General features: G+C 43.5%; 1 protein-coding gene across 2 annotated transcripts; it reads left to right on the top strand.

Annotated features, from left to right (window-relative positions):
• The first annotated feature begins 26417 nt into the window (after window positions 1-26417).
• On the top strand, window positions 26418-126495 carry PCDH10 (protocadherin 10). 2 transcript variants are annotated; one of them, XM_075348609.1, is made up of 5 exons: window positions 26418-29231; window positions 31412-31470; window positions 38907-39013; window positions 51012-51356; window positions 124336-126495. In XM_075348609.1, the coding sequence occupies exons 1-5, from the start codon at window positions 26733-26735 to the stop codon at window positions 124353-124355; spliced, it is 3030 nt and encodes a 1009-aa protein (XP_075204724.1). In that variant the 5' UTR covers window positions 26418-26732; the 3' UTR covers window positions 124356-126495. The 2 variants fall into 2 exon arrangements, with proteins under 2 accessions (XP_075204724.1, XP_075204733.1); XM_075348618.1 differs by lacking the exon at window positions 51012-51356.
• The last annotated feature ends 17684 nt before the right edge of the window (window positions 126496-144179 follow it).

The following is a 144179-nucleotide window of genomic DNA, read 5'->3' as shown; positions in this document are numbered from 1 at the left end:
TAGGTTGCGTGCCCACGATCAGGGTTCACAGCATTTTAGACACAATGCTGCACAATGCCCATTGTACTTGTTTTTCCCGCAGAGTAAACTGACATGCAGTGTGGCTCTCTGAGCCACAAAATATCAATTTATTGCAATGAGGGGCTGCTGATAAGTCTTTGGCTTTACCCAGAAAGAAACGAGATAAGATGACGAAACTTTACATTTATTCCACATACTCTCCACTAATGTCAACACACTTCTTACATTGGTATTTCAAGTTCTGTAAGCCTAGCAAGAAGAAAGATTTCGGTTGTGCCTCAAACCAGGCATCCGTAGCAGCCATGGCATCAGAAATTTAGAAGAAAAATCCAGCGCTGGGTATAAATTTAAAAGTCCATCTTTTTATTTAGAATTAATTAAAATCCAGCAGAACATGATTAAGACCTGAGCGTCGAAACGCGTTGTTCTGCTCCTGTATGATTCCTTGTGATGGCACTTCACCTGCTGGATTTTAATGAATTCTAAATAAAAAGATGGACTTTTAAATTTATACCCAGCTCTGGATTTTTCTTCTAAATATACCATTGGTGGCCACACCACTCCAAGCGCAGGATGAATCAATGCTGTAGCAGGTCTGATCGGTGAGCTGGATTTTTCCTTTCTATGGCATCAGAAATGGTGTGACATTTGGTACCCTTGAGGTGTTTCTTCAAGTTTGGAAACCGGTTTGGAAACATTGTGAGCAAAGACATTGTCTTGCAGGAACAAGATTCCTTTGGACAGCTTTTTGTGTTTTTTGGCTTTCAAAGCTGCCTTCAATTGGACCAAAAGTTCAATGCAATATCTTGCATTGATGGTGGAACCCATTTGTAGGTAGTCCACTAGCAGCACGCCCTCCTTATCCCAGAACACAGACACCATCACCTTAGCGGCTGATTTTTGCACCCTGAACTTTTTTGGACAAGGTGAACCACTGTGTCTCCATTCTTTTGACTGATCCTTGTTTTTAGGGTCATACAAATAAATCCAGGTCTCATCCATAGTGACCAGTCGATCCAGGAAGTTATCAGTCCAAAAATCCTGACAAATGGAAGGGGTTGTTTTCACTCACATGTTTCTCTGATTTGTTGTCAAACATTTGGGGACCCACTTTGCAGATAGCTTCCTCATATCCAAATGTTCATGGATAATGACTAGTGATGAGCGAGTACTAAAAAGCTCGGGTGCTCGAAGCTCGGGCCGAGCCTCCCAAAATACTCGTGTACTCGGCCCGAGCAATGAGCCCAATGTTATCCTATGGGAGACCCGAGTATTTTTGTGAAATGACCCCCCGGCAGCATGGAGAAACCCTAAAAATGTCACAAAAGTCTCAGAAGAGTGCTCAAATGACATGGCAACAGCATGGGGAAGACCCCTTGAAGCATTTATCACTGAAAAGTCACAGCTGTGAACAATTTTGTCCGCGTTTTACGCCATTTTTACGGACTCACCAGAAAACCTTCCAAAATGACCCCAAAATGATTTTTCATGGCGGAAATGTTAAGGGCACATACCCAATAGTGAGATAGAGCTGGTGTATGTTACTTTTTGAGATTAATACATGAAAGATTTTACGTGAAAACATTGTGTGGCACTCCGATGTCCCTGAGAAGAGACGTACATGAAGGCCTCTTGAGTCTAATGTGCCCATTTTGAGGAAGTGAGTCTTTGTAGTATTTTCCTTTGCCAGGGCAGTCCAAAATTGTGAGGTTCACCAATGCCCCTGCATACAGACGTGCATGAGGGCCTGTAAACCTGAAGTGCCCATTGTAAGGAAGTGGGTCTATTGTAGTATAGCCCTTAGGCAGGGCAGCCAAAAATTGGGAGGCTCCACATTGTCCCTGGATAGAGACGTGCATGATGGCCTGTAAACCTGAAGTGCCCATTGTCAGGAAGTGGGTGTATTATAGTATAGCCCTTAGGCAGGGCAGCCAAAAATTGGGAGGCTCCCCATTGTCCCTGGATAGAGACGTGCATGATGGCCTGTAAACCTTAAGTGCCCATTGTAAGGAAGTGGGTCTATTGTAGTATAGCCCTTAGGCAGGGCAGCCAAAAATTGGGAGGCTCCACGTTGTCCCTGGATAGAGACGTGCATGAGGGCCTGTAAACCTGAAGTGCCCATTGGAAGGAAGTGGGTGTATTATAGTATAGCCCTTTGGCAGGGCAGCCAAAAATTGGGAGGCTCCATGTTGTCTCTGGATAGAGACGTGCATGAGGGCCTGTAAACCTGAAGTGCCCATTGGAAGGAAGTGGGTGTATTATAGTATAGCCCTTAGGCAGGGCAGCCAAAAATTGGGAGGCTCCACGTTGTCCCTGGGTAGAGACGTGCATGAGGGCCTCAAAACATTAAGTGTCCATTGTCAGGAAGTGGGTGTATTATAGTATAGCCCTTAGGCAGGGCAGCCAAAAATTGGGAGGCTCCACATTGTCCCTGGATAGAGACGTGCATGATGGCCTGTAAACCTGAAGTGCCCATTGTAAGGAAGTGGGTCTATTGTAGTATAGCCCTTAGGCAGGGCAGCCAAAAATTGGGAGGCTCCACGTTGTCCCTGGATAGAGACGTGCATGATGGCCTGTAAACCTGAAGTGCCCATTGTAAGGAAGTGGGTCTATTGTAGTATAGCCCTTAGGCAGGGCAGCCAAAAATTGGGAGGCTCCACGTTGTCCCTGGATAGAGACGTGCATGAGGGCCTGTAAACCTGAAGTGCCCATTGTAAGGAAGTGGGTCTATTGTAGTATAGCCCTTAGGCAGGGCAGCCAAAAATTGGGAGGCTCCACGTTGTCCCTGGATAGAAACGTGCATGAGGGCCTGTAAACCTGAAGTGCCCATTGTAAGGAAGTGGGTCTATTGTAGTATAGCCCTTAGGCAGGGCAGCCAAAAATTGGGAGGCTCCACGTTGTCCCTGGATAGAGACGTGCATGAGGGCCTGTAAACCTGAAGTGCCCATTGGAAGGAAGTGGGTCTATTGTAGTATAGCCCTTAGGCAGGGCAGCCAAAAATTGGCAGGCTCCACGTTGTCCCTGGATAGAGACGTGCATGAGGGCCTGTAAACCTGAAGTGCCCATTGGAAGGAAGTGGGTCTATTGTAGTATAGCCCTTAGGCAGGGCAGCCAAAAATTGGGAGGCTCCATGTTGTCCCTGGATAGAGACCTGTTAGGTTCTTAGTGCCTCCGTGCTTGCATTTAAAAACCGCACGTGTGTGCCTGTTGGTGGCAGCTTTCCGCTGCATTTGTGTGAGTTTTGCAAAAACTTGGATATAACGCACAAGTCTAGTGAATACACATCAGCACAGCATTGCAAAATGCGCAAGGGCGTTGTCAACGAACAAGGAAGTGGACGTGATGGTGGTGCAGGCAGAGACCGAGGTTGTGTGCAAGCTCTAATTTCGCCACAACAAAGGGCCACATCTAGTCGCTCGCACGTCCTGTCCCAAATTCTTGGGGACCGCTGCAGTACACCGCTCTTGAACCAAGACCAGTGTCAACAGGTTGTTAGTTGGATAGCGGATAATGCTTCCAGTCAGATTGGCACCACCACAAACACTCTGTCTTCCACACGGTCAAGTGTCAGTAGCCGTGATACTGCACCGTACATTTCAGAACCTGATCCTCTTTCCTACCACCAGGCCGAGTACACGTCCACGGACATTACTGATCCCACACTTGGACACTCGGAAGAGCTGTTCGTTCACGTTTCCATTCACAAATTCTGGCCTCTCGCCAGCTCCTGTTGAAGTGGGCCATGACGAGATTGTATGTACAGATGCCCAAATATTTGAGCAGCCACGTTCTCACGAAGTTGGCAACGTGTCTCAACAAGGGGTGGACGATGATGAGAAACAATTGTCAGGAAGTCAGGAGGAGGAGCAGGGTGCGGAAGAGGAAGACGACGTGGTGGATGATCCAGTAACTGACCCAACCTGGCAGGAGGATATGCAGAGCGAGGACAGCAGTGCACAGGGGGAGGGAGGCGTAGCATCCCAACAGGCAGTAAGAAGCAGAGTGGTGGGCCCAGGCAGACGTCAGGCAACTGTTCCCCGGAACAACACGACACAAGGTGCCTGTACAAATGTTAGGTCTTCCCGAGTCTGGCTGTAATACTATTGTATGTATTGAGGATTTCGATTGCGTTAGGGCAATGACAACCAGAGACGAGTTCTTGGTGCAATACGTTTATAATATGCAACCAGCAAATATGTACATAAACGGAACAAAAACACAGTAGAACATAAATACAGGAAATACCTTCCAGGGACGGAGCGAAAGGGAATTCCCGGGACCGCGCACCGGACTCCCCCAGGGAGACCACCAAGAGCGAACCCCTATACAGGGACTGTCTGGCAATCACCCCAGAAGCCCTAAATGCGCAGCAGCCGGGACACAAAAGGGCAATAGGTAAGTCCAAAAATGTCCGTACGTGATGTGAGTCCAGAGTGGTATTAAACGGAAGGAACCGGGCAGAAGTGCCGACCAAAGACGGCAAACGGAGTCCGGGCACAGCTAGATGATACCAGATGAAGTCCAGAGTCGGTGTCGGTTGTTTTCCAAGAGGATCCGAATAACAATCAGGAACCAAAAGCTGCAGGGCAGGAGCACACAGGAAGCAGTATACTCAGGCACTGGACTAAGCTTTAGGGGCGGCTTTTAAACAGATGGACAGGAAGTAGGGCAACAGAACAGAAAACTCCATGTTAACAAAGGGCAAGCTCTTTCAAAAGAAAACTGGAAAACCCGGAACTCTGACACTGGCAGTTTTTTAAGTTGGCTCCAGATGATTCTAAAAAGGCCATTTGCAACACCTGCCATGCCAGCATCAGCAGGGGTACCAAAACTAGCAGCCTGACCACCACCAGCATGATCAGGCACATGTCAGCCAAGCACCCGACTTTGTGGGAAGTACAACAGAGTCCAGGAGCAGTGCTTGCTGATGTCACTGCTACGTCTTTGCTGGTTGTGCATGCGAGCCAATCCCCTGTCCATGCTGCCTGCGAACAAGCCTCCTCCACTCCTGCACCTGCAGTTGCCTACGCAGAAAGAACACCATCATCAAGCGCGTCCTTGTCCCAGCGCAGCGTTCAGTTATCCATTCAGCAAACCTTTGAACGCAGGCGCAAATACACTGCCAACACCCCACATGCCACAGTTCTAAATGCTAACATTTCGCGACTGCTTGCGCTGGAAATGTTGCCTTTTAGGCTGGTTGAGACAGAAGCATTCCGCGACCTGATGGTGGCAGCTGTCCCACGTTACTCGGTCCACAGCCGCCACTATTTCTCCCGGTGTGCCGTCCCCGCATTGCATAACCACGTGTCACAAAACATCACACGTGCCCTGAACAACGCTGTTTCAGCCAAAGTCCACCTAACCACAGACATGTGGACAAGTGCATGTGGGCAAGGCCCCTACATCTCATTGACGTCACACTGGGTTAATATTGTGCAAGCTGGGACCCAGTCTGAGCGAGGGACGGAACACGTCCTTCACACACCAAGTTTTGCAGGCCCTACCTCAGTCAGGGTTTCACACACACTCTACAGCTCCGGAATGTCATGCTCCTCAGCCTCCTCCTCCTCCTGCGCATCCTGATCCACTTTACCCTCCACACCAGTCCCAAGCTGGAAGTGTCGCGGGCAGAGGAGGGGACGGTGCGCTCTCCCACTGCTCGGGTCCGGCTGACGCTGCTCTACGGCTGCTGCTGCTGCTCGTTGGCTCGAGCGATGGCCGGATCCCGGGGACTCGAGCGGCGCTACTCGCCCGTGAGTGAAAAGGGGTGGTTTGGGTTTTGGGGATATTGTCCGTGACGCCACCCACGGTTGTGGTGATTGTGTGGACACCACCGCTGCTCTGGATGGGGATCCCGGGAGCCTGTGACAGGGAGCAGCTTTGTTGTTATTTCTCCCCTCCGTGGGTAGGGGGGTTGGTTGTCCCGGGGCCTGGTGATGGGGTAGAGATGGATGACAGGCGGGTTGCGGGGCCTGATGAGGTGCAGGGTCGCAGGGGCAGCGCTGTGCCGCACGGCACGGAGGTACTCACTCAGCCCAATGATGATGACACAGTTCACGGTAAAACAAGTGGCTGGATGGACGGGTCACTCGGACGGCTGCGGTTGTTCCTCCCTGCAGGTTAGTGATGACTGTCTCTCCCTGCACCTAAGTTAAGTGTTGGTAGTGATGGTTTCCCAACGGTAACCCGCTCCCCGACCTGGATATGGGCCGGAGGAGCCCCTTTTGCCCACAGGCGCTGGCCCTGGGAGACGGTTGCCCTTGGCGGTGGCGGTGTCTCCCCTTCACGGTTGGACGGTTGCCTTCTATCTGGACTTGGCTGTTTGGAAACCCTGAGGTCCCCTTCACTAACGGATTTGGCAAATTCACGGCGACACCAAGCCTTGCCGGGATCCGAAAGTCCTCTGCCAATGGTGCTGGCTTCTCTTTGTATACCGGTCCGGTACGGCCGGGTCACCACCCGTCCACGGTCCTTACGGCAGACTCCAATCGGCCTCCACTGCAGACGGTCACCACATCCTGCCAACCTTGCTGTCCTGTCCGGGCCACACACCCGGACCAACTTCAGGCTCTTTGCTGTCACTTTTCTCCTCTCTACTACTTTCCTCCTTCCACTTCCTTAGCTTAACTCTCACTGCCTGTGTTTTCCCTCCTCCTCGGTGGGTGGAGACCAACCGCCTGGCTCCACACCCTGGTGTGGACAACAGCCCCTGGGGAAGGCAACAAGGATTTTGTGTTTTGACTATGATATGCCTGCAGGGAGTGTGGGGTGTTTAAGTGTTGTGCTCTGTGGCCCCTGGCTTGTCCAGGGCGACACAGAAGCACTGCAGCACTGCCTCGGCGAAGCGGCAACAGGCAGTGCTGAAGCTAATCTGCATAGGTGACAACAAACCCCACAATGCAGAAGAGGTGTGGACAGCTCTGAAACAGAAGGCAGATCACTGGCTCACAACTCTGAACCTAAAGCCAGGAAAGGTCGTGTGTGACAATGGCCGGAACCTGGTGGCGGCTTTGAGGCGAGGCCAGCTGACACATGTTCCATGCGTGGCCCATGTGCTCAACCTCGTGGTTCAGCGGTTTCTAAAGTCATACTCAGAGCTGTCTGATCTGCTGGTAAAAGTTCGCCGCCTGTCTGCACATTTTCGAAAGTCACCTACTGCTTCAGCCGGCCTTGCCGGCTTAAGACGCCGTTTGCATCTTCCGGCACACAGACTGGTGTGTGATGTCCCCACGCGTTGGAATTCAACTCTGCACAAGTTGGTCAGGATATGTGAGCAGAAGAGGGCAGTTGTTGAGTACCTGCATCACCTAAGCCGTCGGGAAATGGGTCAAACTCCACACATAACACCTGAGGAGTGGAGATGGATGTCCGACCTATGAACCATCCGCCAAAACTTTGAGGACTCCACCAAGATGGTGAGCGGCGATGACGACATTATTAGCGTCACCATACCGCTTCTCTGCCTTCTAAAATGGTCTCTGCTCAAAAAACAACCATGATGCATTGCAGGCGGAGCGCGATGAGTTTGAGCAAGAAACAGTAGTGGGTGTGGGTGATAACACACAGCCCAGCCTCGTCTCATCACAACGTGCAGTGGAGGACTATGACGAGGAGGAGGATGAAGACATGGAGCAACTCTCTGGCCAAATTGAGGATATGACATGCAGTCATATCCTCGGTTCAGCGTGGCTGGCCAGAGGACAGGGTAGATGATGATGAGGAGGAGGAGGAGGACAGCATGTTCAGTCATCGTGTTGGTCAGGATACTGAAGTGATGGCTGTTAAGAGTCTGGCACACATGGCTGACTTTATGGTAAGCTGCCTGTCTCGTGACCCTCGCGTTAAGAACATCTTGGCCGACAATCATTACTGGTTGGTAACACTGTTAGACCCACGCTAAAAGGAGAACTTTATGTCTCTTATTCCCGAGGCGGAGAGGTCAGGCAAAATGCAGCAGTTCCAGAAGGCCATAGTCACGGAAGTAGGCAAAGCATTCCCCTCACAAAACGCTAGCGGCATAGGTCAGCAATCAGTGGACAACCAAGGCGTACAGCCGAGAGGGGCACAAGTCCAATCCGCCAGAGGTAGGGGAACAGTCTTTAAGATGTGGGACAGTTTTCTCAGCCCCTCACATACCACAGCCCCTGAGGTGAGGGGTAGTGCCACAAGAAATCCTAAGTTTGGCCAGATGCTCAAGGAGTACCTTGCAGATCAAACAACTGTACTCCGACATTCCTCTGTGCCTTACAATTAATGTGTATCCAAGCTGGACACGTGGCATGAATTGGCTCTTAGTCTCTACGCCTTGGAAGTCCTGGCCTGCCCTGCCGCTAGCGTTTTGTCAGAGCGTGTTTTTAGTGCCGCAGGTGGAATCATTACAGATAAACGCACCCGCCTGTCAACTGTAAATGCTGACAGGCTGACTCTGATCAAGATGAACAAGGGTTGGATTTGGCCAGACTTCACCACACACCAACAGCAAATGACAGCGGAATTTAAAGTTTGTAACGGGAATTTGCCATGTACCTCCACTCACCCATGGTAACACACTTCTGGACTTTGGCTAATCGCTGGACTGCTCCTCCTTCTCCTCATGCGCCATCATGGTGACCGTTACAATAGTTAAGCCGTTGTTTCAGGTATACCCCCAGTGGTAAATTTTTTCGCCCATTCTTTCTGAATGGGCATTACAACGACAGGAGACCCGCTCCTTTGCAATGGGAACAATGTTTTGAGGCCCTCATGCACATCTCTATCCAGGGACAATGTGGAGCCTCCAAATTTTTGGCTGCCCTGCCTAAGGGCTATACTACAATAGACCCACTTCCTTACAATGGGCACTTCATGTTTACAGGCCATCATGCACGTCTCTATCCAGGGACAATATGGAGCCTGACGCTGCCACCGATAGACACACACGTGCTGTTTTTAAATGCAAGCACGGACGCAATAAGAACCTAACTGGTTTTTAGGAGCGACAATTACTGAGAAGTCTGACACTATCAGACACTGCTGACTGACGTGTATTATACACTAGACTTGTGCGTTATATAATAGTTTGTGCAAAACGCGCACCTGTACGCTGCCACCGACAGACACACACGTGCTGTTTTTAAATGCAAGCACGGACGCAATAAGAACCTAACTGGTTTTTAGGAGCGACAATTACTGAGAAGTCTGACACTATCTGGACTGTTTTTGACTGTGTACACCAGCCCCAGATATGATGAAGGCTGGTATACGGTCACCACTAGGAATGGCTATATACCCTGCCTGCCTGCCTGCCTGTATACTGCTACAATAGTCCTGACAAGGACTCTTCTGGTCACTAGCCTGTATTCCGACCTGGCTATACCCTGCCTGTATATAGCAACAATAGTCCTAAGAAGGACTCTGCTACTGTACTCCGACCTGGCTATACCCTGCCTGCCTGTATACAACTAGAATAGTCCTGAGAAGGACTTCTGGTCACACTGTTTGCAGCCCTGCTCCGGAACTAACTATAAAGGGCCGCAAAGCTTTCCCTGAATCAGCGACACTCTCCCTGCACTGACTGTCTGGATAGTTGTGAGCAGAGCACAGCGCGCCGGCCGGTATAAAGGCTCGGTCACGCTGTGCAGGCCGGCCAATCACTGCAATTCCACAACTAACAGGGCTGTGGCATTGGAGTGGTCTGCCAGCCAATCCCTGCATGAGGGCTGGCTCTCAAAAGAGCGCCAACATGCAGAAATGAAGACCACGAGTACAGCACGAGTATCGCGAGATTACTCGGTCCCCGCCGAGCAGCCCGAGTACAGCGATACTCGTGCGAGTACCGAGTAGTTACAAGCATGCTCGCTCATCACTAATAATGACACAAACACGTTCACAGGAAATCCCCATGATGTCTGCTATTGGTTTAGCTGAAATTCGTCAGTTCTCCAGTATAAAGTTGTGCACAACATCAAAGATCTTCGGAACAACAACCACAATCGGTCGTCCAGGACGTTCCTCATCATTGGTGCTGAGGTGGCCCGTTTTAAATTTGACAACCCAGTTCCTAACTGGGAAATATGAAGGGCATTGATCCCCAAATGTCTGCGACATAACACCATGAATATCCTATGTGGACTTTCCTTGCAGAAACAGGAATTTTATCACACCTCTGCTCTCAGTTGCTGTGAGTATCACATTAGACTCCACCATTGTGTTTTCCCACGTGCGTAGAACTTTGTTGCCATAAGCAACAAACACATTTTGAAAACATATATTAGACACATAAGGCTGTAAAGTGATGTAACATTTGTTACCATAGAAACAAAAAAAAGATCACAAAGCCAAAGATTTATCAGCAGCCCCTTGTACAGAGCCAAGAGTGTTCTCCGTAGGGAGAATGGAGAGAAAGACCACAGCAGCCCGAACTCTAATCGTGGATATAAGCTGCTGTGGTCTCCTGCGAGAAAACATGCTGAGTCAAGGATGAAAATAATGTTTGGAGTTTTTTTCCCTAATATACAAAGGAAATATGTCATCTTTAACTTTATGCCTTTCACAAATCATTTTATTTTCTACTTCCCTAACCGTTCACAATAACAGTAATTTTGACCAGGGGTGCCCAAATTTTTGCATGCCATTGCAGATAAATATAGATAGATAGATAGATAGATAGATAGATAGATAGATAGATAGATAGATAGATAGATAGATGGTGGAGATCGCCGCCCAATATGTCTCCACTTGTCATAAGATGAGGGGTACTAAAGACCTCTAAATGGACCATCATTCCCTAAATTGTGGCCCCAACACCCCATCCCCACAGCCCTAACCCACTCCCCTGTCACACTTCTTTTTTGCTTTGGCAATGCTAATACTTTTTTGGTCCTGCCAATAAAGCCTATTTGATTTGATTTGATTTGATAGATAGATATAGATAGATAGATAATGGATAGATAGATAATAGATAGATAGATATAGATGGATGGATAGATATATAATAGATAGATAGATATTGATGGATGAATAGATAGATAATAGATAGATAGATAGATAGATAAATAGATAGATATAGATGGATGGATGGATAGATATGGATGGATAGATAGATAATATATAGATAGATAGATAGATAAATAGATAGATGGATAGATAAATAGATGGATAGATAAATAGATAGAAGGATAGTGTCACGCTCCCGGTGTCCCAGCACCACTCCTTACCCACTGATCCGGTCGCACCATCCCGCCACCGCTCCTTAACCGCTGATCCAGTCCACGTGTTCACCAGTCATGGCTGCCGCTCCCGCTCGTGCTCTCCTGTGTCCTGCTCCTGGTCTTATGAGTCTGACTCTGAGTCTTAGCCACCTGTTTCTGTATAGGACTGGGCCGCGCCGACTCTCCTGGTCTTATAGGCTAAGCACACCTGCAGCAGGAAATGACATGAGGCTGTGCTGGGTATATAAGACTGGCCTTTCCATATGGGCGGGGCCTGATCAACATGTCTTGTAGCATAGTCTTAAGAGCTAGGTGCTCAGGCCCCCTGGTGCTGTGTCCTGTAGACTTCTTGTCTTTGCACCCTGATACCTGTGCCTATTTCCTTTACTGTCCTTTACCTGTCCCTGCCACGCCAGTGCTCCAGCTGCTGTGTACCCTGCCCTCCGGTGGGGTGCATGGTCCAGTGAATCCACCTCCTGGGCCTACCAGTCCTCCCGGCCCTGACAGTTTGATCAGGCCATGGATCCCGCTGGAGCGCAAACATCAGAGCTGGCTGAACTTCGCCAGGAGCTGGCGCAACAGCGCGAAACCCTGAACCGGATGCTGAAGTTCCTGACATCCGTGGACCACCGGTTGTACATATGGCAGACCGCCGCCTCGTCTCAGTCCACGCAGCAACCAGTCTCAAGGTCCGAACCAGTTTCCTCCACGGCCTCGCAACTTCGCCTCGCTGCTCCGCCTCGCTATGCAGGGGACCCCAAGACCTGCCGAGGCTTCCTGAACCAGTGCTCCCTGCACTTCCGGTTACTCCCATATTTGTTCGTCTCAGGCCAGGCTAAAGTGGTGTTCCTGATATCACACTTGGAAGGCGAAGCTCTAGCCTGGATTAACCCCCTGTGGGAGAATGAGGATCCGATGACCACCGACATCCGGGAATTCCTGCAAGCTTTCCGAAGTACCTTCGATGAACCCGGACGTACTACCGCAGTGACCTCTTCGCTCCTCCGGCTACGCCAAGGGACCCTGACCGTCGGCCAATACGCCATCCAGTTCCGCACGCTCGCCTCTGAGCTGGGCTGGAACAATGAGGCCTTGACGGCGGCCTTTTGGGAAGGTCTCTCTGGCCGCGTCAAAGACGAACTAGCCGGCCGTGACGTTCCACGAACTTTGGACGCTTTGATATCCTTAGCCACCCGGATTGACCTCCGTTTCTAGGAGCGAACCAAAGAGGTATTCCGGGAGAAGTGACCACCCCGTCACGACTTGTCCCCGCAGAGGCCTACCGCTCCCTCGCCCCTGCCTTCCTGTGATGTGTTTCCAGAACCCATGCAAGTTGACCAACTGAACCAAGCCAAACAACGCCGTGCAGAACGGCTTGCCCGGGGCCTGTGTTTCTATTGCGGAGACGGTTCACATATGCTCCGTTCTTGCCCGGAGAAACCAGGTAGACCCCAGGTCCAAGGGATGGTGGGAACCACCACCCTTGGCACCGGAATCCCCTCCGTTCCAGTTATGCAGACTGTCCAGGTGATGACGGAGAAGACCAGGTTCACAGCAGAGGCCCACATCGATTCTGGGGCAGCGGGTAATTTCATACACCAGTCTGCAGTGAACCGATACCAGGTACCTGTGATCCCGCTTGCCAAGCCCCTCTGGTTCGCCTCCGTGGACGGTAAACCGCTATACGAACCTGTCCGGTATACCACTGAGCCCGTGAGACTCCACTTTGGAACTTTGCATACTGAGACCATTGCCTTCTTTGTCATCCCAGGAATGGCTCCTCAGCTCCTGCTGGGTCTGCCCTGGCTTCAACTCCATGACCCTGCCATTAGTTGGCGCTCTGGCGCTATTACTCGCTGGGGGCCCTTGTGTCATGACCACTGACTACAGCCCGTTCCTCGGCCCCTGTCACCTGAACCTGTTATGCCGCAGGAAGAAGAAGAGGCGACGACGCAGTCCAGCGCCGTACCACAACTCCTGTCACTTGTGCCTGTGATTCTACCGGAACTAGAAGAAGAGACGACGCAGTCCAGCGTCGTTCCACCGTCCCTAGCAATTGAGACTTTGATACCACCGACTTCTGATGATGACACAATGTCCTGTGCCCGGTCCGAGACACCCGAGCCGGTCGTTCTCGATACCCTCTCTTCTACCACCTGTACGCTCGATCCGGTCGTCCACGATTCCCGTCCTGCCTCTGCCCGTACGCCTCCTCTTTCTGTTGCTACTGCTAAGGGTTCTTCAGCTAAGCGTGGTGCGGTCAAGAAGGGGGCACGGGGTCAGCAGTCCTTCCGTTCCTTTGCGCTGGGTTATGGTCCGGAGACTCGGCCCGGGGTGCCCCAGGGGTACTTTGCACGGAGGGGGGGGCATAAAGGGGGGGTACTGTCATGCTCTCGGTGGCCCAGCACCACTCCTTACCCACTGATCCGGTCGCACCATCCCGGCACCGCTCCTTAACTACTGATCCAGTCCACGTGTTCACTGGTCATGGCTGCCGCTCCCGCTCGTGCTCTCCTGTGTCCTGCTCCTGGTCTTATGAGTCTGACTCTGAGTCTTAGCCACATGTTTCTGTATAGGACCGGGCCGCGCCGACTCTCCTGGTCTTATAGGCCCAGCAAACCTGCAGCAGGAAATTACATGAGGCTGTGCTGGGTATATAAGGCTGGCCTTTCCATATGGGCGGGGCCTGATCAACGTGCCTTGTAGCATAGTCTTATGAGCTAGGTGCTCAGGCCCCCTGGTGCTTTGTCCTGTAGACTTCTTGTCTTTGCTCCCTGGTACCTGTGCCTGTTTCCTTTACTGTCCTAAAGAACTCCGTGACCCTGGTGACCTGGTTATACCTGTCCCTGCCACGCCAGTGCTCCGGCTGCCGTGTAGCCTGCCCTCCGGTGGGGTGCATGGTCTAGTGGATCCACCTCCTGGGCCTACCAGTCCTCCCGGCCCTGACAGATAGAGAGATAGATAGATAGATAGATAGATAGATAGATAGATAGATAGATAGATAGATAGATAGATAGATAGATAGATGGATGGATAGATAATAGATGGATGGATGGATAGATAGATATAGATACATGGATGGATGGATAGATAGATAGATAGATAGATAGATAGATAGATAGATAGATAGATAGATAGATAGATAGATAGATAGATAGATAGAGATACATAGATGGATGGATGGATGGATGGATGGATGGATGGATAGAATAATAGATGGATGATAGATACATAGATGGATGGATGGATGGATGGATAGATATGGATGGATGGATGGATGGATGGATGGATGGAAAGATAGATTCTGTAACTAGATAATTGATATATTACTAGATGAAGAAAGCATAATTAACATGTCATAAGTCAGCTCTTGAAAAGCAGAGGGCTGAGGAAGAATTCCATTTTTTTACATTAACACCTATCATATCATAGATTAATTTTGCAATAGCTGCACGCTTAAAACTTTAACCGCTGAAGGTTCCTGCTGAGATGATAGTTTCTAAAGGATTAAAGTGTGTAGGTATGGCCCCTGAAGGTGGCTTCTAATTGAAATCTCTTTGTTTGTTGTCGCTGCCCCCTGCTTGCCTGATATGTGAACACAGCATGGCTGCTACACTTCACATCAAGATCCTCAGAATGGCTGAACATTTGTAGAAGGGAAAAAACTGTGGCAAGCTTCAAACCTCTCCTCCACTGCCTACAACCTGCAAACACAGAAACCCCCGTCTATTTCCCAGCTCTGTGCACACAGTGTAATAATAAGAGGATTTAGACTTAGATTGCTTTCAAGTCATTTTAAACCACTGCAAGCAGTCAGTTACCCATGCGTAGATAGGTTAACAAACCGTTCTCTTATCACAGGGCATAAAGAACAGCAATTGCATTATCTTATTTGTGGTAATGAATTCACAGAACATTTGCCAGCCTTTGTAATTTCAAGAAAAAATGATAATGGCATATAAAGCAGCATGGGTGGGTCAATTTCGGCTAACTCTTCTTAAACACAGAAAACAGCGAATTTGAAACAGGCGAGCCCAGAACTGTATCCTGAAATTCCCTGTAACATTGTACAGAACATATCAATGTGACAGATTATACAAGTGTGGACTGATCCTTCAGGAACGTGAGTCTGTGGGTACCAGGGCCAAGAAGGTTGGGGTAGGTTTACACCAGTCATGGGACCAAAAAAAGCCAAAACACTGGACACAGATTGTCACTGTCACTGAACGTGAAGGTTTCACAGGGAAAACAGCAGTTTTAGGCACGCTGCGGATTTACCGTGGATTTTGCCGCGGATTTGCTGTAGAAAATGTGTCTAACATTGCTGCAGTCATTCCCCAGCAAATCCTATGAGTTTTAAAAAATGCTGTGCACACTCTGCGATTTTTTATACCCGTGGATTTTCCGCTGTGGAATTAATGAGCATGTCACTTCTTTTCCGCAAGTACCTGCGGTTTTGGCCATAGATAATGGTAAAAATCCGCGGGGACCAACCTACGGTAAATCCATGGTAAATTTGCGGCAAACCGCGGTAAAACCACATGTGGATTTCGTTGCAGTTTTGGTGCAGTTTTTTCTTTAAGATTCTTTAATAGTGTCTGGTTTATTCTTAAGAAAAAGGCACTTTCTAATGTGCATAGCCCAAATGTCTTTTATCTGTAGAAAAGACAAAATGCCACTTGGTTTTCGAACATACAACATACCAGAAGCTTATATAAAGTACACCTCACACAGCTGAAAAACAGACATGTATAAGATAAATGATCCTCAAAGTGACTCAGATTGTAACTATGGCAGTAAGCAGCCCATGAGCAATTACTGTCTGGGTGCCCCGATCACTCTCAGCCGGTCCCTGACCACGTCACCATGTCTTATAATAGCTTTTCCTATTTGTAAACCTTCCCATGTGCACATAATGTATATATAGGTAAATAGATAGATAGACGGATAGATAGATAGATGGATAGATAGATAGAGGGATAGATAGATAGATAAAGGGATAGATAGATAGATAGATAGATAGATAGATAGATAGATAGATAGATAGATAGATAGATAGATAGATAGAGGGATAGATAGATAGATAGATAGATAGATAGATAGATAGATAGATAGATAGATAGATAGATAGATAGATAGATAGATAGATGGATAGAGGGATAGAGGGATAGATAGATAGATAGATAGATAGATAGATAGATAGATAGATAGATAGATAGATAGATAGATAGATAGATAGAGGGATAGATAGATAGATAGATAGATAGATAGATAGATAGATAGATAGATAGATGGATAGATGGATAGATGGATAGATGGATAGATGGATAGATGGATAGATAGATAGATAGATAGATAGATAGATAGATAGATAGATAGATAGATATTTACAAATATATGTAATCATGTCCATAAAGCACTGTGGAATTCATGGTGCTATGTAAGTTTCCTCCCACACTCCAAAGACATACTAACAGGGACTGTAGACTGTGAACCCCAATGGGAACAGTGATGATGATGTGTGTTAAGCGCTTCGGAATTAATGGACTAAAATAAATATGAAAATAAATATATACAATGCTTTACAGACATGACCATACATGTTTGTAAATATCTACCTATCTGTCTATATATATATATATAGTGCTTTGATGTATATATGCACATAACTATATACAAACTCAATGGTTCTTCTCTTATTTTTCAGTTGTGCTGCTCCCAATACTCCATTTCCACCCCAAAGCCAGTGATGATACCAGCTTCCACCCCCTTCCCTGGTGTTGGAGACCATATAAATACAGCAGTGCCCTCAGCAGCTCTCCCTACTATTTCTACCCAACACCTGATGCCAGATCTGTGTTCCTGCAAGTGCCAGACTCACGTATTATACAGTATCACAGTATAATCTGATGCTGTGATATTTGTGCAGTTCTGAGTAGCAGATTCTGAACCTACCCTGCAGACACAGTGAGATGGGCCAGGTATTTGGAGGGTGACAGCTGGTGGAGATACCCCGTTAGGCGGCACTGTGCCCTCCCTCAGCACAGTGATGGAGCCTCCTCACTCGCAGTGTTTCAGATGGGCCAGGTATTTGGAGGGTGACAGCTGGTGGAGATACCCCGTTAGGCGGCACTGTGCCCTCCCTCAGCACAGTGATGGAGCCTCCTCACTCGCAGTGTTTCAGATGGGCCAGGTATTTGGAGGGTGACTGGCACAGTGGAGACTGGTGGAGATACCCAGCTCATCGGTACCACCCCGTTAGGCAGCACTGTGCCCTCCTCACTGCCAGGGTTTGTGTATCTGCCTTCAGTAATACAATGTATCAAGCAGCGATCGATCGTCCAGTTAATTACAGACAGAACAATAATCAGCAGCACTACAGGGGGGCAGGTCTGATTTCAGAGGCTGCTGTATATGGTGAGAAGCACAAGTGCTAACACTACATCAGAGAATATACACTGCGATCAGAAATAATACATTGCAGTGACAGCTTGATTGAATCGCTGAATGTCACAGCCAGCCCATACATTTTACAGAAGCGAGGAAGGGTGGATTTATAGCTGATAAAGCTCACCTGAACCGATTAATGCATTTACATAAGCCCTGGAGGAAAGGCTTCAAGAGAAGCAGAAGAAAAAAAAAGAAGCGATCTCTGGAATAAAAATGAATATAAAAGGCCTGCAGTGCGCCCGTCTGGCCGCTAGAGGGAGCCTTGAATCCACGATTGCAGCAGCTGTAGAATGTCGGCTCCTTCCCGGCTACGGTGGCGACAATGCTAATCTCCAATCAATGGGCGGCATTGTGTGAGCCAATATGGAGTCACTGGAGGGAGACGCTCCACACGGGCACTGCACGGCATATTGCGCTCATAAAGCTGCGCGTTTAATATCTGGACATTGATTTTATCGTCCTTACTTAAATGTCGCCCTGTCTGCAGATTGTTATCCCTAGGAGCGCACGACAGCGGGCGGCTGCTGATGAAACTTCCCTCTGGCGGTGCCTGTGCCCTGCTCATCAGCCAATGTCGGCGGGAAGCTGCTGGCGCTTGTAGTTCTCCACTGGAAAGTCTCTTCTCTGCGCCCAGCTCGGTTACCTGGAGGTGTGATCTGCTCACAGCTGTAGAAATAGCAGAGCGGTGCTTACAGCGCTGACAGGACTTGTTATGTAGCAAAGGGTCTGCTGTGAACTGTAGTTCCTTCTGTATAACTGCGCCGGCAGCTCCTGTACCCACTGCTGTTCTCCCAGCTGCAGTGTCCGTGTGCCTTCATGTACAGCGTGCAGGGTGATGTCCTGCCTGCTCGAGCACACTAGAGTGTGGGTACGTAGTGTGCCAGGAGGTAGAGCCGCTGATGGTCGGGTGGTAGAGCAAGTGATGGTCGGGTGGTAGAGCTGCTGATGGTCGGGTGGTAGAGCAAGTGATGGTCGGGTGGTAGAGCTGCTGATGGTCGGGTGGTAGAGCTGCTGATGGTCGGGTGGTAGAGACAGTGATGGTCGGGTGGTAGAGCTGCTGATGGTCGGGTGGTAGAGCTGCTGATGGTCGGGTGGTAGAGACAGTGATGGTCGGGTGGTAGAGCTGCTGATGGTCGGGTGGTAGAGCTGCTGATGGTCGGGTGGTAGAGCTGCTGATGGTCGGGTGGGAGAGCCGCTGATGGTCGGGTGGTAGAGGCGCTGATGGTCGGGTGGTAGATCTGGTGATGGTCGGATGGTAGAGCCGCTGGTGGTCGGGTGGTAGAGCTGCTGATTGTCAGGTGGTAGAGCCGATGATGGTCGGGTGGTAGAGCTGCTGATGGGCGGGTGGTAGAGCAAGTGATGGTCGGGTGGTAGAGCTGCTGATGGTCGGGTGGTAGAGCTGCTGATGGTCGGGTGGTAGAGACAGTGATGGTCGGGTGGTAGAGCTGCTGATGGTCGGGTGGTAGAGCTGCTGATGGTCGGGTGGTAGAGACAGTGATGGTCGGGTGGTAGAGCTGCTGATGGTCGGGTGGTAGAGACAGTGATGGTCGGGTGGTAGAGCTGCTGATGGTCGGGTGGTAGAGCTGCTGATGGTCGGGTGGTAGAGACAGTGATGGTCGGGTGGTAGAGCTGCTGATGGTCGGGTGGTAGAGCTGCTGATGGTCGGGTGGTAGAGCTGCTGATGGTCGGGTGGTAGAGCTGCTGATGGTCGGGTGGTAGAGCCGCTGATGGTCGGGTGGGAGAGCCGCTGATGGTCGGGTGGGAGAGCCGCTGATGGTCGGGTGGTAGAGGCGCTGATGGTCGGGTGGTAGATCTGGTGATGGTCGGATGGTAGAGCCGCTGGTGGTCGGGTGGTAGAGCTGCTGATTGTCAGGTGGTAGAGCCGATGATGGTCGGGTGGTAGAGCTGCTGATGGGCGGGTGGTAGAGCCGCTGATGGTCGGGTGGTAGAGCTGCTGATGGTTGGGTGGTAGAGGCGATGATGGTCGGGTGGTAGAGCCGGTGATGGTCGAGTGGTAGAGCCGGTGATGGTAGGGTGGTAGAGCCGCTGATGGTCGGGTGGTAGAGCCGCTGATGGTCGGGTGGTAGAGGCGATGATGGTCGGGTGGTAGAGCCGCTGATGTTTGGGTGGAAGGAGCGATGATGGTGGGGTGGTAGAGCTGGTGATGGTGGGGTGGTAGAGCCGGTGATGGTCGGGTGGTAGAGCCGCTGATGGTTGGGCACTGTACTGTGCCCCTCTGTGGACTGACTGATCCCTTGCAGAGGCGCTTTGTCGGGAAATGTGGCTGTAGCAAGATAGCCAACAAGTCTCCCTGGGGCACAGCCAGCTGACCCTGCAGAGGACCAGGAGCTTATGTGCTGTCTGCCCTCTGACATTGTGAACGTATGGGGGGCATGGGGTGCTATGAATGCCAGGACAGCAACATGGAACTGCTGGGAATACAAGTATTTACACCCGATCAGATACTGACAATTACCGCACTGGAGAATGCGCTTTGTAACCTGCGATTTTAAACAATTCATAACTTATCTTTCATTTAAAAAGAAATAAAACATTTTTCAAAATACAAGGGATGGATATTGATGAATGGACGGATGGTCAGATGAAAGGATGGATGGATAGATGGATGACTGATGTATGGACGGATGGTCAAATGGATGGATGGATGACTGATGGATGGATGGACGTATGGTCAGATGAAAGGATGGATGGGTAGATGGATGAATGATGGATGGACGGATGGTCAGATGGATGGATGCTTGATGGACGATTGATGGACGGATGGTCTGACAGACGAATGATTGATGGACAGATGGTCAGACGAATGGCTGGATGGACAGATGGTCAGATGGATGATTGATGGATGGACGGATGGTTCGACGGACTGATGATTGATGGACAGATGGTCAGACAAACGGATGGATGGACGGATGATTGATGGACAGACAGATGGTCAGACGAACGGATGGACGGATGTTTGATGGATGGACGGATGGTCAGACGAATGGATGGTCAGACGATTGATGGATGGATGGTCAGACGGATAGATGGATGGACGGATGATTAATGGATGGACGGATGGATGAACGGATGATGGATGGACAGATGGATAGACAGATGATGGATGGATGGTAAATGGATGAAAGATGGACAGATAGGCAGATGAATGCATGGATGGATGAACAAACATGATGGATGGATACACAGATGGATGATGGATGGATGAAGATGGACGTAAGATGGATGGATGATGATAGATGAATGGAAGGACGGACAATGGATGGATGGTATATGGATAATGATACTTGCCTGAAGGGACAGATAGATGATGGATGAATGGTAGATGGATGAATGATGAAAGATGGATGACAGATGAATGGAAAGAGATGAATGGATGATAGATGGATGGTTGGATAGATGATGATAGATGAATGGAAGGACGGACAATGGATGGATGGTAGCTGCATAATGATACATGGCTGAAGGGACAGATAGATGATGGATGAATGGTAGATGGATGAATGATGAAAGATGGATGACAGATGAATGGAAAGAGATGAATGGATGATGGATGGTTGGATGGATGATGATAGATGGATGGACAAAGATAGACAGTCGAAAAGCAAAGGCAGCATCATTACAGTGTAGGATGCAATCCCAGGATATTCGACCATATCCGTCTCAATATTGAGTTATAAATGGCCGCCCTCCAGTATTCTAGTACTAAAGGTGCCACTGGTTTCTTCTCCCATATCAGCATTCATACATGCTGAAACATAGCATGTATCCTGATATGTGGGAATATTCCAGCTGCACCTTGTACTGGAATAATGGCGTGCTGCAGATGGCAGATGGATGAATGGTACAGTGGAGACCACCATTTTTTTTGTTGATTAGCTGAGGACACCTCTTCATTGCTGCAAGGAGACTACGTCCGCTTGCCTGGCACTAGAGGGATTCCTCTACTCCATTACAAAGCACTTTCATGTCACTGCCTTCCCTCCGGTGTAAGTTACCTGGCACCAGCTGATCTTGGCAGCTTTCCTCGGTGATATACCTTCCCAGTGGTAATAATCGGGGTTTCCCTCTTGTTTTTCTACGTGTGAGCTCCAGCCCCATGAGATCATCATCGCTATTTGTGTTACACCCTGTAGACTGCTGGCATCAACAAGTGCCAGTGTTGCACCTTTTAATGCCCTTTGTGTAATATCACCATGGTGTCTGGGTCGCTAGGAACATCCTACAGCCTTGTCATCAATGGCTGCAGCAGCCTGGAGTGTACACTTGACACTGTGTTATATACAGGTTAGCCTTCCACTCCACCACCAGCTTTCTGTACTGTGGGTGAATGTATCAGAGCTGCTGTTCTGGTGTCCCACACTCCTATGTGACAAGTAGGGGTTTATCTTCAGAACTGAACTGTGCAGGGCATAGGCTTTTGGGGTCTTGTAAGTCATTGGATGCTGAACATTGAGCACGAGCCGCGTTCATACAATGCACTTGTGATTGTTTCCACGTGTTCTTCCACACATCGGATGTGTACTGAGGCTGCCTGCTATTTTCATACACTAGTCTGGTCATAGTAATTTTCATACGTCCATGGAACGAGTACTATGTCTGCATAGCAGTAACTGGACAGATTGCTGACCCTGTATAACTATGAGGCAGTGAACTTCGGTCAGGAGACATGACGGTTGGGTCAGATATTGCAAGCCGAGCATGATTTGTGATTCAGACATTTCAGTTCAGCCTAGGTAGAAGACAGTAATGATGAGTGAGCACTACCATGCTTGGGTGCACAGTACTCGTAATGGGTAGTGATGAGCGAGCACTACCATGCTCAACTCGTAATGAGTATAAACGAGCACTACCATGCTTGGCTGCTCTGTACTCGTAATGAGTAGTGATGAGTGAGCACTACCATGCTAAGTACTCCTAATGAGTAGTGATGAGTGAGCACTACCATGCTCGGCTGCTCTGTAATCATAATGAGTAGTGATGAGAGAGCACTACCATGCTCAGTACTCCTAATGAGTAGTGATGAGTGAGCACTACCATGCTCGGGGGCTCCGTACTCGTAATGAGTAGGGATACGTGACCATAACTATACTTGGCTGCTCTGTACTCCTAAGGCGTAGTTATGAGCTAGCACTACCATGCTCGGGTGCTTAGTACTTGTAATGAGAAATGATGAGTGACCACTATAATGCTTGGGTGCTCAGTACTCACAATGAGTAGTGATGAGTGTGCAATACTATGCTTCGGTGCTCAGTACTTGTAATGAGTAGTGTTGAGTCAGCACTAGCATGCTCAGCACTCCTAATGACTAGTGATGAGTAAGTACTACCATGCTCAGGTGCTCATACTCGCAATGAGTAGTGATGAGGGAGCAGTAAAATGCTCGGGTGCTCAGTACTCGTAACGGGCAGCTGGATGCTCGGATAGGTGCTACTCAAGTACCAAGTATAATGGAAGTCAAAACTCAAGCATTTTTCCTGAATATTTCCCAGACTAATCAAGTTTACCATCGATTTCCATTATAGTCACTTACTTGAGTGGCACCCATGTGAATGCTTGTTATAAGTACAGAGCATGGTAGTGCTCACTCACCACTGGTATTCAGTGATTCTTTCCACCTGAAATCCATGTGTATAGTCGTACATGAGCACTAGCACACAAGCTAACCATAAGGGTGCTTTACACGCTGCGATATCGCTAACGATTTATGGTCGAGGTCACAGTGTTTGTGACGCACATCTGGCATCGTTAGCGACATTGCAGCGTGTGACGCGTACGAGCGACCTGCAACGATCGCAAAAGTGGTAAAAATCGTTGGTGTTGGAGAGGTCGTCCAAACACCAAATATCGTTGTCTGGTGAGTAGCGATGTTGTTTGTCGTTCCTGCAGCACCACACATCGCTGTGCGTGACACCGCAGGAACGACGAACATCTCCTTACCTGCGTCCACCGGCAATGAGGAAGGAAGGAGGTGGGCGGAATGTTACGTCCCGCTCATCTCCGCCCCTCCGCTTCTTTTGGACGGCCGCTTAGTGACGCCGCAGTGACGTCGCGGTGATGCCGAACGCACCTCCCCCTTGAAGGAGGAATTGTTCGGCACCCACAGCAACGTCGCTGACAAGGTATGTGCGTGTGACGCTGCCGTAGCGATAATGTTGGCTACGGCAGCGATCACCAAATGTCGCACGAACGAAGGGGGGCGGGTGTTATCGCGATCAACATCGCTAGCAATCGCTAGCGATGTCGCAGCGTGTAAAGCACCCTTTACATCAGACCTAGTACCATGCGTAGAGCACACCGACCCAGAATACATCTATGTGAACATAACTCTACCAACGTTTTGGCTAGTGTAAGACAAGAGCTTGTGTCTGTTTACACCGGACCATAGTCTTAGCGATGCCAGGATGCTGTCCCTTTTATAGGTCTGTACACATTGTGCTGCCATGTCTATACTGTCTTGTGATGATGGGGTATTGGTAACTAAGCAGTCATCCCTTATGGGAATTCCACAAGTGACAGACGAGGAGAGGGAAGTGTTAGGCCTAGATGTCATTCATACACTGATGGATCCTGAGCTCTTGCATTGGGCTTCCCCGAAAGAAACGGATTCAGATAGAAAGCAACAGAGATCAGTATACTGGATAGATGGAGCCTCTATTCTGCAAGTGTCCGTCATTTTTAGGGGGACACCCAGGATGTCCACCTGCAGAAGAGGCCACTGTAGCGCACTCTATAGGAATCTGCCCTTGAGCCCTGTTCACATTATATTTCTGCAGTGTTTCCAGGGATTCTAAACCACCGAACCAGACCGCAATGCCATGAACGTTACTCCACCAGTGTCCTTTCTGTGTGTCCTTTTTATTCTGCTAAGGGTATGGGGTGGTCTGAACAGATGGACATGTTCAGAGAAAAAAAACAAAGTTCATCGGCACTCCACCATCGTCATTGCAGTGTATGGCTGGCATTAGGATTCAGGCGCATCACAGAGTGCTATGCAGACAGTGCGCTATGCAGACAGTGTGCTATGCAGACAGTGCGCTATGCAGACAGTGCGCTATGCAGACAGCGTGAATAGGTCCTCACTGAGTGCTATGCAGACAGTGTGCTATGCAGAGAGCTATGCAGACAGTGCGCTATGCAGACAGAGAGCTATGCAGACAGTGTGCTTTGCAGATAGTGTGTTATGCAGACAGTGCGCTATGCAGACAGAGAGCTATGCAGACAGTGTGCTATGCAGACAGTGCGCTATGCAGACAGAGAGCTATGCAGAGAGCTATGCAGACAGTGTGCTATGCAGACAGTGCGCTATGCAGACAGTGTGATATGCAGACAGTGCGCTATGCAGACAGTGTGCTATGCAGACAGTGCACTATGCAGACATTGCGCTATGCAGACAGTGTGATATGCAGACAGACCGCTATGCAGACAGTGCGCTATGCAGTGTGCTATGCAGATAGTGCGCTATGCAGACAGTGCGCTATGCAGTGTGCTATGCAGACAGAGTGCTATGCAGACAGTGCGCTATGCAGACAGAGCGCTATGAAGACAGTGAACTATGCAAACAGCGCTATGCAGACAGTGCGCTATGCAGACAGTGCGCTATGCAGACAGTGCGCTATGCAGACTGCGCTATGCAGAGCGCTATGCAGACAGTGCGCTATGCAGACAGAGCGCTATGCAGACAGTGCGCTATGCAGACAGTGCGATATGCAGACAGTGTGCTATGCAGACAGAGCGCTATGCAGACAGTGCGCTATGCAGAAAGTGCGATATGCAGACAGTGCGCTATGCAGACAGTGCGCTATGCAGACAGAGCGCTATGCAGACAGAGCGCTATGCAGACAGTGTGATATGCAGACAGTGCGCTATGCAGACAGAGCGCTATGCAGACAGAGCGCTATGCAGACAGTGCGCTATGCAGAAAGTGCGATATGCAGACAGTGCGCTATGCAGACAGTGCGCTATGCAGACAGAGCGCTATGCAGACAGAGCGCTATGCAGACAGTGTGATATGCAGACAGTGCGCTATGCAGACAGAGCGCTATGCAGACAGAGCGCTATGCAGACAGTGCGCTATGCAGACAGAGCGCTATGCAGACAGTGCGCTATGCAGACAGTGCGCTATGTAGACAGTTTGCTATGCAGAGAGAGCTATGCAGTGTTCTATGCAGTGTGAACATGGCCTTAGTTGTGACCGTTGTATGTTGTCTGTTGTGTCACATTCCTACAAGTAAGACTATACCTGCCCCACAGTAATGTGAAGTATGTCTGTGCCCAGTGTGCCCATCTCCTCACAGCAGCCAGGCAGGGGAAGGAGCTGCTCCAGCCCCATTACTGAGCTGCTACCCGGTCTCCTCATGTTATACAGCCCTGAGGTCACAGCTATCGCCTTACAAGCCTTCCTGCCGTCTTCCAAGCCTCCTCCTTGTCACCTTGGTGGCCCCACGTCACAGAGAGCTGCAAAGCTCCATAACACAGAGTAAAAGCCTATATTAGTGTGTGTACATTGATATACACACATATACACAGCAGCCCTGGAGGAGGCACAGCCGAGTACGCGCTGAGGAGACGCCGGAGCTCCGCTCACCCTCATCTCCTCACACTCTCCCGCCTTCACGTGACGCCTCTGTGCTAATAGACTGACGTCCCTGCCGGACCACGCCCCCCGGCATTTCCGGGACTCCTATTGGTTGGCAGAAGGAGGGCGCTGCGCAAAAACAGCTAAGCTGTGAGCCGGGAGCTCAGTCACTGGCAGCGGAGATCCCGGCAGCTGGAGCAGCTCAGTTACAGCACCGAGGACAGCGCTATGGGATGTGTGCAATGTGGGGACTGCAGGCAATAAAGTGCCAGCCTGCGCTGCCCTGAGCTCGCCATGTGCACTGGATGTGGCAGCCTGTGTCCCCTGGAAAGGACTGTCTGCCCATACTGAGCTGGGACTGCTTCCCTGGATCTATGGAATAGCCGGGCTGGTGTAGTGCGGAGCGGGTGCGGAGCCGGCACTTTTCTGCCTTTTCTCCTGTTTTGTCCGGTCCGCCTCGTTCTTTCCTGGAGATGATTGTTTTACTCCTCCTGCTGTGCCTAGTGGATGGAGTGCTTTCCCAGCTAGCCTACAAGGTGCAGGAGGAGAGGGACCATGGCACTTTCGTGGGGAATATCGCTGAGGATTTGGGCTTGGACATTACAAAACTCTCCAGCCGCAGGTTTCAGACTGCGCCCAACTCCCGGAGCCCGTACCTGGAGCTGAACCTGGAGACCGGGGTGCTGTACGTGAAGGAGAAGATCGACCGGGAGCTGGTGTGTAAGCAGAGCCCGTCCTGCCTGCTGCACCTGGAGGTGTTCCTGGAGAACCCCCTGGAGTTCTTCCGCGTGGAGGTGGAGGTGCTGGACATCAATGACAACCCCCCCATCTTCCCCGAGGCCGACCTGCAGGTGGAGATCTCGGAGAGCGCCACCCTGGGCACCCGCTTCCCGCTGGAGAGCGCCTACGACCCGGACGTGGGCAACAACTCCCTGCGCACCTACGAGATGACCACCAACAGCTTCTTCGCCCTGGACGTGCAGACTCAGGGCGACGGCAACAAGTTCGCCGAGCTGGTGCTGAAGAAGCCGCTGGACCGGGAGCAGCAGGCGCTGCACAAGTACGTGCTGACGGCCATGGACGGCGGCATCCCCCAGAGGACGGGCACTGCCCTGCTCACCATCAAGGTGCTGGACTCCAACGACAACGTGCCCGTGTTCGAGCAGCCCGTGTACTCCGTGTCCATGCCCGAGAACTCGCCCCCGGGCACCCTGGTCATACAGCTCAATGCCACCGACCAGGATGAAGGTCAGAACGGGGAGGTGGTGTACTCCTTCAGCAGCCACAACTCCCCCCGGGTGCGGGAGGTGTTCAGCATAGACCCCCGCAGCGGCCGCATGGAGGTGGCGGGGGAGCTGGACTACGAGGAGAACAACATGTACCAGGTGTACGTGCAAGCCAAGGACCTGGGGCCGAACGCCGTGCCCGCGCACTGCAAGGTGCTGCTCAAGGTGCTGGACCTGAACGACAACGCGCCGGAGATCAGCTTCAGCACCGTGAAGGAGGCGGTGAGCGAGGGCGCGCCCCCGGGCACGGTGGTGGCACTGTTCAGCGTGACGGACAAGGACTCGGAGGAGAACGGGCAGATCCACTGCGAGCTCCTGGGAGAGGTGCCCTTCAGGCTCAAGCTGTCCTACAAGAACTACTACACCATCGTGACGGACGGCGTGCTGGACCGGGAGCTGGTGCCGTCCTACACCGTGACGGTGCTGGCCCGGGACCGCGGCAGCCCCCCGCTCAGCACCACCAAGTCCATCCAGGTGCAGGTGTCGGACGTGAACGATAACGCCCCGCGCTTCTCCCAGGCGGTGTACAACGTGTATGTGACCGAGAACAACGTGCCCGGGGCGTACATCTCCGCCGTCAGCGCCGCCGACCGGGACGACGAGGAGAACGCCCGCCTGTCCTACCACATCCTGGAGTGCGACATCCAGGGCATGTCCGTCTTCACCTACGTGTCCATCAACTCGGAGAACGGCTACCTGTACGCGCTGCGCACCTTCGACTACGAGCAGCTGAAGGAGTTCAGCTTCATGGTGGAGGCCCGGGACGGGGGCAGCCCCCCCCTGGCCAGCAACGCCACGGTCAACATCGTCATCGTGGACCAGAACGACAATGCCCCGTCCATCATCTCCCCCCACGGCCGCAACGGCACGGCCAAGGAGCTGCTGCCCCGCACCGCCGAGCCCGGCTACCTGTTCACCCGCGTGGTGGCCGTGGACCTGGACGAGGGCGAGAACGCGCGGCTGACATACAGCATCCTGCGGGGCAATGACATGAGCCTGTTCCGTATGGACTGGAGGACCGGGGAGCTGCGCACGGCCAGGAAGATCACCAGCAAGAGGGACCCGCACAGACCCTTCGAGCTGGTGGTGGAGGTCCGCGACCACGGGCAGCCCCCGCTCTCCTCCACTGCCCTCATCCAGGTGGAGATCGTGGACAGCACGGTGGAGAAGCTGAACGAGAACCACCGCTCCAGCAGGTCCAATGACACTGCCTTAGACCTCACCCTCATCCTCATCATCGCCCTGGGCTCGGTGTCCTTCATCTTCCTGCTGGCTATGATCGTGCTGGCCATCAGGTGCCAGAAGGAGAAGAAGCTGAACATCTACAGCTGCCTGGCCAGTGACTGCTGCGTGTGCTGCTGCTCCTGCTGTAGCCGCCAAGCCAGGGCTCGCAAGAAGAAGCTCAGCAAGTCCGACATCATGCTGGTGCAGAGCTCCAACGTGCCCACTGCCACCCAGGTACCTGTGGAGGAATCCGGCAGCTTCGGCTCCCACCACCACAACCAGAATTACTGCTACCAGGTCTGCCTGACCCCAGAATCTGCCAAAACTGACCTGATGTTCCTCAAGCCTTGCAGCCCCTCCAGGAGCACAGACACAGAGCACAACCCTTGTGGGGCCATAGTGACCGGCTACGCTGACCAGCAGCCCGATATCATCTCCAATGGCAGCATCCTGTCCAGCGAGGTAAGCAGCCACTTGTGTATTGGGGTCACGTCCTCCTCCCTTTCCAGATAAATAGGTTACCTTCTCCACAACTTTTCCCTTGTAACCAGATGTTACTGATCCCCTGTTATCTGCAAATCCCCTCCACAATCTCATCTATCTCCATGTCCCACTACATCATCTGCTTTCTGTCTCTGGACCCAGTTGTTCCATCCCTCGCCTGTCATGTACTTTCCTCTATTGATCAATGGTAGAATTCCCGCAGTGCCGATCCATAGTAATAGATTTTCATTTTCAATAATGTCATCCTCATATTTAGAATGCACTGGCTAAGGATAGGCGGGAGGCTGGTGAAGGCTGGTGGAGGCTGGAGGAGGCTTGTTTTTTCCATGAATGTAAGCCTTGGCATTAGAATTCCCCTAGAAAACTGTTGCAGCCTGAAGTCCACACTGCCTGAATGTGAATGAGGCCAGAGCTGGAGAAATAGGGGGAGACGTCCCTGCATAGAGCACTGTGTGCCAGATAAGATGCCAGTATGATCTGCACCACCGAGGGTTAATCCAAGCCTCTGCTCCACTGTGGGGCTCTGAGATGGCAGCAGTGGGTTTATTTTTAATAGATCAGATACATAACAATGCATGTGCCCAATTAGGGGCCACCTAAATAAGCCCAGTCAGTGCCTGTGTCTGTGCTAAATGGAGGCTGCCTGGGTACAATGGGCAGATAACACCTCCATCCTGCATTTGGCAAGTGTGCATGCACAGCCGTCACTCACAGTGGTGTAAGGAGGCTTATGTCCTGTAGACCCAGCCCATGCTAATAAGTGCACACGTCCATCATGGCTGGGTGACACGCTATCATTTCTGCTGCACTTTTATGTCTGCGTATGTTCTCTAGCTGCACCACGCTCAGTGGATCTCTATCTGCACCACACTCAATGGATCTCTAGCTGCACCACACTCAGGGGATCTCTAGCTGCACCACACTCAGTGGATCTCTATCTGCACCACACTCAATGGATCTCTAGCTGCACCACACTCAGGGGATCTCTAGCTGCACCACACTCAGGGGATCTCTAGCTGCACCACGCTCAGTGGATCTCTATCTGCACCACACTCAATGGATCTCTAGCTGCACCACACTCAGGGGATCTCTAGCTGCACCACACTCAGGGGATCTCTAGCTACGCCACACTCAGGGGATCTCTAGCTGCACCACACTCAGGGGATCTCTATCTGCACCACACTCAGGGGATCTCTAGCTGCGCCACACTCAGGGGATCTCTATCTGCGCCACACTCAGGGGATCTCTAGCTGCACCACACTCAGGGGATCTCTATCTGCACCACACTCAGGGGATCTCTAGCTGCGCCACACTCAGGGGATCTCTAGCTGCGCCACACTCAGGGGATCTCTAGCTGCACCACACTCAGGGGATCTCTATCTGCACCATACTCAGGATCTTGACCTGCATCAATTTTAGTGGATCTCTAGCTGCTCCACACTCAGTTGATCTCTAACTGCATTACGCTCAGTGGATCTCTAGCTGCACCACACTTAATGGATCTCTAGCTGCACTGCGCTCAGTGGATCTCTAGCTGCTCCATGCTCAGTGGATCTAGCTGCACTGTGTTCATTGGATCTCTAGCTGCACTGCGCTCAGTGGATCTAGCTGCACTGCGCTCAGTGGATCTCTAGCTGCACTGCGCTCAGTGGATTTCTAGCTTCACCATGCTTAGTGGATCACTAGTTGCTCCACACTGAGTGGATCTCTAGTTGCACTGCACTCAGTGGATCTAGCTACATTGTGCTCAGTGGATCTCTAGATGCCCCATGCTCAGTGGATTTCTAGCTGCACCACGCTCAGTGGATTTCTAGCTGCACCACGCTCAGTGGATTTCTAGCTGCACCACGCTCAGTGTATCTCTAGTTGCACCACATTCAGTGTATCTCTAGCGGCACCATGCTCAGTTCATCTCTGGCTGCACTGCACTCAGTGAATCTCTAGCTGTACCCCGCTCAGTTGATGACATGCACTCTCAGTATTTGATGTGTTCCCCCTACCGGGGGCCGAGCTCTGCACACACTTGTCATCAATCAGCCCTGTAGCTCGGAGCTCTTTCATGTTTCTTGGAGTGACATTTAGAGTCCAATTGTGTTTCATTCATTTATTTATTTGTTTTTTTGTTTATTTTTTTTTAGAATAAACACCAACGCACTGAACTCAGTTATCTAGTTGACAGACCTCGACGGGTAAACAGGTAGGAATCACATTTGGGCTTCTTTATTTCTTCACTCTTTTACGCAATAAGGATTATTTGGATTAACAGTTTAGTAATTGAACAATGCCCATCCCACTGTATAAAGGAAAGTGCGATTGTAGGAGGGCGAGTGGTAGCAATATCATGTTATACCTTCTCTAAAGTACATACTGCGTATAACAGCGAGGATGCTCTGTGTAATGTGTGATACTGCCAGCACTGTCCCCTCACCTGCCTCTGTGTAATATGTGATACTGCCAGCACTGTCCCCTCACCTGCCTCTGTGTAATGTGTGATACTGCCAGCACTGTCCCCTCACCTGCCTCTGTGTAATGTGTGATACTGCCAGCACTGTCCCCTCACCTGCCTCTGTGTAATGTGTGATACTGCCAGCACTGTCCCCTCACCTGCCTCTGTGTAATGTGTGAGTCTGCCAGCACTCTCCCCTCACCTGCCTCTCTGTGTAATGTGTGATTCTGCCAGCACTGTCCCCTCACCTGCCTCTGTGTAATGTGTGATACTGCCAGCACTGTCCCCTCACCTGCCTCTCTGTGTAATGTGTGATACTGCCAGCACTGTCCCCTCACCTGCCTCTGTGTAATGTGTGATTCTGCTAGCACTGTCCCCTCACCTGCCTCTCTGTGTAATGTGTGATACTGCCAGCACTGTCCCCTCACCTGCCTCTGTGTAATGTGTGAGTCTGCCAGCACTGTCCCCTCACCTGCCTCTGTGTAATGTGTGAGTCTGCCAGCACTGTCCCCTCACCTGCCTCTGTGTAATGTGTGATTCTGCCAGCACTGTCCCCTCACCTGCCTCTGTGTAATGTGTGAGTCTGCCAGCACTGTCCCCTCACCTGCCTCTGTGTAATGTGTGAGTCTGCCAGCACTGTCCCCTCACCTGCCTCTGTGTAATGTGTGATACTGCCAGCACTGTCCCCTCACCTGCCTCTGTGTAATGTGTGATTCTGCCAGCACTGTCCCCTCACCTGCCTCTGTGTAATGTGTGATTCTGCCAGCACTGTCCCCTCACCTGCCTCTCTGTGTAATGTGTGATTCTGCCAGCACTGTCCCCTCACCTGCCTCTGTGTAATGTGTGATACTGCCAGCACTGTCCCCTCACCTGCCTCTGTGTAATGTGTGATTCTGCCAGCACTGTCCCCTCACCTGCCTCTCTGTGTAATGTGTGATACTGCCAGCACTGTCCCCTCACCTGCCTCTGTGTAATGTGTGATACTGCCAGCACTGTCCCCTCACCTGCCTCTCTGTGTAATGTGTGATTCTGCCAGCACTGTCCCCTCACCTGCCTCTCTGTGTAATGTGTGATTCTGCCAGCACTGTCCCCTCACCTGCCTCTGTGTAATGTGTGATACTGCCAGCACTGTCCCCTCACCTGCCTCTGTGTAATGTGTGATACTGCCAGCACTGTCCCCTCACCTGCCTCTCTGTGTAATGTGTGATACTGCCAGCACTGTCCCCTCACCTGCCTCTGTGTAATGTGTGATTCTGCCAGCACTGTCCCCTCACCTGCCTCTGTGTAATGTGTGATTCTGCCAGCACTGTCCCCTCACCTGCCTCTGTGTAATGTGTGATACTGCCAGCACTGTCCCCTCACCTGCCTCTGTGTAATGTGTGATTCTGCCAGCACTGTCCCCTCACCTGCCTCTCTGTGTAATGTGTGATTCTGCCAGCACTGTCCCCTCACCTGCCTCTGTGTAATGTGTGATTCTGCCAGCACTGTCCCCTCACCTGCCTCTGTGTAATGTGTGATTCTGCCAGCACTGTCCCCTCACCTGCCTCTGTGTAATGTGTGATTCTGCCAGCACTGTCCCCTCACCTGCCTCTGTGTAATGTGTGATTCTGCCAGCCCTGTCCCCTCACCTGCCTCTGTGTAATGTGTGATTCTGCCAGCACTGTCCCCTCACCTGCCTCTCTGTGTAATGTGTGATTCTGCCAGCACTGTCCCCTCACCTGCCTCTGTAATGTGTGATTCTGCCAGCACTGTCCCCTCACCTGCCTCTCTGTGTAATGTGTGATACTGCCAGCACTGTCCCCTCACCTGCCTCTGTGTAATGTGTGATTCTACCAGCACTGTCCCCTCACCTGCCTCTGTGTAATGTGTGATTCTGCCAGCACTGTCCCCTCACCTGCCTCTCTGTGTAATGTGTGATTCTGCCAGCCCTGTCCCCTCACCTGCCTCTGTGTAATGTGTGATTCTGCCAGCACTGTCCCCTCACCTGCCTCTGTAATGTGTGATTCTGCCAGCACTGTTTCCTCACCTGCCTCTGTGTAATGTGTGATTCTGCCAGCACTGTCCCCTCACCTGCCTCTGTGTAATGTATGATTCTGCCAGCACTGTCCCCTCACCTGGCTCTCTGTGTAATGTGTGATTCTGCTAGCACTGTCCCCTCACCTGCCTCTGTAATGTGTGATTCTGCCAGCACTGTCCCCTCACCTGCCTCTCTGTGTAATGTGTGATACTGCCAGCACTGTCCCCTCACCTGCCTCTGTGTAATGTGTGATACTGCCAGCACTGTCCCCTCACCTGCCTCTGTGTAATGTGTGATTCTACCAGCACTGTCCCCTCACCTGCCTCTGTGTAATGTGTGATTCTGCCAGCACTGTCCCCTCACCTGCCTCTCTGTGTAATGTGTGATTCTGCCAGCCCTGTCCCCTCACCTGCCTCTGTGTAATGTGTGATTCTGCCAGCACTGTCCCCTCACCTGCCTCTGTAATGTGTGATTCTGCCAGCACTGTCCCCTCACCTGCCTCTGTGTAATGTGTGATTCTGCCAGCACTGTCCCCTCACCTGCCTCTGTAATGTGTGATTCTGCCAGCACTGTCCCCTCACCTGCCTCTCTGTGTAATGTGTGATTCTGCCAGCACTGTCCCCTCACCTGCCTCTGTGTAATGTGTGATTCTGCCAGCACTGTCCCCTCACCTGCCTCTGTGTAATGTGTGATTCTGCCAGCACTGTCCCCTCACCTGCCTCTGTGTAATGTGTGATTCTGCCAGCACTGTCCCCTCACCTGCCTCTGTGTAATGTGTGATTCTGCCAGCACTGTCCCCTCACCTGCCTCTGTGTAATGTGTGATTCTGCCAGCCCTGTCCCCTCACCTGCCTCTGTGTAATGTGTGATTCTGCCAGCACTGTCCCCTCACCTGCCTCTCTGTGTAATGTGTGATTCTGCCAGCACTGTCCCCTCACCTGCCTCTGTAATGTGTGATTCTGCCAGCACTGTCCCCTCACCTGCCTCTCTGTGTAATGTGTGATACTGCCAGCACTGTCCCCTCACCTGCCTCTGTGTAATGTGTGATACTGCCAGCACTGTCCCCTCACCTGCCTCTGTGTAATGTGTGATTCTACCAGCACTGTCCCCTCACCTGCCTCTGTGTAATGTGTGATTCTGCCAGCACTGTCCCCTCACCTGCCTCTCTGTGTAATGTGTGATTCTGCCAGCCCTGTCCCCTCACCTGCCTCTGTGTAATGTGTGATTCTGCCAGCACTGTCCCCTCACCTGCCTCTGTAATGTGTGATTCTGCCAGCACTGTTTCCTCACCTGCCTCTGTGTAATGTGTGATTCTGCCAGCACTGTCCCCTCACCTGCCTCTGTGTAATGTATGATTCTGCCAGCACTGTCCCCTCACCTGGCTCTCTGTGTAATGTGTGATTCTGCTAGCACTGTCCCCTCACCTGCCTCTGTAATGTGTGATTCTGCCAGCACTGTCCCCTCACCTGCCTCTCTGTGTAATGTGTGATACTGCCAGCACTGTCCCCTCACCTGCCTCTGTGTAATGTGTGATACTGCCAGCACTGTCCCCTCACCTGCCTCTGTGTAATGTGTGATTCTACCAGCACTGTCCCCTCACCTGCCTCTGTGTAATGTGTGATTCTGCCAGCACTGTCCCCTCACCTGCCTCTCTGTGTAATGTGTGATTCTGCCAGCCCTGTCCCCTCACCTGCCTCTGTGTAATGTGTGATTCTGCCAGCACTGTCCCCTCACCTGCCTCTGTAATGTGTGATTCTGCCAGCACTGTCCCCTCACCTGCCTCTGTGTAATGTGTGATTCTGCCAGCACTGTCCCCTCACCTGCCTCTGTAATGTGTGATTCTGCCAGCACTGTCCCCTCACCTGCCTCTGTGTAATGTGTGATTCTGCCAGCACTGTCCCCTCACCTGCCTCTGTGTAATGTGTGATTCTGCCAGCACTGTCCCCTCACCTGCCTCTCTGTGTAATGTGTGATACTGCCAGCACTGTCCCCTCACCTGCCTCTGTGTAATGTCTGATACTGCCAGCACTGTCCCCTCACCTGCCTCTGTGTAATGTGTGATTCTGCCAGCACTGTCCCCTCACCTGCCTCTGTAATGTGTGATTCTGCCAGCACTGTCCCCTCACCTGCCTCTGTAATGTGTGATACTGCCAGCACTGTCCCCTCACCTGCCTCTGTGTAATGTGTGATTCTGCCAGCACTGTCCCCTCACCTGCCTCTGTGTAATGTGTGATTCTGCCAGCACTGTCCCCTCACCTGCCTCTGTAATGTGTGATTCTGCCAGCACTGTCCCCTCACCTGCCTATCTGTGTAATGTGTGATTTTGCCAGCACTGTCCCCTCACCTGCCTCTGTGTAATGTGTGATACTGCCAGCACTGTCCCCTCACCTGCCTCTGTAATGTGTGATACTGCCAGCACTGTCCCCTCACCTGCCTCTCTGTGTAATGTGTGATACTGCCAGCACTGTCCCCTCACCTGCCTCTGTGTAATGTGTGATTCTGCCAGCACTGTCCCCTCACCTGCCTATCTGTGTAATGTGTGATACTGCCAGCACTGTCCCCTCACCTGCCTCTGTGTAATGTCTGATACTGCCAGCACTGTCCCCTCACCTGCCTCTCTGTGTAATGTGTGATTCTGCCAGCACTGTCCCCTCACCTGCCTCTGTGTAATGTGTGATTCTGCCAGCACTGTCCCCTCACCTGCCTCTCTGTGTAATGTGTGATTCTGCCAGCACTGTCCCCTCACCTGCCTCTCTGTGTAATGTCTGATTCTACCAGCACTGCCCCTCACCTGCCTCTCTGTGTAATGTGTGATTCTGCCAGCACTGTCCCCTCACCTGCCTCTGTGTAATGTGTGATTCTGCCAGCACTGTCCCCTCACCTGGCTCTGTGTAATGTGTGATTCTGCCAGCACTGTCCCCTCACCTGCCTCTGTGTAATGTGTGATTCTGCCAGCACTGTCCCCTCACCTGCCTCTGTGTAATGTGTGATTCTGCCAGCACTGTCCCCTCACCTGGCTCTGTGTAATGTGTGATTCTGCCAGCACTGTCCCCTCACCTGCCTCTGTGTAATGTGTGATTCTGCCAGCACTGTCCCCTCACCTGCCTCTGTGTAATGTGTGATTCTGCCAGCACTGTCCCCTCACCTGCCTCTGTGTAATGTGTGATACTGCCAGCACTGTCCCCTCACCTGGCTCTGTGTAATGTGTGATTCTGCCAGCACTGTCCCCTCACCTGGCTCTGTGTAATGTGTGATTCTGCCAGCACTGTCCCCTCACCTGCCTCTCTGTGTAATGTGTGATTCTGCCAGCCCTGTCCCCTCACCTGCCTCTGTGTAATGTGTGATTCTGCCAGCACTGTCCCCTCACCTGGCTCTGTGTGTAATGTGTGATACTGCCAGCACTGTCCCCTCACCTGGCTCTGTGTAATGTGTGATTCTGCCAGCACTGTCCCCTCACCTGGCTCTGTGTAATGTGTGATTCTGCCAGCACTGTCCCCTCACCTGCCTCTCTGTGTAATGTGTGATTCTGCCAGCCCTGTCCCCTCACCTGCCTCTGTGTAATGTGTGATTCTGCCAGCACTGTCCCCTCACCTGCCTCTCTGTGTAATGTGTGATACTGCCAGCACTGTCCCCTCACCTGCCTCTGTGTAATGTGTGATTCTGCCAGCACTGTCCCCTCACCTGCCTCTGTGTAATGTGTGATTCTGCCAGCACTGTCCCCTCACCTGCCTCTCTGTGTAATGTGTGATTCTGCCAGCACTGTCCCCTCACCTGGCTCTGTGTAATGTGTGATTCTGCCAGCACTGTCCCCTCACCTGCCTCTGTGTAATGTGTGATACTGCCAGCACTGTCCCCTCACCTGGCTCTGTGTAATGTGTGATTCTGCCAGCACTGTCCCCTCACCTGCCTCTGTGTAATATCTGATTCTGCCAGCACTGTCCCCTCACCTGCCTCTCTGTGTAATGTGTGATTCTGCCAGCACTGTCCCCTCACCTGCCTCTGTGTAATGTGTGATACTGCCAGCACTGTCCCCTCACCTGGCTCTGTGTAATGTGTGATTCTGCCAGCACTGTCCCCTCACCTGCCTCTCTGTGTAATGTGTGATTCTGCCAGCCCTGTCCCCTCACCTGCCTCTGTGTAATGTGTGATTCTGCCAGCACTGTCCCCTCACCTGCCTCTCTGTGTAATGTGTGATTCTGCCAGCACTGTCCCCTCACCTGGCTCTGTGTAATGTGTGATACTGCCAGCACTGTCCCCTCACCTGCCTCTGTGTAATGTGTGATTCTGCCAGCACTGTCCCCTCACCTGCCTCTGTGTAATGTGTGATTCTGCCAGCACTGTCCCCTCACCTGCCTCTGTGTAATGTGTGATTCTGCCAGCACTGTCCCCTCACCTGCCTCTCTGTGTAATGTGTGATTCTGCCAGCACTGTCCCCTCACCTGCCTCTCTGTGTAATGTGTGATTCTGCCAGCACTGTCCCCTCACCTGGCTCTGTGTAATGTGTGATTCTGCCAGCACTGTCCCCTCACCTGGCTCTGTGTAATGTGTGATTCTGCCAGCACTGTCCCCTCACCTGCCTCTGTGTAATATCTGATTCTGCCAGCACTGTCCCCTCACCTGCCTCTCTGTGTAATGTGTGATTCTGCCAGCACTGTCCCCTCACCTGCCTCTGTGTAATGTGTGATACTGCCAGCACTGTCCCCTCACCTGGCTCTGTGTAATGTGTGATTCTGCCAGCACTGTCCCCTCACCTGCCTCTGTGTAATGTGTGATTCTGCCAGCACTGTCCCCTCACCTGCCTCTCTGTATAATGTGTGATTCTGCCAGCACTGTCCCCTCACCTGCCTCTGTGTAATGTGTGAGTCTGCCAGCACTGTCCCCTCACCTGCCTCTGTGTAATGTGTGATACTGCCAGCACTGTCCCCTCACCTGCCTCTGTGTAATGTGTGATACTGCCAGCACTGTCCCCTCACCTGCCTCTGTGTAATGTGTGATACTGCCAGCACTGTCCCCTCACCTGGCTCTGTGTAATGCTGCGGAGGGGAATACTTGTTTCAGTCTCATACTGTAGCTATACAGCCAGTTACTGCAGCTCCCACTGTGTCCATAGGATGGCAGAAGAATATTTGATTTTCTGTGTCTCCTCAATACTGTGCTGTTTGTATTTGCAGTTCTGCATTCCAGGAAGCAGACATAGTAAGCTCTAAGGATAGTGGGCACGGAGACAGTGAGCAAGGAGACAGTGATCATGACGCCACTAATCGAGGTCAATCCTCTGGTAAGTCTGATGAGAGCAGGAATCAGAATTGGTTCTTTATCCCCTTAGTGGCAAGAGCTGCAATCCCAAAATACCTTATATCATATGCCAATCCAAATGTGACAAGTAAGTGGAGAACACTGCCATTCATGTCTGACACTCAGCTAAGCAGGGAGCATGGAAGGGGTTTAATAAAAGGAGGTTCAATGTGACTTCTCTATAAACCAAACAATATATGGAGTTGGAGGGTGGTGTACAATGAAGGCTCACCAATGGATTGAAAGGGCAAGAAAAGTACATAGCTATAACATAGATAGATACATAGATAGGTAGATGTTGGAGAGATATATAGATGGAAAGAATTAGATAGGTAGATAGATAGATATAGATAGATAGATAAATAGATAGAGGGATAGATAGATAGAGGGATAGACAGATGATGGAGAGATATATAGATGGAAAGAATTAGATAGTTAGATAGAGGGATAGATAGATAGATAGAGATAGATGGATAGAATGTAAGCCCGCAAGGGTAGGGCCCTCTTCCCTCTGTACTAGTCTGTCTACTGTAACTTGTGTATGTATTCTGTATGTAACCCCTTCTCATGTACAGCACCATGGAATTAATGGTGCTCTATAAATAAATAATAAAATAGATAGATGGATAGATAGAGGGATAGATAGACAGGTGATGGAGAGATATTTAGATTGAATGAGATAGATAAATAGATTGTTTAATAGAATGGAATAGATAAAATGTGATAGATAGAATGAGATAGATAGATAGAATGGGATAGGTATTGATATATTTTCTTGTGTATTAGATGTAGGGAGCCTCTTAAGTGCTGCCAGGTGATAATTCAGTTCTCTTGTGATTTCCCTGACACTAGATGGATTAGCACACATAAATAGAAGGATGGATCAGTATAGATGGATGGATGGATGGATATAGATAGAGAGATAGATTAGGTAGTTGGATGGATACACATAGGTAGATGAGAGATGGATGCTGATAAGCTACAAGGGACACATCTAGTACTTCTGTGCACATAATGTTCCTGTACTCATCCCATTTAAGTTCCCCAATGCTCAGCCCATCCACATGACAAATCACAAATTGCTTCGGGAATTCACAAACATACAACGCTAAGCACTGACTGTAAATCTTATTAGAATTTTATGGATTGATGTGAAATTTGATAGATAAATATTAGAGAGATTGATGGATAGTTAGCTAACTGGATAGATAGACAATATAGGATAGATAGATAATGGATAGATATATAGATAGATAGATAGATAGATAGATAGATAGAAGGATAGAGGGATAGATAGATAGATAGATGGATAGATAGAGAGAAAGATAATATGGGATAGATTAATTAGATTGATAGTTTACTTAGATGGATAGATAGATAGATGGATATAGGGATAGATGGATAGATAGATAGATAGAGGGATAGATGGATGGATAGATAAATACATAGATGAAAGATAGATAGATAGATAATGGATGGATAGATAGATAGATAGATACATACATAGATGATAGATAGATAGATAGATACATAGATAATGGATAGATAGATAGATAGATAGATGATAGATAAGATGATAGATAGATGAGTAGATAATATGGGATAGATAGATAGATAATGGATAGATAGACAGATAATAGATAGATAGATAGATAATGGATCAATATATAGATAGGTTGATAGATAGATGATAGATAGATAGATAGATAGATAGATAGATAGATTAGTAGATAATATGGGATAGATAGATAATATGGGATAGATAGCTAGATGGATGGAGAGATAGATAGATACATTGATAGATGATAGTACCAGCCGCCCAGCAACATATAATTTCTAGACTCCTGTATAACACAATGTGGTGAATGGCTCCTTTGTCCGGGATGCATCCAGCATTAGTACTTGTGAGGATTGTGACTCCCATGATCTTGAATAGATCCCATAATTGAGGGCAGTGTCTATAGAAATGCCCTCCCCAGCTGTCTGCGTGCTCGGAGTTGGGTGATATCCACACTATTGCTGGTGGTGGCTTCTAGCAGACACCAGGCACAGTTTATGAAGCAGACGTTGCTGGAGATATGAGAGCTTCTGTCTTGGCCTTTGCCTTGTGCGCAGTGTGCTGCATTGTATGGGAAATCCTTTCAATAGAGGAGACTGCTCTCCAGCCCCCCTTCTATTTTTACAAGTCATTAATATGCAGGCCTAATGAGAGTTCAGGAGAGCCAAGAATCCCTGGAGGTCGCTGCTCCTTGTGGGACTTCATGCTAAAGTGAACAGAGCGTCTATTTAATGTCTGGGAACCCGCACACTAACTAAGGCTTGCCAGAAGTTTACATTCAGCACAGAGAACCCTTTATTTTTCCCTATATGTGGGGCTCTGATTTATTGTTGTCTTGACTTAAAGAGATCTGTCTCGACCTATTTTATTATAAAGCGGGTTATTAATGTAAGCAGTGAATAGGGCTTAGCAGCAGACAGTAGGCCCACTTTGTGGAATTTTTTTCTCAGGTTTTCAAAGCTGCTAACCCAGTGAAGCTTTAAAAAGGTTAGTTTACCAGCATAATGGCTTGTAATTAAGGAGCACAGAATATTTAATTGGCATCTGTTATGCAAATCGCCAATACTCAGACAATATATGCGTTTGACTAATTAAAAAAAAAATAATAATATGTAATTAGACTTATGCTAGTCTGCTTCCCAGATGCCATATTAAGCAACAAGTCATTATATACAGGCAGTGCAGGAGCAAAGAGGATATATTAGGGGGAAATGGATGGACAGGACAGAGAGTATTAGAGGAGTATAGAGTCAAAGAAATAAATATTACAACAAATAAATGCTAGTAAATAATACAATAAAGATATACTAATAAATATTACAACAAATAAATACTAAAAATACTAATAAATAATATTAAACAAATAAATAATAATACAACAAATAAATACTAATAAATAATAATAAATAATACAACACCGAAATACTAATAAATAAATATATTGGGAAACAAGAAACAGATCTTTATAGCTCTATACAATATATATATATATATATATATATATATATATACATACATAGAAGTGTGTATGTATATATATATATATATATATATATATATGTATACACACATGTGTGATGGACATATGATATATATATATATATATATATATATATGTGTGTGTGTGTGTGGATTTATACAAATATATGTATATATATTGTCTTATTTTTTTATAATATATATGTATATATATATATATATATATATATATTGGAAGTGGATAAGCAGAAGAGGCCTGGACCTGGATGAATGGCCACTATGGTCACCAAACCTTGCACAGACAGTATTTTTTCCTTAGAGGAGTTTTCAAAGATACATATATATATATATATATATATATATATATATATATATACATTATATATATATATATACATATATATATATATATATATGTATGTATATATATATATATATACATATATATATATATATATATATATATACATGTATATAGGTGTTGGGTTTGGTTGGTTGTCACTGTATATCCGTCATATAGATTCACCACTTGGCAGATAACAGGTCACCCAATGGTTTTCGTGAATTCTCTTGCTGTTCGGCTCTTCTTCATCAGGGTTCTCCTCATTAGCTATCTTACGCTGGGAACCTGCTCTTTGAAGACACATTTGTGTTATGTCTTTGCATAGTGTCATTGATAAACTGCTGGTTTCCCTGAAAATGCAAAGATGTTTGTTCCAAATGAAGCCAAATGGTGTTTTTTTTGAGATGCTGAAGGGCCTGTCTGTGTTGGCCATTTGCTACCTTCATGTTTAGGAGGCCCCAGTGAGGACCATTTGTCTGACCCTGGAGGATGTCCACTGCATTCCTTATAGCTAATCATTGATATTCAGTGAGATAATGGACAGATAATGTTTTTTGTCACATGGTCCTGGCAGGCACCAGCACAGGTGACAGATCCATGTCCATGCTTGATTCCATTAGTGGTGGTGGTTAGGTGTTGCGTTAACCTTGTCAGTCTTTATTTATAGCAGTTATGGTCTCGCCATGGTGGTGTACGTCAGCTGACTTATTGCTTCTGTGCCGTCAGTGATATTCTTTCTTACAATATGCATGTGATGTGTTATTTTTGATCTCAGATTCGCTCTTCTTGGCAATTTTATGGTCCATTTAGTGAGTGGACATTAATTTGTAACTTAAGTCTACCTGTAGTCTCTCAATTTCTCTGGCCACTGATCTAGAGCTGCAGTGTAATCTGTTGAACATTGCGGTGGGTTATTGAGCAGCATGGTGGGTGATTTTACATCAGACATGCTTTGAGGCCCACACGCTGTGCATGGCTTGCGGATTCGGAGATAAGGCCCGGCCTGCAGCTCTTTCCCAGCTGAGGACGAATATACTCGCTGTATAAATACCTTCACCGTAATGAAATGATTGAGTTAGACAACTCATTTGGAAATAATTTGGGTTTTACTCAGCCACTGATCTACCGGCTCCGCCACACCGGCTCACACACGCTATTTCCATAATGTGATATTGCAGCTTGTGATTTGCAAGGCCATAAAGCCATAAAATCAATCATTTATCAATGAGAAAACCAAAACACAGTTTATAGCAGTCACTAATAGACATGGTTAGTTTATCTCTCCTGCAGTAAAGTAGGATTACAGGAAAAGGACGATCAATTGGGGGAATTAATTAGAAAATACCAGTTGCCAGCTTACCTCACCGACTGATGTGATTATGTCACAGTCACTGGTGACCCCACAGTCCACGTCAGTGCCACGGAAAGTCACAGGTGACATTGAGAACTGCGGCTCTGCTACTAAGTGATTTTAGAAGCTACCACCATATTAATATCTAGCTTTGCCCCTGGGCTACTAAGAAGTCTTTATTTCTTCTATATAATCCCCTCTCACTTCTATATTTATACAATTATATCCCACGCTTCTAACATCACGCTCCCAATATTAGTCTTAGATGTTTCTGTAAAACTTGCTCAAATGTACAAATGTAGCGAAGGAATGTTATTAAGATCTGACCTTTAAATGTCTTCTCACGCTGCAATTCATTAAAGCTAGGAAGGGGCTATAAATAAGATGACTTCCCAGTTTATTATCTAGCAGGCGGTATACCCAGTGTACGCAGGGTGCCCCCCATCCTGGCACACAGCAATCTATTTTCCCACCCTTTCCTTTACTAACATATTCAAGCCCTTTGCCCTTCTCCCATGGAGAGGGAACAATGTCTCATGAATACACGGCTCCTCGCACATCCAGCGCCATTCACCACCAGTTGATTTAAAATCTGTAATTTATTTTGGAGGCTTTTCCTTCACTTCTCTAAAACCAACAGTCTGACAGCTGGTAATGATAAGCCCACATTACCTACTCTATCTATCTATCTATCTATCTATCTATCTATCTATCTATCTATCTATCTATCCCTCTTTCTTTCCATCTATCTAGCTATCCCTCTTTCTATCTATCTATCCATCTATCTATCTATCTATCATCTATCTATCTATGTATCTCTATTTATCTATCTTTTTATCTATCTATCTATCTATGATCTATATATTTGTTTATCTGCCTACCTGTTGATTATCTCATTAATTCATCAGAGTCATCCTTCCTTCCTCTCTTTCCTCCTTCCTTTTTTTCTTCCTTACTTTTACAGTTTCTTTCATTTACTGTTTCTTCCTTCCTTGCTCTTTCTTTCTTTTTTTCTTCCTTACTTTCTTTCTTCCTTTCACTCTTTCTTGTTTCCTTCCTTCCTGTCTTTCATTCTTTCTTCCTTTCTTTTACTCTTTCTTTCTTCCTCTTTCCTTCCTTCTTTCTTTCTCTTTTCTTTTTTTTTCTTTTTTTTACTTTCTTTCTCTTTTATTTTCTTTCTTCTGTCCTTCCTTTCTTTCTTTCTTTTTTCTTTCTTTCTTCTTCTCTTTCTTTTTTCTTTCTTTCTTTCTATCTTTCTTTCTCTTTCTTTCTTTCATCCTTCCTTCCCTTCTTTCTTCCTTCGTCCCTCCCTCCTTTCTTTCTTTCTTTCTTTCTTTCTTCCTCTTTCCTTCTTTCTTTCTTTTTTCATTCTCTCTCTTTCTTTTTTCATTCTCTTTCTTTCTTTTTTTTACTTTCTTTCTCTTTTATTTTCTTCCTCCCTCCTTTCTTCTTTCCTTCCTCCTTCCTTTCTTTCTTTTTTACCTTTCTTTTATTTTTTCTTCCTTCTTTTCTTCCTTCCCTCCTTCCTTTCTTTCTTTCTATTTGTCTTTCTTTCTTCCTTTCTTTCTTCCTTTCACTCTTTCTTGTTTCATTCCTTCCATCCTTCCTTGCTGTCTTTCATTCTTTCTCCCTTTCGTTTACTCTTTCCTTCTTTCCTCTTTTCTTTTTTCTTTCTCTCTCTTTCTTTTTTTCTTTGTTTTTTCTTTCTCTCATTTTTCTTTCTGTCTTTCTTCCTTCCTTCCCTTCTTTCTTCCTTCGTCCTTCCTTTCTTTCTTTCTTTCTTTTTTTCTATCTCTCTTTCTTTCGTTCTTTTTTCTCTCTTTTTCTTTCTCCCTCCCTTCCTGCCTCCCTCCTTTTTTCCTTTCTTTCTTCCTTTCTTTTTCTTTTCTTTTATTATTTCTTCCTTTCTTTTATTTTTTCTTCCTTCCATCCTTCGTTCCTTCCCTCCTTCCTTCCTTTCTTTTATTCTTTTTTCCTTTCATTCTTTCTTCTTTCAGTCCTCTAACCTCCTTCTTCCTTCATTTCATTCTTTTATTATTTCCCTTCTTTCTATCTTTTTTCTTTCCTTCCTTTCTATTTTCCTTCCTTTCTTCCTCCATCCTTTCTTTCTTTTATTCTTTATTTCTTCCTTTCTTTCATTCTTTTTTCTTTCCTTCCTTTCTGTTTTCCCTTCTTCCTCCTTTCCTTCATTCTTTCTTTCATTCATTTCTTCCCTTCTTTCTTTTTTCTTTCCTTCCTTTCTGTTTTCCCTCCTTCCTTTTGTTTGTCCTTTCTTTCTTTTTTCTTTCCTTCCTTTCTGTTTTCCCTCCTTCCTATCTTTTGTCCTTTCTTTCTTTTTTCTTTCCTTCCTTTCTGTTTTCCCTCCTTCCTATCTTTTGTCCTTTCTTTTTTCTTTCCTTCCCTTCTGTTTTCTCTCCTTCCTACCCCTTGTATCTTATCTCTTTTGATGTTCTTTTAGTCTCTCTGTAGATACCTCACTCTTTCTATCTCATTATCTTTTTTATCTCATCTTTATCTCCCTGTAGCTAATAATTCATATTGATTTTTCTTCCCATAAGGGTAATACATTTATACTAACCTGTGAATAGTAAAGCGCAGTCAATCACGCTTTAGCAGGAAGGTTTTCACACCGAATAAAAAAAAATCCTTACAATTATTTAATACGTTTTCCTCTCATTATTTTTATTTGCACGACAGAGTATAAAAGATTGAAGTTGTGGGTTTCTGTATAAAGCCCTTTATGTTTCCCGTATCCCCTCCTCAGCCCTTCTCCGATTCTTTAATCCCAGCTGCAGTTCACGTCTGAATTCTTCAACAGCTCACTGATCAGTAATTTATTTCCAGACTTCTGCATACTTATTATCAATGGAAGGTTAGGATGGAAGGCGCAGCCACTATGTGCTACATTGCTTCATTTAAAATAAAAGTCATTACAAAGTGAGATTAATCTGTAATAAAAGCTCTTCCATTTGCTGCCCTTTACCACTTGTTGATGATTCTGCTTTTTTTTTATTTTCACAAAGTGCATTTATGGCTGTGAGATGACAGAACAGTTAACATTATGAATCTAATTATAACAGGGGGCATTAGCAGAATACTAAATGGATATTAGAACTGATGAAGCCGGAATGCAGGGACATAACACAAGACACACTATTAGTTTGTAAAAGTCATTGCATACACATGCAAACATGGACACTCCGGGCCCCATTTTGGCATTTACTCTCTGAGGGAGAAAAATAGCATTAAATGCAGCTCTATGTCAATCTACAACCATAAAATCACTAGGCAAATAAGGCAAATGTTATAGTGGCAACCTTTGTGCTGCCCCTTTAATTGTGTGGCCCTTTAAATAATCATAGGGGTTTTCCATCTTTTGTTCCCTCCGTAAACGCTTGTATTTTTGACTCCAAAACATTTTTTTGCAGTTTGGTTTACTCTAAAATGTTGCACCGTTTGCCTTTTGTGCTGCATTGTATTGCTGGCTGCAGAATGAGCTACCTTAGAATCTATCAGCGAGCTCATTCTAAGGGGTACTTTGCACGCTGTGACATCGCTAGCCGATGCTTGCGATGCTGAGCGTGATAGTCCCCGCCCCCGTCGCACATGCGATATCTTGTGATAGCTGCTGTAGCGAACATTATCGCTACGGCAGCTTCACACGCACTTACCTGCCCTGCGACGTCACTGTGGCCGGCGACCCGCCTCCTTCCTAAGGGGGCGGGTCGTGCGGCGTCACAGCGATGTCACACGGCAGGCGGCCAATAGAAGCGGAGGGGCGGAGATGAGCGGGACGTAAACATCCCGCCCACCTCCTTCCTTCCGCATAGCCGGTTTAGGCAGGTAAGGAGATGTTCCTCGCTCCTGCGGCTTCACACACAACGATGTGTGCTGCCGCAAGAACGAGAAACAACATCGTATCTCCTATTGGTGCGATATTATGAAAATGTCCGACGCTACTCAGATCACCGATTTACGACGCTTTTGCGATCGTTTATCGGTGCTTCTAGGCTTTACACGTTGCAACGTCGTTACCGGCGCCGGATGTGTGTCACTTTCGATTTGACCTCGACGATATCGCAGTAGCGATGTCGCAACGTGCAAAGTACCCCTAAAAGTGGAATGGGAGATTTTCTCTCATGGGAGAGTTTTGGCTTTCAGATGATATCAAAAGTGATTGTGCAGGGAAACAAAGCCTAGAAAGGCCAAACGGTGCAACATTTTTAACAGAACTGAACTCCATAATTGAATTTTAGGCCCAAATACTTACATTTATATAAAAAAAATGTAAAAAAAATAATAAAAATTAGTCCCAGGGTAGACAACCTAAATAGTTATGTTTCTATGTTTTATGCCAAATTGCATATTACTAAAAAAAATAAATAAAAAAAATAAAGCTGTATCTGCCGCTCCCCAGTGCTCCCGAGTAGGAGGTTTAGCTGTGTATAATATTGGTATAAAGCTGCGTGCACACAGTTGGTATGGGGAGGCACATTAGCATACATATGGCATTGTGTACACAAGCATTACCGCACAATTATAAGCAGCCCCACAGTGCATGTCTGTGTGCAAATCAATCACAATCCAAACCATTTATTGCTGTTCCTTCATCCAAACAAATGTTTGGGGACGGAGAAAAATATTATAACACATTCCCGGGTAATATTTGTTATTTATACAGCAAGCCCAGACTGCTATATGCTGTGTGCGAGCAATGCGGAACAATAGAACAAATATGTGATTGAAGGTAAAGAGAAAATTCCATAGAAAGCAAGTCATGTCATCGACGCCTAGGAAGGAAGGGAAAATCAATCACAATGTCAGATGTCACTCACAAAGTCTTAATAGGTTTAGGGACATAGAATAGGCCGGAAGCCGGGAGGACATGTGTTTGCTGGAAGAGATACAGTGATTTTTCAATGGTATCAGCATCCGCATCTCACATTACTCGAGAACTAAAATAGCTAATCACGAGCAGAAGTTCTGTAGTGTATACAGGGGGTGACAGGAGGCCACCTGCAAAGATGGGATGGAAAAACAGATCAGAACAAGATGGGAGGAAGTAAAGAGAAAACCTCTTGGCGGAGAGTACGGCTATGTACGCACTAGGATGTTTTTGCACTTCTCAAAAACGCTCCGTTTTTGGCCGCAAAAAAACACACAAAACGCACCCGCGGCAAAAACGCAATGGTAAAAACGCATGCGTTTTTCCCGCGTTTCGGTGCATTTTCGATCACTGCGTTTTGCTGCATTTTTCCAATGCATTGCATGGATAAAAAACGTAGTAAAACACAGGAAAGAATTGACATTACCATTTTTTTTAGCTCAAAAACGCAGCTAAAAAAAAAAGTTGTGTACAGACAGCAAAAATGAAAAGTCATAGACTTTGCTGGGGAAGCAAAGTCATTCAGTTTGGAGCCCAAAAACTCACCCGAAAAACGTGCAAAAACGCAGAGGAAAACGTTCAGTGCGCACATAGCCTAATAAAGGGTGAGACAGATATAAAGGCAACATGAAATAACATAGGGGGAGAAGGGAAAAGGAGGTAGAGGAAGGAAGAAAGAAAGAGGCAGGAAGGAAGGGAAAAGGAAGGAAGAAAGGAGGATGTAGGGAGATAGAGGGATAGAAGGGAAAAAAAGAAAGGCAGGAAGAAAGGAGAGAAGGGAAAAAGGAAGGAAGAAAAGAAGGATGTAGGGTGAGGGAGAGAAAAAAGGGAGAGAGGAAGAAATAGAGAGGCAGGAATAAAGGAGAGATAGAAGCAAAAAAGAAAGCTGTAGGGAGAGGGAGGGAAAGCATGCAGAAAGGAAAGAAGAAAGAAAGGCAGGAAGAAAGGACAGAAGGGAACAAGGAAGAAAGAAAAGAAGGATGTAGGGAGAGGGAGAAAACCAAAGGGAGAAAGGAATGAAGAAAGAAAGTGGATGTAGGGAGAGGGAGGGATAGAAGGGAAAAAGGAAAATAGAAAGAAAGAGGCAGAAAGAAAGGAGAAAAGAGAAGAAGGAAGAAAAGTAGGATATAAGGAGAGGCAGGGATAGAAGAGAAAAAAGGAAAATAGAAAGAAAGAAGCAGAAAGAGAAGAAGGAAGGAATAAAAAGGATATAGGGAGAGGGAGTGAAAGAAGGGAGAAAGGAAGGAAGAGGCTGGAAGAAAGAAGAGAAGGAAGAAAGAAAATAAGGATGTACGGAGAGGGAGGGAAATAAGGTAGAAAGAATGAAAGAAAGAAATAGGCAGGAAGAAAGGGAAGACGGATGAAAGAAAAGATGGATTTAGGGAGAGGGAAAGAAAGAAAGGAGAAAAGAAAAAAGAGGGAGGAGGGAAGAAGAAAGAAAGAAAAGAAGGAAAGAGGGAGGGAAAGACGGAAGAAAGACAGAAAAAAGGGGGAGGCAGAAAGAAAAGAGAGAAAGAAAAATGAAGGAATAAAGAAAATAAGGATGTGTAGGGAGAGGAAGGGAAAGAAGGCAGAAATAAAGGCATGAACATAGTGCTGTTTTCAGCCATTCTCTTCCATGTGGAGAGATAACAGACGCTCTACGTTTGCTGTTAGATACTGAAATATCAGCTGTTGGTATAAAAATCTTGCATATTCAATAAATATTTCTCCTTCCAAAAAGCCTGTAACCCTTAGATGGCCGTATTAGCTATGTCCTCACCCAATTATATCTCTTCAGTCTGGTGGACACAAGGGTTCGGCTGTACAGATGAATAAATCAGCCGGTAATATTGACCTTTCTGGTACTCCCAGACTGTGGGCTGATGAATACTACTTCAGCATGTCTCGTAGGCTGAGGGCGATATTCTGAATTATACCAACCTGTGAACTAAATGGCAGTGTAGAATTAGCTAATTGGGAGGCTGGGACTTTATGTAACCCTACTTACTCGTCTATCAACGTAATATATGAAGAATGTAATGAAGGGTACTTTAATACACCCAACACACCATTTAATAGCTCATTATCCATCTGGAGATTAACAAATCATTCCATTGAGTATTATCGGTGAAATTGATTATTTATAGCTATGAGTACATGAGTGTAAGTGCTTTCAGAATCTCAATTCATTGATTTCTGCTATTACTCATCTTTAGAGGTCGAGGTATTAGGCTTTTATCATAGATTAAAATCGATACTGTCAAATTGTGTAATTTTTTTCATTCGCAAAAAAGGATTAATATAAAAAATTTGAAAGCTGCCTATCCTTTCAATGGGTGTGATTCTATTACTTATTTTATCGACTCAAATGTGCCCCCTACAGGAGCTGACCTGTTCTCCAACTGTACAGAAGAGTGTAAAGCTCTGGGCCATTCGGATCGGTGCTGGATGCCTTCTTTTGTACCTTCCAGTGATGGCCGCCAGGCGGCAGACTACCGCAGCAATCTTCATGTGCCCGGCATGGACTCTGTTCCGGACACTGAAGTGTTTGAAGCACCCGAGGTGCCTCCAGGAGGGGAGAGATCCTTTTCTACTTTTGGAAAGGAGAAGGCATTACAAGGGCTGGCAGGAGTAGGCAATGGAAATGGAGGAGGGAATACACAGGAGAGAAAGGAGCTGGATGGCCTGCTCTCCGGGACCAGAGCGCCTTACAAGCCCCCCTATCTGAGTAAGTACTTGATATCTCCTGCTTAGTTCCAATAAATTCAAGGAGAAATATGACAAATGGGAAAGAGTTATGAAGCAGACAACACTTGAAGATACCGCTTGTGTTCTACAACTTGTAGTCTACTTGGCTGCAGTAGGTATTGTCGCTTGTTATTTCCCATACCAATGTTTAAATAAGGTATTGTTACATACTATCCTGAACATGTAGCTTCTAATGAGATCAGATACCTTCCACATTCTAAGAATCTTTGTCCCAAAAGACTTTAAAATTGGAAACAATACCATACTGTTCATATATGTTTTTTGTGCATCATGTATGTTATTAAATGAATGTTTAGACCTTGTGGTTGAGGAATCGAGACGTTCTGTAGAATCTTTCACTAAAGTGGGCTGTGAAATCAATGAAGGATGTAGTTATAACAGAGCAACAAGATTCACAATGCCTTAATCGAGTGACTTTGTTGATAGTCCGTCACTAGAGATGAGATGAGAACCACTCGCTCAAGCATCACCGAAGTTGGGTACCCTGTGTGCTCGGGCCACTGCGAGCTGCTTGCCATGGTTTGGGGGAAAATCAGCATTATTGGGAGTAGTGTGTACAAAAAAAAAAATGAACTCCATCCTCCGGAAGTTATAGCTGGCTGCATGTAGGCAGAGACCCAAACTGTGCAGTTAGCGACTTCCATTGAGGTCAAGTCAGGGTCCAGAACAGAACTTTATCTAAAGTACAGATGAATCCGCCGAACCAAACTTCCTTGGGTCTGCTCATCTCTATTTGTCACTACTAGGCCACCAAATGCACTGTAAAAGTCTTCCTACTTGCAGTATCCCCAGTGCTTCATCTGGTTAGTAGGCCTGTAATGATGCAACAGAGCTTACTAATCAGAAGCCACATTAAGGATGGAGCTTAGCAGTGCTCTAGTCCGGTGGCCACAACATAAAACTTGGCCACTGGGCTAGGGTCCTGGGAACCTTGTTACTAAACTCTAGTAATTAGATATAAAGATTCAACATTTATATATCAAGTGATATCCTGAAATGTAACAATGTAAAGGTCTAATCAAGATATCTCTACTAATCCGAATACTAGACAAACCTGCACTCTGTATGAATAATGAGTCTTGCCAAGAATTAAAAATGTTTTGGAGAGACCGGGAAGACCCCTCAGAGTCTCAATATATCTCAATCAGTTATTTTTAGTAGGACGATTTCTGCTTCTGTTTTATTATAAATAATTGAAATCATTGATCTAGAAAATGTCTTCGGAAACAATAGTGAAATAAGGAGTGTTTTTAATAACACGACTGACTGTGGCTTTCTATTACTTCTTTCCTCTATAACATGCTGCATTTTTCCAGGGTTGTAAAATGCTCCAAATGTGAAGCCAGTAATTAGTGAGCTTGACTTGTGTTTGTGGTTGTGACAGTCGGAGTGCGCTCGTCCTATTCCTCTTTCTCTTTATTGCGCTCGTTATCTCAGTTTCTTTTATGTATCCTATTTAGAATGTTTTCCCCATTTTTTTACCTTGTCTGACAGTCCCATTCTTTCTATCTATCAATACGCACTGCTCTGGGCTCTTCCTTGTAAACCATTGATGGATTTCATCACTCTCCTCCCACAGGATGCCTTTGTACTTCACACCCTTTGTTCTTTCGGAAAGTAAAGCTCCATCATAATCCCCTCGTATTTCTATATTTTTCCACTCCTTTTTACCCTTCATGTTTTGACCTTTTTATTACACATTTTAATTTTCAACTTGGGTTGCCACATAGTATCAGTAAAAAAGACTTCAAGAAACATAATCACCGTTTATATTACTACAATGGGATTTTACGCTGTGTTCTATTTCTTTTGTTTCTGTGTAATAGTAGATCTGACTATACAATTCTGATCCGCCATTCATGAACTGGAAGGCACAGTATCAACAGGGTCCCTCCCATATAACTGAGGACGGTATACTTAGTTCTAGGTAATGTCTGCACAAGAACAGGTATTCTCTATACACACAATTTAAAGGGATTGTTTAGGACTGTTTTATTTGTTTACTATGGGCCTAAGAATGAACAGGCAGGTCGTTGCTAACCATATAAACCTATCTGAAAAAGGAAATACCATAAATAACCCAACAATAATAACAAAAACAATAAAGTACACCGATTTAAAATACTAAACATAGAAAATACTCCAGCAGAAAGTGAATAAATAATTACACAATCTATATCTTAATTCAAATTGTATAATTATTTATCCACTTTCTGCTGGAGTCGTTTGCATGTTAGGTAGTTGCTAACTACCTGCTCAGCGCAGATATCTGCCAGCACAGAATTTCACAAACCAGTACTGCCCGCGATTCTGCATCTTCCGCTGACGTAACATCGACAAAGCAGCATCTTCACTTCTGCTCTGCTCTGTTGATGTGGCATAATTGCCCTTATCATATTTATTGGCAGCCGGCACCCCGCTGCCAAACTGTGGGGAGTCGGTCATCAATTAGCATGATGTTGGCAGCCACGTCAGTCAGCAGAGCCGAAGTGGAAGAGCCGCTCTTTTAGGCTATGTGCACATGTTGAGTACTTGATGCAGAAATGTTCTGCATCAAATCTGCACCTTCTGGCAGAAAAACGCACCAAAAACCGGGACAGAACGTCACAAACTACTCTTGCCAGCAATTCTATGTCTTCCTCTAATGTAACATCAACGGAGCAGCAGCTTCTCTTCAGCTCTGTTGATGGGACGTAATTGACAATATCATACTTATAGACAGCTGGCTCCCCACTGCCAAACTGGAGAGTCGGTTATCAATTGGCATGAGTTGACAGCCACACCAACCAGCAGAGCCGAAGTGGAAGAGCTGCTCTTTTAGTCTATGTGCGCATGTTGAGTATTTGGTGCAGAAATGTTCTGCATCAAATCTGCACCTTCTGGCAGAAAAATGCACCAAAAACCAGCACAGAACGACATAAACCACTCCTGCCAGCGATTTTGCATCTTACTCTAATGTAACATCAACAGAGCAGCAGCTTCTCTTCTGCTCTGCTCTGTTTTCTGGCAGAAAAAAGCACCAAAAACGCATGCTGCATTTTTGTGTCAAGCGGTTTTCTTAATGAAGTTAATGGGTGGAAGGGCTACAAAATGTAGGCAAAAAAGCACCAAGAATTGACATGCTGCACCATTTCTGTACTAAATCTACAAGGAAAAAGTAAGCAACATGCCCACAGCATTTCAGAATTCTCATTGACTTTGCTGGCATAAAGATAAGCATGTAGATTTGTGACAAAATCTGCCACAAAAAAACGCACAGTGTGCCCACAGCCTTAAGGGTACTTTGCACGTTGCGACATCGCTACTGCAATATCGTCGGGGTCAAATCGAAAGTGACGCACATCCGGCGCCGGTAAGAACGTCGCAACCTTAAAGCCTAGATGCACCGATAAACGATCGCAAAAGTGTCGAAAATCGGTGATCTGTGTAGCGTCGGTCATTTTCATAATGTCGCACCAATAGGAGATACGATGTTGTTCCTCGTTCCTGCGGCAGTACACATCACTATGTGTGAAGCCGAGGAGCGAGGAACTTCTCCTTACCTGCCTCCACCGGCTATGCAGAAGTAAGGAGGTGGGAGGGATGTTTACGTCCCGCTCATCTCCGCCCCTCCACTTCTATTGGCCGCCTGCCGTGTGACGTCACACTGACGCCGCACGACCCGCCCCCTTAGGAAGGAGGCGGGTTGCCGGCCAGAGCGACGTCGCAGGGCAGGTAAGTACGTGTGAAGCTGCCGTAGCGATAATGTTCGCTACGGCAGCTATCACAAGATATTGCATGTGCGACGGAGGCGGGTACTAACGAGCTCAGCATCGCTAGCCGATGCTAGCAATGTCGCAACGTGCAAAGTACCCCTTAATGTGAAGCAGCGCAATCACCGGCAGGGGCAGTCTGTGACTCCTCTGAGCTGGCGCTGGCTAAAACACACATTTAGGTAGTAACTACCTGCCTGTTAGTTCTTAAGCCCATATTTAAAACAGAATTTTTCCAGACAACCCCTTTAAGGTAAGTATGACTCATTGGTCCTGGGAATTCATCCACTGTTGATAAACTCATAAGGAATATTCAGTAGCATTTTTCGCTATTAACCATCATAGATTCCAAATCGGAAGGCGTTCAGCAGAATAATTGCATTCCAGCGTTGCTGATCGCTACCTTTTCTTGAGTGATTTAGGGTTAACCACTCCTGACTAACAATAAATAAAAAGTCATTTATAAACTCTATATGCTGGAGGCCAGGGTGTGTAATGCATGCATACTGAGTAAGTGAAGGACTTGGCAGGCGGAAACAAGGTGATGTCTCTTGAGATACCTTGATCAAGGGTATACAGTATGTAAACTGACTGCTTGAAGATGACAAACGAGGTGTGATGATTTGCTGTGGAGAAGCTACAAGTAGCTCACGGAATTGGCAGACAACGTACCATTAGCTCTAATTATTGTGCTGTTGTAGGTGGTATTGAATAGAAATGACTAAATATGTCTTGTTTGGTAGATTAATAGTTCTATAGTAAGACGTATGGGAATGTAAAATGATATATACACTAGACCAGCTCGTGTTCTTGGGGTCAGACCTTTTCCTGGACTTCCTTCCACTCATCACATGAAGTGACCACTTGGAATTACTCTACAATAAGTCTTCTCCAGCCTCAAATGCCTGCGTAAAGGGAAATACATTACTTCTATAGTTACTAATTCCGTCTAATGACGCGTATTTCTTTTTTATTTTGTCTTTATTTTTTTAATTCTGTTTACTGTATATGATGATGAGGTTGACCATCTTGTCTGAACTTCTTTTAATAAACCTATAAAAGGGATTACAAACCAGAGTTCCATCATAAAAATATGATTGCTTTATTAATAAATTATTAAAATAACATCCATTAAATTACACATAAAATCACAGACATAAAAACACCATTAGCAGCAGCTACATGATTGTAGATGTTTCTTGCTTTCTGTGGGAGGATTTTCTAAGCCTGTTCTGTGAATTGCGTCCATACCTATTAAGTGGTGGATCGTGTGTTATCTACAATAGATCTAGAAGCCAAACTATATACACTAAACTATTGTTACACCTACACATTACACCTACAAGAGCTTTCACGTCATCCTACTGTAAAACCATATACATTGATATGGTGTCAGTCCCCCTTGCGCAACTAAAACATCTTCACTCTTCTGGGAAGGCTTTCTTCATGAATTGATAGTGTGCCTGTAGGAATTTGAGCCCATTCGTCCAGTAGAGCATTAGTGAGGTCAGACACTGATCTAAGGCTTGACTTATACACTTCATTTTAGGTCATCCTAAAGGTGTTTGATCGGATTGAGATCATGTCTTTGTGCCACTCAAGTTCTCCTGCACCAACTTCACCTGCCTTTATATATCTTGCTTTGTGTTCTGGGGCACAATTATTTTAGAGCAGAAAAAAGCTTTCCCCAAACTGTTCCCACAAATATGTAAAAAATAATTTATTCAGATGTCCTTGTATACTGAAACATTAAGACTTCCCGTCACCAAAACTAAGGGACCCAGACTGACCCCTGAAGAACAACTTCATAGTATTATCCTCCTCCACCAAACATTACAGGTGACATAATGCAATCAGGCAGGTAACGTTCTCCTGGCATTTGACAAACCCAGATTCATGCATCATACCAACAGATAGAGAAGTGTGATTTGTCACTCCACAGATCACTTTTCAACTTTTCTAGGCCTACCCTGCTTTACACCTCTCCATCTAAAGTATGTAATTGTGCTTAGTGATGTACGGCTTGCATGCAGCTACCTGGCCATGGAAATTCATGCCATGTAACTGCCTTCATGTAGTTTTTATGTCAGTGTGTAATTTGTCAGTCATCAGAGCATTGGTGGCTTTTATGCCCTAATTGGTTAGAACTATAGGCATCCAGCATTCAAGTCCCACCAAGGACAACATCTGCAAGGAGTCTGTATGTTCTCCCTGTATTTGCATTGGTTTACTTTGGGTTCTCTGGTTTCCTCATACACGCCAGAGACATACTGATAGGGAATTTTGATTGTGAGCCCCGATGGGGACAGCAGTGATGATGTATGTAAAGCGCTGTAGAATATGATGGCACTATAGAAGCCCGCGTAATCATAATACTGCTGTATGTGATTGAGCACTCTGTCCCACCACTTTACGTGGTCTCCACTTAGTGGCTGTGTTACTGTGGTCCTAAATACTTCCACTTTTCAATAACACCACTCACTGTTGATCTTGGAAGATTTAGGAGTGAAGAATTTCACAAAGTGACTTGTAGCATCCTATTACAGGACCGCGCTCAAGTATAATGAGGGCTTTAGAAGGAGCCATTCTTTTACAAATGTTAGGAGAAGACAGATGGCAAAGCGAGGGGCTTTATTTTATACACCTATGGCATTGAAAAACTGAAATCAATCGTTATGAGGTGCATCCCAATAATTTTTATCAATATAGTATACTTTTTATGGTACTTTTGCCTGTGATCATGAAAAGTGATGGCTATAAAACAAAGTATCAGTCTAGTATCAGGCTCAGGGACAAAATGAAAACTAACACATTTCAGTTTTTTTCTTTTTTCTTAATATAGTAACTTAAAAACTTAATTCAAACAATGAGTCATTTTCTTTACAAGGTCTGTAAGGCAAACTCATACAATATGTTGTGCTAATCAGAGATTTGATAACGAATAGCAGCAAAAAAGAAAAAGAGGAAGCCACTTATCAAATAGTAGATGAAAAAAGCAAAATAAGAGGCTATAATATAAACTTTAATTTATCAAAGTTATTAAAAACCTATAAAAATAGGTGGAGAAGTAACCAAAAGCCCCTCTGGGTTCCAATTACAACTGAATAGATTAGTCAGATGTGGCCATATACTCAGTGAAAAGACATGGCCAACCCAAAGACTACTAATGTATAACAAAAGTAACAAAAATAAACATAACAAAAAAACATAAATTGTGTTTTTTCTGAACCTTAAACAGACAGTGGTCCTATAGGAATAAATAAATAAATAGAAAAACACAATATAATCAAATCAGGTATCTGTTGACGATGGTCAACAATTCAAATGACCGCAATCAATATCATTGGTGGTACATATGAAAATACGGAACTATCTCACCAAAAGGATGGGGTGTGGAGTGAACCAATATCTCCTTCATATGGGTCCTCTAGTTACCATGGGATCACTGACCCTATATATAACTAGGAGTTCATAATAGCCTGTCACCCCCAAACTTCCGCTCTAACAAAGGCAGACCACAACTACCCTATTATAGATCCCCTATACTCTCCCTAATTCCGTCCCGGCGCGTTTCATCATTGAAGACTCATCAGAGGACATCGGTGTATATAAGGGTCAGAGATTTTGTGTCCCAGCTCCCAAAAAAATAAACTGCGGAACCAGGGCAGCTCTAAGAGAGAGATATATAAACAAAATTCAACCAATCACAATTCACATCCAATTGGAGAGACTCACCCGGTGGCTAATGAATCCTCACTCCACTATTTCCCATTGGTCCAGAGATAACAAAATGGGACAATATAACAGATTTAGGGACACTTAGACGAAGCTGGCAAACTGCAGATGTGCATTAAATCCCTAAGGTGACAAGGTCCCCAGTGTAAATATCCACCGTGTTTCTTTTTGTAGCACTTTTTTGTCCCAATTCCCTTTCCGTTTCAGTTTAGGGACTATATTAATGCCCATAAAGCTTATAGTCGCGGGGTTCCCACCGTGTTTTTCCAAAATGTGTCTCGCTATCGGCTTATCCCTTTTATGTTTGATGTCCCCAAGGTGGTCACCATTTCTCCGTCTAAATTTGCGGATCATCTTTCCCACATACTCCATTCCACATGCACATATGGCTTTATAAATAACCCCTTGGGTCCGACAATTAATGAAGAGGTGTATCCCAAAGTCCCTGTTCAGGACATTACTTCTGAAGTTTTTTTCCTACCTCAATATAGGGACATGCCACACATTTAGAGCATTTGAAGCATCCCTTCACTTCCTTAGTCAGCCAGTTAGTTTCTATAGGTCATACAGAATGGCTATGTACCAGCCTATCTTCCAAAGATCTTCCTTTTTTGTAGGTGATCAATGGTCAAGTGGGGAGTAAGGGGCCTACATCCCTGTCCATTAACAAGATGGAACAATAGCGCTTAAAAAATTTTCAGACTTCAGGGGCTCCATTATTGTATGTCGTAATGAATCGGGTATTAATCAGAGATTTGAAGGGGATCTGTCACTAGCTTTAAGCTTCCAAGTCTGAAGGCAGCATAAAATCCGGACTAAAGGGTGCTTTACATGCTTTGACATCGCTAGCGATCTCGTTAGCGATGTAACACGCCAGATCGCGCATACGATTTGCCGAGATCGCACATGTTACCGGCGCTACAAAAAGGACCTATGTGCGATCTCGGCAAATCTTATCTGCGATCTGGCGTGTCACATCGCTAACGAGATCGCTAGCGATGTCGCAGCGTGTAAAGCACCCTTAAGGCTATGTTCACACAGGGCATCTTTTATTGCGTTTTTAGTGCGTTCTTGAGGTCACAACGATGCACCAAAATGTATGCATTTCCTATCTCCAGCAAAGTCTATGAGATTTCTATTTTGCTGTCCACACTGGGCATGTTTTTTTTGTCTGTGTCTTGGGTGCGTTTTTGAAGATCTAGCATTTCAATTCTTTTTGCGTTTTTCCAACATTTTTGAGCCCTTCCAGTCAATAGATTTGGCTTAAAAAACACATTGTGCAAAATGCTGTAAAAACGCATGTTTTTTTTATGCGTTTTTGCTGCGGGTGCGTTTTTTTTGTGCGTTTTTGGGGCAAAAACACTGCATCTTTGTGGTTACAAAAGATGCACTGTGTAAACATTGCCTAAGATTCTGATTCCAGATCTGTGAACCTTATTTGGCGTCTTGTAGTTTTGATAAAATCACTATTTAATTTATGTATCTCTCCTAGTTCACTCAGTGATGAGCTCTGTGTATAGGCATAAAGCTACCAATCAATAGTAGGGGAGCAGGGATAGTCAGTGTGCATGAATGTTAAGACTACATAGCAGAACTTAGAGAACTGACTACCAGTGCCACAGCAGATAAAATGTTTTATGGAAACTACAGCAAGTAGACCAGTAAGTGGTTCTCCACTCAAATCGAGGTTTCTGCTCCTACGTTATCTTGCTTTCATATGGGGCATAACAGATTCTCTATAAAATAATTACAAGAGAGAAGTAATGCACAGTGCCTTCATAACTACACTAAACGATGCAATAAAGTGTGGCCATTTTGCCAGGAATTTTCCTTTAACCCTTTAACGAATACCATAGATACATATACTGTACTCCTCAGGAGTGGGTATATGAAGCGGGCTCAAGTGATGAACCTGCACCATTTCTGGCAGATGATAACTGCGTTATTAAGAAGAGGTGGGGGAACTGAAGGTCTCCGATCCATTGGCCAGTTGAGTAATTTGTGACCATGAGACAGGAGGCCAGTGAATCTCCTTGCCTTCTTGCATTCCCAGCTCTTATTGTGATGAACCAAGCTGTTACAACGTTGTTGGTGCGTCACACTGAAAAGATGACATCGCAGCAGCTAAGGTAATCAAAAATGAGCTGGGAATACCAGGAGTTTGAGGAAATTGTAGGACTCCTGACCTGCCTGATGGACCGGAGTCCTGCAAATCAGTTCAGCCATCTCTATTACTCAGACATGATCTTCCTCTAACAACCACGGATGGTGCTGACCCCTGCCCGCTGCTTTTAAACTGTTAAACGCCTCTGTCAGTCTCAGACAGTGGCATTTACAGCATGCAGCCAGGGGCTGATCTGTTTCACATGCTCATCGCTCCCCTCAATGCAATCGTGGAGTGCTGATGAGTCTTCTGAAGACCCTCTTCCCTGTCATGATGATGCTCTTATGAAGACTAGACTACTAGTCAATTAAAATGCACTATATAGTGTAGGCAATCAGGCTTCCTTAATGGGGCAAAAAAAATAAAAAGTTTAAAAAAAAAACAAAATTTGAATCATCCTCTTTTCTGCCATTAAAATAAAGATATTTTAAAAAAAAATGTAATAAAATTCACATATGTAATATCTCCACGTTCATGAAGGTCCTATCCCTCAAAATAAAAAATAAATTAACCTGATCAGTAAAAACTGCAAAAAAAAAAAAAATTGAAAGTCATAAATTGCAATTTTTCCACAAATCCACAAAGAGATGCAATAAGAAGGGAACAAAATATCTGCCCCAAAACGGTATCAGTAAAATCTCAGCTGGCTGGACATAGAAACAAGCTCTCACACAGACTGGCTGAAAAATTAAAGAATTGCAGTTTTTGGAAAAATGCCACACAAGCAATTTGTTCTTTACAAAATTCTAATGTTTTTTCATTATTTAAATGAAAACACTATAAGCAAGTTTGGTATTGCTGTAATCCTACCATTTGTGCTGTACAATAAGTGTAATTTCACCACACTTTGTATTATTTTCCCATTTTCCAGTATATTGAATGGTAAATTGGATGGAGTCATTCAACAGTAAAAAAGAACAAGTCCTTATGTAGCTATATCAACAGAAATAAACAAAATAGCTCTGGAAAAATGTGAGGAAAAAACAAAAGCACAAAAATGAAAAATCACCCGCTCGTTAAGGATTTTCAAACAATAGGTTTTTAAAAATGTACACCTTTAAATGAAGAGTGTGAATAGTTTATCTGTTTAACCTCAGCCTTTCTGGTAAGAACACGCTAAATCCTTAAAATACATTAATTAGTTGTATGAAGCTGTTATAAGCCGTGCCGTTAGTCAAAAATAATTGGGAAAACCTCATAATACTAGTAAAGATGAGAATATATCCTCATTGTACTTTATTTGTCATTGGAAAAGCGCTATATTTCTTATTATTATTGTTATTACTTGTACTGATATTTTTTTCATGAACTCCGCAATATGTAGGAGCAAAGTTATATATGATGATCACACCTACCTTTATTACATAAAATCACTGTAATTGAGCTTGTCTCTCACAGGAAAAGTTCGGGACTGGGACTAAAGGAATTTATGTGCATGTGACCGCTGCGGAATTAATGTGCATGTGACTTCTGTTCCTCAGGCACCTGTGGTTTTTGCCCTAGATAATGGTAAAAACCCACAGGGACCAACCTGCGGCAAAACTGCATGCGGATTTCGTTGCGGTTTTGGTGTTGTCTTTTACCACAGGTGCGGGATTCTTTCAGAGGGTCCGGTTTTTCCTTAAAGGGAACCTGTCACCACTTTTTTGGTGTATAAACTGCGGCCACCACCATCAGGCTCTTATATACAGCATTCTAACTTGCTGTATATAAGAGCCCAGGCCGCTGTGAGAACATAAAAAACACTTTATAATACTTACCTAACGGTCGCGCGGTTGGTCATATAAGCATGTCCGTTGTCTGGTGTCGGCGCCGCCTCTTTCGGCCATCTTCGTCCTCTTTCTGAAGCCTGTGTGCATGACGCGTCTACGTCATACATACTCGCCGATCCTGCACAGGCAGATCAAAGTGCGCCTGCTCAGGACCTGAATTCCGGCGAGTGTTGATAACGTCGGACGTGTCATGCACCGCGGCTAGAGAAGAAGGAGGAAGAAGATGGCCGAAAGAGGCAGCGCCGGCACCGGAGAACGGAGACACCCATATGACCAACCGCACGACCGTTAGGTAAGTATTATCAAGTGTTTTTTATATTATACCCCAGACTGGGCTCTTATATACAGCATGTTAGAATGAATGCTGTATATAAGAGCCCGGTAGTGGTGGCCGCAGCTTATACGCCAAAAAAGTGGTGACAGGTTCCCTGTAAGAAAAAGTCACTTTCTAGTGCGCACATAGCCTTATGCAGTTATGTTCCTGGGCTGATGAAACAAAATTAACATTGAATACAATATGAGCTAGTGAAGACTCTTTATTGATTCATCCAAAAAAAGTATGAAAGCTGTACAAATGCACAATGGCAGCCAATATGCTTCAGTGCTTGAGGGTATTCTGTCTACTTGAAGGAAATCTATGAGAATTTAGACTTTATTCTTAAGAAACTGAACTACGAGGATGAAGCATGGTCAACATGTGGTGATCTGAAAGTTTTATCTTTGATCCTTGGGAAGCAAGGAGGATACCTTACAAAGTATCCATGCTTTTTGTGTGAATGGGACAGCAAGGATAGAACTTATAAAAGAAGCCAAAAAAATTGGCCAATGAGAACATCTTTGCAACTTGAATTCAACAACATAGTTGCAAAACGTTTAGTTGATCCCACTAAAGTCCTCCTGCCACCACTCCACATTAAGCTTGGACTGATGAAGCAGTTTGTGAAAGCTCTACAAAAAGAAGAAGAGATTATTAAGTACCTGAGGACCAAGTTTCAGGGACTGATGGAAGCAAAACTGAGGAAGGTTTTTTTTGTGGGTCTGGATATTCAGAAACTCATGAAGAATGATGTGTTAAAAAAATGAAGACTGCTGCGAAAAAGGGCTTAGAATTCTTTTAAAGGAAACTGTCAGCAGATTTGGGGCCTATAAGCTGCGGCCACCACCAGTGGGCTCTTATATACAGCATTCTAACATGCTGTATATAAGAGCCCGGTCCGCTGTGTAGAATGTAAAAATCACTTTATAATACTTTCCTAAACGGTCACTGCGGTGGAGTTGGGTCATATGGGCATCTTTGTTCTCTGGCGCCTCCTCTTTCGGCCATCTTCGTCCTCCTTCTAAAGTCTGTGTGCAAGGCGCGTCCTACAATACTACAAGACTTTGATCTGCTCTTCTCAGGGCGAATCAAAGTGCGCCTGCGCAGGACCATAATGCCGGCGAGTGTGGATAGCGTAGGACGCGTCATGCACCGCAGCTTCAGAAAAAGGACGACAAAGATGGCCGAAAGAGGAGGCGCCGACAACGGAGAACGAAGACGCCCATATGACCCCACTCCACCGCAGCGACCATTTTAGGTAAGTATTATAAAGTGATTTTTGCGTTCTACACAGCGGCCTGGGCTCTTATATACAGCATGTTAGAATGCTGTGTGTAAGAGCCCACTGGTGGTGGCCGCAGTTTATAGGCCCCAAAACTGGTGACAGGCTCCCTTTAAAGAAGTTGCAAAGAAGTTTCTAGATAACAACAAACATCCAAAATTGAAGTCCATTGTGGAGAACATGCTAAGATGTTCCAAAGTCTTGGGTTGTCTGATGAATTTAAAGTTGCATTTTTCATATTCCCATTTGGACTACTTTGTTGAAAACATTCTTGCTGTTAGCAAAGAGCAAGGAGAAAGATTTCATCGGGATATCAAGGAAATGGAACGACGAATCCAAGGTAGAGACAATGTGAACATGATTTTGCAGGATGATTCACAGAGAAGATCTGCAGGCCTTCTGTAAGAGAAATGGTATCAAGAGAAGCTTAAAAGAGAAAAGAAAGAGGTGCAAGAATTAATTTCTAATAAAGTTTCAGAATGAATGAATGAATGAATGAATGTTAAACGCATTTTTACATATAATACCGTGTACACTTTTAGCTACAATTCAAAGATTTAACAATACAATTTTTTTCTTGTTCACCTCGCTTTTACATGATATCACACAAAATCCATTTGTGATAGTTAAAAATAGTAGTGTTTTTTTTTAAAAAAAAAAAAATCAGGGCATAAGAATGAGTTATTGGATTTTAAAAAAAATTGCATAAACTCAAATTTTGCATACTTGTGTTATGAGCAATGATTTTAGACAGACTGATGGAAGTGTTCTTTACGACAGTAAAAGCTTTTCAACACTGGAAAGTTGTAGGTCAACGCTGTAAGGAGTCCCAAAGAGGAATAATCAGATAACATGTGCTGTAGATAACATGTGTAGTTCTATTTTTAACTGATTTTTTTTTTCTTTTTATTTCAAAAACGCAAAACTGTAAAGACCCTGTTATATTCAATAAGTGCTAATTTTTTGTAGACATAAAAAGGTAGCACATATAATGTGGAAATCTTCCAGCGATTTGTAAAACACACCAAACAATGATCTGTAAACCAGGTTACAAAAGCAAAACGATTTTGTCTAGTAGAAAAAAGCATATCTAAGGCCTAAGAAATACATGGCCAACTGTTATTGGGATTGCTGACCAAGCTTGTGATGCATTAGATACACAAAACCTGTATTTTAGCGTTATAAGGATTGGTTCACTTTAGGGATACATTTCAACCCCCACACTCCCCCTCCGCCAAAGCCCTCCCTGATTTGTCATGCTACATATGTTGTGAGCAGCAAAGTATACATGTATCCTTATATACTACCTCTCAATGGTTGTGGCAGAGAACTTTAAAATGTCGTCCTATACTTGGACAATATTTCCCAGTTTAAAAGAAAAATAATAGATGCTCACATCCCACACAGGTGGTGTTCCAGCTATGATGGTGCTGGGTCTTTCAAGGCTCGAATGACATTGTACACTATCAAACCCCTTCACACAATGTGTCTGCACGAGTTTCGCAGTTCTTGCACCTCTGAGGTTCCTTTAAGGCCCCTTTCACATTGTGTTTTGATCTCCGTTCAGTGGTCATGTCGGGGCTTCCATCCAAACCCACCGCAAAATGGATCCCGGTCGTATTCGCCGACCAGGCCATGGACTATTATGGTGCAGACAAAAGTCACTATGTGCTCTGTCTTGCACCATTTTTGGGAGTATACACTTTCCGGAGGCAAACACCCAGATTTAGTAGACTGCGTCTGGGTGTCCTCCTCCACTAAGCGTATACTCCCCAAAACGGTGCACGACAGAGCACACGGTGAGTCCATCTGCACCGTTATAGTCTGTTTGTTTTAATGTTTTGTTTATTGAAGCAAAAAAAAAAAGAATACATAATCAACAGAAATCACAGTCTCAGCCAAGATTATTGCAACTGTATCGCAAACTTCCCATTGTATCTATATATCTCAGTCTACTTGTGTATTATCTGAGCTTATCCGAATAATAGACTTAGCCATCTGGCTTTAGGAAAGTCCGATTCAGATTAATTAGCCTGATTTCTGGGTTAACATGAAACAATTTTTAACAGTAAGTATCATAGGAGTTAGGAGTAGGGGAGTAGCTAGTATCCAGAAGAGCGAATTTGTATCGCATGGAATTCAGTTAAAGGATTAGAGTTAATAGGTTCAAGAGACGGAGAAAGAGGGGAAAGAGATAGGATAGAAAGGAGAGGAGTTTGGTCTTAGGTCTACTCATTTCGTGATTGTTATGGTCCGACATCTGTCCTTCATCTCATTGGAGGGGGGTAAGATGACTCACATTTCCCTATGTTGCCGTCTGCGAAGTAAGTACTGAAAAATGGGGTTTAGACTTATAGGCCTGCCAAGCCTTCCAAACCTGGTGGAAAGAGAGCACATTCTGACGTGAGAGGGCCGAAAGTTCTTCGACATGATATAATTGATCAATCTTCAGCAAGAGCTGCGTGAGAGTGGGAATTTTCGTTGTGCGCCACAATTGGGCAATGAGAAGTTTACAAGCTGAACCTACAAATGACGCTAGTTTCGAAGTAGCTTTATCTTTAGGCCACATTGGGAAGTTCAGAAGCATTTGTCTAGGGTCTAGGACCCCCTTTTTGCCTGTGAGATCAAATATTAACTGTTATGCTATCCGCCAGAAGGTCTGGATAATCGGACATTCCCACCACACATGTAAATATGTTCCCTTGTCCCTCTCGCATCGCCAGCATTGATCCGAGGTGGAAGAGCTCCACGTACTAGACGAGGTGGGGACAATGTACCATCTCGCAATCACTTTGAAAGAATTCTCTTGAACTCTCACACAACATGACGGACCGTGTGAAGCTTTATAAATTTGGCTCGTTTGAAGATCGGTAAATGTTGTTTTCAGGTCCCTTTCCCATCTTAGTATGTACGCTCTCTTTACCACCAGTTTTTTTGTAAGCAGGGTATGATATAGATTAGAAAGAACTTTCCTGGGAGCCCGGGTTTGCATGCAGAAAGATTCAAATGTAGTTAAAGGTCTGTCGAGAAGGGTATGGGGTAATAATGGGTGGATCACATGTTTTAGTTTCGTATAATGTAGGAATGTGAGCCTAGCGAGAAGAGGGTTCATACCCATCTCCTGTTCAGATATCAAAGAGCCATCCACCAAAAGATCAGCTAACGGAACATTCACATTGGTCAGGAATGTGGCCTTCGTGGATGCGGCTTGATTGACATCAGCGTCTAATATGTCTGAAACTTGGGTTAGAGGGGAAAGAGGTGGGGCCAATATCTCCCTATTTTCCTTCCATTTGTGCATAAGGGCTCTCGTTAGTTCATTTGTAATGGTTCTTTTATCTCTCTGGTTAGGAGGGGAGAGTAACATAGCTCGTAGAGGGGCGGGAGCTAAGTATTCTTCTATAGATATCCACAATTTACTCGGTGGGCGTCTGATCCAGTCTACCGTTCTGGAGAGGACGGCGGCTTGGTAGTATAACGATATATTAGGTAAGCCCATGCCCCCTTTGTCTTTTGGAAGGTTCAATGTTTGAAAATTGATTCTTGGCTTCTGTTTATTCCAGACGTAGTTGGAGATTAAAGAGTTACATTGAGAAAGAAGAGCTGTGGGGATTGGTATGGGTAACATTTGAAAGAGGTAGATAAACTTTGGGAGTATAATGCTTTTAATTAAATTTTTCCGGCCCATCCACGAAAGAAAGGGAGCCCTCCACGAGGCTATTTGTGCGGTAAGATTAGGGAGAAGAGGTTTGTAGTTGAGGTCAAACAAGGACTTGAAGGTTTTCCCTATTTTAATGCCCAGGTATGTTATGTGACTGTTTGGCCACCGAAAAGGAAACGAGTTTTGGAGAGACTTTATAACTTTACTGGCGATATTAATGCTCAAAGCTTCTGATTTAGATAGGTTAATTTTGAAGTTAGACCAGTGGCCGTATTCCTCTAGTACTTTCATAAAGGCAGGGAAACCCCTTTCCGGCCTGGACATTACCACCAACAAGTCATCGGCAAAGACGGCAGACTTGTGGTGAACTCCCTGCAGGTTGAACCCCTCAATTTCTCGGTCCTGCTGGATGGAAGTTAGCAGTGGCTCCATGGCCAAAACAAAGAGTAGGGGGGATAAGGGGCACCCCTGCCTTGTGCCATTTTTAATGTCGAGGGGGTCGGTGAGAGTATTATTTATCTTAATCCTGGCCGTGGGGGATGTGTACATCTGCAGGATTGCGCGTATGGTATCTGGAGGGAATCTGAAGGCCTCCAGCGTCCCCTGAAGGAAGGTCCAGTCCACCCTGTCGAACGCTTTTTCAGCGTCCGTACCCAGCAGCACCAGAGGCAGTTTATGGGTCCTGGCGTGTTGCATTAAGTTGATTACTCTTAGCGCGTTATCCTTCCCCTCTCTACCCCTAACAAACCCCGTTTGCTCAGGGGAGATGAGATCAGGTAGGACATCCGCCACTCGATTAGCAATTAAGCTAGCATATATCTTTAGGTCCACATTCAAGAGTGAGATGGGCCTATAGTTACCACAACACTCCGGATCTTTCCCATCTTTGTGTATTAATGATATATGCGCCTCAAGTGCTTGCTTGGGTATAGGATCACCGTGTAGTAAAGCGTTACATGATGCTAAGAGATGTTCCCCCAGGATGTCAAAAATTTTTTTATAATAGATAATGGGAAGGCCATCTGGACCTGGAGCCTTCCCCACAGGGCTCCTGGACAGGACGGACTGAACCTCAGCTCGAGAGAACGGTTTTCCTAGGGTCTCCTGCTGTATTTTAGAGAGTTTCGGGAGATTTAGCTTGGCTAGGTAGTTTTGTATACCACATTTCCTCTTGTCCCTTTCCATATCCGACTCCTCTGGCCGGATTTGATATAAATTTTTATAAAAACGAAGAAATTCGTCCGAGATTTGGGAATAGTCTTGCGTACGATGACCCTGTGACGTTTTGATTGCATGTATAAAAGTGCGAGCCTGTCTCTTTTTTATCAGGGACATCATAAGTTTAGAGGCTTTATCCCCGTGGAGGAACATACGATTCCTCCAACCGAGATAAAATTTAGCCGATTGTTTATTGAGCATATCCCTAAGTTCCACACGTTTCGCAGTCAGTTGTTCTAACGTCTGTTGGGCTAGGGACTTTTTATGCTGAGCCTCCAGCGAGGCAATCTCAGTGTACAGATTCTGCAAGAACGATTTCCTCTTCTTGTTGAGATATGAGGAAATGGAGATCAGCTCTCCCCTAATGACCGTCTTATGCGCTTCCCACAACATTGGGGCCGCAATATCTTGTGTCTTGTTCTCTGCAAAATAATTACGGAGACATTCAGATATGTGTTTCTTATTTTCTTCCGAGGAGAGAATTGATTCATTCAATCTCCACGTACGGTGAAGCCAATACGGCCTCAGGAGTGAGAAACTGACTGAGACATAAGCATGGTCAGAGTAAGGGGATGATTGTATCTCTGAGTCTTTGACATTAGGTAGTAAATGCCTGGGTAAAAAAAATGTAGTCTAGTCTGTGGTATGATTTATGGGGATTAGAGAAGAATGTAAAATCTTTAGTTGTGGGGTGTTGGTAGCGCCATATATCTATCAAAGAAAGGGAAAGGAGAGAGCATTTAATCCGAGATAGGTTCCTTAAAGAGAGGTGACTCTTTTTTGCAGTGGAGTCAAGTTTAGGTTCCAAAGCCACATTAAAATCACCACACAATATTGGAGTACCTTCTGAGAAAATGCGGAATTTTTTGAGTGTGGACATCAACCAACGAATCTGTTTAGCATTTGGGGCATACACATTCCCTAGGGTTACCATAGAACCGGCCAAAATACCCTTAACGAATATGAACCGGCCCTCTGGGTCAATAGTGACATCTTGAGCTAGGAAGGGTATATCTTTAGCCAGGGCTATGGAAACCCTTCTAGATCCTTTACGTGGGGAGGGGGCATGGAACCAGGTGTTGTAGTGTGCTTTGTTAAAACTTGGGATTTTGCCTTCTCGGAAATGCGTTTCTTGGAAGAATATCATGTCTGCGTGCTTTTTTTGTAAGCTATGCAGAGTCTGTGACCTTTGTATGGGGGAATTTAACCCATGTGCATTGAGGCTTATCGCCGTAAATACCTTATGATGTAATGCCATGGTAATACCGGCGGAAGGACATTCTGTTCTTTTTCCATCGGGATGAATGGACCAGACCTAAGACCAATAGAAGGGAAGGAGACATAGAAAGAGCAGAGGGTAGAAAGAGGTTCAGAAGAGAGCAGGGTATTAGTATCAACATTTTCAACTATTTGCAATTCAAACAAGTAAGATTGTGCATCAAGAGGGAGCAATAAGTGCAAAACCCCTATAATAACTTCATGCTTTAACTAGCATATTCAGTTGAGTGCAACAACAGACCCACTCAAAGGCCCCTTCAGGGGGGCTCGCCCTCAGGGTTCATCTGGAGCTTCTTCGCCGCTTTGCGTCTAGATCTGTGAGTCTTTGGGGTGAGACTATGCCACGGTGCCGGATCCGGAAGCATTTGTAGCGTAGAAGCCGATCGATGGATTTCCAGCTCCGGGTATTTCTCCAATGTGATCCCCAAATCTTCACAAATCCGCCTTATCTCCGCAGAAGTTTTGGCTTGGTAGTGTTTTCCATTAGCAGATATAGCAATGCCAAATGGATATAACCAGCGGTATGGAAACTGGCGTTGGCGTAACACTGTTGTGAAGGGTTGTAGCAATCTCCTTTTGGTCAGAGTGGTGGAAGCAAGGTCCTGGAAAATCAGAATTTTAGAGCCTTCATGACTTATAGACTCCGCTTCTCTGGCTCTTTTAAGAATAAGTTCTTTAATTCGGTAGTCCAGGAAGCGGCATATGACATCCCTTGGTGGTTCCCCTTGTTTGGGTCGGGGTCTCAAAGATCTATGAGCTCGTATCAGTTCCATTGTCGGAGCAGGGTCAGAGTCCATCAGATCAGAGAAGATGCCCTGTAGGGTCGGGATCAAAGCTTCATTTGCTACCGATTCCGGAAGTCCCTTTAACCTGAGATTGTTTCGCCTTTCTCTGTTTTCATGATCTTCCAGAATGGCATGGATTTGATTGATATTGTCCTCCTGTTGGCGAAGGCAGGAGATGACATTGTTGGAAGTGGAGGTTATTGTGGCTTGGGCCGCTTCCAGGGCTTCCACTCTGTGTCCAATTTGGCCGATTTCTTGTTTGATATCTGATAGCTCCCTTGCCACCGGTTCTAGCGCATTTTTGAGAATCCTTTTTATAAAGGATCTTGAGATGGGGAGACTCTTGCTATTGTCAGCACCTTCAGTGTCACTTTCATCGTCATCCATATCTTGTATATCATTAGTAGTCGAGCTCTGGGGGCTGTCTGTTTTAGCATCAGCTGCATGTAGATGTTTTTTGAGGAACTTATCAACATCAGCCTGGGTAGTGGACTTAACTGGTCTGGGCAGGGAACTGGCACGTGCGTTGCCGATTTTGACCATGTTAAAGTCAGACATACGTGGTTTTATGCTTAAGTGAGTGAATGGTAGGGGTAAGGCCACTCCGCTCCCTCCAAGTAGCACAGGGTTTAGTACATTGCACTCCCTCCAAGAGGGGGAAGGAGGCGAGAAGAGAGTGTCTCTACGCTAGAGGTACGTCTGTGTGACCCCTCTCTATATCATCTCCACCCACGGGCCTCTCTTGCCGCCTCGGTGTGTGCAATGGCGTGTGGAGCCGGATCCTAATAAATCTTTCTTGCCGCTGGCCAGGTTGCCAAGCTGTGTAGGCACAAGCCCGAGCCGATGGGGCACCCTGTAATGTGAAGGGGCACAGAGCAACCCCCCACGGCTCTTAATGACTCTGGGTTATCTTGAGAAGGAGTCCCCCTGAACCGGGTCCGTTCCCCTATCTTCACCCTCCACCTGGCCGAATTCCAGTGCAGGGGGACTTTGTCTGGCGTCTTCCCCTTGGTTCTGGCCCCTACACTCCCCGTGTCTCCACACTCAGCAGCGTTGTCGGCCGCTGAGCCACGCGGGGGGGGCTATGGAGGGGGGCGCCGGGGTGCCTGGTGCTCGCGACTGGGCCCGAGAGTCTCTGCCGGCCGGACCTGGGACTTTGGTGTGGGAGAGGAGCAGGTGTATAGCCGGACGTTAGAGGGGATCTCACTCACCGCTAGGCCGTCCCGTCGGGTACTGCAGAGTTCTCCCGAAGCGCCGCTCCCAGCCGCCGCGAGATCTCACGCCGCGTCCCAGGAGCTCCACGCGGCCGCTCCAGGAACCCGCGCGGCTCGCAGTTCTCTCACTTCAGTCCCGCCGCCCGACAGGCTGGTGAGTATATCGGGGCTCTCTGTCTCCGCTGGCCGTCCAACTTGCTCCGGCGGCCCGAGCGGTCTCAGCACTATTCCTCGGGCCGGGCGGATGTGATGTTAAAATGGCGGCGGCTCTTCTCCCGCTGTAGCCCGGAGCGTCGGGCAGGCCCGGATCGGGATAGGGGTAGTAGGGGATCGTCAGGCTCTCTAGTTTCGGTCCGCTCCTTCTGAGCTCCCTGATAGGCTCTATCTTTCCTCCGGCGGGTGCCTCCGTCACTCTGGGACCGCGCTTCTCGGGCCTTGTCACCCCAGTGCCCCGTCAGGCCGCAGCTTTGGATGGGTCTTAGGATGCGCCCTTATGGGTGCAACCAAGAAATGAGGGTCTCTCCTCTCTTATGGCGTTCTGGGGACCTGGATGGAGGAGCCAGACGGGTGTATCGTCCGTCAGGGAGCAGGATGCCTGTTGATAGATCAGGAGCTCCCACATCCACGTCTGCCCCTGACCGCGGCCATTTTGGACTCCCTGCACCGTTATAGTCAATAGTCCCGATGCCGCATTAGTCCGAAACCAGTTTTGCTGGGGTTCCGGATAGAAGTCGCAACGTGACCACTGTACATAGATCAGAACGCAATGTGAAAGGGCCTAAAGGAAGTATGTGCAAATCAGTCCATCAATGACCACGGAATGGTTGCTGTGCTCTCATGGCATAACAAAGTCATGGGACACGAGGTGCCAAAACAGCTGGAACAGTGCTGATGCAGGCAGTGAGTATGTATTTTTTATTTTACATTGGGAATATAGTATTTAGGAAGTGGTTGAACAAGTAGTGGAAAACCCTTTTAAAAATCTCATTGGCTGCTTTGCTACTGTTCATTGTAGAATAAGTGTATGATTGGCAGATCTGAAATAAATTTCCATAGATTGTTCTTTGTTGTGTCTCATTGATAATGAGCATCTAACATGCCATAATTCATACAGAAGTCGCTGAAAAACAGTCACTATCCCATAAAAAGTACCATATGTACAGTAATTTGGGTTTTGTTTTATGCATTTCTAATAAAAATAATGTTTTATGGAGTAGTGTTTATTTTTAATTGACTTCATATATATTCCCCTTTACATAGTAACATAGTTTCTAAAACTGAAGGAATACCTTATGTCCATCTAGTTCAGCCTGTTTATTCAGCCTTTGTTAGAATGTTTTTTTTCTGTAAATTTCTCTAATTCACACAGAACTTTACCTTTGTCTCAGATATTTTGTCCCCCTTTTATTATCTAGAATTTCTTCTACCCATAATTATGGACTTATCTTTGCAGAAAATCCTTTGTAAATATAGTTCTCATTTATCTACCTTAGCATTTCCAGGCTTCTGAATGTTTATATTGTCTCATCATAATATGAAAGCAAAGTGTTAATCATTATGTATGTTTCCTTTCTGCCACCAAAACAGCTATCATCCATCGAGGCATGGAATACTCAAGGCCACCCCTGAAGGCGCCATGTGGTATCTGGCACCAAGACTTTGGCAGTAAATACTGAAAGAGTACCTGTCATGTGTCCAAAAAAAATGAGTTTGTTACCTTGCTAAAATTTGTGTGCTGCCCTGAATCTGATGTCGCCTTATGTTTTTAATTTGATTCCTCTGTTGCGGAGTTATGCCCTCTTCTATTTGAGTGGCAAGTGTGCTTGGTGTTTTAGAAGAGTTTCCCCCAGGTTCGGGTAGTCCTTCCCCTTAATGCCGCTGCCCAATCACCTCTCTGCTGTGATTGAAAACTGTGAAAGCTGAGTGATGTCACGAGATTCCAAGACCAAGTTGTATGAAAACTAACCTGAGCGTATGTCATCAGTAAGTCACATTTAGAAAATGGTGATCTCGCGAGGTCACGTTATTTCACCAGTTTCAGATGCTTCCTAGCGGTAATTGTCAGTACGTATCATGGAAGCGGGAGGACTTCACGCACTGAAGAAAACTCTTCTGAAAAGCAATCTTGGACCACAAGCTTATGTGTTTCCAAACTAGAAGAAAGGTACATATCTCCACAAAGGAGCGGCAATATTAAAAAGTGGAAAGCACCAACAGATTCAGGGCAGCATGGGCTTTTTAGCAAGGTAACAAGCTTTTTTTAAGTCCACATCCTCTTTAAGTCCTGTAAGTTGTTATGCCCAGTTAGATTAATATTTATGAATTCGGAGGCTAAGTCAACATCATGCACTTGAACCCATTCGTGAATAATTATGGCAGTGTCCACGGGTGCATTATCCTGCTAAAAGAAGCTACTTCCATTAGGAAATTCTGTCCCTATGAAGGAAAGGGGGAAATATGTCTACAACAATGTCTTCAAGGTCATACATTGTGTCAATAATATCCACACTAATGCCAGTATCCAAGTTAACTTAGGAAAACACTGCCTTCAATATCTTCTCTTGCTGACCAATAAATCTTACCCCTTGTCATTTTATTGGAACATTAAATCTTCTTTACTTAAGCTGTGGGTGGTTTTAATGCTATGGCTTAACAAGTATTAGGGGTTATAATATCTACCTCTCTTCAATATCATTGTTAATTTGCCACTTAGTCTATAATATCTGAGTGATTGTATGTATATATATATATATATATATATATATATATATATATATATATATATATATATATATATATTTTTTTTTATATATTTATATATATATATACATATATTCATCAGCTTTGTAGATATTCTCCCAACAATTTGGTTTGCATTGATTCAATTACCAAGAATGGTCAATGCTTCCAATTGCCCTGAAAACCTGTGTACAACAAACAGTGTAATGATTCCTACGACTGTATTGAACACTTTGTGACCTCTTGCCTAAAGCCTTATTCAGACACCTATGATTTTTCTTGTACGTGAAAACTAGCACCATTGTTTATACTGTAAGTGTCTTGGAAATTTTTTTACACCAGTGTTTGGTCACTTTGTCCATTTTTACCATTAGTATCTTATAAATGATTTATTATTGACATAGGCAAAAACATGACAAAAAAGCAAACATAGGGAGAGTACATACCGGTAAGAAATTAGATAAATTAGGAGTGCTCATCTTGAGAGGTTGTGCCAGGGAAGAACATCTCATCCATGGCTGAGCTTGCCAAAGAACAAAGCCAAGTGGTATCAGTAATGTATCCAAGCGCTCGTTGGGTATTTCCCAACTAAACTGCAAATCAGGCCTGGTGCAAGTTGATTAAAAACATCTATATAATAATCTCAGTACACAACACATTTCTGGGCTCAAGAGACCCTTTTTTCACTTGGCAGAGACTTGAAAAATTGATCCTTGAGTCCAAAAATACGTTGTGTAGTGAGATTTTACATTTTTAATCGCCTTGCACCAGGTCTGTTTTGGAGGTTAGTAGGGAGCTACCAAACAAATGCTTGGGTACAATATAAATAATGTTTCACTTATGATATAAACTTCAAAGCTTTTCCTATACATTAATATGTTACTTACTGTCTGACAGCATATGAATTATACCCTGATGTCATCTATGTGCTGGTCATAATTTTCATGGAATCATAGACTTGTACTGCTAATTTTGATCTGTGACTGAGAGATGTCTTTATGTTTTTGTTTTGGGAACACAGAGTCTGCAAAAAAGAAAATGACACTTGAACAGCCCAATAGACTATAAAGGGTATGTGTTGTATCCCTGAGAATCAAAGATAGGACACATACGAGACACACAGATATCTGAATGACGTCTTTGTAATGTCCAGATGATCTCAACCTAGGGTATGTACCCACAAACAGGACCCTCTGCATCCTGCGTCTCCTCTGCAGGGGATCGCAGCTGCTCGTGCCCTTGATCCCAGCTCGGGCAGTTGCGGTTTCTCTCTTCTGTTCTCCCTTCAGAGGACACTTGCGACTCTGCAACAAATAATTGACATGCTGCGGCTCGGGAAGCCGCACCGCAGGTCAGTTTACGCTGCAAGCAGTACACGCACAGTGGGCATAGGATTTCTAGAAGTCCCATCCACTGTGCTTGCACCATACATCGCAGCATTTTGGACGCAGCGAAAACACGCTGCATCCAAAACGCTGCAAACACTAATCATTGGCACACAACCTTACAATTTATTGATATAGCTGAATGGATAGTAGCTATTTTTCACTGCTACTCTGTCACACACTATCTGTAATGGTTATTCAGTGTTTTAAAGTTTTCCCTATCTCTGTTGCTGAGCTGAGGTCTTTAACTGTTCAGATTCATATCAAACCATCTGCTGCATTCCCTGCTTGTTCTTTTATACAGCCTCTCACAGTCCCTCCTAATTGTCTACATTATACCATATGATGTGATAGCTGCAAGGTATTACGGATTAGCCCGTGTGGCCATATCTCGAGTCATATCAGCCTTCTTTTGCTCACGCAGTCTTCTAGTTTGTGTAAAATGTCTGAGGACATTTTTTTCTGACAATTTGCACATTCTTCAATTTAATTTGCAGTGAATTGATTTTCTACAGTATATGTGTGTTTGCGTGACAACATGGAGGCGACCGCTCTGCTGTTGGTATACAAAGGTTGTTGTCATTCAATTTCAATGAGCATCGCAGAATATATACAGAATATGGGGGAAAATAACGTCAAGTGTTAGGGTACATTGACAATGGACTTTATATATACTGGCAGAAAAGAGATGCGCCAGAGCTTGAACTTCTGCTTCCTTCCGCTTTCATGGCTTTGACACTGTTTAATTCAATTTTCTTGTTTATTATCAGAAATCTGTATAAATAAGAAAAATGCATTTTCTTTGTTACACGACTCAAGGCCTAGATTTCCATGCCAGTATTCAGTGAATTATAGCATGACAACCTTAAGCAAACATGTTCAGTGTCTCTTATGACTTGTGTATATGTACAAAAAGATCTCTTTATGTGAGCCGCTCATCCAGAAGACAAGTAGACATTGCGAAATAAGGTCACCACAATAACAGACTGGATAATAACCCAAGTTTATCTCTTAATTGCAGTTTTGGATTACGGAAAGTTTATTTACACTGAGCCATTGCTGCCTGGAAATTGGCACAGCTTTTTAATGGAAATGTACTCTGTAATATAGCACTTCTTCTAAACAATGCCATTGACTGCTATGTTGATTTAGCTCGACCGTAGAAACGCTGAAACATTTCCACATCTGCATAATAATCTGAATGGGGAGAAGAGAATCTCAAGATGATTTCATTCTAATTTCTGAAGGAAGTGACATTTTTCGGAGTCATTTTTTTCATGTTCGGAATTTATGAAAACTGTGAATTATTTACGAGAATTGCTAGTTTCTCCTTTAGAGTCCTAATCTTAGTTTCTAAAACTTGTTTTATTAAGGCTACTTTCACACATCCGGTTTGAGCACTGCGGCTCAATACGGCTGTGCAAGCTATGCAAAGGATGCGGCGAAAACACCGCATCCTTTGCATAAGTTTTTACATGCGGCCCGTCCGTTTTTTTCCGGATGCGGCATGCTACTGAGCATGCGCAGTAGAAGAAACCGCATGCGGCGGCCGGATGCGTTTTTTTCCGCATCACGCCGCATCCGGCATCCATAGGCATGTATTGAAAAATGCGCCGCAGCGGCCGGATACGGCGCGATGCGTTTTTTTTGCCAGAGCAAAAAACGTTGCAGGCAACGTTTCATCCGGCCGCGGCATCGGCTAAATCTGCCGCATGCGGCAAAAACCAGACCGACTGCAAGCCCATGCGGCACAATACGGCACTAATGTAAGTCTATGCAAAAAAAAAACGCAACCGGCGGCAAAAAAAACGGTTGCAGTTTTTCTGCAGAGCGCCGTATTGTGCCGCAGAGCAAATACCGGATGTGTGAAAGTAGCCTAACCCTGCTGTTTTGCTTGTACAACAGCATTGTGCCCTCACTGTATGGCGCAGGCTCAGGAGCTGAGCCCGCTCATTGCAGCGCCTGTGCTTACTGTGTTAGGCCCCCTTCACATGCACGTACCTGCGGTACGTGCTAGGTCCGTTCCCGCATGTACCGGAGACACGGGCATACGTAGACCCATTAAAATCAATGGGTCTATGTGCACGCACGTGTTCAGCCATTGACCCGTGCCTCCGTGTGGAGCAGACGTGAGCCTGTGTGCTCCATACGGAGGCATGCACGGGTGTCACGCGGCCCGCACCCGTACCACACGGATGTAGTGTGGATGCAGTCCCACGTGACACGCGCCGGAGAAACACGTGTCATTGTAAAAATAAAAAAAACACATACTCACCTCCACGAGCCCTGCAGTCTCTGCCGCGGCTGCCACCTGCATCCGACCCCCAGTGAATTTGAACAACACATCTTCTTCACTGGGGGCAGGAAGCAGCGTCAGCAGGGCGTGGCCTGTGCCAGACACTGTCCTTCAGCACCACAGACAGCTCCGGAGGAATCAGCTAAGGCGGGACTTTTTGTTCTCCGTGTTTTATTACGTATAACACACGGAGAACACACATGTGCCACAAACACGGCACACGGGGAGCAAACCACCCCTTTAATACGTCCGTGAAAAAACGGTACTTTTTTCACTTGCGTGTGAAGGGGGCCCAACATAGCAAAAACCCGAGAGTAACTTCTGCTTCTCACCCTAGCTCTAATTACATTTAAAAGGTCTCCAAAATGGTAGATGTCCCTTTGGAGCCCATCAACCTTTATTTCTGCTATAGTATTAAAGGGAATTGCACCATCTTTTTCTGAGAATGGCATAATGTGTCATTTAATGAGCTCTCTGCTGTGATTTTGATAAGATTTGTATGCTGCTGATCTAGCAATTCTCTGAATGTTGAACTCTGTATAATCCCGCCCACACCACAGATTGTCAACTTCCTGCCCATCTACAGTGTACAAAAAGTGCTGCCAATCAGTAGTGGAGGTGGGATTATACAGAGTACATGAATATGCTGGACTTTATTAGTCCTCTAATGATAATATCCTGCTGCTAATACAGTGATTTTAGCAAAACTACATCAAGCAGCCCAGTAAGTGAAACATCACTAGAATCAGGGTCTCTGTCCTCACATTATGCTTATCTCAGATTAAGTGGCAAAAACCTGATGACAGATTCCCTTCATGATGATTGAATACCTCAAATATTCGGCTTCGCAAATATTTTCCGAATACCTCGCTGCTATTCGACTATTCAATACGCAATGTAAGTCTATGGGAAGCCTGAATAGTTGTTATTCGGCTTCCCATAGACTTACATTGCGTATCGAATATTTGCAAATAGTCGAATAGCAGCGAGGCATTCGTAAAATTTTCGCAAAGCCAAATAATCGAAGTATTCGATCATCCCTAATATATATATATATATACATATCTACATATATATATATATATATATATATGTATATATACACACGCATACAGGGTGATCCAAAAGTATGTGTAATAGGGTTATCAAACATGGTGTAAAGTTAAACTGATTCAGTTGCCCTTAGCAACCAATCAGATTCCACTTTTCATTCTTCACAGACTCTTTGCTAAGGGCAACCGAGTCAGTTTCACTTTACACCATGTTTGATGACCCTACTACACATGCAGTCCACCTACTTTTGGACCACCCTGTATATACATATAAGTATTCGATCATCCCTAATATATATATATACATATTTACATATATATATATATATATATATATATATATATATATATATATATATATATTTACATATATATATATATATATCAATCACAAATTTAAACCGCTCCCCTTCTCCCCATATGTGAAAAGTCATATTTGGTATAGCTGGCTACATATTGTCCACACATTGTCCAAACCAATAAAATGTTAAAATCTTTATCCCATAAGGTGAAAACTAAAACAGAAAATAAATGAAATGGTAACAAAATGCAGGTATTTTTATTACTTATATTTCCCTCAAAAATGTGATCAAAATAGATCAAAAGATACTATGGGTACAGAAATGGTAACAATAAAAACTACAAGTCAACTTGCTAAAAAGAAGCTCCCATTAAACAATATGGAATGAAAATTAAAAAAGATATAGCTTTCAGTTTATGTCGCCTAAAAAAAAAAGCCAAATGTATTTTTTCAATTTTATTATTTTTTTTTTTTTTCAAGCAAATTTCAATTGCCATTGCCATAATCTTCCTGAACCAAACAACAGATTTTTAAAATATTTCTTTTACACAACATGCCCACGCTGCGGAAAATGCACGGATTTTGCCGCAAATTTCTCGCGGAAATGCCGCGGATTTTTCAGAAATCTGCAGCACAGCTACTCCCCAGCCATTTCTATGGCATTTGGGAAATGCTGTGCCCACGCTGCGGATTTTTCCGCAGTGGAACTCATGCGGATTTCCGTGCGGAAAAATCTGCAGCATGTCAATTATTGTTGCGGATTTACCTGCGGATTTTGCCTATTCAATTGAATGTAAAAAGATCGCAAATTCCGCAACGAAATCCGCGTCAAATCCGCAACAAATCCCCACAAAATCAGCACCTATGAAAGGTGCGGATTCCGGGGGAATGCTGCGGATTTAGCTACAGAAAAATCTGCAGATACAGAGTCCCGTGGGCACATAGCCTAAGAAAAAAGAAAACAGAAAAAATACCATACATTTTTTTTTCTTCGACCTGATTTAGATTTTTTTTCCCAATTTTCAGTACTTTATATATTGATATGGATGGTGTTATACAAAACTACAATATCGCCCACAAAAAACAAGCCCTCAAACAACTATGCTAGCAAAAAATATATACGGTAGTATATAGTGTGAATACAGAAATAGAGTTAAAAGGTGATGAAGATTGCTTTGTCCAATAAGATGTTATTGTTAAAGAATGAAATAATATATTAAAACCCAATGCGTTTCACTTTTAAATGAGAGCTTTCCATAGCATTTGCAGTGACCTCGGCTTCTGTAGATAATTCCTCATTCGTGATCCAAATGCTATTTCATACATGGATCTTGTACTAGTATATAATTAGATCATTTTTGTATATATGGATTTTTCTGTCTTCATTATACATTTATATTTGTTTTTATGTCCACAGAATGAAATTCATATGAATGTTCAATTATTCACAATAATGGCAGCAAATGAGGTCTTTTTGTAACAATTGACAACATCCCTTCCCTCTCCAAAAGTATTTAAGATGAATTTGCCCTTTATTTCTATTATTGACACCCGAGAAAGGCTTTTATTAACTGAAACGCGTTGTGTTTGTACATTTTATTTTTATTCTTTTACAATAAATTGTAAAAGAGCCTGATTCCAGTGATGTGTGATTTATTGGACTGTTTGCTGTTGATAAAATCACTATTTGACTAGAAAACCTGCTGCCATGTAGTCCTCCATATTCATGAGTTCTATGTAAACCCGCCCACGCCATTGATTGGCAGCTTTATGCTTATGCACAGTGTATGCAGAAAACTGCCAATCATTGGTGTGGGCGAGGTTATACAGAGGTCAGCATTCAGAAAACTGGCAGATCTGCAGCAGATAGACAGTAACTTTTTGAAAAATACAGAAAAAGCCTAGTAAATGGTATATGACTGGAATCAGCATCTCTGCCCCTACATCATGCTGCTCTCAGATTGGGTTGTAATTATATGTTGACATATTCCCTTTAAAGGAAATCCTGGAAAATGTAGAGTTAGGTTCCTCTCCATCATCCGAAATAGAGAGCAGGTAAAATTGTTTACTTAAAGAGCACCAAACACCAGGATTTTCCTATATAAACTAAAGCCAGTGCTATACTGTCACTATCATGCTGATCTTATACATACCTTTAGTTGTCAGCTAGGATGTTTAGTATTTGAAATCAAAGCATGTAAAGTTTGTAAAATAAACAGCTTTTTGATTGGCAGCAGCTGCCTTGCAGCTAATAGCCTGGTGTGGGTTTTGTTAGTGATTCCCGCCCCCTTCCCCCTGCCTGTTGTTCCTCCCCCTATTTTTTATTTATGCTAATTCTATTATCAAAGCGTTTTACTAATGGTTGTGACTAGAAGGACTTCGCTGATGTCATACCCATGTGACCAGAAGGGGCGGGGCAGCAGCCAACATAACTAATACCAGAAAGCAACGTTATTTTTCTGTTGGCTGAGGCTCCGCCCCTTATGGTCACATGGGTATGACATCGGCAAGGTCCTTCTAGCCACTTTGATTTAGCCACAAACATTAGTAAAACGCTTCTATAATGGAATTAGCATGAATAAAAGATAGGGGGAGGAACAACAGGCAGGGGGAGGCAGGAATCACGATCAAATCCCACCCCAGCTATTAGCTGCCCAGCACCTGCTGCCAAAAAACTGTTCATTTTACAAACTTTACTTGCTTGTGCTTCAACACCTACTATACATCCGAGCTGACCACTAAAGATATGTATAGAATCAGCATGGTAGTGCCAGTATACCACTGGCGTAGGTTATATAGGAAAATCCTGGTGATCGGTGCGCTTTAATCTTTATGTAGCAAACGTGTTGAGGCCATGGCTTACTTATACTGATCTACTGGTTTTACAGGTTCATTGCTGATCTCTTTGTGTGGGGTGATGTTTCTTACACATTGCATCACTCTACTATTCTCAAAATTGCAGTTAATGGAGGATTGCGTGGCCACATCTGTCCTCCAGCCTCCTCCAAATAAAAAACACTGAACTCAAGAAAGCTGTTTTTCAATTGAAGAAGGCTAATAGACAGACTGGGTCTCCAGCAGCCATTTTTAGAACAGAAGAGCTGTGCCACCTGTGAAATAGGCTACACTATAAATAGTACAAAAGGAGAACAGGTGATGCTTATATATTAGGAGGTGACACAAAATGATGTCCCCAGCACATTTGTTGAAATAAAATGGACAGTCCCATTTTGTCAGCACAGAATGACTGTTCAAACCAAGTCCTGGCAGTCGGTGCATCACGGCGGGGCCAATCATTTATGTACATCTTCCCGTCTGCCTTGTTTCCATTTATATCCACTCTTCTATAGCTCTATGAAGTCAGAGCTGTCAGTCAAAGAACAGAGGGGGTAGAGATAGACGGAAAAGAAGTAGGTGGGAGGGTGCACTTAAATGTTTGGCCCAGCCATGATGCACTGAGCGCCTGTACATGGTTTGAACAGTCATCCAGCGCTGACCGAGTTGATTTAAATGATTTGATGACCCATTCATGCCATTGAGAGAAAGTTCAATCACCCAGCTTTTACTAGAGGCGAAATGTGCCCCCCTGATAACAACTTATGGGGAGTCTCCACAATTGGAAGTTTTGCCATGAGCTAATCATTCCATTGAAACTGAAAGGGGCTCTGGAAGACAGCCAGTCCCTTTGTTTGGGAATAGCCAAGGAGATATTCATTGATTAAGTTACTTTCAAAACTGGCTTTGTTCTATTGTTGAAAAAAAATACAAATTAGATTAAGAAAATATATTCCAAGTCATACGTAGCTTCGATTTTATAGCTGAATATCCAGATATGTTACAGTGATAATTTGGCTAATGGCAGCTGTAGTTTTACTACAAATTACATAAATCATCATTTGTAAATGATCGTAGACTATACCGAAGGTATTAGGCATCGGTGCAGATGATCAAAACCATTGACTTGTTGTGAGTAAATAGCAATTTGCAATAAACGGCTAATCAAGTATTCCTATTGTAGCAATTTGGATCCCAGCAAAAGATATCTGCATGTTTGAAAGCGATCATCATATCCACGGCCAACTATGCGCCTGCTTACAGAAGCCGTCTGCCGAGCTGTAAAAAATAAAAAAAAATCCTAAAATAAAAAATTAAACTAAAAATATAGACTTCCTGCCTGAAAATCGATCAATATTCTTTGTGAAGTGAAGTGAATGGTAAGCATGCTGATAGAAAAGAAGCTTAGAGTCAGGGAAAGCTGCAGCTGCAAAGCACGGCCAAGCGGCTGTCATAAGTGTATTACCGTATGTATTGTATATTTAACGATCTCTCAATTATGTCACAAATTAACAACTAAGCCACCTAATTCTCCAGAACATGATTGGCATTACAGAGCTTCGAGTCAGCCAAAAGGTTATCACCTGCCTACCGCAACGTGAGGAACAGCAGCAAACGGCCGGCCCCAGGCGCCCACCGCGCCCGCTGCCAACCTCACCTTTCACCATTTGGCCTCAGAATCTGTCAAAATACTTACACAATGTTTTATGTAGTTTTTCTTACGTCATGTGCTTGTTAATTACACTAAGTACTGTAACCCTATAACGACCAAGACTGTTTCAGTTCTGACACACTATATATATGTTGGGGTTTATATTATATTTTGACAACTAAAGCTCTTTTTATTGTTTCTTTCATTGTAATACCCGAGACTTGTTTATCTTTTTTATCGTCGTCATGTAATTTATCAATCTTTTTATGCATCACTAATATAGAATGAGCAATTTATATTGTTTTTTTCTGTTAAATTATAACTAATTAGTTTAATGGATAATTAAGTGGGGGGTTTTTTTGGGGGGGGGAGTTCGCTGAAAGTGTAAAAATTGCATTTTAAACCTTAATTTTTATTTTAATAACTTGTTTGCATACTTTTTCTAAATGATTTTGTATTCCTTTTTAATCTCATTAAGGGCGGACAATTTTACATCTTTAGTTTTATCTCATTTTTACTTTGCTTTTTATTATGTGCATCTCTCTTTTAGGGCTCACTCGTATAAATCGGATTAGCCCCATCTGGGGAAAAAAAAAGGATTTCACTCGGTCCAATGTTATTTAATGAGACAGAGCAGAACTGTGGGGGGGGGGGCAACAAAATTTGGTGTGAGCAAAAATTTGCATCATGCTGTGATTTGAGTCTGAAATCAGTAATTTGTGAGAAAAAAGTCAGAATCCAAAAGGCATCCGATTTTTATGGCTGTATTACAACTTTATAAGATGGAAAACTGTAAATGATCCTGTAAATCTAATATATAAAGCTGGGTGTATGTATGTGTGTATGTATGTCCACTAAAGGAATCCGCACTGTTGCATTCAGAATCACAAAATGTTCCATAGACACCTCATGTGACTCAGGGAACATCATAGACCTGCCTCCATTAAAGTGAATAGAGCTGGGTGCTACAGGTCATTAATAGGAGCTGTGATTGGTTGCTGTAGGCAACGAAGGACATTCTTAGTATAAGAAGCTTACGTGTGACGTAATATGATGTTGGTGGGGAGACGAACAGAGAGAGACAGACAGGGAAAGAGAGAGACAGAGAGATACAGACAGGGATAGAGACACACAGAGGCAGACAGACACAGACAGACAGGGAAAGAGACAAATAGACAGGCAAAGGCAGATATAGAAAAAGACAGAAAAAGGGAAAGAGACAGACGGGAAGAAGCAGACGGGGAAAGAGACAGACACAGAGATAGAGAGAGGCAGACAAGACACAGAGATAGAGAGAGACTGATACAGAGACAAAGAGATAGAAACAGACAGATAGAGAAATACACAGAGAGATAGACACAGAGAGACAGAGACAAACATGAATGAAGACAGAGACAGACAGAGACTGGGAGAGAGACAGTTACTATCCTGGGCAATGCCGGGTACTACAACTAGTGATTAATAAAATAGCTTGTATATGGACAGCACACGGATGACAAGTGAGAAGAAATCATCCCACATTTCTGTATGAGAGTGGGACAGGTTTTATTTATACTGTAGTTGACCCCAGCCTGACAGCTTTGCTTCAAGCTTTTCAAATTTGCTGTCAATTTCCCATACAGGTATAAGGCCAGAAAAGTCACAGCATATATCTGTCACAAAGTCAATGTCATATAAAAAAATACCCACAAACTGTGGGAATTCCCTGCACAAACTTGACCTGTGCTACTAAGTTTTCAATCCACAGCATGGATTTCATCCTTTGTAATACAGAGGATGAAATATGCACCAAATTTACCCTAAAATCCAAATGTATTGTATGCATTGTTCTGCTGCAAAATCCTATTGGCAAGAAAAATGCTACAAAAAATATGCGCTTTTGCCACACTTTTCGTTGCATTTTTGCCACTTGTTTAAATGCGTTTTTAATTGATTCTTTGTCCTATTCATGTGAATGGATGAAAAACACTGCCAAAATGCTGAAAGGATTGACATGCTACAGATTTTATAAAAACACTATAAAAGTTTAAATCTAAGGAAAAATAAGCAGCGTGTGCATGAGGTTAGAGAACTCTCATTCAATTATCTGGTATTGTAAAGCTATGCATTTTTTCAGTGGCAAAAATGTAATATGTGAACAAGCCCATAGTATGTATTGATGTGGATTCTGGCACAGATCTATGACAAAATCTGCATCAAGCCCTACTATTTTTTTCCATCTTGAGAGTACGTGAGATGTTAGGGTGCCCTAATAGCGTACCATTCTGGAAGGGTGGTATTTGTGGTAAGTGCAGAGCTGGCACCTCGGGCCAGAGGCCCAAAAGGTCTCTTATATGAAGAAGACCAATTATTTCAAAGACCCGTGATACAAGAGGAGCTGTAATTTCTTTGGTTTATATGAAGAAGAACAATTATTTCAAAGACCCGTGACACAAGAGGACCTGTGATCTCTTTGGTTTACATGAGAAGACCAATTCTATCAAAAACCAGTGGTATGATGGGACGTGTGGTCTCTTTGGTTTATATGAAGAAAACCAATTCTGTCAAAGAACTGTGATACGAGAGGACCTGTGGTCTCTGGTTTACACGAGAAGACCAATTCTATCAAAGACCCAAGGTATAAGAGGACCTGTGGGCGCTTTGGTTTACATGAGAAGACCAATTCTTTCAAAGAACCGTGATACGAGAGGACCTGTGGTCTCTTTGGTTTACATGAGAAGACTAATTGTAGCAAAGAGCCGTGATACGAAAGGACCTGTGATTTCTTTGGTTTATATAAAGAAGACCAAGTCTATCAAAGACCCATGAGATGAGAGGACTTGTGGTCTCTTTAGTTTATATGAAGAAGACCAATTTTATGATAGACCCGTGATACGAGAGGACCTGTGGAAGACTTTGCATTAGAGCCCAAAAGTTTCAAGTTATGGCAATAAAATTTTTAGTCATTGGTCACAGATGCTGTCTGCAAAGGAGAGTCCCAATCCCCAATCAGATTGGTCTGTAGGTTCTTGGTCACTATACACAGCATATTATCGGTTGAGGTACGGCTTAGCCTCCGGCTAGGAGAATCTTGGCGTACTCTTCACACGCATCTCTCTAATATTGTCCTGCACACTGTCAAATCCCTCACCGTATTTCAGAGATCACATTATACCCCCCCCTCACTTAGCTTTAGTGCGCCATGCATATTAAGCCGCAGTGCCGTCCGTGTGCCTTATAGATTTCATTGCATCGAATTCTGCCCAGCTGCTGATGAGTTACACAAAAGGAACAAGTTATTTATCTGGCACAAGTCATAATTATAGCTACAGCACATTCAATAATGACTTTATTGAAGGCTTCAATAGCACCAAACGCAGCAGCCAATAAAGTTGTCAAAATGGTACTTAGTATCTATCTGCTGATTAATACTCCCATGGCACTCATTACTTCTACTGTACTGCATGTTCCAAATGACGTTACAATCAAAATCACCAGTAGAGGGAGCGCAAGGAGGCACATTCTTCATCAGGTTCAATAAATGTTACAAATCAATTAAACCAGATAGTGTAATTATAGAGGCAGACAAGGAACTAGCAGAAAGCATTGCTGTCTTGGTTTTTTTACTATACAATCCACATTGAATGGTGCACTATTCTTCACTTCGCTTTTACTTATTTTTAATATTTGCTGTTTTTAATTTACAAAAATAAAACGTTATTTGAAATCACTTTTGTAATTTTATAAAGCACTATTTCATGTAATATCCTGATTCTCGGTAATCTTATTGTTGTTTTTTGTTTCCAAATTCAGATTGTTAAAATTGACTTATTTTTCCAGTCGTACATTTTCTAATAAAATCAGTTGACAATATATTGGAATATTGATTCCTCCCAGGAAACATTTACATAATTGCCTGTTTTAGGCAGAAAATATACAGCCTTGATTTAGTGTCTGAATTACGGTCGCAAGACAACACCTTTGTCATTTTAGCTACCAAGCATAGATTTATCAAAAAGTTCTATGGTCATCTGAATTTTGCACTTTAGGGACTTAAACCTCGATTCATCAAGACCAAGGTTTTTCACTACAGTCTTGTTAAGAGGGCTGGATGTAGTGCGAGGCTCCTGATTCATTAAGGGGTGGTTCACTAATTAGCTTTATTAGCCACATCGATATAATGTTCAGAAACAAGGCTTCTCGCGGCTTCGTGACCTCTGAAATCCGGTGATGTCACATCAACTTCCAGTTGACCCAACATCACCGAGCCCGGCCCCAGTCTTATTGAGTGTCTAGGCTGTAGACAGAGTTTCACCACTCATCGATGCTGAGCTGTGATGTTCAAGGAAACTCCACCCACAGCCCAGTGACTCACAGAGACTGGGGTCAGCCGCGGTGATGTCAGGTCAACTAGAAGTTGACGTTACATCACCGGATTTCAGAGGTCATGGAGCCCGGGGGTCACGTGATGGGGATGAGCAGACTGCAATAGTGCCGCTCATAGGCACTATTGCCAACACAAAGTATTTGAGAGAAGCCTTGTTTCTGAATGTTATATCGATGTGGCTAGTAATGCTAACTAGTGAACCACCCCTTTAAAGGGAATCTGCTGGATATATGAAGCTGCAAGGTGATTGTGGTTGGTGGTTACATCCATCCCACCTGACCCTCTATTGTAGACAGGTATGAAAGATTTCTAGGAATACTGAATGGCTATCAAAGATGGTGACTGGAGGAAGAGCTTGAGGTTCCCATAAACACGCACTCTGGAGGAGAGCAGTAATGTGACAATACTACCATATTTTTGTTTTGTGCAATGAATTTTATCCTTTGGATTTTGTAAGAAAAAATGTTTCCAAATTATAGGTTATTATTGCATGGAATAGTTAGAATTTACTTAAAGGGATTTTCAGCTGAAAATTATGCAGAAATATGCTTAAAAATTGAAGATTTAAAGGGAATCCATCATCAGGTTTTTGCTATCCCATCTGAGAGCAGCATAATGTAGAGACAGACATCCTGATTCCAGCGATGTGTCACTTACTGATCTGTTTGCTGCCAATTTGATGTTTTCTCTGCTGCAGATCTAGCAGTTATACAGAGCTCATGAATATGCTGGACTACCTGGCAGCACACAAAGTAGTCCTCTAATGACAATCTACTGCTGATTAAACTGTGATTTTATCAAAACTACACTTAGCAGCCCAGTAAGTGACACATCGCTGGAATCAGGGTCTCTGCCCCTATGTTATTCTGCTCTCAGATTAGGTGTCAAAAACCTGGTGACAGATTCCGTTTAACTTACTAATATACTGAATTATGCCAGTTTCTCCAATCTTTAGCCTTCTCTTTGTCTTCACGATCGGCAGCATCTCATCCAGTCCTGTGTTAGACTTGGAGAACGTTTTCAGAGTCAGCACGTGACCAGTGCTGTGTGAAGGGGACTAACTGCTTATTTAATTAGAAAAGCCAGCCCCCTTGTTTGCTTGGCTGAGGCAGAGAAGAGGGTTGGTTTAGTTACTGAAATCCCTCCAGTTCATACTGCACTGGTCTAGAGCCGACACAAGAAACTCTTTCCTTCGATGAGCACAAGAGTGGAATTGTATATGGACTGGAGGGATCTGATGACTGGGACACCCGACCTATTAAAGTATATTAGTGACAATAAATAATTTCCCTTTTTAAGCACAGTTTTTTCTGAGCTTATAGTTTTCCTAATTTCACTTTTGAATGAGTTATTATATCTTATGGATATTTCTCTATATAAGTGCTCACATTGAATTTAGATCATTTTCTTCTGAAGAAATCTAGTAGATTCTATGATTTATAACTTTATAATTTGTATATTTGTGAAATTTTCATGTAAATGAATATAATATGGGTATTCTGCAACCTGCAGTGCATTGTTAATATAACCAGGTATTGGTAAATATGGCTGTTTGTGATTTTTTGAGGATTGTATACTTTTGCTGTGATTTGTTTTAAATGTCAGTGTTGGGAATCACAAAGCAATGAGGACCCTTGATGTTGGTTACAAACTTGCATATTATGCCATAATATTAACCAACATCTCATGCATTTTTGTCATCTTGGAAGGATACAGCCAGGCCCGGCAGTTTTGGTGTTGGGTATTGAGGTATGTTTCCTTGTAGGGTGTACTTATACCGTGCTTGTCTACCAGGCTGATCTAATATAAAGGGTATGACCATTAGGATATTATCCACCACGAGGCACTGGTGCTTTATATAAGACTTATCCTTGTGCATCTTCAATTCTACCCCCTATGATTGGTAGATGTGTGAGTGGTTGTTCTCAGTATTTTGCACCTGCACTTCCGTCGTGTTTTATCTTGGGGGTCTCTCATATTCTGCAGTGCAGTGGTCACAGTTACGAGACCCAGAATTGCTAAATATGGCTGCTTTTTCTGTGATATTTTTAAATGAATATTTATAATGGGCTTAGGAGTCTTAGGAGTTCTTTCTAGAACCTACACCGCCTACCTGCACCTTCTTCCATTTTTATGCAGAAAGCATCCATGTTCTTTAGTGATGGTTGAGTAAATTGGGGTGTCTGTCCTTGTGGGGTGCATTTACATCATGCTGGGCATCCCGACAGGTCTAATAGTATGGGCATCATCAATACGTCCTAAGCCTCGCTCCCACAAGTGTATTAATAATCGCTCCCAAAAAGTGGTATGAGTGCTATGCGTATGTTAATGCATATGTCATGCAAGTGTGCAAATTTTTCTCACCTAGCATCCATATGACATGCATTTTAAACATCAGAATACTCTATGTATGTTCTTGCTAGTTGTTAGAAATAATAAAGCAATAAAATCTAAACCGATAGATAGATAGATAGATAGATAGATAGATAGATAGATATCCTGCAGCTATATATTGTCACATCCCCCTACACATTATACACTTGGACCCTTTTGTGCTTTTCATGTGGCACTAAAAGATAATTAACCTAATAAATAATTCTGGTGCTTCCACTCGGCTCTTCCCGATTGCCCTGGTGCGGTGGCAATACGGGTAATGGTAGTTGGGGTTGATGTGAGCTGGCATCAATCCGTGGTGTTAATAATGGAGAAGTGTCTATCAGACACCCCCATTACTAACCTAATAAGTGAAAAAAAAACATACTCTCATAAATACATTATTTTAAAAAACACTCCCCAACATTTTTCCTGGTTCACTAATGTGTTAACAAAAAAAATAAGAAATGCATGTCTGACATGGTCCAAGGAATCCAAAGTAGTCCAAGAAAGGAAACCTGAAAGACATAAAAAGAGGGAAATAAAAACAGGAGACTGTCCCTCATTCACCAGTTTATTAGAAAACACAGTTCCCAGCTTTGACTGAGTCCAGCGGTGCCAACAATGTTCCTTGATTGTGTAGAGCAAAGCCTATGGAGCCTCAGATAAGACTCCATAGGTTTTGAGCAGTAGTCCATCCCGACTCATGCTGTGCTCCGTGACACCCGGGGACTGTGATGTCACCGCTTATCGGTTTGGACTCGCTGTTTTTAATTGCAAATGGAGCGAGGCCTAAGCCAGATACTGTGCACCACATATATCTGTGTGACTGGCACCCTATGCAAGCCTCATGTGTGTGCATTTATTATAGTCGGCATCGATCCCTTACTTGTTGTTTCATCAGTATTTTGCACATCTGCTGCCCCCGTCATTATTATGGGGGTCTGCTACACCCTGTAGCGCTTTGGTATTGCAAACAGGTGTCGGTAAGGAAGGCTGATTGTAATGGCCGGGGGGGGTAACGGTTTATTTCCACACCCCACACTGCATACCTGAAGGCATGGATTGTATGCCATGAGTATTGCCACATTTTACACATTATTTCTTATGTTTTATCGTGATGATACCTGCTGTTTTACACATTTTAGGCTTTCAATTGTATTCGAAACTGTGCTTAAAAATTGATGTCTTTGAAGTTCACGCATGATGAAATACAGCTGTAGATGTCAGGCCACCTTTCAGTTCCCAAGCAAATGTACAACTTCTAACAGTAATGAGAATCCTATTTGTAAGCTTCCGTTTAGGAGAATACTGAAAAACCTCTGCCTCTTATCTTAGAAGCATTTCACTTAATATCTATTTGATCATTTGTGTTAAAAAAGGTAAATCAAGTTATTTTATGAATCCTTATTTAATAATATATAAAATCACTTTTAATTGGCAATTTATTTATAATGGGTGCTTAACTCAGTGTAGACTTCGGCTTGATTATATTTCCATTAAACCAGCATGCTTCCAGTATATCATTTATACATTTTAATTATGTCTCAAGAAGTGATTATTTACAAGTATAAAGTAGCGTGGAAGCTAAGGATATACTTAAAAGGATTTTCCAATTCTTGAACAACCTCTTCAATTCCCCATGTAAAATAAAAACTCAATATACTCATGTTGTGGACCGCCACCATTCCAGCATTATCTGCAAAGTGTCTATTGGCACACATGTCATATTGCAATATCACATGAACACTGCATTGTAGGTGTGGCTGCTCACGGTCTTCCCGCTCACAATTTTCTGTGAGGGACGTGTGAGCACTGCAGCCGATCCGCGGCAGCCGGTATGCTGTAGTGGCCACATAACAATGTCATGCGAGCACCAGCAGACTCAACTGGAATGCTACTGGTAAGGTAAGTAGTATACGGTGCTTTTGTGTTTAAGGAGGTGTTGTCCAAGTAGTCAAAAACCCCTTTAAGAAAAAGCTAAGTTTTCAGGAAAACTTGTTCAAATTTGTCTTAAGGGAGCTTTACACGCTGCAACATCGTTAACGATAGCTAGCGATGTCGTGCGTGATAGCACCCGCCCCCGTCGTTCGTGCGACATTTGGTGATCACTGCAGTAGCGAACATTATCGCTACGGCAGCGTCACACGCACATACGTTTTCAGCGACATCGCTGTGACCGCCGAACAATCCCTCTTTCAAGGGGGAGGTGCGTTCGGCGTCATAGCGATATCACTGCGGCGTCACTAAGCGGCCGCTCAATATCAGAGGAGGGGCGGAGATGAGCGGCCGTAACATGCCGCCCACCTCCTTCCTTCCTCATTACCAGTGGATGCAGGTAAGGAGATGTTCGTCGTTCCTGCAGCGTCACATATAGCGATGTGTGAAGCCGCAGGAACGACAAACAACCAGCGGCATGCACCACCAACGATATTATGAAAAGGAGCGACGTGTCAACAATCAATGAATGTTGACGCTTTTGCGATCGTTGATCGTCGCTCCTTGGTGTCACACGCTGCGATGTCGCCAACGGCGCCGGATGTGCGTGACTAAGGACGTGACCCCGACGATATATCGTTAGCGATGTCACAGCGTGTAAAGCACCCTTTACAGGAGTCTAAAGTTGGCCATACATTCGGAAGAAAAAATGCAAAATTAAAATTCTTGGATCGTTAAGGGATTAATGTTAAAACCATTAGGTGCCTCAGTTTTTCTTAATGTAAGAGGATATCTGAGGTAAATTGTCACTGAATGAGAGATGACTCACAATATGTATATTAAGTCACAGAACTATGTAGGTTACCTTACAAGGAAACGCTTCCTTCTGTGAAATGTCGCTTTAACATCCCCTAGGAAAAATGTATACACTTATTACATACCGTCGTATAAAAAAAAATCACACAGTATATGTATCTCGTCTTTAACAACTGATGGTCTAATAACTATATCATACTGTATTTAAGGCCCCCTTCACACGTCCATGTTTGCAGTATGTGTGGTGTCCATTTTCACATGTACTGGAGACACGTTCACACCCATAATCTGTGTTGATTTTCGCACCTACGTGTCTTCACACAGACCATGTGTGCCTGTGAACCACATGTGTGTCTGTGTGATCCAGATGGAGACATGTCTGATTTTTAGCATCTGCACGGATGGAAAAGGCCAATAAAAGTCTATGAGTCCATGAAAAATACATACAGCACACAGAGACATCAGTGTGACATCCGTATGCTGTCCGCGTGACAGACCAGAATTTAATGCATTGAAGAAATTAAAGATTTCTATGTATTAAGGATGTGCAAAGTTGATAGAGAAAGAGAGATAGATAAATAATAATATTTATTCACTTATATGGCGCTATTAATTCCATAGGGCTTCATATACATCACTGTCACCATTGAGACCCACAATCTAAATTTTCTATCAGTATGTCTTCGGAGTGTGATAGTAAACCGGAGAACGTGAAGGAAACCCAGCAAACACAGGAAGAGCATACAAACTCCTTGCAGATGTTGTCATTGGTGGGATGTGAACCTAGGACCCCAGTGCTGCAAGACTGCAGTGCTAACCACTGAGATAGATTGATTTCACAGCTATTAGCCAAATATATAATTATTTGAAAAGTCAACGTGGGTTCCTCCCTATTTTTGATAACCAAGCAAAGGTAAAGCAGACAGCTGAGAGCTGATATTATCAGGCTGGGAAGGTCCGTGGTTATTGGCACCTTCCCAGCCTAAAAATACCAGCCCTCAGCCAAACTTTGCTCACAGGTATTTTCGGGTCACAATGCGCTGTGTGAGCATGAGCACCTCTGAAGAGCGGTGACATCAGTAACATTAACATTGTTCACTGTCACAAGGTTACTCCATGCCACGCTGCACTGTGCATGACTCAGAGACTCTGATGAGCGACAACGATACTGATCTCAGTGCTCTTTAGAGATGCCAGGTCTCACGCAGCGCAGTATGACCCAGAGTGACCTGGTAACGTGGCGACTCTGATGAGTGGGAACTTTACTGATGTCAATGCTCATCAGAAGCGTCGGGGCTGACGTAGCGCACCATGACACGGATTTGCCTGTAAGCAAAGTCTATGGAGTGTCAAAACGATTCTCCATAGACTTTGTTCGTCGGAATCCATTTTTTTTCCTTTTGAATAAAGTAATGAATGAGGGTAAGTGTCTTGTTTTATTTGTTTGTGTTTGTTTGTGTTTTGTTTTTTTGTCACAGATATCTTGTTTTGGACTAAGGCGGACTTCCTGGACATCAGGAAGAGCTGCATGTTTGGGGTTCTTTTAATAAAATGGTAACCGATGGAAAGCTTTGTGAGTGTTTATTAAAATAAATATTTTTTTTTGTGTATGTGTATTTTTTGAGGATTACAGGGCTAGTATTGGGGGTGTCTAATAGACATTATTCATTACTAAAACAGTGCTTGATACCAGATGTCACTACACAGCTGACATCAAGCCCTTAAACCATTACCCTGATTGCCAATGCCCAAGGGCAATCACGAAGAGCCAAAGTGAAGCACCAGATTTGGCACATCATATATGATATGCCACTTCTGGGGCAGTTGTGGGCTGGTATTTTTAGGCGGTGAAGGGCCCAATAACCATGGACCTTCCCAGCATGATAATATCAGCCCCCAACTGTCTGCTTTACCTTTGCTGGTTATCAAAAATGGGGGGACCCCATGTCATTTTTTTCAGTTATTTTTTTATCTGTTTGATTATTAGCTGTACAATCTATCTAGTCATCATCTATCTCTGCACATCTTTAACACATAAAAAAATTTACTGTCATGCTTTTTTATGGTATGTGTCACACGTAGATTTTCAAAACAGAATGTGCCACACGTTCTGTTGTTTAAATTGATGTGAAGGGGGTCTAAAAGGGATATTTTCAAATTAGGAAGATAACCTCTATCTATGGGATAGGGGATAACTTCCTGATTCATGGAATTCAATTTTTGTGACCTCCACCCATATTGGTGGTGTGGTGGTCAATCATGCACACAGCCACATCAGTCATTCTTATGAGAGTGCCGAAAACATTCTGAATTCTGCACTTGACTATCTCTAGCGGTCCCATTAAAAATTAATAGAGTGGCAGAGCAGATGACCAACACTGCTCCTCTTCAGATCCCCAGTTCTCGGAATTGGTGTTGGACCCACAGCAATTGGGAAGTTATCCCCAATACCATAGATAGAGGATAACTTACAAACTTAAGAATACCTCTTTAAAGAATATTCTTCAATCTGGAACCTGATAGTTTGAAAAATGTTATAATTAGACAATGGGCAAAAAGTATTCCAAAGTAAGAATTCCAGTAACTTGATGATCAAAGTCAGATTTTGGGAGTGGAGATGCAAAACGCTCCAACTGCCAAGACAATTGCTACCTCAATATATTATTACTAATAGTGGTTGTGTTTTGTGTTTTTCTGCTCTATTCTTCAGCTATGTTCACTCTTGAGAGTAAAAGCCCACACTTTGTGGTTTCAGTATCCATTAATTGGTAGAGATGAAGATCTTTTTATGATCCCACTTTGTATATTGCTTACATACAGTGTAAGTGCACCAGACTTCTAACCAAGAGCAGCAGAGAAAATGTTTTATGGTTTATATTTCCAACACAGACAAGTAAGAAACTATTTAAGTCAATGAACCGTGTTAGTATGTGGCAGGTAAAGAAATTATTATTACTGTACTTTTTGTTTTAGAAGTGCTTCTGTATATCATAGCGCACGCTGGTAGTAATTATCTCTGTTGTCACATTAAGGACCCAAAGGAAAATAAATAATACCTTTGACAAAATATCTACTACCTTCCCACAACAAGGATAACTAGAAAACAGTTTCTTTTAATGATTAACATAATTTAAAACCTTTAAAAATTATGGTTTTTGCAATGAATAATATACAGGCATAGAGGGCACTTGTATGAATAGCATGATTTAGTGCAATAGTGCTCCGAGTCACCAGTTTTGTGAGACTGGTATCCTTAATAGACTTGGTCATGTAGGCATAAGTAGAAATCATACTTAATTGCCTATTACTATTTATATATGATCCTTTTTAAGAACCAGTGAAAAAAAAATGAAAAGTAGACAAGTGCTTAAAATTATTATTAATTTTTAAAGCACCATGGCTTTTATTTAATTTACCCACTTATATATAACGATTAATTTCATAGATATCATCACTGTGCCCATTGGAACTCACAATCTAAATTCCTTATCAGTATGTGTTTGGCGTGTAGCCGAAAACAAGAGTGGGAGAAAATTGGGGTGCATCTTATAAGCTGAATGTAGCTTACCAGGAGGGTATGGGGTCAGTAGAGCAGGGTCACAGGAAACTAGTGGTGGCACAAGTGAAGTGATGTTGTGTGGCCAGGCATGGGAGTAAGGGGTGTACTGGTGGCGTGAGCAAACACCATTGATCTCTTCGCGATGGACTTCAGGAAAATGGTGCTGGAGGAAGTGCATGCACAGATTGACATCTCAGAGAGCCGACATCTCAATCTGCACATGGGCTTCCTCCAACGTCATTTTCCTGAAGTCCATCGCCGGGAGATCAATGGCGTTTGCCTCGTGTCACTAGTACACCCCTTACGCCCAGTTCTGGGCTTGCAGTATCACCCCACTTGTGCCACCACCAGTTGCACCTTGCTCGCCCTGCCAGTACACCCCTCCTTTCAGTTCAGGGCTCAAAGAATTGCCCATCTTGTGCCACCACCAGCTTCCTGTGACTCTGGTTAACTGCCCCGCACCCCCCGGGAAGCTACATTTAGCTTATAAGATGCACCCCCATCCCCCCCACACACAATTTTGGGGAAAAAAGTGCTTCTTATAATCAAAAAAATATGGTAAATGCATGACCCAGCATTGCAAGGCAACAGTGCTAACCACTGAGCTACTGTGCTCCCAACAATGTGAAAATTGTTTACATATAAATTACAATGAACAAAATATCAACAGCAGACTGATAAAGAAAGTAAAGGACCCTGTCCTCACGGACTTACAGTCTATAGGGTAATGGGGAAGAGACAGTCGGTAAGGGGCTTGCAGAAACTTCAGTGGTGGTGGTAGAGAGGCGAGCATGGTCATTGCAAGCTGTAGACTTTTTTTGACGAGATGAGTTTTTAAGTTCTGTCTGAAGGTTCCAAATTTTGGGAGACAATTGTACATGTTGGGGCACAGAATTCCAGACGTTCAGTTGGTCTGGAGAAGTCTTCAAGTCAATTGGGTGAGGAACGAACAAGTGTGGAGGAGAAAAGGCGGTCTTATGAGTTCTGGAGATTAAGTGTGGGACGATATTGGGAGATTAGTTCAAAAATATATGGAAGGGACAGATTATGGACAGCTTTGTAGGTCAGTGTTGATAGTTTATATTGTATCCATTGAGAAATTGAGAGCCAGTGAAAAGATTTTCAATACAGAGAAGTGAAGGAGTAGCGAGAGGAGAGGTGGATCGGGCAGCAGGATTAAAGATGGATTGTAGAGGAGCGAGTGTTAGTTGGCAGGCCAAATAGAAGGATATTTCAGTAGTTAAAGTGTGAGATTAAGGCATGCACTAATATTTAGTAGATTAAGAGATGAGGATTCTGGAAATATTTTTGACTTGGAGATGGCAAGATATGGTAAAAACTTTTTATTTGTGTTTTGACAGCCTGGACAGAATCAAGTTACTATCATGTTGCATGTTTGGTCACAAATCTGCAACGAATCTGCAGTCAGAATCCACATATGTGACTTTAGAAATGTAATTGTTGATTTAGCTGTGGATTTCATCCTACTCCATTAGCAATCATTAAAAATAAAGCAGATGAAACCCACAATAAGATATAAAATCCACAAAAGTTGAGTGCGATTTGTGGTTTGGAATCTGCATTGCAGCACATCCTGAACATATAAAGTTAGGGCTGGAGTCATCAAAGCTTTATGCCAGTATTCTGGATTAAAAAGCCCCATAATTTTTGTACAACTTGACGCTGGTCTAGCATGTTGTAACTTTTGCCGTTCTACTGCCATTTCACTCAGCTACGAAAAAGTGAACAGAGCCGAGGTAGGAGAGTGGTGTGGTGACTGATGCTCTTCAAATACATGAGAAGCGGTGGGGTTCATTATGAGACAAAGCAGGAACTGAAGTTGAATTTGAAGCGAGGCGCATGTAGAGGTGTACATCACCCATCCAATGCTCCTGATTCATGAAACGGCGCATGCCTCATCGTCCGACTCCAGCACACCTCCACATTAAGAACGACAAGAACAACACTGGTCTTGATGAATAAGAATAATTGTTAGAATTAGTCTTAAACGCTAATAGATTGTTTTAAAATGTGTTACTTTAAAAAGCACATCTGATATTTCTATTTCTAGCTTACTTATGAAATCGTTGTCTCACCTACACTGGTATAAAAGCTGCTTTGGCAATTAGCTAATATGCTGATATTGCCAAGAGGATTTCTATACGCAGATGTTTTGCATTTGTATCCATTTTCTTACTGATCATATTGGTATATAGCTGCAGGGGCAGATTAAGAATAGCCAGGGCCCTGGGCAGTTTGAAAGTTGCAAGCCCATGTATACAATATGAGCCCTTATATAGCTCCTCTGTATACAGTATGAGGCCCTCACATAGCCCCTATATACAAGATGAGCCCGCAAATAGCCCCTGTATACAATATGGGACCTCACATAGCCCCTGTATACAATATAGGACCTTACATAGTCCTTAGATATACTATGAGCCTTCACATAGCCCTTAGATACAATATGAGCTCTCACATAACCCCTGTATACAAGATGAGCCTTTATTCAGACCTTGAATACAAGATGAGCCCTCACATAGTCCCTGTATATAGGATAAACACTATATTCCCATATATACAGTATGAGCCCTCAAACAGCACCATATATACAGTTTGAACCCTTACATAGCTCCGTAGATACACGTCCCATACACACATTAAAAAAACAACAACATATACTCACCTCCCTCCCCAGGCGCTTTGCTTCGGTCCGTGAGGATCCAGTTCTTTTTGTGGCCGGCGTGTACATGCTGGCACTCTCCAGCTGATAATGACATCACACTGGTACTTCTCAGTATAGGTGACCGGAGCTCTGCCGGAGCTGCGCTGCTATTCCGTACTGCCAGCAGCAGGAAAATCTCCCTTCCCGCTGATGTACGTCGCCGGTGGCTTCACTGGGGCTTATTCACAAATAATGAGGGCAATCTGGCCATGGGCCCCATTCTAGCTTCAGACTCTGGGCGCTATTGCCCTCATTATAATCTGCATATGTATAAATGTATATAAGATGCATTTACCTAGAGGTTCACCTCTCATTACAAATATATTTTATTAGTGATTTCAGCCTCTTTTAATGCTCATAGTTTAGAAATCAGGAACCGAGAAATCTGATGAATTCCATAAAATGTTCACCGATCTGTCATATTCCAGGTTTCCAGCTGAAGGAATGATGGAGCAGGCTACAATTTACTTAGTAAAAATAATGAAACCCTAAAGTTAGACTATTAAGAGCCAGATTTGCCATCTGAAAAATTTCAATCCCACGAAAGACAATGGGAGCTTTTATATCCTAGTAAAACAGGCTGCACCAATTTTATTGCCAAAAATAGGTCTTTTCTTGCTTCAATCTCTATCAGAAATACATCAGACACATCACCACTGATGCATGTGACCGGGATGTAGAGATTTATGTCCATTTTTTCTAATATCAGTAAATATTCAATTGTGGGATTTATTTTTACCATACCTATTTAATGTTACAGAAGTCATGTCTTGGTACATTTTAATTGCTACAGTTGTGACTTGTCAGGATAAATGTTATTTTTTCACCAATAATTACCATCAAGTACTTTCATTTTTAGAGGCAACAGAGTTGGAAAGCCTATCGTTAGCCCTGCGGTGTAAACACGATAACGGAGTACGATGTTTCAACTCACATTTTATGCAAACCATTAAACTGTACGTAAACCGTATCTGACAGGACTTGTCACAATACTATACACAGAAAGCAATGCCATCAATTAGCAGTTGAGCCATCCCTTCTTTTAGAGTGAACCTAATGAAAAATAACTAGCCTGCGTATAGATGTACAAGAAGTACAAGTATATTGTTGGTTTTTAACAAGTGCACCCAAGGCAATGTTCAGTACCGAAGAAAGTAAATGCCAGCAAGGAACACAAGCTTCCACACTGGCTTCTTTTTCATTGGGTTATCTTCCTTAATCCGATTGTTTCCAGCTGCAAGATCACATTCTTATTATTTTGCTGTGCTATTCTGCACGAAATAAAGCTAAATATAAGGGATTATAAAGAAAATAAAAAATAATCCTTGTATGAGATGTGAGACTACTCGAGAACATATGGGAATCACACACGATTACAAACTGTGATTGTAATTGTTGTTATCAGGTTAGCTGCTGAAGCTTGCTTTTATATATATATATATATATATATATATATATATATATATATATATATATACAGTACAGACCAAAAGTTTGGACACACCTTATCTCTAGAACAATTATTGAGAGGAGACTTTCTGCAGCAGGCCTTCATGGTAAAATAGGTGCTAGGAAACCAATGCTACGGACAGGGAACAAGCAGAAGAGACTTGTTTGGGCCTACAGAACACAAGGAATGGACATTAGACCAGTGGAAATCTGTGCTTTGGTCTGATGAGACCAAATTTGAGATCTTTGGATCCAACCACCGGGTCTTTGTAGAAAAGGTGAACGGATGGACTCTACATGCCTGGTTCCCACCGTGAAGCATGGAGGAGGAGGTGTGACGGTGTGGGGGTGCTTTGCTGGTGACACTGTTGGGGAGTTATTCAAAATTGAAGGCATACTAAACCAGCATGCCTACCACAGCATCTTGCAGTGGCATGCTATTCCATCCGGTTTGCGTTTAGTTGGAGCATCATTTATTTTTCAACAGGACAATGACCCCAAACACACCTCCAGGCTGTGTAAGGGCTATTTGACTAAGTAGGAGAGTGATGGGGTGCTACACCAGATGACCTGTCCTCCACAGTCACCAGACCTGAACCCAATCGAGATTGGGGTGAGCTGGACCACAGAGTGAAGGCAAAAGGGCCAACAAGTGCTAAGCATCTCTAGGAACTCCTTCTTGACTGTTGGAAAACCATTTCACTACCTCTTGAAGCTAATCAAGAGTGTGCAAAGCAGTAATCAAAGCAAAAGGTGGCTACTTTGAAGAACCTAAAATATAAGACATATTTTCAGTTGTTTCACACTTTTTTAAGTATTTCATTCTACATGTTTTCATTCATAGTTTTGATGTCTTCAATGTGAATCTACAATTTTTAGAGTCATGAAAATAAAGAAAACTCTTTGAATGCGAAGGTGTGTCCAAACGTTTGGTCTGTACTGTATATATACAGTATATACACACACACATATATATATATATATATATATATATATATATATATATATATATATAAATCCTTACACTCTCATTTTCATATTTATATATATATATATATATATATATATCATCCTCAGAAAAAACAAAGAGTAATATAGGCGTAACAATACAAGTTTTCTAGTTTGCTTTAATATATGAGGCCAAGTCCTTTGTAGAAAACTATGTTTACAAAGGTTTAGCTTTCTTGATAGCAAGCTATCAAATTCTTGCGTTAATTTTTACTAAGAAACTAAATGCTGAAATCTAATTTGCAGCTATTGGCAACACTGAAAATTTAGATAAAGGTGTTCTCCGGGAAAATAAATAATAAATACCTAGAGGAAATCTTTTTATAAGTGATTTCCTAAATACCTTTAATTAACAATTTACAAAGGATTTGTCTAGGGAGGTAATTACTATAGAACTTAAAAATGGTGCCATCCTACTACATGTTAATAGCACAAGAGCCTATGATCACGTGTAGTAAGAAGTTCACCTGCTGGAAGCTAGTGATAACCCATACCACGTATTGTCAAGCTATGTCAGATCACAGCTGCATACAGAAAGACATGGTGGATAGCAGTGAGCAGCCTCTTCTTTTCTCAGCGCCCATAGTATCTCCAGTATTAGATCATAAGGACAGGATGGACAGCAGTGTGAGCAACCTCTTCTTACCCTAGCACCTCTGCTTTTTCAGGTATTCAGATAGACAGGGTGGGCAGCCATGGGAACAGTCTCTTCTTATCTTAGTACATCTGGTATCTTCAGTATTAGATCATACAAACAGGATGGACAGCAGTGTGAGCAACTTATTCTTCCCTAACCACCTATCTGCAGTATTAAATCAGAGAGAGGGAGTAAACAAAGGTGTAAGCAGCTCCTTCCTATTTCAGCACCTCTGTTATCTCCAATATAAGTTCAATTAGATAGGATAGCTAGCAGTGCCAGTAGCTTCTTAGCTCAGTACCCCAAGTATCTCCAGTATTAGCTCATAAGGACAGGCTGGACAACAGTGGGAGCGGCTTCTTCTTACCTCAGCACCTTTATCTCCAGTATTAGATGAGATAGACAGGGTTGACAGCCATGTGAACAGTCTCTTCTTATTTAAGCACTTTTGCTGTCTCCAGTATTGGATGAGATAGACAAGGGTGACAGCCATGTGAGCAGCTTCTTCTTACCTCAGCACCTATAGACTCCTTAATAATAGTTCAGTTAGAAGGGATGGACAGCAGTATTAGCAGCTTCTTCTTATCTTAGTAACCCTACTATCTCCAGTATTAGATCATAACGACAGGATGGACAACAGTGGGAGCAGCCTCTTCTTACTTAAGCACCTGTGCTATATCCAATTTTAGATCAGATAAACAGGGTGAACAGCCATTTGAGCAGCCTTTTCTTCTCTCAACACATCTGTTATCACAAGTATTAGATCATACGGATAAGATGACAGCATTGTGAACATTCTTTTCTTACCTTAGCACTTCTGCTATCTCCAGTATTAGATCAGATACACAGGATGGACAGCACCTATCTGCAGTATTACATCAAAAAGAGAGAGTAGACAGCAGTGTGAGCAGCTTCATCTTACCTTAGCACCTCTGATATCATGAGTATTAGTTCAATTACATAGGATGGACAGCAGTGTCAGCAGCTTCTTCTTACCTCAGCACCTCTGGTATCTCCAGGATTAGATCAGATAGATAGAATGGACAGCTGTGGTAGCAGGGACTAAAGCTGTTTTATTCATAAGATGGTATTTTTTTATGTTAACTTGGCATTGTATAACCGCTGAACAAGCAAAATTTGGTTTGTCTGCTGATCGTATTGTTTATATGGACCCAAAATCATTGTTTTCAGCAAATAGGGGATGTGCTGCCAACATTGTGTTTACTGAGTGAGGACCCAATAATTGTATTAATAATTGGTGTTTTCCCTTTCAGTTTGCATCAGCCCTTCCCTTGTAAGAAATGGACTTTCTGGTAATTAATTGTCAATTAATATGGTGTATTGTAGGGAGAAATTTACAAATGTTAATAAACATTTAGGTGGTAAACCTCTGTCCAATACTCCATAGGTTATTTAAATAAGCCCACCCAAGTCATTAACTCCTTACTGACATATGTCATACAGTTACGTCATATGTAAGGTCCCTGACTTTGAAGCCGGGCCCACATTTTTCCCGGCAGATGATGGCTGTCTCTAGCTGTCAAATTTACCATGTTAACTGCTACTGTCAATCTCTGACAGCAGGATTTAATACATTCCAGCAAGGGTGTGCTTCATTCTATGTGCCCGTAACATGATCACAGGGTACTGATGGGTTGCCATGACAGCCAGGGGTCTGCTGGAGACCCTATGCCTGTTATTACAGTACTCCTGTGAATTTCTTTCATTTACTCCTGTGAATGCCAGCGTGTAGCTGGCGTTCATAGGAGACCGTAATTTTCACTATACATATCAGTGCTGTAGCATTGCTATGTATATAGTACAAGCAATTGAGTGATCACAGTTTCAAGCCCCCAAAGGAGAGTATGACAGTTCAAATCACCACATTTTGCCCCATTAAAAATACAGCCATTAAAAAAATATACAGACATATATCGCTTTTTAAATTAGTCTGATCGGTAAACGAAGTAATGTAAAAAAAAATCAAAATGCAACAATTCGTTTTTTTACTGGCCACCGCAACATTGGTATGAAATTCAAAAACAGGCGATCAACACATCATATGTAACACAAAGTGGTATGATTAAAAACATAATTTCAGCATTGAAAGCATTACGGCTCTTGGAAAATGGCAATACAAGCAAAAAAAACATTTTTTCACTATATATAATATGATATAATACTATATTATATATAAACTATGCATGTTTGGTATCTGCGTATTCGTACAGACCTGGAGAATATATTGTCAGGTCAGTTTTAATGTTTATCAAATGATAAAAGTAAACAAATAGAAATCTATTGTGGAATTGAACCTTTTTTTGCAATTTGACGCACCCAGAATTTCTTTTACGCTTTCCAGTCCATCACCTGATTAAATGAATGGTGTCATTCGAAAGTGCAATTAATCCCCCCAAAACAAGCCTTCATTCGGCGTGGGAAAGTGAAAGTAAAAACGTTAAGGCTCTTGGAAGAAGGAGAGGATGCAAACAAGAAAATGGAAATTGACTGCGGAGTGAAGAGGGGTTCAACAATCACCATTCGCCTATATTGAAGCAGACAAAACAGTTGTGGGGACAGAACAATGTTATTAGGAGCGCATTATGTGTTTGAGTGATAAATGATGATTGTGATGCAGGCATAAAAATCATTACACTAATGAACAAGTGTTTTGGTGCTCCCTCGAGTTGTTGCCGGCCTACTTAGATATGCTGAGTATCTAGAATGAGCGTTCACAAGATTTCTTGTTCACCAATTATTTACTCGTCTAACTAGACCATTACAATGTAAGCATTCTGACAGCTGGGTGGTTTATCCGATAATCTCAAAATCACAGACTTATTTAGCTGTGTATTGCTATATGGAAGTACAGTTTTGTGGCAACATTTCAAAGACAAGGTCGATCACCGATCCTACAGCTTTGCATATGTCAAAATGACATGTTAATGCACATGATGTATACATTACTTAAGTATCATGTAGTTTCTTGTATTCCGAGAAGGACACTGTGGTTTAGGCAGACTGGACAGATGAATTGCGATTCCAGCATTTATGAATATCATTGTTACTAGCCGGATTGATCTGCAGGATTATTGAACAATAGCTACATACCTCTATATATATATATATATATATATATATATATATATACATATATAGGTATATACATACAGTATTACACAGCAGAGAATATATCCACCACATTTTTGTAAATATTTTATTACTTCTTTTCGTGGGACACCACTGGAGATATGACACTTTGATACAATATAAAGTACTCAGTCTACAGCTTGTATTGCAACATATATTTGGTGCAACCTCTAAATAACTTAACAAACAGTCATTAATGTCTCAACTGCTGACAGCAAAAGTGAGTACTCCCCTAAGTGAAAATTGTGGCCCCCAAGTGTCAATATTTTGTGTTGCCATCACTATTTTCAAGCACTGCCTTAACTCTCTTAGACCCCATTCACACGTCCGTGAAAATCACGCACGTTTTTCACGGACATGTCAAAGGTGCGTATTGTCCTTCGTGTGCCGTTTTTATGGCACAACGTGTGTTCTCCGTGTGTTATCTGTGATAACACACAGAGAACCGGAGCTTTCTGCTCACCTGTCTGTGGTGCTGATCTTCGGTCTCCATTCCTGCTGACTCCCCGCTGCTGCTGCTTCCGGCCCGCAGTGGAGTGAATATTCAATGAGCATAATGAGCGGGGGTCGGAAGCAAGTGACAGCAGCGGCAGAGACAGCAGTGCTGGAGAAGGTGAGTATAGAATTTTTTATTTTTTTTTACAAACACGTGTGTTTTCTCTGGTGCGTGTCACACGGATCACATCTGTGCGGGCCGTGTGACACCCGTGATGCCGGAGAAAAACAGACATGTCTACGTGTGGGGCACACGTATGCTCTTCACGTACACACGGTCCAGAGCAAAACACGCACGTGTGCGCAGACACATTGATTTTAATGGGTCTACATGTGCACATGTCTCCGGCACGTGAGGAAACGAACCAAACACGTACCGGAGACACTGACATGTGAAGGGGGCCTTAGGCGGGCTTTGCACACTAAGACATCGCAGGCCGATGCTGCGATGCCGAGTGCGATAGTGCCCGCCCCCGTCGCAGCAGCGATATGTGGTGATAGCTGGCGTAGCGAAAGTTATCGCTACGCCAGCTTCACACACACACTCACCTGCCGTGCGACGTCCCTGTGGCCGGCGACCCGCCTCCTTGTTAAGGGGGCGGGTCGTGCGGCGTCACTGCGACGTCACACGGCAGGCGGCCAATCAGAGCAGAGGGGCGGAGATGAGCAGGATGTAAACATCCTGCCCACCTCCTTCCTTCCGCATATCCTACGGAAGCCGCAGTGAGGCCGGTAGGAGACGTTCTTCGCTCCTGCGACTTCACACACAGCGATGTGTGCTGCCGCAGGAGCGAGGAACAACATCGGACCGTCGCGTCAGCGTAATCATGGATTACGCCGACGCTGCACCGATGATACGATTACGACGCTTTTGCGCTCGTTAATCGTATCATCCAGCCTTTACACACTGCGATGTCGCATGCGATGCCGGAAGTGCGTCATTTTCAATTTGACCCCACCGACATCGCACCTGCGATGTCGCAGTGTGCAAAGTGCCCCTTAGAGTTTACTACAGATTCACAGGAGCCACTGGAATCCTCTTCCATACCTACATGATGATATCATGGAGCTGGTGGATGTTAGAGACCTTGCACTCTTCCACTTCCGTTGAAGGATGCCCCACAGATATGCAGTAGGGTTTAGGTCTTAAGACATGCTTGGTCAGCCCAGCACCATTTCCCTCAGTTTCTTTAGGAAGGCAGTGTTCATCTTAGAGGTGTGTGTTCAACAGGGGTAACCCAGGATTACCCTTTAGTGGGAAGGGCTTGACTAAGCACCTGCTGTGAGGCAAAATGCCAGGTGCCACACCCAGGGCAGTAACTGGGACTGTGGCAGCTTAGTGGAGCAGGATGACAGCAGGACCAGGATCAGGTAATGGACAGGTAGGTTGGGCACCGGCAGGACAAACGGGGCTGACAGGACAAACAGGGCAGAACAGGAACATAATCTGTAAGGGAACAGTCAGAAGGGGTACAGGCAGGTGCAGAACATCTGGCACGGGTCATCAGGCTCAGGCCACCAGGGAAGGGATATCAGGCACAGGACATTGGACACAGGTGGAGCCAGGACAGGACATCTAGCGGAACTCCGGTCATCATGGTCTAAGTCATCAAGCACGGAACACTGGTCGTTAGGTTCCAGGTCATCAGACACGGATTACTGGGCATGGGACATCAGGCATGGGGCATCGGACACAAGTGCAACCGGTGCGCCTGAGGCAGACAGTAAGACAGGTGCGGGCGGGTATAAACACAGGTACAGAAACAGGTCCAGGGTACAAGCTTGTATGGACACAGGTGCAGGGTGTAGGCTGGTACAAACACAACAGAGCAGAACTGGTTGCATGCAGGACTGGTGCTGGAGGCTGGTAGACCAAAGCAAATACAGGACCAACACACAGGCTAGGATCTGAATCCTAATGCATTGATCTTGCCCCTCCCATCAGGGGAAGGAGACTTAATTACCTGGTGCATCCCACTGATAGGCTGGGGACACCTTAGCAACATGTGCATTCTTACCCTTAAAAGGACAGGAAACATGCGCGCGCCCCTCAAGCTGAAGGCTAGGAAGCCCTTTACAGCATGCGCAGGGCCTAGGCAGAAACTGAGGACCAACACAAACGAGATAATCTGCAGGGGGACGAGCCAGGGACCGCACTACATGTGGATGGTAATGAAGGGACGCAGAGACTCACGCAACACATAGGTGAATATGGGGGGTTTGAACCGAGTATCACGCAACACGAGGATGGCCGTGCAGGGGACCACGCGACACGTGTGCAGCCATGCAGGTGAGTAGATGGCTGCACAGCACTAGGATGGCCATGCAGGAAAGAGTAGGGGGCAGGGACATGGCCATAGGACGCTGCGGAGTACCAGTGCTCTAGGGGACTCGGCCCTAGTGTGTGTTTAGGGTCATTAAGTAATACTTCCCTGTGGTGCAGTTTCTGAAGCGAGGGGATCATGCTCTGCTTCAGTATGTTACAGTACATGTTGGCATTCATGGTTCTTTCAATGAACTGTCACTCCCCAAAGACTGCAGCAGTCATGCAGCCCCAAACCATGATACTCCCATCACCATGCTTGACTGTATGCAAGACACACTAGTCTTTGTACTCATCTAGCTGCCCCCACACACGCTTGACTCCATCTGAACCAAATAAGTTTAGCTTAGTCTCATCAGACCACAGTACATGGTTCCAGTAATCCATGTTCTTAGTCTGCTTGTCTTCAGCAAATTGTTTGCGGGCTTTCTTGTTCATCATTGTTAGTAGAGGCTTCCTTCTGGAACGACAGCCATACAGACCAGTTTAATTCACTGTGCTGTGGCAAATGGTCTAAGCACTGGCAGGTTAACACCCCACAAAGAGTGTGGGAGCAATAACACCATATTTAACACACGTACTCCCAATTCACCCCTGAAATATTGTAACGCTAATGAGTTACATGAGACTGGGGAGGAAAACTGGCTAAATGGGCACAATTTGTCCATTTTCACTTGGGGTGTACTCATTTTTGTTGCCAGAAGATCAATAGATGTCCATAAATTTAATAATATGTAATAATGAGAAATTACATAGCGAAAACGTATTGAAGACATGAAGAAAGAGATGTGCAAAAATCCATGGAAAGTCATGAAACAAGTTGAAATGTATCATTAATTAGAAAGCCATCCAGCCACTTAATGAAAAAGAATATCAAGTGGATCAACTAATGGCCTATAAAAGGTGTTTCATTACCAATGTGCAACACAAGAAAAATATGAGGGGTAATACCAGGGGTACAAATTGGTGGTGTTTAATACTTATTTCACCCGACGTATATACTATGTATACTGTATATGTATGTATTTACTGCAAGACACACTGGACCGTAATATGCTCCTAGGTTTTAGAGGAGGAAAATATGAAAAAACTTGAAGCAAAAAATGTAGTCATAATGCACTGTTATGGGGGCTCTGCTGCTTACACTGTTATAGAGGTAATGTTTCCCGGTTCTGTACTAATGTCCCTCATCCTAGGCCCCTGCAGGTATTTGTGTCCCCAATCCTGGTATATATGTACTATCCTGGTGTATATGGCCCTCATCCGTGACCCGTCCTTGGTATATATGATCCCCATCTTCGTATACATGTTCCCCATCCTAGGTCCATTTTGGTTAAAATATATGTCCCTCATCCTGCTATGTATGATCGCCATCCTGGTATATATATCCCACATGCTGCAATACATGTCCCCATCTCGCTGCACACATAAACAAGCAAATAAAATTACTATGCTCCTCATCCCTCCAGTCCCAGGGTGCGCTGTGTCCTATCATGATACCAGCAGCTGACTTCAGCTTATAAGCGACTGGCAGCGCATGACGTCACTGCCTTGCAACCCCAGTTACACGTGGACTTCAGCTGCCGGAACTTTCACTGCTCTCCACACCCGGGAATATGGAAGTGGGGAGCAGTGAATATTCATTTTCTTTAATAGTGGACACATATGATTGCCCAGCCGCTGCATGAAGCCAGCAACTGGGTTATCACATGTCCCCGTCATTAAAGAGAATGAATATTCACTGCTCTCCATTCCCATAATCCTGCCCAACTCTATGTGCCGGCTTCAGTGCTGAGAGGAAAGTGAGATTATGGGCACGGGAAGCAGTGAATATTCATTTTCTTTATTTTCAGGCAAACTTTTAGCCCCCATGGTGGCTCCTGCCTTTTGCGAACCTCTCCTTCGCTTTTATATATATATATATATATATATATATATATATATATATATATATATATATATATACACACACTGTGTGTATATATATACTGTATATGTATATATAGTATATACGAGATTATAGGAAATAATTAGCTTTTTAATAGAAGCAGCAGCACTCCTTGAAATTGGTAATATAAAGTATTGCAGTCTCTTTTACTCTGACTGGAGTGGCACTTTTCCCTTTAATGATTATGTTATAAATAGGTTTACCTCCATCGTTCATTTAATCTTGGCATTGACTACCCTGATATTTATTTTCCTTTTAGAAATTGTTTTGCTTGAGGTGAACTTCGGGTTAAAAACCAATACAGTATATTAAACCCAGATGTCCAATAATGGAAATGAATCCCATCAGCAAACAAGCCAGAGCAATGCTATATTTACTCTGAAGTATATACTTGTGGACCTTGTCTCTTTGAATCCAAGCTTACAATTGCAAAGCCAGATTTCATTCTGAAATGTTCTGCTTGAAGTCACAGGGATATTTTAGAGGTTATGACTTGATCTGGTTTACAATGGTTGTTATAATTGGTTTGAGCATGTCAAGGTCAAGTATCTTAAAAATCTCTGACTCAACAGACCGATGCTGAGATGTACTCGCATCGCCCTATGTACTCTGTGTGTGTGTGTGTATATATATATATATATATATATATATATATATATAACAGTGAAGAAAATTTAGGATCCAGGTGGCACAATCAGTCGGTAAAGGTGTAAAGAAAAATATTTCATTCTTTATTTCTTCGTTAATAAAAAAGCATGGAATTGAGCTACAAAAGCAGATAAAACAACTGACGCATTTCAGGCGCCATCTGCGCCCTTAGTCATACTATGACTGAAGACGCACATGGCGCCAGAAACACATCAGTTGTTTTGTCAGCTTTTGTTGCTGAATTCCTTGCTTTTTTATTGATGAAGAAATAATGAATTACATTTTTTTTATACTTTTACCAACGGATTGTGCCACCTGGGATCCCAAGTTTCCTTTATATGGCTGTGCTGCACCAACGGGAGGGAGCACTTATTGGTGACTCTCCTTGGCTTGTCATTCCTCAAGAAAACATAGTGAGCTCAATTTTCTAATTTAATATTTAGATTTCCATACTGCTATAAAATAATATTAATTATTTTATTAATAATAAAATATTAACTTTCACACAAAATCTTCCCCTGCTCTTACTATTGTGTTTATTAATAATCACAGTATGCCATCCATAAAGCTCTGAAGTTTCTTAGTTCTCTCTGTAGTAAATGTTGACCTCTGTGGGATGAGGTTACTCATGGAACGATCACCCAACCCAATATACTGCATAGCAAAGACTTTGGCCCTGTTCATCCAAACCTTTACGCCACAATTTTGTTGTAATTTTTTTGAAAAGCAGAGTTGCACAAACATTGTGTTGCTTTTGAGTGGCACATTGGCAGTTAGCACGGCAGTCTTGCTGCGCTGGGATCCTTGGTTCAAATCCCACCAAGGACAACATCTGCAAGGAGTTTGCGTGGGTTTCCTCCGGTTTCCTCCAACACGTCAAAGACATACTGATAGGGAATTTAGATTGTAAGTCCCAATTGGGACATTATTGCTAATGTATGTAAAGTGCTGTGGAATTAATAGCGCTATATAAATGAATAAATATTATTATTTTGGTGTTTTGGCCAAAAAAGGCAGAGCTGGGGCAAAACTGAGGGGAAGGCAGTACACCACAGCTTGTGTAATTCACAACGAGCTGTGGTGTACCTTATGGCACAAATCTTATTCTAGTCAAAGAATGAAGTAAGGTTTGTAACAAGGTGCACAGAGGTGCATAACACACTGTAGACACGTCAGATTAATTTAGAAGGCATCTGCCTCCGAATATATCAGGAGCCTATGACTGCACCACACCCCCACCTCCAGACGGGCATGAACAACGCTGGTCTTGAATCGGAGCCCATTCTCAGATATGTAATCCGTACACTAGTAGCTGGTCTACATGACTTGAAACATTTTCATCATTTTTCATTCATATGGTGGCAAACATAAAAGTTCTAAGCCGCCACCTTTCTTGTAAGAAGCCTATCATCTATGGAAAAGCATGGTGTTTTCAAGAAATACTTCTATTTCGTAAATTCCTTCTAGTTTTTTTAACAATGGGTTTTCCGAGAAAAAAAAGCTGTTTTCTTTTTTTTTCCAGTAAAAAGAGACATTATTGACCTTGGGCTGAAATGTACAATACTAGTGCAGTTTGTATCCGGGACAACCCCTTCCATTTCTATAATATAATTTGTACTAACCTAATAAAGCATTAACGTCATAGCATGGAACCACAGAGGTCTAATTCCTTGAAAATAAGATGAACTTGCTTGGACAAATAATAGATGACATCGTTTTACGGATGAGTAATCTGTTTTGCTACAATTTACATTTGCTTTCCAAATACTTGTCTCTCATGTTTTCGTGGAAGTTTTCCCAACGCTAAGTTAATGCCCCTTATGGAGATCTTTTAAAAGTGGCGCTAATCATATGTAACTGTATGCGCGGGCAATATCAGGAGCCAGCATTTCTGTGTTTTCATTTTTCATAACTTTTACTGAGAAAATTAATTTTAGTAAATTGGAGTCTAAAAGAAGTGACATGATTATATCATTATCGGACCTGCGTAAAAATTTACACAAGAACAGCATGTAGGCAGTGATTAGAAAGCAAATCTGATTACAAGGAATAGAGCTTTAATTAGCTGTAATACGATTTTTTTTTTATTTCAAATTCATCATAGTAAAATATCTGTGCATATAAATAAGAGGCAGAGTACTGGTAAATAATTCTCCTGACATCTGTCTAGATGAGGCCGAATCATATTGTGAAAACCCAGTTTTGCTGTGGATTTCACTTGTCCGCTAGTACTGAGACACAAATGATGATACACTGATGTAAATATATGCAATTCATTTATAAATATTTTCATGTTAACGGGACTCCAGTAGGTTTAAGACCAGTGCTCTGTTTACAATTTAGGTGCAAATTTGTTTCTTCTTCATATATTTTAGGCTCTGTTTGCATTGGTATTAGAGGCTCCTTCAAGAAACCCAATGGACCATGCTATAGTCAATGTTGTCTGCTTGGCATAAATGGTGAATTATCATGCCACAAATAAATGCCAACAAAATAATACATGTTCAGAAAAAAGTAAAGGGAACCTATCACCGGGTTTTTCCCATACATCGTGTGGCCACCACCAGTAAGCCTTTATATACAGCACTAGCTGTACTACCCGGCTTCGCCCGGGTTAATAACTGTTGTTAACAAAATAGAATGTATTAACAAAAATTTATCTTGCACACAAAAACCACAAAACAAATAGATAGAAATGTAATTATTAAAAGACAAAAACTAAGCTAATAGAAGCATTTCACAACATATATTTCAACACCACAGATATTCCACACAGATTTAACTAAATTGGCCAAGTAATGTGTTCCGTCTGTCTCTTTCCAGGTCTGTCTCTTTCCAGGTCTGTCTCTTTCCCTGTCTGTCTTTTTCCTCGTCTGTCTCTTTCCCCGTCTGTCTCTTTCTCTGTCTGTCTCTTTCCCCGTCTGCCTGTCTCTGTCTCTTTTTTTGTCTGTCTCTATCTCTCTGTTTCTTTCCCCATCTGTCTTTTTCCAGGTCTGTCTCTTTCCAGGTCTGTCTCTTTCCCCGTCTGTCTCTTTCCTCGTCTGTCTCTTTCCCCGTCTGTCTCTTTCCCTGTCTGTCTCTTTCCCCGTCTGCCTGTCTCTTTCTGTCTCTTTTTTTGTCTCTCTCTATCTCTCTGTTTCTTTCCCCATCTGTCTCTTTCTAGGTGTGTCTCTCTCCCAGGTCTGTCTCTTTCCCCATCTGTCTCCCTGTCTCTTTGTCTGTGTCTTTTCCTATCTGTCTCTTTCCCTTTCTGCCTGTCTCTGTCGCTGTCTGCATGTCTGTCTGTCTCTTTCCCCATCTGTCTCTTTCCCCATCTGTCTCTTTCCCCATCTGTCTCTTTCCAGTTCAGTCTCTTTCCAGGTCAGTCTCTTTCCAGGTCAGTCTCTTTCCAGGTCTGTCTCTGTCTGTCTCTGTCCCTGTCTGTCTCTGTCTGTCTCTTTCACCGACTGTCTTTGTCTGTCTCTTTCACCGCCTGTCTCTGTCTTTCTCTTTCACCCTTTGTCTCTGTCTATCTCTTTCCCTGTCTGTCTTTATCTCTCTGTCTCTTTCCCTGTCTGTCCCTCTGTCTGTCTCTGTCTGTCTCTCTGTCTCTGTCTGTCTCTCTCTATCCGTCTCCCCACCGACATCTTATTACCTCACATATAAGCTTCTTATACTATGAATGTCTTTTGTTCCTATAGCAACCAATCACAGCTCCTACTAATAACCTGTAGTTCCAGGCTCCATTTACTTTAATGGAGCCATGTTTTTTGGAGAGTAACTGTAAAGCACAGGGTTACATTTTCCTGTCAAAACATAGTCTACGACGTTCCCTGGGTCACATAAGGTGTCTGTGCAAAATTTCGTGATTGTAAATGCGACGGTGCGGATACACTTTTTGTTTCGCTTTTTCCCCATTATGTAGATAAGGGCAAAATTGATTGGGAAATTGGAACGCGCGGGGTTAAAATTTCGCCTCACAACATAGCCTATGACGCTCTCGGGGTCCAGACGTGTGAGTGTGCAAAATTTTATGGCTGTAGCTGTGATGGTGCAGATGCCAATCCCGGACATACCCACATACATACACACATTCAGCTTTATATATTAGATTCTAGAATACTATATACTGTATAAGTGCCCAAGACGATCTGTATAACATAAAATGACCTTTTATTATACTCACCTGCGGGGTGGTTCGGTCCGATGGGTGTAGCTGATCTTGGTCTGACACCTCCTCTCTGCTTGCGATCGCTGTCCTCTTTCCCTGTGGATGATGCGTCCTCCATCATCCACACATCGCATTCTCCATTGTGCTCCTCACATGCACACTTTTCCCTGCCCTGCCGAGGGCAGTGCAAAGTATTGTAGTGCACATGCACGCGCAATTCTTGACCTTTCAATGCACCTGCCTATTACAGTATTTTAAGAGCACTGAGAAGTGGGCCTGCTTAGGAGCGCAATGGAGGACATTTTGTGGTTGGCGTAGGATGCTTCATCCTGCTGAACTAGGGAAAGAGAACAGTGATCGCTAGCATATAGGATGCATCGGATCAAGATCAGCAACGCCCATCGGACCAGACCGCACCACTGGTGAGTATAATAAAAGGTGTTTTTTATGATATACAGATTGGCTTAAGGACTTACAGTATTCTAGAATGCTCTATCTAAGGGTTATCAGCATTACACAAAACCTTTGTGACTTTCAGAGTGTTTTAAACAAGTTTTTCTATGAAAACACTTTGATGAATCACCCCGAAAGTCACATTGTGGTGCTGAACTGAACCACCTGAAACTAAAAAAAAATTAAAGACAACTCTGCCTTGTTGTTGTTTTCAAAGTCCTTAGGATCCTTAACCATTATTTTATCGGCAAACCTTGCCACTCTATAAATCCCATTCAGTTTCTTCCTCCCAAATATAATATCAGAATTAGCCAACCTGGTTAGGAGTTTCTTCTCTTAACGGACCCTATACTAGTTACATGCTTTGTCTCTATATTATGTACACCCTTAAGTCTGAGTTTTGTTTTCTTCTTGAATACTTACATCTGTATAGTCATAACAGTGCCATATAGCTGCAATATCCGTGCCCAGTACAATGGACTACATACAATTGAAACATTCTGTATTGCATTAGATTGTACTCTAAGTGGTGGCCCTCAACCATCTACAGGAATATTTTTTAAATGAGACAAACTGAAAAATATAAGAAAATACACTATAAAGTAAGAATCTGTATAGTCATGGCTTCATTAGATATTCAGAACTTTTTACAATTATGGTTTTGGATTATTTCTATATTCTGATGCATTTCTGTTTTCTGTTATACGCTATTTTTCTATGCTATTGTAGAAATGTATATTTTTATAAATATATGATATCTATAGGTATAGAAATGCAGGCGTTTGTTCTGTTCTAAAAAGCGGCCGGTGTAATACCTAAGATTTTATTAGCACTGTACAGAAGGGCGTACATTTCATTTCCATGTAAGGAGATCCTCACTAATGTGCTGTGCCAGGATTAAATTTGTGTTGTGGTTAGAAGGGCACATAGATTTTCCGCTCCCTTTGAAGCTTGGTTATCTAAGGGAATTTGTTTCCATCCAGCTTCTGTGCAGTGGTCGTAGACATTATTGCACATTAAAGTCAGGATTTTTAAACGGATTATTGCTATGAAAGTTCCCTGGTTCTGTCACAACATGAATTTGATGGCTTAGGCAGCATGGAGTCTTCATCTATTTCACACATTTTAACGCAAAATGGATTTCCTGACACATGCATAAAACTATTTAGAGGAAAATAAATGTCGAAAACAAAAAATATAAGCAGCGGTGATTTCTCACTTTCCGCATAATACAATAGGCTTCATTTCTGGAACGCCATGGAAGCAATGTAGAAAAAAAATGAGCCCGCAATTTAACTGTTTAAAGAAACCTACACATGGATTATCCGTAATCTGCAACGCTAAGGCTAAAGCACACCAAATTGTATTTATAAATCCCCCTGTCATTCCCCTTATTTAATTAGATATGGCACACTCATTTTTGTTGAAGTTGGGAAATAGAACGAAAGAAAGCTTACTGAAAAATAAATAAGCCATTGGTTAGTCCATGACTAAATCGACTAGCAAAGGAGCCAAAAATGTATTAGTAGAGAAAAAAACAGCTTAGAAACAGTGGGAAAATGCAGCTATGAAGGCTCATTTATGCTGGCCAATTATTGTCACATTTTCTGGAAAAACATAACAATTATAAGCATTTTTTACCACTAGTTTAGATTAAAAATAAATCTATGTAAGTGTAATTTTATTTGTAGAGAAACTCAATATTCCCATACACCTTAAATCAGTGCTCCTCAAACTGTGAGGCTAGCCTAACCAGTGAGGTACACCCCAGCTGATAGAGGGGCACAACCAGGGAGATACATTTCATAGACGGGAATATATTCTAGTCCTTTATGAGGCTGCAGCCATCTCTACTTTAGTTGCATAATTGACTTATTATTCACTTGTGTTAATATTATACTGAGTTCAGGAGACAAAAAAAAAATGAAATTTAAGAGATATTTTTCATACCAGCATGGACTTTCTCTACCGTTAGGTAGATCCAGGCACACTCTTGGGCTGTCTGCTGAGGCACAGGTAGTATCTTAGTCTGGTGGAACACCAGTAGGAAGTGTTTGAGAAGCCCTGCCTATCTATTGGCCAAACAGCTTTTTAACTGACTTCCGAAAACACATAAATGCTCAGCTTGACCAATCATAGTTTTAAGGTGGTAAGAACACACAAGTTCATCGAATTCATCCTATAACCCAACACGTTGATCCAGTAGAAGACAAAACCATCATACAGCAGATGCTAATTGCCACTTTTTGTGGGAAATACAGTTAGGTCCAGAAATATTTGGACAGTGACACAAGTTTTGTTATTTTAGCTGTTTACAAAAACATGTTCAGAAATACAATTATATATATAATATGGGCTGAAAGTGCACACTCCCAGCTGCAATATGAGAGTTTTCACATCCAAATCGGAGAAAGGGTTTAGGAATCATAGCTCTGTAATGCATAGCCTCCTCTTTTTCAAGGGACCAAAAGTAATTGGACAAGGGACTCTAAGGGCTGCAATTAACTCTGAAGGCGTCTCCCTCGTTAACCTGTAATCAATGAAGTAGTTAAAAGGTCTGGGGTTGATTACAGGTGTGTGGTTTTGCATTTGGAAGCTGTTGCTGTGACCAGACAACATGCGGTCTAAGGAACTCTCAATTGAGGTGAAGCAGAACATCCTGAGGCTGAAAAAAAAGAAAAAATCCATCAGAGAGATAGCAGACATGCTTGGAGTAGCAAAATCAACAGTCGGGTACATTCTGAGAAAAAAGGAATTGACTGGTGAGCTTGGGAACTCAAAAAGGCCTGGGCATCCACAGATGACAACAGTGGTGGATGATCGCCGCATACTTTCTTTGGTGAAGAAGAACCCGTTCACAACATCAACTGAAGTCCAGAACACTCTCAGTGAAGTAGGTGTATCTGTCTCTAAGTCAACAGTAAAGAGAAGACTCCATGAAAGTAAATACAAAGGGTTCACATCTAGATGCAAACCATTCATCAATTCCAAAAATAGACAGGCCAGAGTTACATTTGCTGAAAAACACCTCATGAAGCCAGCTCAGTTCTGGAAAAGTATTCTATGGACAGATGAGACCAAGATCAACCTGTACCAGAATGATGGGAAGAAAAAAGTTTGGAGAAGAAAGGGAACGGCACATGATCCAAGGCACACCACATCCTCTGTAAAACATGGTGGAGGCAACGTGATGGCATGGGCATGCATGGCTTTCAATGGCACTGGGTCACTTGTGTTTATTGATGACATAACAGCAGACAAGAGTAGCCGGATGAATTCTGAAGTGTACCGGGATATACTTTCAGCCCAGATTCAGCCAAATGCCGCAAAGTTGATCGGACGGCGCTTCATAGTACAGATGGACAATTACCCCAAGCATACAGCCAAAGCTACCCAGGAGTTCATGAGTGCAAAAAAGGGGAACATTCTGCAATGGCCAAGTCAATCACCAGATCTTAACCCAATTGAGCATGCATTTCACTTGCTCAAATCCAGACTTAAGACGGAAAGACCCACAAACAAGCAAGACCTGAAGGCTGCGGCTGTAAAGGCCTGGCAAAGCATTAAGAAGGAGGAAACCCAGCGTTTGGTGATGTCCATGGGTTCCAGACTTAAGGCAGTGATTGCTTCCAAAGGTCGCAGCAAAATATTGAAAATAAAAATTTTTTTTTTGGGTTTGGTTTATTTGTCCAATTACTTTTGACCTCCTAAAATGTGGAGTGTTTGTAAAGAAATGTGTACAATTCCTACAATTTCTATCAGATATTTTTGTTCAAACCTTCAAATTAAACGTTACAATCTGCACTTGAATTCTGTTGTAGAGGTTTCATTTCAGATCCAATGTGGTGGCATGCAGAGCCCAACTCGCGAAAATTGTGTCACTGTCCAAATATTTCTGGACCTAACTATTCTTTCTCGACTCAACATACTGCAATCTCTCTAGTTTTCAATGGAAAGAGGCGATCATGTCACTGAAAAACACCTTGGTGGCAGCTTGTCTCCTTCTTAAACACAAGGATCAGCATTTAGAAAGTACTTAAACTGTTTACCTTATATGTTTCAGGTCATGCATATCGGGGGGGGGGGGGGATGGGTCCTCAACTTATCACTCTAGAGACGTCTGAGAAGTGGAAGGTTGGAAAGCAGGAGCACACAGCTCCTGTCTAATCGAGTGTGTAAAGTTGAGTATGATTTCAATACAAATTTTGAGCTTTTCTCAGACAGGAGATTCACAGTTTTCAAAGTCATCTGTTTTAGCTGATTTTAATATGTAAGGGAGCATTTACAGTTTGTAAAGGCTATGTAGAGACAGGCTCTTGGGAGGGCTATCAATAAGCAATAATTGCAGTAAATACCATGAGCACTTTTGACACACTAAACCTTTAGGATATGTCTCCCCATTGCTTTGTGGTATCATCTTACAGCCCACACAATATTGATCTATCCATCTGTGCTTTAAAAATTGTTGAATGCCATGAGACCTAAAATTGGAGGTGGGCGGGAATATGGGTGTGGGGAGCAGTGAATATTCATTTTCTTTAATAGTGGACACATTGAGCGCCCCAGCACTGGTTTACTGCAATGACTGGGAAGATGATGGGTGTCTGCTATTAAAGAAAATGACTATTTACTGCTCCCCACACCCATAACCCACCTCCCATTGAGTAAATATTCATTTTGTATTAGCAGCTGATGTCAGCATGTAACTGGGAGCACATGGTATTGACATCATGTGCTGCCTCGCTTACACTTCGAAGTCAGTTGCTGTCATCAGAGGAGTGGATGGAAGGTGAGTAGTAGAACCATTTATTTTTAAACTAGGAAAGGCCCATTATGGGGATCATATACCAGGATTAGGGACATATATTAGGATGGGGATCATATATACAAGGATGAGCCCAGAATGGGGGATATCTATACCAGGATGGGAACATATATAGCAGGTAGGGCCCATGATGGGGATCATATATACCAGGATTGGGGACATATATTCCAGGGTGGGGAACATATATACATGGTAGAGGCCCAGAATGGGGGACATTAGTACAGAATTGGGGGTCATTGCCTCCATAACAGTGTTAGATCATTCCCTCCACCAACAGTATGTCATAACCACACTTTTCTTCTTCCTATTTTTTGCTCCTAAAACCTGTCTCTTATGGCTCAGTGTGTCTTATAGTAACAAAAAATACAGTTTAAATTAATAAACCAACCCTGATCCATAGCCGCGCTTAAATGTCAATCACATTACTCTAAAGTATGATGTACTATGCAGTAAAACTATTCCAAGAGGCCTTAGTGATGGCTGTAGCATTGCTTATTGATAATGTCTCACTATTTAGGTTTACTTTTCTTTCTTCTCCTTCCATTGTCACATATAATTTAGTATTCCCATATCTTGGAGGTAGAACACTATCCATCTTGGGTCTTGTAGATCATAATTATAAAGGTCATTCTGCCAGAACTACAGTGACATTTACGTTTACACAGGCAGAGTAGTAAAGCAAAGAAGGAACAGTGACAGATTTTAACTCTGCATAGTAGTGAAGATTTAGGCCTTATTCACTCGTCCTTGACTTAAAAGGACAGCATACTGATGCAACAAGGACTTGCTGTTGTTTTTTTGTAGACCCAGGGAGTTTGGTGTGTCTGAGTGCATGGAAAACAGATACGGATGTATTAACAAAGTCTTCACGTAGATCATTGAAGATCTGAAAGTCCAACAACTGTGCAAGAAAGCACCTTCTACAGCCTCATTTTTGGAAACTCACCACATTTGTGTCCAAGATATTTCTAATGGTATATATCACGGCAGCCATTAGTGATTGGTGCATTGCTTTCGATATCTAGATAAGAAGCCAAGTAGAAAAAGACCTACTTGCGCCAAACATGAGTAAGAAGGGACAGTGTTTTATTTTTCACTTTTGGTGTCGGTTTTGTCTGCTTGAATATTTTATATGCAGTGAGAATTGATCAGCTTTTGAAACTGAAATGATTTACCATTATTTTATAAGGAAATATTCACTCTCAAAATTGACTTTATTTTCAACTAATCTTAAAGAAAAAAAAAATTAAGGAATTTATTTTGGATAAATTACTATGATCAGAACACTTATTGGAAAATGGGACCAAATACCCACTGAACCTTCTTAAAAATATTAATTTCATTCAACATATTGGTACTTAAAAAATGTATGCCAATTCTCTAATCCATGCTCAGCATTAAAATCCCTTAATCCACTTCTAAAATCAGCTTTACTAAACCATTTAATAAATGTGCAGATGTGGGTATTTTGGTTTTAGAACTCCTGAATACATTTTCACGTTGACTTGATTAAAAATTATATTTACACTTCTTTCTGCAGTTGTTCTCCATGGGCCTTTATTTCATTACTGCCATAGGGACTTTGTATAGGTCTAAATTACCTTCCACATGAGTGACCACCTTCTGAATGAGGAGATTATTCATAGCTTTTATATAGAAATTGTCACAGGTTATAAACAATGTCGCAAAACAACACTTCAAGGGGTTGTTCCCTTCCCAGAAAATCTCATTCCATCGGCACAATTTGTTGTAGAAAAAGAAACCTCTCTTTACTCACCACCTCTGGATCCACCTCGGAGCTTTCACTGCTGCTACCGATGTCTTATATGGGCTGCAGGGCTGACGGCACATCAAAAGCTCATTAATAGCGATGGGCGAGCAGTACAATGGTCAAGTGCTCGTTATTCGAGTTGAGCAGGTCTGACGCTTTGTAAGTGCTCGCCTTGAATAATGAGTATAATGGAAGTCAATGACTTGTCAGTTCGACACATACAGGGAGGGCAGAGATTTTTTGTGTTATTTTTGACAACCAAAATGGTTTTAACCCCCAGTGAGATCCATTCAGAGACTGCAATTGGGTCTCACTGGGGTGCCTGCTCACATCATGCTATGAAGCCAGCCTGTGCTTTGTGTTCATTGTTTCACGGATGACACATCTGAGCACTGCGACGACCGGAGCACACCGATGCTGGATTGAGTACCAAGCACACCGATGCTGGATTGAGTACCAAATAGCACAGAGCCCACTTGCCCATCATTACTCGTTAAGGAATCAGAGAGCTCAGCTACTTTCATTGGTGCATTCAATCTACAAGGGCAGAGGCACTAAGCTTAGTGAATGGCTACTGAGCTGTTGATGTGACATCAGTGCTGCTCGCCATATCAGGCACCAGGAACAGAGACAAAGAGGTGGACGAGCAAAGGGCAATTTTTGTTTATATGTAACATACTGTACAAGGGGTCAGGATTTTTGATTGGGAGGCAACCCTTTTAATCCTCAATAATACAGGATGTTTTTCCATATAGAACAAATATGCTACATGTGTCATTCTAGACCATACAACTATTTTTTAAGTTTTTCTTGTAATCCTTCATAATAATTGTAATCTAATTATTTTTTTTTCTACTTTCATCCTCAGCACGAAAAAGGATATGCTAGTCAGATCTACAGGACTTACCTGAAGCAGCATGATTTGCACAAGTTGACCAACAAAAGCATCAACTTTTCAACTTCATTATCCTGGCCATCCAGTCTGGTATAAAAGAAGGATTAAAAGTCTGCTGCTGAAGGCATGGCCAAACTAAGGACCTTTCTGCTCTCAGCAGGCCTGAGAAATGAGTTGAAATGTGAAGAAGAACTGTTGAAACTGCAGAGGCGACCGCCGTTGCCTCACTTATCAGTGTGTGCCTGTTTACAGCACTATATATCTTTCTTTCTCCAAAACGTCACTGAGCCCTTTAGATGTTTCTAAACACCACAAGAAGCCAATCGTACCGATAGAACATGCATTATAAATGCAATATCACTGTTTTAAACTTGACTGTTTTATATTATTTTTTTTTCTTTTCTTTTTCTTTTTTTTTTTTGTGTGCTGAAGTGTTACCTGAATTATCCAAACTTTACAAGAGAGATTGTGATCATGTTATTTTTCACCTGTGGGTCATAAAAGAAAAAAAAGAGAAAAAAAATATTGTTTATCCGCAGACCCATGGAATATCAAAGACATTCTGTAGTTTATACACCGTGTTGCAAAGTGTTTACTGTACTATTTCAAAGCTTCTAAATAAATATAAAGTATATATATATATATTATATAATTTTCTGAAAAAGTGGTACAATTTAATTGATTTATAAATGGATTCATACAGCCCACAAGGTATAAAAATGTAAAACTAATTCAGGTCCTAAATTATTTATTGTTGATAGAATTATTAAATAGCGTTTCATAATGATAGATCCGGACCAATTCCTGTTCACCCTGTTAAAAGAAGCTATAAGCTACATCAGATTTGTACGGAACTTTAAATACCAAAGATGCAGCTTTCAAGATTGAGCACTATGACCTACTATGGCATATTTTGATCTTCCTTATTTTATCCTGTGGATTTTAATTTTACAGCTAAGTTTTATAAAAAAAAAAAAAACAAATGAAAAAAAATGGGAACTGATCTGTAAATGTTGTCAAAAAACAACACTGGATTTTCTGTACAGTTTGAAATTGTAAAATATGTACCTGAAGATTACTATTTTGGAAGATTTAGCCCCAAATCATATAACTTACACGTATCTTTCTCTAGCATAGTTTTGTGGAAACTTGAAAAAAAAAAATATATATATATCTTCTAATCTTGCCTAGAAAATGTTTTTTAATAGACGAATCATGAAACATAGTGTTTTTTCCAATCCATTTTTTACACAGCAAAATTTCGAGTTAGGATCATTTCACATTATTATTAAACACTTCGATATTATCTGTGTCTATGATAATTTTTTTTTCATGGTAAAATTGTAATATATCTATATATATGAAGAGTAATATGTTTTATTAAAGAAAATGAGTGGCTCATAAGGACAATCATTTTAAATTTAACTTTTTCTTCCATGTCAAAAAAAAAATCAAATATCATCGAAATATTAAAATGTTATTATTTTTATTTTATTTTTTCACATTCCAGTGTGTTTGTTGTAATTCTTTGTCGATATTTTTTTTTTGTTCTGCTATATGTCACAAGAGCTGTTATTGACTACATGTCATATCGAACATGTTTACAAAAGCAATAGTTTGATTGTATTAGCAAATGGTTTGGAGTGCTATGTTATATACTGTATTTCCCTAATGGCTAGGGCTATATGAGGGACTCCGCCACGCTACCTGATCAATACAAACATCTATCATTGCTTCAGGTTATCTTACAAATGGATAGGAAAGTACAATAGACTATACCTGCTTCATTCCATTATTAAAGGCCATGGACACCTTTGACATGGAAAATGATTTTTACATTTTTTAGTTGCTACCTTCAGTTAGAAAAAAAAAATCAAAAAATGTCTTATCTTCCAGATTGCAGTGTTTATTTATTCCTTTTTAAAGTACCAGGATATTCAGTTTTCAAACTGCTTCTAGTTTGGGTAATATATAAATACTGCGTGTGTTTTCTGTCAATTTCAGATGCTGCCTTCACTACTTTTTATAAATCTGCAAATATTCATTCCTATACTAATTCCCACTTCTACAACCTTTGGTCTCCTGACAGACACGAAAGCCCCCAGTACACATAAGACTAGTGTTATCCGAATCCACCAATATCGACGGGTTTGGATGACAATCTAATGTGTAAGGGACACCAGCCAACCAATGATCAGGGGATAGAATGTCGAACAGGCATATACGTGTCCGTACTGCCGATAGCATGGTTCAATCAAAGATAACCGCTGGTGGAGAACACAGGAACACTTGGCCTTATGAGCATTCCTGTGTATGGGAGAGTCAGCTGAGATGGCTGTCAGCCGAACAATCAGCCAAAGCGTCATTCGGCTGACAGCCATCTAATATGTACTTGAGGCTGAGAATCATGTTATCCTCTTCCTTGCAGAGACCTTTATCTTCATATACATTTATTACCTCTATAATTTGCACATATAGACTGTCAGGTGTTTGCTATATTTACTCTTTAATATAGAACAGTCTGTGATGTCTGATCTATGTTGAAAACACCAGCACATCCTGCTATGTGAAGGAGTTGCACAGATTCTACAACAGCAAATTGGTAGGAAATTTTTAATGATGAGTATTTAAAAATATTATCAATTTTTAATTTAGATGGCGATAGGACAATTAAAAAAAATTGTAAAGTGTCCATAGCCTTTAATTTTAACAGCAAGGTATTCCTAGAATGATTGAACACAAAAAAAGAGTTCTTTCACAAAAAAAAACAATATAAATATAATGAAATAATATAAATATGAATATATTATGCCTATTTCGGCATATGAAGATATTAGAAATTACTTTTCTGCTCTGGGATCCTTCTGTGAGCCAAAGTGGAGAGACATTTAGTAAAAGCTATGAATTTCATGGTCATTTATTTAAGTGACTTCCAGTAATACCACACATGGAGCAAATTTTACCTTGACAGATAACACACCATCTTGAAGACTTGTCACAGAAGGTTATCTCACTAAAGAGGATTAAGATAACTTATCATTGGACAAATCATTGACCGCTATTAATTTAAGTGTCAAATTACACACTTTTGTGTTGCATGATCCTAGGTAAACTTTGCTGCATCTGTATATACTACAGAGGTTCTAACATTTAAGGGGGTTTCCATGATGAGACAAACCCTGAGAACACTGCTCTACGATAAGATATAGCGGTTGTAGATGTATTGATAAGCTTAGCTGTTGAATCAATAAGAGAAGCCTATATAATAAAACTACTTTTGGCATTTTCTACAGTAATGAAAGTCTCTAAGTCAAGATAGTGCATTAAATTATATAAATCTGGTCAATAACACGCTGGAGCATATTATTGTAATTAAGCCAGTTTAATAATGCACTTTATTGGTAATTGAATTCTACACTCACACATTTTTCAGAAATTTGTTGAATTTTTCCGATACTGAAAGCAAGTCTGTCTACACGTTTACAGATATGCCACCATTAATAATTTTGTTTTCTTATATTAACTTAAAGGGGTGGATAGGGGATAACATACCGACTTGAAAATACCCCTTTGAAGGTATATTTGGGGGTAATTTTTCTTTGCTTAACTGTATGTATATTTGCTACATTTCTTTCTTGCAGTTGAGTTTCTTTAATAATGTTGCACCATATGACTTCTATATCCTCTGTGTTGCAATGTTTATTGCTGACTATGGAAGGAATTAATGAGAATCCGTCAGTGAGCTCATTTTTCTCCCTTCTTAACTCCTCTCGGCTCATTTTTTACAACAAAGTTCAGCTCAACTTTTAAGTGGTCATATATCAGCTGACAAGAGCTTGAACAAATGAAGATAAGAATCATGAACTCTTCAGAACGAGCTCACTGACTAACCTATTATACACTAAGCAATACAGCGGGTAGCACAGGGGCTGTAGAAGGCAAGCAGAGCACAATTTATTATTGAAGCTCAATTGTAAAGATGATTAATACTTTAACCAAAAATAAATATCCCCAAATATGTCAATATCATTAAAAAATGAGCTCTAGTACATCCATAATTATAAGGCTTATAAAGTTGCTTTACAGTTTGTATATTTAACATGTACAATTGCAGAAATGATAAGCCAAAAATGCATGCATTTAAGTGCAAAAAGCCCCAAAGGTGTTCATATCCTTTAATAACGGAGATCTAATACTTCCAGAATTTGAAGACTTGTAAATCTGCTTTACTTTTTATATTTGGAAAGATATTTTGGTTTTACGTGAACCTTAAATGTAAAGAGGCCAAACCTGTGGGACATGTGACAATGTGAAGACCAGAGAACAAATACTACCTTCCTTTTTATACGCTCTTGCTATTCTCCAGGGTTTGTTAGTTTAGTGGAGCTCAGGAACAGCCTACCACCATTTCAGCTAACGCCTTAACCCATAGACAACTATAGTGAGACATTGAAGGGAATCTGTCAGTAGGTTATTGCCATGTAATCTGAAGACAGTAGGAGATAGACGCTGAGACACCGAGTTCAAGGATGTCATTTAATGCCCCGCTGTGTTGTTATTTACTTATAGTTAAGGTCTTATCACCTATGATAATCATAGCCCTGGCTACAGTAGTCCAGCCACACCCCCTCCACCTCTGATTAATGGTAAGGGTGGGCTTGTGTTTTTCAGCTTTGCTGCATTGCTAACTTTAAAAAGTCTGTGTCAGATCTGTTTTACCCAGTAAAATAAGTGATACATCATTGGAATCAGACTACTGCACTCAGATGTGGTGGCATAAACCAGCTGAAAAATTCCCTTTAATAAAGATTATGAATTATGTGTATGCCTTAAAAGCGACACAACATTTTTACATTTATGAATTGAACTGAATGGAACCATTGAAAATGTACCTCCAAAATTTTCCCCAGTCATATACAACTACAAGCCCATATAGTGACATTCATGTCATTGCCTTCTCTTCTTTTGAAAAACACGTAAAGAAGACATTGACTGGCCAAAAAGCCAGTCTTTGGGCACGTTGTTGTGTACTTCGAGGAAGTGCTCCTCACATACGCTCTTAGTGAACATGTGAATACAACATTTTCCATACTTTTGAAACCACACAAATGTTAGTTCATAGCCTATTGTGTCATTATGCTCATGATACAGAGTTAAAAAATTCATACAGTAAGTGTAACCAAAAGAGCCACATCTTTGGAGTGATTGTGTCTGTCCTGTGAAAACAATTGTCTTGTCTTCTCAAATAATTATTTTTTTATTGAAAAAAAAATGAAAAAAAAAAACTAGATTGTTTAATGAGTAATATACATTTGTGTATTACAAAAAACACATATACAATGATATCATTTAGACGTCTTTCTTTTGTACAATATATGTATATTTGCACATGATGCCAATATAATTAGGGTAATTAATAAAATAATAACACTACTTCTTCCTCTTCCCATCCAGGTTTTATATTGTGTAACTAAACACATTTCTGTGGCCTTTGTCCTCTATTTTAGTCCAGATCACTGTGTTAGCGATCATTCACAATGTAACAAATCAGACCAAGGAGCTTTTTCTGTATCTGTCTTAAGGTATTTTCTTAGGTACTAGATAGCCAGTTGTGTTATGTTTATTGTGTTTTATTTTTTTTTTTATTTCATCTATAACGTTCTTACAACTTTCATATTGATTCCTATGAAGTAGATACAAAACAAGTATTTTTTATTGTAAGCTGCTAAAACAGTACAATGTTAAATATTGTGCTCTTTTTATTTGACTGTATAAAATGCAGTAGGTAACCATATTAATAAATTAAAACTTTATCTGTATCCTTAATTTGCAACATTAACTCTAACCAAATTTTATTATTTATTTTTACCACTTTTAAAGCTTTAAAGCAGTTGTCTTTGCCGGGAATTAGAAATGATCAATTAGGCTTAGAATTGAAAAAAAACTTGTGCATCCCCTTAAGTCCTATGTGCCCTCTGTATCTGCTGACATGATGTCTAGTGTCAAGTCATGTCTGGTGTCTACACTAGTCATTTGCTGGCCAATGTAATGGTGTCTCTATGGGGTTAATCTCTTGCAGTGGTTATCGAAAATGTCATAGTTATGGGTGTCATGCCAGCAAGTAAAATCGCCAAAAATGTGTGACCATTGGTGGGGGACTGGAGCAGAATGATTAAGGTAAGTATATTACAAATGGTGCTATTTTTAATATAGAGCCTGATATGATATCCTTTTAACATTAAATGGCTTGTCCAGGTTTGGTATGAAAGTCTGAAATCACTTTATGTGTCTACTAACTTCTGAATACTCACAGCACATGCACCACACACTGTCATAATCTTTGATACCAGCGGCAAGAGCGGGTAGTCATGTGACCTCAAGTATTAATTTGCATACATGCAGTAACATGCAGACTAGAAGTAAACAGCCTCAATTCACTTGTATTGAGCGAGGCCGTGCACATCTAGTTGGAATGTGAGAGGAAGTATGAAAATCACATGCTTATGGTCACGTGACCACCCGCACTAGATTTTCATCCCACACCTGGACAACTTCTTTAAGCCTTAACTACTTAATATATTGGATCATATGGTCCCTGAAAACGGACAGTCAAATACAGTTCATGGATTTAGGTAATAGATGGGAATCTAACCATGTAAACCTCATTTTTTTTGTTAACCATCAAGCTGTATAATGGGATTTTATCAGGCAGGTATTTTAGTGCCAATGTTCAAAATGACTTTGTATATGTAATATATCAAATCTCAATAAAAAAAGAATACCCCAATGCATCTTACAGTGATATCTACTAAATTTTAAAAACCAAAGATAAAAAAAAATATTCAATTTGTCATAATAATTTACAAGCTTGTTATCCTATAGTACACATACTGGGATATGAGTTCATCTTTCTAAAAGTTAGTATTGTGTTTTACTACTTTCCGTGACAATTATTGCTTTTCCTGCCTGCGCAGTTAGCAATTTCTACTCATCTGAAAATGTTACTTTAGATTTGTTAATTTTGTTTTCAACCTTTTTTTCCTGCTTTTCTATGTTCCATGTAATTATTTGTCAGAAAATTTCCTACTTTTACCTATAACTAGTGACATATTAACTAAATAGACTTTTGCAATAAAGAAAAAAAAAATTCAATACTTCATTTAGAAATCGTGCTTTTAGTTCTCTTTCTGAATTGTCCACTTTATTACAGTACCTAGATCCTACATTATATTGTAGGTTTTATAGTTTTGTAAATGTTTGAAACACCATAAAAATATATCTGATTTATTAACTATTTTGTCTATCAAGTTTTTTAAACATAAATGCAGTGTATCGCAAAAGTGAGTACATCCCTCGTATTTTTTGTAAATATCATGTCGTTTGTTAGGACAACACTGAAGATATGACACTTTGATACAATGTAAATTAGTCAGCGTACAGCTTGTATAACAGTGTACATTTGGCGTGCCCTCTAAATAATTCAACACAGCCATTAATGTCTAAACCGCTTGCAACAAAAGTGAGTACACCCCTAAGTGAAAATGGCCAAATTGTGCCCGACTTTCCATTTTCCCTCCCCGATGTCATGCAACTCATTAGTGTTACAAGGTCTCCAATGTGAATGGGGAACAGGTGTGTTAAATTTGGTTTTATCGCTCACACACTCACTGATATTGGTCAGTGGACGTTCAGCATAGCACCTCATGGAAAAGAATTCTCTGAAGATCTGAAAAAAAGAATTGTTGCTCTACATGAAAGTGTCCTAGGCTATGAGAAGATTGCCAACATCTTGAAACTGAGCTTAGCATAGTGGCCAAGACCATACAGCTTTTTAAAAAGACAGGTTCCACTCAAAATAGGCCTCCCTATGGTCAACCAAAGAAGTTGAGTACACATGCTCAGCGTCACATCCATAGGTTGTCTTTTGAAAATAGACGTATGAGTGGTGCTTGTATTGCTGAAGAGGTTAAAGGGGTAAAGGTTCAGCCTGTCAGTGCTCATTCCATATGCTACACACTTCATCAAATTGGTCTGCAAGTCTGTTGCCCCAGAAGGAAACCTCTTCTAAAAATGATGCACAAGAAAGTGCACAAACAGTTTGCTGAAGACAAGCAGACTAAAGATATGGATTACTGGAACCATGTCCTGTGGTCTGATGAGGCCAAGATTAACTTATTTGGTTCAGAATGTGTCAAGCATGTGTGGCGACAACCAGGTGAGGAGTACAAAGACAATTATGTCTTGCCTACAGTCAAGGATGGTGTGGGAGTGCCATGGTTTAAAGCAGCATGAGTACAGCAGGTTGTGAGGGGCTACAGTTCATTGAGGGAATCATGAATGCCAATATGTGCTGTGACATACAGAAGCGGACTATGAGCCCTTCCCTTCATATTCCAATGTGATAACGACCCCAACGACACCTTCAAGACGACCATTACCTTGCAAAAAAAACTGAGTTTAAAGTTGCTACACCTAAACTTTATGAGCATTTATGGGGCATTCTCAAATGGAAGTTGGAAGAGCGCAAAGTCTCTAACATCCAGCAACTCCGTAATGTCATCAAGGAAGCGTGGAAGAAGATTCCAGTGGTACCTGTGATGCTCTAGTGAACTCCATAACAAAGAGCATTAAGTCAGTGCTTGAAAATTATGTTGGCCACACAATATATTGACACTTTGGGTATAATTTGGCCATTTTCACTTAGGGGTGTACTCACTTATGTTGCCAGCCATTTAGACATTATAGGCTGTGTGCTGAGTTATTTATATAGCACGCTAAATTTACCCTGTTATACAAGCTGTACACTAACTAGTTTACATTGTATCAAAGTGTCATATCTTCAGTGTTGTCCCATGAAAAAATATTTACAAAAATGCGAGGGGTATATTCACTTTTGTGATATACTGTAACTGTTTTGGCATGTTACACACTGTTAACCACTTGCGGACTGCCTAATAACCCAAAACATTGGACTGGTTGTCACAAATGTTCTTTCTTAGTTTTGATTATATGTTGATTACAGCTTCTGATTCTGAGCAGACTGTCATGGGTATGCCCTGCTCTGGGGAGATCTCTGGCGAGTCTGCGACCAGAAGGTCACAGCGCCTTATGCAGGTCTGCATCTTATGAATAAATGTATTTGCTTTCCTTTGATGCAATAGGGGTTAAAGATTCATATTTGGTTATCCTTTGGAGTTTTAATCCCAGGTGCAGCTTTTTCTTACCACTCCCTTCACTTTAAATAGTCACGTCTTAACATCTCATGTCGGTTATAGATTCTCATATCTCAGCTGTCCACTTTGGAAGGAGCCAGTCTCTGGAAGAAGCTGAAGTTTCGTGACAACTGCAACTGTGATTTTAGCTGCATTGGAGTTGCTTGAAGTGTTTTCCTTTTATGTCTGTTTTCCCATCTGCCTTCTTAACCTTGTGTTGAATAGTTGCAGTGGTGAGAATAAAGCTCTCACCGACCTTCTCACTGTTCAGGGCAAGTGAAGGCCTAGGCACATGGTCGGCGATGGGGTGAAAGAAACCCTATAGGGGCATTAGGGACTGGAGGGAACAGCTTCAGCTGTGTGCAGGAGGTCACCCATCTCCCTATCGCCAGAGCCCATTGTTGTATTGTGTTCTACGTGTACCCTATTTGTTGTGGCACTTGCTGGGGGTTCCCTTATTCCAGGCAGAACCCCATTAGTTACATTGGGACACAGACCTAGATTGGCTCTACTCATTACAAATATCATGATAAAATATACATGTTCCCTTATAACAGACTTCTGTGGACAAAATATTCTTTGTCTTCTTTCTTTCTTTGTTAACTTAATGGGAACAAAGGACCCACTAACTTAAACTACAATGCTAGCCCCATCCTTAAACATTCAAACAATACAGTCATATGAAAAAGTTTGGGCACCCCTATTAATGTTAACCTTTTTTCTTTATAACAATTTGGGTTTTTGCAACAGCTATTTCAGTTTCATACTTCTAATAACTGATGGACTGAGTAATATTTCTGGATTGAAATGAGGTTTATTGTACTAACAGAAAATGTGCAATCCGCATTTAAACAAAATTTGACCGGTACAAAAGTATGGCCACCCTTATCAATTTCTTGATTTGAACACTCCTAGCTACTTTTTACTGACTTACTAAAGCACTAAATTGGTTTTGTAACCTCATTGAGTTTTGAACTTCATAGGCAGGTGTATCCAATCATGAGAAAAGGTATTTAAGGTGGCCACTTGCAAGTTGTTCTGCTATTTGAATCCCCTATAAAGAGTGGCATCATGGGCTCTTCAAAACAACTCTCAAATGATCTGAAAACAAAGATTATTCAACATAGTTGTTCAGGGGAAGGATACAAAAAGTTGTCTCAGAGATTTAAACTGTCAGTTTCCACTGTGAGGAACATAGTAAGGAAATGGAAGAACATAGGTACAGTTCTTGTTAAGCCCAGAAGTGTCAAGCCAAGAAAAATATCTGTCTAACTGGGGGAGTCAGCTGCTAATCAGCATGTCAGCTGTCCCGCCCCATCTACAGAGCACAGTGGAAAAGAAGCCTCTGCTTTGCGGATGCGACATCAATGAAAGCAGCTAAATCGTCGGTAGGAGTGGTCTGTACCGATGGACTGTGGCGCTGGGCACATCAGGCAGTTAGGTAGCAACTACTTGCCTGTTAGTGTTTGGTCACTTTTTTTTTTTTTTTTTTAAAGTCCCAGATACAACTTTTAAGTTTCATTCCACTGTGAAACTGATACTGCAATGAATTAAATGAAAGAAAGCATTGATATGTACCAAACCAAAACAGCATAACATGATTTAAATACTTAGTAGTATTTAGTATTTAGGAAACAATCTTGGCAGTCCTATCCTTATCCTACCATTCCCCACTAGTAGAGACACTGCAGGAATTACTTTTCTGTATGTGTAACAAAATTGCTTGTCTATATGACCTAAAGAGTTCTAATTCTTTTTCATTACAACCTTTATTGTTTCTACTTCTAGTTTTCACATTAAATAAATGTACCAGAAAATTCCAATAACTTTGTAAATCCAATTCAATACTTCTCTTGAAATATTCTTAAAATACAGTCTATATTATGGTTCTGAGCTGCATTCATAATTCTTCAAGCCCCAGGCCTAAAATCTGTGAAATCTGGCTTTAGTAACTTATAGTCTTAAAAAGAAGCATTATGCAGCACTGTGTACTACTTCTGCATTATGGGAGCTCAGTTAGACAGTTAGGCCTAAAGCCTGCTTTACACCTTACAATTAGGTGTGCGATCTCGTATGCGATGTGACACGCCCAGGTCGCATATGCGATTGAATGAGATTGCACGTAGGTCGTTCATTTGCTGTCACACGAGCGTTAGTAGTCTATGTTAAATTGATCAATTTTATGTGCGATCCTTTAGATCATGTGTTCTGTGACGTATGCATTGGGCACCTTTTTTTTTTTTATTTATTGACTTGACAAGCGTGTGAAATGTGTAGTGATGCGTTTTTACTATGTCATCTGCCATTCAGCTCTACTACATGGCCGCTGACAGCAGACATAGACAGCCATGTAGCAGCGGTGAATGGTAGTTGACAGCAGACACAGACAGAGCCGCACTGTCAGAATGAACTCGGGTGAACCTCACCCAACTTCATTGTCATGCTGCGGCTCTGTCTGTGTCGCGCCCTGATTAGCGGTCACCTGTGAAGGATTCACCGGTGACCGCTAAACTTCTGAGTAACTGAATTGAGCAACCCTCTCTCATATACTCACCGATCCCCGGCGCGGCGCTGCACGGCTTTCTCACTGCTCCGGCGGCTTTTACTGTTTTGAAAAAGCCGGCCGCCCATTAAACAATCTCGTATTCCCTGCTTACCCCGCCCACCGGCGCCTATGATTGGTTACAGTGAGACACGCCCCCCCACGCTGAGTGACAGGTGTCACACTGCACCCAATCACAGCAGCCGGTGGGCGTGTCTATACTGTGTAGTGAAATAAATAATTAAAAAAAAAATGGCGTGCGGTCCCCCCTAATTTTAAAACCAGCCAGATAAAGCCATACGGCTGAAGGCTGGTATTCTCAGGATGGGGAGCTCCACGTTATGGGGAGCCCCCCAGCCTAACAATATCAGCCTGCAGCCGCCCAGAATTGCCGCATACATTATATGCGACAGTTCTGGGACTGTACCCGGCTCTTCCCGATTTGTCCTGGTGCGTTGGCAAATCGGGGTAATAAGGAGTTATTGGCAGCCCATCATGTCAGGCGTCTCCCCGAGATACCTTCCATGATTAATCTGTAAGTGACAGTAAATAAACACACACACACGAAAAAATCATTTATTAGGAATAAAAAACACAAACATATACCCTGGTTAACCACTTTAATCAGCCCCAAAAAGCCCTCCATGTCCGGCGTAATCCAGGATGCTCCAGCGTCGCTTCCAGCGCTGCTGCATGGAGGTGACCAGAGCTGCAGCAGACACAGCCGCTCTGGTCACCTCCACACAGCACCTGAAGACAGCCGCGCAATCGGCTGAGCTGTCACTGAGGTTACTCGCTGTCACTGGATGCAGCGGTGGATGCAGCGGTGGCCGAGGGTAACCTCAGTGACAGCTCAGCTGATCGCGCTACTCACCGCCGCTCCGGTCACCTCCACGCAGCAACTGAGGTGAGTAGCGCGATCAGCTGAGCTGTCACTGAGGTTACCTGCGGCCACCGCTGCATCCACCGCTGCATCCAGTGACAGCGAGTAACCTCAGTGACAGCTCAGCCGATTGCGCGGCTGTCTTCAGTTGCTGTGTGGAGGTGACAGGAGTGGCTGTGTCTGCTGCAGCTCCGGTCACCTCCATGCAGCAGCGCTGGAAGCGACGCTGGAGCATCCTGGATTACGCCGGACATGGAGGGCTTTTTGGGGCTGATTAAAGTGGTTAACCAGGGTATATGTTTGTGTTTTTTATTCCTAATAAATGATTTTTTCGGGTGTGTGTGTTTATTTACTGTAATTTACAGATTAATCATGGAAGGTGTCTCATAGACGCTTAACATGATTAATCTAGGACTTATTGGCAGCTATGGGCTGCCAATAACTCCTTATTACCCCGATTTGCCAACGCACCAGGGCAAATCGGGAAGAGCCGGATACAGTCCCAGAACTGTCGCATATAATGTATGCGGCAATTCTGGGCGGCTGTTGGCTGATATTGTTAGGCTGGGGGGCTCCCCATAACGTGGAGCTCCCCATCTTGAGAATACCAGCCTTCAGTCGTATGGCTTTATCTGGCTGGTTTTAAAATTAGGGGGGAACCGCACGCCGTTTTTTTAAATTATTTAATTATTTATTTCACTACACAGTATAGACACGCCCACCGGCTGCTGTGATTGGGTGCAGTGTGACACCTGTCACTCAGCGTGGGGGGCGTGTCTCACTGTAACCAATCATAGGCGCCGGTGGGCGGGGTATGCAGGGAATACGAGATTGTTTAATGGGCGGCCGGCTTTTTCAAAACAGTAAAAGCCGCCGGAGCAGTGTGAACGCCGTGCAGAGCCGCGCCGGTGATCGGGGATCGGTGAGTCTGAGAGAGGGGGTAAGAGGGATAGACTGACATGGACAGAGAGAGAGGGACAGAGATAGTGACCGACTGACAGAGATTAGTGCATGACAGACATTGTGAGGCGCTTCAGAACGCAGCTTTTCAGCTGCGCTCTGAAGCGGACCTTTTTTAAGCTGCGGTGCAGAGCACACACCTGGGCACATAGCCTCAGACATCACAATCGTATGAGGGATGTCACACGTTTCAATTGACTAGGTTCGTGCAACAAAACGTCCAATGTATGAGGAATAAACGACGTGTATGCGATCACCGTATTTGCGTTCAATCTTGATCGCACGTAGGTGTCACACATAAATACGTCACGAACGATGCCGGATGTGCGTCACTTACAACTTGACCCCGACGACGGATTGAAAGATTTATTGAAGCATGTAAAGCAGGCATAAGACACACAGCATGAAAATTGGAGTGAGTGCAATGCGATAAAACACAGCATTCCACTGGACCAATATTAACCTATGTGCCCGCTCCCATGAGCGATTATTTTCTCAGCCCTAATCGGACCGAGAAAACAGTCGCAGCATGCTGCAGGTGCAATGCGATCCTCTTTCTCTTGCACCCATTCAATCTATGGGGCGATGCACTCGCATTACATCGGTGTAATGCGAGGGTGGAGTGAGAATGGCAATAGCCAGCAACGGAGGAGAGAGGGAGATAAATCCCTCCTCTCCTCAGTGCCGGCCCTCCCCTCATCAGCGCTAGCCTGCCCCTCCTCAGTGCTGGCCTGCCCCCCCAAAGCTGTGGTCCAGCCACGCGATCGGACCTCAGTCGCAATGACACTCGGCTCCCGCTATGCTGCCAGCGTGAGCCGAGTGTCATGCGAGGATCGCAGTAGTTCCCGTGTGGCCCTGGCCTTAGGTTGATAGTTATAGGGGAATATTTAGTTGATTGTTACAAAAAGCAACCAGAATTTTAAATGCAGGTCTGAGCTTTAATACTTCTCTACATCAATTTTTGCTGACTATAAGATAGCAAATGATCTTTATTAGAGACAAGCGGACCTGTGGATATTCAGGATCGCCAAATCCGCATGAACTGGAAAAAAACGTTTGGTGTGGGAACTGAACTGGATCCAAACTTGACCCCGGACAATGAATCCCATACATTTCAATGCGGACGACAAGTTATGTGCTGTTAAATGGCCGTAGTAAGGTCTAGGGGGCTACAAAAGGAAACTAAATTGGGGTAAGAGCAGGACAATTATACATACTGTGATGTTGCACACCGCAACCTGGGGGTTTCACTTGCTTGCAGCGGTGCTAGGTAGCTTAGGAAACACAGGCATCACAGTCTCTTCATAAATCCAGCAGTTTATTTAATAGACTCAGCATAAACTGCTAACAAATGTAACAAAGCCTCTCCGGGCTTAAAGGAAAATATAACACATCCACATACCGAGGGCTTCCAGTCCATTTAAATGTTCATAGTGGAGGTATGGCTGTGTCCACACTCTGCTCCTGCCAGCGAACTCCACTCACTGTGGTTCCTTCCTACAGCCTCCAGCACTCTCCAGCCAGGCTGCAGTTTTTTTTTCCCAGTCCTCACCTGGACTGATTTCCAGAAGTCTCTCCAGTCTTCATATAGTGTGCTGGAGGTCTCAGTCTATCTCCATATGCAGCACACTCTCAGACTCTTACAGTCTAGAGCACCTCACACAGGCTGCTCTAGAGAACCTCTGCAGACTCATGTCTGTCTCTCAGCACAGTCTGACTTTCCTCAGCTCTGTTCCACCCAGAGAGACTCCCACAGGTGGAGGTATGTGATTCTCCACACCTGTCCATTCTTAAAGGGAACCTGACCCACAAATACTATACCAAAGTCTTTTGGAACTACAGTCCCATAGCAACACATTTAGTTTAACGTCGCAGGGGACCTTCTCCACTGCGACACATAGCAACCATTCACAACATTGGTGGTCACTACCTCACAATACCAACTGTCTTCATGGGTTTACTCACTGCTGGACAGTCGGATTGGGTGACATGGCAGCAGATCAATCCAGCAATCTGGCAGGGAGATCAACTGCAGTTGATACCATAAGAACTGCAGCAGGCCTCCTGTGAACTCGCTGCCAGACTGTCTTACTGTTTTGGCGCCATGTCAAGTAATTCAACAGTCTGGCAATCTGGCAATGAGTTTAGCTGAGGTCACAGTTGATGGCTCACAGAGCAGAGAGGGTACCATGAGAACCAACAGCTGTAACCTCAGCTGAACTTGCTGCTAGATTGCCAGACTGTCAGATTGCATGACACAGCAGTGCAGTCCAGCAATTCGGTAGTGAGTTCAGAAGCTGTCACAGTCCCTTGCTGTGAACTCCGGTGAACTGAGTGATGTCACCGCTTTTCACAGCTGCATTCAGTGTATCCCAGAGGCTGTAGTGACTGGTCGCATTTTCTGTCACTGCAGCCTCTGGATGTAGCAGAGCCGAGCAATATCATGGGATGTCATTGTGGATTAAGTTAGACCTGCAAGGATGTTTTGGGGGTTAATAAATGGGTGAAAAAGGGTGTCTGTTTTTTATTTCAAATAAAGGATTTTTTTGTGGTGGCTGAGGGCTGCTATTTATTAATATTATTATTATTTTTTATTCATAGAGCACCATTAATTCCATGGTGCTGTACATGAGAAGGGGTTACATACAGAATACATACACAAGTTACAGTTGACAGACTAGTACAGAGGGAAGAGGGCCCTACCCTTGCTGGCTTACATTCTATAGGATTTTGTGGAGGAGACAGTAGGTGGGGTGTAGATTGGTTGGGCGGCAGCTCCGCTCAGTGGTCAGGCGGTAGCTCTGCTCGGTGGTTGGGCAGCGGCTCCGCTCGGTGGTCAGGCGGCGGCTCTGCTCGGTGGACAAACAGCGGCTCCGCTCGGTGGTCGGGCGGCAGCTCCGCTCGGTGGTTGGGCGGCGGCTCCGCTCGGTGGTCGGGCGGCAGCTCCGCACGGTGATTTATATATTTATAGGCTGAGAGGGGCCAATAACCATGGCTCTTTCCACCCTGATAATGCCAGCCCCCAGTGGTCTGCTTTACTGTAGCTGGTTAGCAAAAATAGGGGGGACTCCACACTATTTGTTTTTAATTATTTACCTAACTAATCTTAAAAAATGGCATGGGGTCCCCCTATTTTTGATAACCAGCACAGGTAAAAAAGACAATTACAGGCTGCAACACCTAGCGGTCTGCTTTACTGTGGCTTGTTATCAAAAATAGAGGAGATCACGCTCCATTTGTAAAATTATTTAAATAAATAATTTTAAAAAACAGCGTAGGGTTCCCCATATTTTTTTATAATCAGCCACAGTAAAAGTGGAATGCTAAGGGTTTGTATTATCAGCGTGATAAGAGCCAGCCCGTCCCAGCCTAAAAATACCAGCCCAAAGCTGCCCCAGAATTGCCACTTTCATCACCAGCGGTGAAAGTGGGGGTGTTTTTTTATTTCAAATAAAGGATTTTTCTTTGTTTATTTTTTTATTTTGACTTACAGGGTTAGTAATGTGGGTGTCTCATAGACGAGTTGATTACTAACCTACGGCTTGATGACAGCTGTGATTTTTGACAAATCACAGCTATGCTCAACTTCATATTTTACCCTGATTGACACCTCACCAGTGCAATCAGGATGCATCAATTCTGGAGTAGTTGTGGGCTGGCATTTTTAAGCTAGGACATCCAATAATCATGTCCCTTCCCACCCTAATAATGTTAACCCCCAGCTGTCAGCTTTACCTTGGCTGATTGTAAAAAATAGGGGGGACACCACGCTATCTTTTTCATTATTCATTTAAATAGTTTTAAAAACAGCATGGGATCTCCTCTACTTTTGAAAACCAGTAACTGTAAAGCTGACAGCTTTAGCAAGTTGTTTGTCAAAAATAGGACGGGAGTACAGGTAATTTTTTTTATTATTCTTATCTTTACAATGATGTTCCAGCAAATCAAAGCCATGCCAATACTGAAAATGGTTGTGATGGGGTGGGAAGTGGCCACATCAGAAAAGCTTGCTGATTGGCTGCTCTGCAGCCTTTCAATAAGCTTTATTCAGATGACAAAGCCGAATAGGAAGTGGACGTACTGGCAAAAGTCTGCGTTCGGGTCTATAAGCCGAAAACCCATGTGCTTGGTATGACCTCCAAAGTTTACAGTTCTGGTTCACTCATCTCTAGTTATTTTTCATATATAAAATAGTATGTAGATCATGAATCTGCTGGTTCTATATTCTAGACCATTCAGAATAAACTGAAACCAATAATTTAAAAAAAGCAACAAAAATAAAGGTAGTGATTTTATTCAGAAAATGAGTGGTAGCAAAAAGACAAAAAATGGGCACTGTGAGGTAGCGACCACCAATGTGGTAAATGGTCGCTGTGTCGCAGTGAGAAGGTCCCTGCAATATTAAACTGAAGAGGTTGCTATGGGACTTGTAGTTCCACAAAGGCTTGGTTCTGCATATAAGGTTCAGGTTCCCTTTAACAATGCCAGTGTGCTATGCAGGTTTGGAGAATCACAGACCTCCACCTGTGTGTATTTCCAGTCTGTTTTAGGAGACTGTCAGAGTCTGGAATTTAGTCTGGGTTGAGACTGGTAGGTGAGTTCAGCCAGGCTAGGGCTGTGGCTGCAGGGCCGAACCTCTCCTGGAGGAGAGACAGACAGAAGTCTACAGAGTGTCTCTGGGTTCTTGGAAGGAACCATGGCAAGTGGTGTTTTCTGGCAGAAGCCAGTGTGTACAGACGCCAGACCTCTAATAGAGACTATATTGGACTGGAAGCCCACGGTAGGTGGCAGTACCTGTTTTCCTTTTAAGCCAGGAGAGGCCTGTTATGTTTATGTTTGCCGTTTATGACAGGTGTTTAAATATACGGCTGGAATTTTTAAAAAGAGACTGTGTATCTGTGTTGCTGAAGCTACCTCGCACCGCTGCAAGCAAGTGGAACACCCAGGTTCTGGGATGCAACCTCATAGCACCCACGTGGATATAAGGGATTAAATTATATTAAAGGCATAGCTCATGTCAAGGAGGATCAAGAGGCAAAAAGAATGGCCGAAGCACTGCCCCCCCTCCCTTGGGCATGTGTGGAGGCCACATTGACATTGATTGGAGAGGAGGTCAGGGTGTCATGTGTGGGGGAGGGGGAGTGGGCCCGGGTAGAGTTTAAAAGGGCAAGCTGGGGAGAGGAGCGGCAGCTTTACTGCTTTTTGGAACAGAAGTGAGAGTCCCTCCCTAAATATTCTGAGTTCACAATGGGCTGTTAAGTTTCGATGGGGTGGTAGTATGGACGTTTATCACGTCGTAGTGGCCTGGTAGCAGGTTTATTGGTGGGTCCTTGAAGTTGTTTTAAAATTGGTTCGGGGAATCCATCTGGGTATGGATCCCCTCATTGGCAGAATGGTTAGTCACCTGGTCAATTGTGGGGGATCCTGACGGGGTATGTCGGGGCCCCCATGGGTGTTTTTTTGGTTAATGGAGGAACCCTTACTGTTTGGCGCTCCTGAGCCTTTGTGGGTAACGGCTGGGAGCAAGTTGGTTCTATAGTTTGGTTATGTGAGTCACCAGGGTTTTAGTTTCAAGGACCTTACCACACTGCAAATTTTACATGTTATGTATTTGTTTAATAAATGGCTGCTATGGCTAAAATTATCCAACGATAAATTGGTGTCTGAGTAGTTATTATTGGATAAGATGGTTGAATGGAGGGGTGGGGTTGTATTTAGAAAAGGCCAGAATCTACAATTCCAGGGTCATGTACAGTACTGACCAAAAGTTTGGACACACCTTTTCATCTCTAGAATAACTATTGAGAGGAGACTTTGTGCAGCAGGCCTTTATGGTAAAATAGCTGCTAGGAAACCACTGCTAAGGACAGGCAACAAGCAGAAGAGACTTGTTTGGGCTAAAGAACACAAGGAATGGACATTAGACCAGTGGAAATCTGTGCTTTGGTCTGATGAGTCCAAATTTCAGATCTTTGGATCCAACCACCGTGTCTTTGTAGAAAAGGTGAACGGATTGACTCTACAAGCATGGTTCCCACCGTGTAGCATGGAGGAGGAGGTGTGATGGTGTGGGGGTGCTTTGCTGTTGACACTGTTGGGAATTTATTCAAAAAAGAAGGCATACTAAACCAAAATGGCTACCACAGCATCTTGCAGCAGCCTGCTATTCCATCCGGTTTGCGTTTGTTGGACGATCATTTATTTTTCAATAGGACAATGA

The sequence above is a fragment of the Anomaloglossus baeobatrachus genome, chromosome 1, assembly GCF_048569485.1.
Source record: "Anomaloglossus baeobatrachus isolate aAnoBae1 chromosome 1, aAnoBae1.hap1, whole genome shotgun sequence".
NCBI classification, from domain to species: domain Eukaryota; kingdom Metazoa; phylum Chordata; class Amphibia; order Anura; family Aromobatidae; genus Anomaloglossus; species Anomaloglossus baeobatrachus.
Note: the sequence above shows the minus strand (reverse complement) of the source record. Positions and strands in the feature narration are given on the sequence as shown.

Bases quoted from the DNA above. Each gene is read 5' to 3' on its own strand.
- PCDH10 (XM_075348609.1), top strand. From the start codon at position 26,733: ATGATTGTTTTACTCCTCCTGCTGTGCCTAGTGGATGGAGTGCTTTCC. The intron at 31,471-38,906 runs GTAGGAATCACA...TTGTATTTGCAG, and splicing joins AGACCTCGACGGGTAAACAG to TTCTGCATTCCAGGAAGCAG. The intron at 51,357-124,335 runs GTAAGTACTTGA...TTTCATCCTCAG, and splicing joins TTACAAGCCCCCCTATCTGA to CACGAAAAAGGATATGCTAG.